The following is a 121,896-nucleotide window of genomic DNA, read 5'->3' as shown; positions in this document are numbered from 1 at the left end:
AGATAGACCACCATGCTGCTGTGGGGGGAGACCGACTGTCTCCCCTTTGGCTAAACAGCCCTGTTGCTGGGGGACAGGACCGACTGTCCCTACCCCCTGTGCTGTGAGTGCAGAGATGCAGGTAGGACACAGATGACATTCCTGTGATGTCTCCAAATGACGGGCGGATGCGGAGTGAAAATATACGGCCACTGCAGCCCCAGCAAATTTGCTACTTTTAGGTGAAAAAGGTAGATGTATAACTACACCAGCCAGGGGCTACCATAGTTTCATAGGTACACGGACTGCCATACATGCGCCTATTTTACGATGAGGCACACTCCTAGTCATATATTAGCCGTATACTACAGCAGTGCAGGGGCGAAAAAGCCATCTTAGGGTACTTTCACACTAGCGGCAAGAAACTCCGGAACGCTGCTCCGGCAGGTGAACAGCCTGTTGGATCCGTGCTGCCCCCGGGACTACCGCTCCGGCCCCATTGACTATAATGAGGGCGGGACTGAGTTCCGGCGGCAGCACGGCAAATGTGCCGAGAGGCGTCCGGAATAAAACTACGACATGTCGTAGTTTTATTCCCATTATAGTCAATGGGGCCGGAGCGGTAGTTCGGGGGCACACGTGCACTAGCGACAGCACGGATCTGACAGGCTATTCACCTGCCGGAGTTCCTTGCCGCTAGTGTGAAACTAGCCTTAGTAAATGTCCCCCAATGTATCTGTTAGACAGGTGCAAACAGGCCTACTGATCTCAATGGGGCTTGGTCTGGCCGTGAAAAAGGGCAAAAACATGCCTTATTTTTTGACCGCCACTATGCACTTGCTGTTGAAAGCAGCCATGTGAATAGCCCCATAGGCTTTTACCGGTTTTGAAAACGCCTGTATGGTGCTCATTACAAAAGCTGAAAAACTGATGTTTTTCACTGTGGTGTGAATGTACCCTCAGGTGCACAGCTGTTTTCACTATCAATTAAAGTCTAGGGTGTGGGCAACCTGCGGCACTTGTGAAACTACAATTCCCAGCATGCTTGATTTATTACGATGAGAGTTCTGAGAAGAGCAGAGCAAGTATGCATGCTGGGAGTTGTAGTTTCACAACAGATGATGTAGTGGCGCAGGTTACCCACTCTAGGACATGGCCTTAAAGAAAGGATATAGGGACCCATGGCAGACACCTGTCCTTCACTGATGAAACACTGGCCGTTTTTTAAAACGGATGCTAAATGGTCAATCATGCACACGACCATATGTATTTTGCGGTCTGCAAAAAATACGTATGACATCCGCGTGCATTCCGTATTCCTGAACGGAAATACGGAAACAGAATGCACACGGTTTTGCGGACCCATTGAAATGAATGGTTCGGCATGCGGTCCACCATGATAAGAGTGGCTGCTTCCAGAGAACATTAGCCTGCATTCCTCTGCACAGCTGTGGCCAGACTGATTGCTAGAGATGAGCGGAAACCTCGGGGGCCCCGGCTGTGATGGACGCGGGGTCTGGGGGGCCCATCCTTATCAGTCAGCAGTCCCCAGAGCCTGGCTTCTCTTTGTTCCCATTGTGTGTCCCCCCTCTCTCGGCATTAGTGGGAGGGGGCCCGGCGTTCACATCAATATGCTGAGCGCTGACAGGAGGCGCATCCACTCGGAGCAGGAGGATGCAGCCAGAGCACTGGTGCAGCAGCCATCAGCGTCCCTGACCGACGGAGCCCGGAGCCGCTCGTCCTGGACCTCCGAGCACTGTGCGGACTGCGCCATGGCGGAGGTGAAGTGCGGCACCGCAGCGGCCACTCCCGCCGCCGCTAACGGGCTGGTGGCGATGAGCGCCGAGCTGGAGGTGAAGAAGCTGCAGGAGCTGGTCAGGAAGCTGGAGAGGCAGAACGAGCAGCTACGGAACCGGGCGAGCGCCGTCAGCAACTGCACCGCCAGCCCGCACCTGCTGCTGCCGCCGCCGCCCGCAATGCATCAGCTGTCTGCCCTGGCACGGCCCGCCGGACTATGCCTGCCCAGCCCGGTGCCCACCCTGCTATGCACCTCTGCTATCGGGGGAAGCCTGTACCCTCCAGGTCACATGGGCTATTACAGTACTAGACCACTGCTGTCATGTCTGAGTGCCACTGAGGGGCCACTGACTGACCACTCCAGTACCGGTGCCACCCTCCTGGATGAGGTGGACATACTGGACCTGGAAGATGGGTATTGTAGCGAAGAGGAAGACACCTGGTAATCACTCTAGTAATTGTGCTTGGTAGGAGGGAACAGGTTGGCTCTGGGTGGAAGGTGCATGGCATGAATGCAGATCAGCTGGCAGCAGGGAAGCTGTATGTTCTAGAACCTCACCACTACAGATGTAGCAGAGCTCAGCCTGCCCTTTGGCCCTGTTACCTGTGGCTTTACATAGGACCTGCAGGGTTATGTCACATTTCCCTCTGTGGTCCTGAGCCGCCCACAGGAATGGCCTTTATTAGCCCAAGAGGATTTCCCCTGTCGCTGCTCAGCCGCTGGCAGCAGGGGTACAATCTGTTCCTGGCAATAGGATTTGGCTTTATCACAGGCTAAATCTTCCCGAGCGGCTTTCCATAGCTGGTAGGAGGCTGCAGCTCTGCATGGCGTCGGATGCAGGTTACGCGTATTTCTTCTGAATGGCAAAGCATCCTCTGGTTTTGTACTATGCTGCCTGGGATTGGTGGGCATGGACGGGGGCGTTTTGTTTTCTATCACACCATCTCCTTGGTCCTATGCAGTGCATCGGAGAGCGGGTATTTATATAGTCTCCTAATATTCTCCTTTGTTTTCAAGGCCCTGCAGGAGATTGTTATTATATCGGTGCCAGTCTGCATTCACAAACCGCGAGCCTATTCACTAACGGTCCTTAGAGACCATCTGCATTCAAGGTGTGTCCGCCCGCAATGAAATGTTACCTGCAGGAGATACCCCAGCAACCCCATGCTATATACCATGATGTGTGCAGTATAAGGGCTCATGCACGTGGGTCCGCATTATATGGGCACTGGCCGTGTGCACTCTGTGCTGCGGATGATAGGACATGTCCTATGTTTTGCGGAGCGGAGGCACAGATCGGAAACGCTACCAAGTGCTTCCATGGGCTTTTGGGTCTGTGCCTCCGCACCGCAAAATATAGGCCCTTATGTGGGTCTCCCTGAGCCCTAAGGGGGTGCACGCACACCTGGCAGACTCCCCCATGTTCTCCTATGGGGCTGAAAATTGTCTACCCTGCATCGTGTTTTGCAGAGTAAGGCCTCATGCACACGACCGTTTTTCGGGTCCGCATCTGAGCCGCAGTTTTTGCGTCTCGGGTGCGGACCCATTCACTTCAATGGGGCCGCAGAAGATGCGGACAGCACTCCGTGTGCTATCCGCATCCTTTGCTCCGTTCTGTGGCCCCGCCCAAAAAAATAGCATGTCCTATTCTTGTCCGTTTTGCGGACAAGAATAGGCATTACTACAATGGGCCGCCCGTTCCGTTCCACAGATTGCGGAAGGCACAAGGACGGCTTCTGTTTTTTGCGGACACAAAAAACTGAACGGTCGTGTGCATGTAGCCTAAATAATGTTCTTTTGTGGATTTTCTGCACAAGAATCTCTCCAGTCAGTGCAATGGGAAACTGATTCTGCCGTGGAAAACGCTACAGACAAATCTGCAACAAAATACGGGCGGATTTGTCTGTAGCGTTTTCCACGGCAGAATCAGTTTCCCATTGCACTGAATGGAGAGATTCTCATACAAGTTATAATCAACAAAATCCACAGGGCCTCATGCACGCGTCCGTGGTTTTGGTTCGCATCTGATCCGCCTTTTTTGTGGACCCATTCATCTCAATGTGTGCAGTCAGCATCCATAAGTCTGTTTCGTGGGTCCGCAAAAAAATAGAACCCGTTTTATTTTTTCAGTTTTGAGTAACAAAAAAAAAATATGGCGGAATGCCTTTGGCCTGTGTTCGTGTTTTGCGGATCTGTGATTTGTCGACCGCAAAACACAGCCGTGTGCATGAGCCCTAATACACACCCAAAAATCCACAAATTTGTGAAAAAATCATCAAATTCCGCCATAAATACACCGTAACTGGTGCGCTGTGCCCCGCTTTAGACAAGCCACATGGCAAACTGTTTGCCTATGATTGAAGACCTGTGGGTCAGGCTCCATTTATCGGATTTTCTTAATTGTAGCAAAACCTCTGCAGTCTACAAAAAGGTGCAATTTTGCCGCATTTTTGAAATACACAAAATAGTGAAAAGAGACAGAAACCTCCACAAAAACAACTGAGGCTACTTTCACACTGGCGTTTTGGTTTCCGTTTGTGAGATCCGTTCAGGGCTGTCACAAGCGGTCCAAACGGATCAGTTTTTACCTAATGCATTCTGAATGGAAAAGGATCCGCTCAGAATGCATCAGTTTGCCTCCGTTACGTCTACATTCCGCTTTGGAGGCGGACACCAAAACGCTGCTTGCAAAGCGGAGCCAAGCGTCCTGACACACAATGTAAGTCAATAGGGACGGATCCGTTTTCTCTGACGCAATAGAAAACGGATCCGTCCTTCATTGATTTTCAATGGTGTTCATGACTGATCCGTCTTGGGTATGTTACAGATAATACAAACGGATCCGTTCTGAACGGATGCAGACGGTTGTATTATCTGAACGGATCCGTCTTTGCAGATCCATGACGGATCCGCACCAAATACGAGTGTGAAAGTAGCCTTACCCTAAAGTCAACTGCTATTATCTTTTTCCAGGTAATGGGATAAAGTTACAAAATAGGACATCTGTATGTGTGCAGTTCATTCACGGAAATTTCATAGAAGTGAACAGTGCATGCTGGGAGTTGTAGTTTAACAGCTAGAGTACCAGAGGTTGCGGACCCCTGGCATAGTGGTACAGTATCAGCCCTTAACATTCTATGGGCTCATATTCGTGATCTGAAGCAGATCGTGTTCGAGAGCCATTAGGGCATGTTCACACTGGCATTTTACCACTGTGGAAACCGTGGCAGAAATCAGAAGCTGCCACTTGGCTTTCTGCTGTCATTTTTCATGGTTTTGCGCTAGCCCCACTCACTGGGGTTCATAGGAACGCTCGTTAGTGATTATCTGACGATGTAAATGTACCGCCAATCACCTGATGAACGAACGAAAAGCTCGTCCATCGGGTAATCCGATCATTTGTGCACACACAAAAATCGCTGTGTAGACACGATCTCCTGCCAGCAAACAAGTCCATATGGGGAAGGGCAAAGGCATTATTGATCGCTCCTCCCTATACATGTAAATGCACCAGTCTCCTCCACCAGCGATCAGCAGATTGTCAGGAAGGAATGCCTCCTCCCCGACAATTTACTGCTCTGGCGTTCCATGTAAAGGGACCTTAAGGCCACACAACAGGGGTGTGCTACAGTGACGGGAGGCCGTAAGCATCACTGATGAGGGCGTATTTGGGAGCCACATATACAGAATAGTGATGAGCAAATCAAGTTAGTAAAAAAATCAGCCTGGCCCCTCTGCTCAAGGGACTCCCCCCTCCTTGATTGACAGGGCCAGACATCTTACCAGCCCTGTCAATCTTGCTCCTGCGCTGTTGCTCCGAGTAGCGGTGCACTTGCAGAGGATCTGCTGCTGTTCCCTGAGCAGGGCAGTCGCTAACTATGCCGCTCATGTTTGGGTACACTAGGAGCAGATCCTCTGCGCTTGCGCCATTACAGGGCAGGTCAGATGTCTGGCCCTGTCAGTCAGCAAGAGGGAGTCTCCTGAACAGTGGGGCCAGCCCCTCGTTGTTCAAGGAGATGGACTTTTGAACGAATTGATTAGCTCATCAATAGTACAGAGCTGTCCTATACCACCTTACATATGGAATCCCATGGAACATGCTATTCATTTATTTTGTCCGGACTCTGAAAGCCCTATATTATTACAGCGCCACACACAGGGTAACTGGGCGAACAGCCTGCTGGATCGGTACTAACATTTGCACACGGGTGCTGCCGGACTTAATAAGAGGCGGCTGGACAAAAACCACAGTGTGCTGCGGTATTTGTTTGGCCGCCTCTCGGCATGTTTGCCATGCTGCGGCCGCATCTCCTGCTAGTCCCTATTATAGTAAATGGGGCTGGGGCGGACTTCCAGCAGCACACGTGTGCAAGCTTGTTCACCTGCTGGAAAAGCTTAGAGAAATCTCATGTAAACTTAGCTTTTTTTCTTGGGTGCAGAGATTGACCCGCCATGTGGATTTTGAAATCTGCAGCATGTCAATAGTTGTTGCGTTTTTTTTTTTTGTGTGCAGATTTCACCCTTTTTAAAGGGGTTCTCCGGGAGTTAAGAATATGAAAATACCTAAATATTACTTTGTTACAAACAATATTCCTAAATACCTCTCATGAAATATAATGGCTTGTTTTGTCTAGGGAGAAATCATTAGAAGAAATAAAATGTGCGCCATTCTATTAGTGCACAAAAAACCTGTACTAATCATACAGAAAGTTACTTCAGAACACTGAGGTAAAGAGCTGCCTCATCCTCCTCTCTGCTCTGCTTGTCAGGGATTATGATCCTGAACACAGTTTAATATGATCTTCAGCTGAATCTCTGTGGGAATGGAGTTCATGAGGAGACATGAAGTACAGAGAGGAGGTGGGTAATGAGCAGCAGCACTTGTATGCAGTTTCCATTACCACAGCCCCACATTACCACAGTCTGTCCTCTCTGTACTTCATGTCTTCTCATGAACTCCATTCCTACAAAGATTCAACTAAAGTTCTTATCTGTATTCAGGATCATAGTCCCTTAAAGAAGAGAGGAGGATGAGGCAGCTCTTTATCTTAGGGCTCGTTCACACGAACGTGTGAAGCCTGTGGCCATGCTGTGGACCGCAAATTGCGGTTCTCAATGCACGGGCACCATCACTTGAATGGGTCCGCGATCCCTCCGTTCCGCAAAAAGATAGAGCATGTTCTATCCGTAGTGTTCCGTTCAGTGCTTCTGTTCCGCATCTCCGGATTTGCGGACCGATTGAAGTGAATGGGTCCGCATCCGTGATGCGGAATGGCCACAGAACGTTGCCCGTGTATTGAGGATCCACCAATGCGGTCCGCAATACGGAAACGGGCAGCACATATTCGTGTGAACGAGCCCTTAGTGTTATGAAGTAACTTGTCCTGCTGTGTGTTTAGGACAGGTTTTTGTGTGGACTAATAGGTACGGAGGCCATTTTATTTCCCCTGATGATTGCTCCCAAGACAAAACAAGCCATTATAACTTATGGAAGGTATTTGGTAATATTTTTTATAATAAACTAATATTTAGGTATTTTCATATTCTTAATTCCTGGAGAACCCCTTTAATGAAAGTGTGATATCTGCAGAAAATCCATATCCAATCCACACCAAAAACTGCTCCAAAAAGGCAGCCAAACCACGATAAATAGTGTGGATTTATGAGCTGTTTTGGGGCAGATTTCATGCTGATTTTCTGCATATAAACCCTTTTTTTAGCCCATGTATTTAGCTTAGAAACACTAAAGATAATACATAAAATGGTAACTATTTTCTGCTTGTGGGAGACATATCCATTCTTGTGAGATACAAAGCCCTGGCCTCATCCTGTCTTGTTGACCTTGTCATATGTAACGTCTTTCTCCAGATCTGAACATAAAGTGACCATTTACAATAAAGTTAGAGTGTAATAATAGCACAATCCTTCGTTTTTCTTATTGATGTAAAGTTGGCTGTTTGTATGAGAGTGTAACCTACTTTTCCTTGTTTTTATCTTCACTACTGAACCCTTTCAGGCTATTGAAGCCTTTCTTCCAAAAAGACTTTTCTCTAAGTGGGTCAAGAATTGAGTAAAAGATTCTTTGTAGACAAAGCCTTAAGATTAGCTCCACATTCAAGACGTGTGACAAACTGCTCATGTGCTAGAGCAAGAAAGCCCCTTATCCTGTTACATAGGAGAGACCTGACTATTATAAAGTGTCCCTCGGGCTAGACGTGGACGTTGCCTTCCCTGTACGGTAGTGATACTGTATCTCAGATGGTTTCTGATTTCAGGTTGCCTTTAGGGGGTAACCAAAATGAGCTTGGGGATTTAGCTGCTCGATGTTGCTTGTGTATGAGATGGTGCTGGGTTATGAAGGCTGCCTAACATACCAGATGATGCCCACCTTGAAACTACTTTTCAAAAAAGGTGAGGGTGGCATACCTCTATCGTTTAATCCTGCAGTCTTAGGCCTCTTGCACACAAACGTTTTTCATTTCAAGGGATCTGCAAAAAAAAACAAAAAACGGAAGGTATTCCGTATGCCTTCTATTTCCATTTATCCGTTCCGTTCAAAGATGGAGCATGTCCTATTATTGTCCGCATAACGGACAAGGATAGTACTGTACTGTTCAGGGGCCAGCTGTTCCGTTCCGCAAAATACAGAATGCACACTGACGTCATCCGGATTTTTTGCGGCTCTGTTTTTTGTGGACCACAAAATACTGAAAAAGTCATACGGTCGTGTGCAAGTGGCCTTATTTTTCTTACTAAACTACTGAATGTAAGTAGAGGTCCAATGGATCTTAGCATGACTGCAGGATCGGACTTCAGAGAATTTGCTTGCTGCCTGGTTACCATGGAGACACATATGTCCGCACAGGAGCTGTAGTTAATCTCTCTCTCTATCTCCATTTTGTTTTTATATGCATTGCCGCAATATAAGCATATTGGGGGTGGACATGGCCTCTAAGAACCGATTGGGGGTGGTTATAAGTAGACCAATAAGGCCTCTTTCACACGACCGTTTTTTTTTTTTTTTGGCGTTCCGTATACGGAACATCCAGAGTGCCGAAGGTTGCTGATCCCTGATTTATAGAAATGAATAGTTAGACCTTGTGCTGAATATTGTGTAGAAGATGAGTAGCTGTGTATATGAATCGCATAGCAAGTCTTGGAGGGTGGGCAGAGAAGGACAACCTTTAAAGAGTGACTCCATTTTTATTCAACTTTTTTTTTTTTATGTCCCAAATGCCCTAAAAATAATTTTTCGAATATGCTTTTAATAGATTTTTACTTTTTGCTAACATTTGTACCTATAATCCTGATTTCAGCCGAGCTTTAAATTCAGTAAGGCCTCATGCACATGACCGTTGTTTTGGTCCAAATCCGAGCCGCAGTATATGCAGCTTGAATGCGGACCCATTCACTTCAATGGGGCCGCAAAAGATGCGGACAGCACTCCGTGTGCTGTCCGCATCCGTTGCTCCGTTCCGTGGTCCGTAAAAAAAAATATAACCTGTCCTATTCTTGTCCGTTTTGCGGGCAAGAATAGGCAGTTATATTATTAATGGCTGTCCGCGCCGTTCCGCAAATTGCGGAACTCACACGGACGCCATTCGTGTTTTGCAGATCGCAAAACACGCAACGGTCGTGTGCATGAGGCCATATTCACACATCGCTGACTGATTCCTTGTACTGTATCAATGGGGCACACATTGCTGTTCCTACCTGTGCCCCCTGAGGTTGGCTAAGTGCTGGCATAGCACATGGGTACCCTGTAACCATGTGCTATGCCAGGATTAGCTGAGCGGACTGGCTCCTGCCTGTGCCTAGTCCTACTTTGCTAAACTAAAAGATCTACATGTCGGCTTTTAGCTTTAGGTGCAAATTTCTTTTGTAAAAAATCAATTTAATAAAATATATTGAAAAAATCATTTTTAGGGCATTTGAGACATGATTTTATTTTTTTTTTTAAGTTGAATTAAAGTTTAGTTGCTCTAAACTACTTTGTCCCTTAAAGAGTATCAAGAGAAATCTGCAAAATTAGTGCAATTAAATGTCATTGATATGTTTCCAAAGGAGCTCCGAGAAATAACAAGTAGGATCTGATTGGTTGCTATGAGCAGTTAAGCCAATTTTTGTTTACACCAGTTTTGATAACTGTCCCCCATAGTTTTTTTTAATGGGTCCATGGTGCACATTTTATGGTCATATGGGGTAATGTATCAAACTGATGTAAAAACTGGCTTAGTTGTCAGTAGCAACCAATCAGATTCCACCTTTCATTTTCCAAAGGAGCTGTCAAAAATGAAAGGTGGACTCTGGTTGCTATGGGCAACTAAGCAGTTTTACTTTACACCAGTTTGATAAATTACCCTAATTGTTTATTTTCTTGTGAATTGGACATACGGATGCGGAAAATGTCTGTTCTGCAAACAGGATAGAACATGTCTTATCTTTGTCCACAAAATGCAGACCTTGGACCCATTGAAGTCAATAGGTCATTGAGATATGTGGATGCAACATGGACCACATCCATATTTTGCACATCTGCAATTTGTGAACCAGTTAAAATTGGGGTCCATTCAGATGTCCGTAGTGCATTGCGGATCCACAATACACCCGGCCGGCACCCCCCCATAGAACTGCCCATTCTTGTCTGCAATTGCGGACAAGAACAGGACAGGAGTATGATGAACGCTGATCGGCACTGCGGTGTAGGTGGTGCACGTGTCCACGGGCTGGTGTCCCAGAGATACAATACTGAAGAAAGGACCCGCACTCACATTCGTTGCTTTATGCTGTTAGGTTTAAGAATAGGACATGTTCTATTTTTTTTTTTTCCCAGAGCTGCGGACCGGAAGATTGGAGGCGCGCTCCGGAAATGTGGATGCGGAGAGCACATAGTGTGCCCTCCGCATCCATCCCTTCTCCATAGAGAATGAATGGGTCCGCACCCGTTCCGCAATTTGCGGAGCAGATGTGGACCCATTACACGGACGTGTGAATGGAGCCTTAGTGTGGAACTTCCTTAAAACATCCCGAGTGCGTTATTGGGGTTTATCTGCAGTGAAACCTAAGCTGTAAGGTTTTACATGTTATGTACAATTGGTTTACACTTTGTCTTTTCCAGGCTTTACGTGTCCCCTACCAAGAAGCAGAAACGGTTTGAGTCTGCCCTCAGCCCACTGGAATGGTGTAGGCAATTTCTAGATCATCCAAGTCCCGAAATAGAAGCAGCAAAGAGATCACTTTGCTTCCGACTTGAGCAAGGTAATCAATATAATATTGATTTGTACTATTTTTAACACTGAGCCTTTCTAGAAACCTCTTTATTAGCTTTTTCACATCTGGTAATGCTCCTGAGTTTCTTCTGCCGTGTACATTATCGTGGATTAAGTGCTGACTGGCATATCTGCAACACAACTGATGGGAAATGAGTGTCTATGGAAGTACTGCAGACCACACAATGTTGTCAGCCCCGGGAGCTTCTTAGCATATCAATGCTGTCATTCAGTCTGTTCATTGGTCTCTAAATACTTATACGTTGTGTATGGTAACCATGGGTGGGCTTTACTGGAAGTGTGCGCCGAGAGACAAGACTGTGGACGAGTCATATCACCTTTAATGGCGATGGATCTAATGACTTTGAACTCGCACACAGATAATCCACCAACCTTTTCTAACTCAAGGCCTATCTTCAGGATAGGCCACCGCTAGCTAATTGGCGGGGATTGGATACCCCATATCCCTGCCGATCTGTGGTTCTGTGTGGCTCTGCTTCTTGAACTACACTGCATCATCAAGCATTGTATTGGACAGCGCTCGTCACCGCAGCGCCGCTCTCATTGAATTCTATGGAAGCAGTGCTGCAGTGACAAGAGCTGTCTGATACAATGTTAACAGTGCTCTGTAGCTCCAGTGCAGTACGCCAGTCCTGTAGGGTGAGTGAATGTGAGGTCACAGGGGTAGTTAACAAACCGAGTGTTGCTCTTGGTACTCACAGTTTTTATTTACCCTGGGCAGGCGTACAGCAGTGATAGAGAGGCTGGCACGTGAATCCTCTGGGGCACTCTCTGTGTATAGGGACCAGGCCAGGTGATAGGTGAGGTGCCCTGGGTGTTGGAAGTTTAATGTGCCGGTGGCAAGATCCCTTATAGTTCGTGACGCCAGTGCCGGTAACAGTGGCACACCAATTTGTTGTAGGAATAATTGAGGTACACAAAGTGGCAATGAACCAGAACTTCTTTTTACTGAACAGTTCAACTATTTACAGGTTTCAGTTAGTTCCACATGTACAATTTTGTTCACAGGCAGGCTTCACATAAGTGGCAGGCAAAGTCTTTGCAAGATACTCAGAGGGAATAACACTTACAGATCAGGCTGTATTTTCCTCAGATCCTGTCTGGCTTTCTCCAAGGCCCGTATGCCCTATAGCTGGCTTTATCCTTGGGTAGGGAAACCTTCCTCTGATGTAAATCCTCTTGCTGTAAATATCCTTCTGCCTTTCAGCTTTCTACTTGGCTGGAATAAAGTGGCTCTGCACTGTACTTTTCAAGGTGCTAGATATCTTCAGGAGACAACTTCTTCTCCTGGGTTAACTTCTGAGCTTTGCTTACTCAGGACCCTCAGGCAGGCTAGACTGAGCTACTTAGCCTACTGGACTGGCCTGAACTCTTCCTTCCCAGGGATCTCAAGTCTCCCGGAGGTTCAGGGAGTCTCCCGCTATTAGATAGCGGCTCCCTGACACCCACATGTGAAACAATATATCCTGGAAAGGTTTACTGATAGCAGAGCAGAGAGATAAGAGAAGTGACAGGACACAGAGTTTAGATTACAGGTTGAATTAACCCTTTAGGGTCAAATTGGCTTCTCAAGGAGATATATATGTTAAAGGCATCCCTTCTTCTGTCTCATTCAGTAGCTATAGAACTATTGAGAGAGATGTATTTTTCAAAAATAAATTTACACATTTAACCCTCCATTTTAATTATATTATTTACCCCAGTGTTAAATTCACCCCCCCTGGATGCTTGTTTTTTTCCTACGGTGGGGTAGATAATTACACACAGGGTTTTAAAGAATAAACTTCCTGACTCAGACCAAGAGCCGACTCAGCAAGTCAGCAAGTGAATGGAAGCATCCGCGCATGCGCATTGCGCAACCTAAGCTTCGGTTCCCTTGCTTCTTGTTAGCTCAGCAAATGAACCGAAGATTCCATTCATGAATCGGTTCATTTGAATGAACTGATTCATGTGAAAGATCCGAACTTCCCATCTCTAGTTTACTCACAGTAAACCTTTCCGGCAACCTGTAGCAGTGTCCCCTTCTTGGCGCGTGCGCACAGTGCAAGAAGAAGCCGATGCCAGCAGTCCGCAACGGAGCATCAGGATGAGCCTGTGCGCACGTGCGGGATCTCAAAGCGGGAGGAGGGGGAGGGAGAGGCGGCACTGAGGAGTAGAAAGCGGCGCTGGGCACGAACGGCGATGCATGCGGCCGGGCACCATGCATCCACAGACCTCCCCTACTTGGGCACCTTAATTCAATGATTGACAGGTTAGTAAAACCTGTTTTTCCGCAGAATAAAGCCACAAATAGCTTTTATAAGGCCACCTTAGAAATCAGAATGCTGCCCTGGACATGAGCATATGTTTAGCTCACAGGACTTATAGGTGGTAATCCCTTTATTCATATACATAAATATGATAATTTGGGGCAGGGTAATGAACCCAGTCCTCCACACCATAGAGCAAAGTGTGCAGACACTGCATATGTCTGGAAAATGTAATAAAAAGTTCGTGAAAGAAAGAAAAAAAGAAAACCTCCCTGAAATGAGTTTTTGCAGGTTGGGATGTCTGCCTTCCTGTCTGGGCCTAACTATATATATTAGGGGGTTCCCTAGCTCCCTCTACAGCTTAGGAGGAGAAACTACACCCCTAGCAGGCCTGGTACAGGAGATAATCATGAAATTATACATTACAATGCAATATAAAATACAATGGCAATTTTCCACAGGAGGTGGGGCAACATGACCCTTAGTAGTGCCCACCCTTACGTAGTGGGACACTACACCAGCGCTACACAGAACAGCTGATTGGTGGAGTCTGGACCCCCGCTGATCAGGTATTGAAGGCCTGTCCTGAGGATAGGCCGTCACTTAAAGTATGGACATTAAATTAGACCACTGAACTGTTCAAAGGGACAGACAGGTCTTACTGTGACCTAAAGGAGGTTTGTGTTGACTGCTTTTACGCATGAGACTTATTCTGCTATTAATGAGCACACTGTGCCAGGCCCAGACTTGGGTTAATTCCACTCTCAAATTGTAGTGCTGTTTTTTTTTAAATGCATTGTACGGCGTCCGGACCCCTGCCCCCACCAGAACGTTCTGTGCGGAGCAGCTCAATGCTGTCAGTCTCCAGCTCCCTCTATCTCTGCCGGCCGCTGCCCGCTTTCTACTGCTCCTGTCCACTGCCCGCTTCCGAGACGCACTGTGTGGTGAGACAGGGGTGAAACTACCACCGTAACGGCCACTATGGGGCCCATACCAGCAGAGCAGCCCAGATTGTGCTGCAGACAGGAGCTGGTGGCTCCTGTTACACATATGATATGGCTGCTTATTTCACATAACTAAAACTGCATGGCCCCATTTCAGCAGACATCCCAACCTGCAAAAACTCATTTCAGGGAGGTGCACTTCTCATTTCATGGAGGTTTTCTTTTTTTCTTTCTTTCACGAACTTTTTATTACATTTTCCAGACATATGCAGTATCTGCACACTTTGCTCTATGGTGTGGAGGACAGGGTTGATTACCCTGCCCCAAATTATCATATTTATGTATATGAATAAAGGGATTACCACCTATAAGCCCTGTGAGCTAAACATATGCTCATGTCCAGGGTAGAATTCTGATTTCTAAGGTGGCCTTATAAAAGCTATTTGTGGCTTTATTCTGCGGAAAAACAGGTTTTACTAACCTGTCAATCATTAAGGTGCCCAAGCAGGGGAGTTCTGTGGATGCATGGTGCCCGGCCGCACGCATCTCCCTTCGTGCCCAGCGCCTCCTTCTACTCCTCAGTGCCGCCTCTCCCTCCCTCCCCCCTCCTCCCGCTTTGAGATCCTGCGCGTGCACACAGGCTCAGCCTGATGCGCCGTTGCGGACTGCTGGCATCGGCTTCTTCTTGCACTGTGCGCACGCGCCAAGAAGGGGACACTGCTACAGGTTGCCGGAAAGGTTTACTGCGAGTAAACTAGAGATGGGAAGTTCGGATCTTTCAAATGAACTGATTCATGAATCGAATCTTCGGTTCATTCGCTGAGCTGACAAGAAGCAAGTGAACCGAAGCTTAGGTTGCGCAATGCGCATGCACGGATGCTTCCATTCACTTGCTGACTCGCTGAGGCGGCTCTTGGTCTGAGTGAGGAAGTTTATTCTTTAAAACCCTGTGTGTAATTATCTACCCCACTGTAGGAAAAAAACAAGCATCCAGGGGGGGGGGTGAATTTAAAGGGTTTCTGTCACCCCATTAAACCGTTTTTTTTTTTTTTTTCTTTACTAATAATCCCTATAGTGCGATCTCATGATACATAAGCAAATTAATCATTTTGGTTCAGTAGAATTTGCTAAAAATCGATTTCTAAAATATGCTAATTACCTTGCTACCAGCAAGTAGGGCGGCTACTTGCTGGTAGCAGCCGCATCCTCCGATGGTAATGACGCCCCCTCGGCATGCTGATTGACAGGGCCAGGGAAGGGAATCGGTCTCTGCTGGCGCTGTTAGAATTTGAAATCTCGCGCCTGCGCCGTACCTGTCTTCAATCGGCGCAGGCGCACTGAGAGGCGGCCGCTCGCTCGACCGCTCCATCCTCAATGCGCCTGCGTCGATGACGTCATCAAGTACACCCGGAAGAGAAGACGCCGGCATCGCTGGAAGGAGGCGGAGAGTCTGGTGACGTCGCTGGATGCTCGAATCAGGTAAGTATGTACATAATAAGCATGCTGCCACAAAAACCACCAACGAAATGGGAATAAATAATTTTATAAAAATGACAGTTATTAACACTATACCACCAACGATTATTAATAATAAATCTCTTCCGGGTGTACTTGATGACTTCATCGACGCAGGCGCATTGAGGATGGAGCGGTCGAGCAGAGCGGCCGCCTCTCAGTGCGCCTGCGCCGATTGAAGACAGGTACGGCGCAGGCGCGAGATTTCAAATTCTAACAGCGCCAGCAGAGAACGATTCCCTTCCCTGGCCCTGTCAATCAGCATGCCGAGGGGGCGTCATTACCATCGGAGGATGCGGCTGCTACCAGCAAGTAGCCGCCCTACTTGCTGGTAGCAAGGTAATTAGCATATTTTAAAAATCGATTTTTAGCAAATTCTACTGAACCAAAATGATTAATTTGCTTATGTATCATGAGATCGCACTATAGGGATTATTAGTAAAGAAAAAAAAAAAAAAAACGGTTTAATGGGGTGACAGAAACCCTTTAACACTGGGGTAAATAATATAATTAAAATGGAGAGTTAAATGTGTAAATGTATTTTAAAAAAATACATCTCTCTCAATAGTTATATAGCTACTGAATGAGACAGAAGAAGGGATGCCTTTAACATATATATCTCCTTGAGAAGCCAATTTGACCCTAAAGGGTTAATTCAACCTGTAATCTAAACTCTGTGTCCTGTCACTTCTCTTATCTCTCTGCTCTGCTACCTTTCCAGGATATATTGTTTCACACGAGGGTGTCAGGGAGCCGCTATCTAATAGTGGGAGACTCCCTGAACCTCCGGGAGACTTGAGATCCCTGTTTCAGTGATAGACTGACTTGCCCACTCAAATGGGTCAGTATGCAAGGTGAGAACGTCAGGACCTGCCTCACTCATTCTCGTCTGGTCGATTACAATAATGGGGTCTGCTTAGGCAGCCTTTCCAGCAGGGGCGTAACTACCATAGCGGCAGACCATGCGACTGCAATGGGGCCCAGGGCAAGAGGGGGCCCAGTCTTAGTTGGGATTATCTCCTCTTCTACTGGGGGAGTAAACTTGGTCAGGACTCTACCCCCTGAAGGAACAACTTTTAGCAATTGAGGCAGTGAAAAATAGCCCTAGGGTCATTGAAAAGGGTTTAGGCAGAAATCCTTCTGTCCTGTGTGGGGGGCCTGGTTTGATCCTTGCTATGGGGCCCTTATTTCTCTATGTACGCCACTGCTTTCCAGTCCTGAATCTCCCAGGGGGCCCATGGCTGCCCAAAGCGGCCTACCAATTTTAAAGGCTGTCAGAGCGTGTGGCCTAGCTGCTGTTAGTGCTGGTAGTCCACACTAAAGCCTCATTCACACATCAGTGTTTCACGGACGTGTGCTGTACATGTTCTCCACGGACAGCACACGTACCCATTCATTTTATTGTGTGTATTCAGACATCAGTGTTTTTTTTTCAATCAAATCGTTTTTATTATTCAAATAAAATTGGCATATCACAAAACAATTTGCGTCTACAATTTTCCTGAAATTTTCTCCCCTCCACATCTCATATACACAGAATTGTATAAAAACATTATCATATGTCCACATATTTGATACATCTTCCACAATTATTGTACATAGTGAATATACCAATAAAAAGACAAAGCAGTAGAGTTATTTGACTATAAAACCCAACATCCCCCACCCCCCCTCTCCCACCTACCAACCCCCCCCCCCAAATCAGAGCATGAATTTTCAAGACCTTTTTAGATGACGACATGAGTGTGAGACAACCATTCATTCCACAACTTTTAAAACTTCTGAGGGCGTCCTCTCCTAACAAACACTCCCTTCTCTAAAGTCAACATATCATGCACCTTTCTCACAAATTCATCCACCGTTGGCGGACTCCCCTGGATCCACCTAAAAGCAATCATCTTCCTAGCCACATACAATAGTCTCCCAACCGCCACTTTGACCGCCTCTCCCCCACCAATCTCCTTCACATATCCCAGCACACATATCTTGGGGTCCTTCTGCACCCTCAATTCCAGGTTACGATTAATCAAAGTCAACACCTCATCCCAAAAACTACTTAGCACTGGACAAGCCCAAAGCATATGAAACAGATCTGCACCTTCCGCCATACATTTTGGACAGTTGTCATCAGTTCTAACCCCAATTTTTCGTAAAAACACTGGAGTTTTGTAGACTCTGTGGATGATAAACAATTGTGACAGCTTGCCCTGTTCACTTACAGACACTCTCGGGACTGCCTCCAATATATCTTCCCACTGTTCCTTAGGGATGTCCCCCAGATCCTTTTCCCATTTTCTCATCCTTGTAAGAGGGAATTCTATCAAGAATTTGTCTAAAAGCAGAGTATACACCTGTGAAATCAGACCTCTCTTTCCTCCAGCTGGGAGAACCAGTTTATGGACCACATCTGTTTTTGCAATAATGCAACCCTTCCTTATCGTGACATCATAGGCGTGTCTCAGTTGCAGGTATTGATAGAACCACACTTTAGGAATGTTGAATTCTTGCTGTTGGCCTTGAAATGATTTAAATACATTAGTCTCAATCAATTGACCTATCCTCATTACTCCATGGGATTCCCAATTTCGGACTCCTGATAGAGAAATGAACTCTGGCATCAAGTTATTGTTCCATATTGGAGAAAGCTCTCCTACCCCACCAACTCCCCTGATCAATTTCACCTTTGCCCACACTTTTTTTTCATAAGCTCTATAAGCGTTACTTTCTCTCTCCCCCCCCCCCATGCATCCCTGCACCCTCCAGAATACCCATAAGATCCCTACTACCCAACCAGTGTTGCAGTATTTTTCCCGTCACGTCTGGTAGCTGAAATTCCATCCAACCCTTAAAATGTTGACACTGAGAGGCTAAGAAATATATCCAGGCGTTAGGGGCAGACATCAGTGTTTTAGCAGGGTCCGTGGGTCAGTGTTTTTAGCACGGATGCATTCTTTATTTTGTCCGTCCATCACGTCCATTATAGTCTATGGGTCCGTGAAAACCACTAATGCAACACGGATGCCATCCGTGTTGCATCCGTGTTTCACGGATCATTAAGAAGAGATGCTTTGGAAAATTATTTTTCAGCTGTTCAGTGTCAGTGAAACACGGATGCAACACGGCGAGCAAAAAACGGACACACAGATCCTTCACGGACAGCTTCACGGATGCATCACTGACCACCTGCTCACGGATTTGAGCACGGACATAGACGTGTGACTGACGCTTAACAGATAAAAACTATGTGGAAGGGACAAAGAGGGAGATTTATTAACTGGTATAAAGGAATGTTGGCTTAGTTGCCCATAGCAACCAATCAGATCCTACCTTTCATTTTCCAAAGGAGCACTGTAAAATGAAAGGTGGAATCTGATTGGTTGGTAAGTCAGTCAGTTTTCCTTTATACCAGTTTTGATAAATCTCCCCCAAAGTTTTACAGTGGTGACTTTACAACCACCAGGCAGCTCCCAAGCCGTCTTTCTCCATCAATGCTGGCTGCCGTTGGCCACCTGCTGCGGACCGGTCCTCCACTAAAGCTGTGCATTTCACAGTTGGCAATTTAACCGTGAGTGTGTATATGTGATCCTCTTTCTTTGTGTATGTATGTATCTAAAATGTGCCTTTGCATATGTAAAATCATGGCTACTTTGTAAAGGCACTCCTATGTGTGTCAGTATGCGTGTAAAAGTATATCTGTGTGCATAGAAGTATACACATGTGTGTAAAAACGAATTTAGGCCACATTCACATTACTGCTAGTTATTTCTGTTGGTCTGCTACGTTATAGGTGCAGAAGAATGAAAATTATGAAATTGCCGAATTCGACAGATAACTGAAACTATTCGAACTGAACTGATCCCACTCTGGCAGAATCTGCAATGGAGGCCCCGAACTAAGCCTAAGGGCTCATGCACACGACTGTATGTATTTTGTGGTCCGCAAAAAATACAGATGACGTCCGTGTGCGGAACTGAACAACTGGCCCCTAATAGAACAGTACTATCCTTGTCCATAATGCGGACAATAATGGGACGTGTTCTATTTTTTTTGCGGAATGTACATACGAACATAAGGAAATGGAATGCACACGGAGTAACTTGCATTTTTTTTGCAGACCCATTGAAATTGATGGTTGCGTATACGGTCCACAAAAAAACGGAAAGAAAATATGTTTGTGTGCATGAGCTCTTAACCGCAGATGTGAACATGTTTCTGGTATATTTACTGGATTTAAGCCAGATTTGCAGTATGTTTTCAGATGTATCCAGGTATACTACATACTGTTTTTGATGGATTTTTTAGTTGTTTGTTTTAAAGGGATTCTGTCACCTCTTTACTCTATAGAGATGCGGCCATGAACAGCTAGATCGCCGCTAGTATGTCCGCAATATACTTGTCCCATATCTCTGTGTGGTTTTATTTAGGGGGAAAAAATGATTTTATATATATAAATATAAATATAAATAAGCATAAATAAGACGCTGGGTGGTACCAGTGGCAGACAACTTGTCCTGCAGCTCAGTTCCAATTTACATGATAGGTCATCAATATCTAGAACCTGGATAACCCTTTGAAGCTTAGTTCTGGTACTGTGTATGTAATACGATTGGTTCTGTTACATATCTATCTATTGAGCCTGGCTTTGATACTATGCCTATTTAGTATGCCTGGTTGTGGTACCATAGCGAAGTATGAAGCAAAGTTCTGGTACCATATCTATTTAGTAAGCATGGTTCTGGTATCATAACTATGTAGTAAACATGGTGCTGGTATTGCATAGCTGTAGACTCATGTAAAAAGTCCCTCTAAATGTTAACCCCCTCTGGGACCCCGACCAATCTTACTGTATTGGACCCTGAAATTTCTGATGGTGGTCCTGGTGCCCAATGCGCTGGGACAGTAGCCAGGCAAGGCAGGAAGAGTTGAGGATTCATTATTTACATACAAGGCCTGCCACCTGCGGCAGGAGATGGTCCGGGCCCAGCACACTACAGTCGGACTCTTGTTTCCAGCGCTGCACTATTCTGGTGTGGTGATTTGACGGAGAAGTCATAGTAGGCGTCATCGCCAGGGACTTGGGAGGACTTTGAGCAGTAAATCCCATGCTTCTTAAGGACCATCTGAGGTCACAGCAGACGCGGGCTTATTTGGTGGAAAGATCCTTTCACAGGCTAAAGGGAGCAGAGGTGGGACGTGCACACCATGTGATGATTAAAGTGGTTGTGCGACTTATGGAAAAATATAGGTAAAAGGCATGGATTGTAATAATACCAAAAACAACCCATCCATTGGACCCGACTACACCACTTCAAGCATCCTCTGTTCCTCCCTCCAATTTTTGCTTACAGGCTACAGTGGTAACACGGCCACGGCCATATCCACACATGATGCTGCAGTCACTGTATGGCCTCTTTCAGACGGGCGTTGCGGGAAAATATGCGGGTACTTTGCGGGAACACGCGCGGTTGCAAAACATTGTAATGCGTTTTGCACTCGCGTGAGAAAAATCGCGCATGTTTGGTACCCAAACCCGAACTTCTTCACAGAAGTTCGGGCTTGGGATTGGTGTTCTGTAGATTGTATTATTTTCCCTTATAACATGGTTATAAGGCAAAATAATAGCATTCTGAATACAGAATGCATAGTAAAATAGCGGTGGAGGGGTTAAAAAATAAATAAAAATTTAACTTAATCCATTTGATCGCGCAGCCCAGCATCTCCTTCTGTCTTCATCTTAGCTGTATGGAGGAACAGGACCTGTCGTGACGTCACTCCGGTCATCACATGATCCATCACATGATCTTTTACCATGGTGATGGATCATGTGATGACCGAAGTGACGTCACCACAGGTCCTGTTCCTCCACACAGCTAAGATGAAGACAGAAGGAGATGCCGGGCTTTGCGATCAAGTGGATTAAAGTGAGTTAATTTTTTATAGTTTTTTTTTTAACCCCTCCAGCGCTATTTTACTATGTATTCTGTATTCAGAATGCTATTTTCCCTCATAACCATGTTATAAGGGAAAATAATCATGATCGGGTCTCCATCCCAATCGTCTCCTAGCAACCGTGCGTGAAAATTGCACCGCATCCAGACTTGCTTGCGGATGCTTGCGATTTTCACGCAACTCCATTCACTTCTATGGGGCCTGCGTTACATGAAAAACGCAGAATATAGAGCATGCTGCGATTTTCATGCAACGCTCATGTGAACAGCCCCATAGAAATGAATGGGTCGGGATTCAGTGCGGGTGCAATGCGTTCAACTCGCGCATCGCATCCGCGCGGAATACTCGCCCGTGTGAAAGGGGCCTTAATGTGCATGTGGTATGAGACCACTGAGGTTAGTGATTGGCTGCAGGGGTCACATGTGTTTACGGGCTTGCCACTGCTGCAGCTAGGTAAACAAAGACCAGAGGGGACTGAGGAACAGGGGGCGCTGGAAATGGCAGTGGTCCAATTAGTGAGGTGTGTGTTGTTTTTTTTTGGTTTTTTCTTCATGCTTTTACAGTTCCGCCAGTACTTTTTCTCCCGTCAAAAATAACTGACCTCTGGCACAAACTGATCATAACTGATGCTAAAAATAACCGGTGCATTATTTTTTTGTGCAAACTGATCATAACTGATGCTCAAATTAAGGGTCCATTCACACGTCCGTATTGCGGGTAAGAATAGAACATGTTCTATTCTTTTCGGGAGCCACGGACCGGAAGATCGGGCTGTCCGCATCCTTAATGGTTAATGTCGGGCACCATTTGTGTCCTATATATCATGTTTTTGTCACAGCTAGAACAGAATAACGCAATTCCCTGAGAAAAAAGTGGACATCCTTAATTGGGCCGAAGCATGACAATAGACTTTTATCAAGAGAAATTTTATATTCGTTTTGTTTCCCAATTCTTATTTGGAGGCAACGAGACCAAATACAGTGTACTCTGGCGATGATTTTTGGCTTTGGGCCCGGGCTCCTGCACAGAGTTGTATTATGGCTCTGTTTTAGGGATCCCTCTGTTGTACCTCCATATTTCCAATTTCAGATTGAGCCATACAAAGTTTTTTTTTTCTTTTTCTGTTGTATAGGGATTGAATCTGACAGATGCCCAGTCGGTCTATCTGTACAAAAGTCTTTGTGCTAAAGAAGGCATACGTAGCTCTGCCATCTGTGCGAGCCCAGATATTACTGTAAAGAAATGGCCTCGGGCAATGTTATTGACGGTGTGCGTTGTAAGGGAGTCATCTCACTAGATGGCGCTAGTGCTGATCACATTTAGCTTTGTAGTAATAGTTCACAATGAAAAATATTGGTATGATGGCAGTATTGGCTCTGTTTTCTGAAACAATATTTACTCTGTAGGCTACCACTGAAATCATGTTTAAAAAAGGAAATTTGATGGCAGGGGGTTGTTCTGTGCGCTACCGATGGATAAGAACATGAATTGATATTCACTTTCCTGTTTCACACAGTAGATAGCTATGTTTATCCAGAAAGTAATGCATTTACATTCTGTTTCCTACAGACAACACAAATCCCTTTCAGTACAGTGTCAAATGATTTAAAGTCTTCATGTGAGGCTGAGAAAGTTCAAAAGGATGGGCAACTATGAAGGAACGGCCTGTGCTTCTCATTCCTGCTGGATCTGCTTCTGGCTTTGCATAAAAAACTGCACGTGTGTTTCCATCCTTAACCCCTTTAGGACACAGCCATATTTCACCTTAAGGACCAGGCCATTTTTTGCAAATCTGACCAGTGTCACTTTAAGTGGTGATAACTTTAAAACACTTTGACTTATCCAGGCCATTCTGAGATTGTTTTTTCGTCACATATTGTACTTCATGACACTGGTAAAATGAAGTAAAAAAAAAAAATCATTTTTATTTATAAAAAACCAAATTTACCAAAAATTTGTAAAAAATTGCAAGTTTCCAAGTTTCAATTTCTCTACTTCTATAATACATAATAATACCTACAAAAATAGTTATTACTTTACATTCCCCATATGTCTACTTCATGTTTGGATCAATTTGGGAATGATATTTTATTTTTGGGAGATGTTACAAGGCTTAGAAGTTTAGAAGCAAATCTTGAAATTTTTCTGAAATTTTTAAAAACCCACTTTTTAGGGACCAGTTCAGGTCTGAAGTCACTTTGTGAGGCTTACATAATAGAAACCACCCCTCAAGGTATTCAAAACTGATTTTACAAACGTCGTTAACCCTTTAGGTGTTCCACAAGAGTTAATGGCAAATGGTGATAAAATTTCAGAATTTCGATTTTTATTTATTTTTTGCCAAATTTGCCATTTTAATCCATTTTTTTTCCAGTAACAAAGCAAGGGTTAACAGCCAAACAAAATGCTATATTTATTGTCCCGATTCTGTAGTTTGCAGAAACACCCCATATGTGTCCGTAAACTACTGTACGGGCACACAGTAGGGCGTAGAGGGAAAGGTGCGCCGTATGGTTTTTGGAAGGCAGATTTTGCTGGACTGGTTTATTTAAACCATGTCCCATTTGAAGCCCCCCTGATGCACCCCTAGAGTAGAAACTCCATAAAAGTGACCCCATCTAAGAAACTACACCCCTCAAGGTATTCAAAACTGATTTTACAAACTTTGTTAACCCTTTCGGTGTTCCACAAGATTTAATGGAAAATAGAGATACAATTTCCAAATGTCAATGTTTTTTGGCAGATTTTCCATTTTAATAATTTTTTTCCAGTTACAAAGCAAGGGTTAACAGCCAAACAAAACTCATTATTTATGGCTCTGATTCTGTAGTTTAGGGTACATATGATTTTTGGTTGATCTATATTACACTTTTTAGTGAGGCAAGGTAACAAGAAATAGCTGTTTTGGCACAGTTTTTATTTTTTGTTATTTTCAACATTCATCTGACAGGTTAGATCATGTAATATTTTTATAGAGCAGGTTGTCACGGATGCGGCGATACCTAATATGTATACAATTTTTTTTTATTTATGTAAGTTTTACACAATGATTTCATTTTTGAAACAAAAAAAAATCATGTTTTAGTGTCTCCATAGTGTGAGAGCCATAGTTTTTTCAGTTTTTGGGCAAATATCTTGGGTAGGGTCTCATTTTTTGCGGGGTGAGGTGACTGTTTGGTACTATTTTGACGTACATACGACTTTTTTAATCACTTTTATTACCTTTTTTTGGGAAGTAAGGTGGGCAAAATTTCAATTTCATCATAGTTTTTTATTTTTATGGCATTCACGGTTCGGGTAAAGTAACATGATCGTTTTATAGATCAGGTCGTTACGGACGCGGTGATATCAAACATGTGTAGGGAATTTTTTTTTTTTCATTTTTAATCAGTGATAGATGTAAAAATCAAAAAACATTTTTTTCCACTTTTTTTTTTACCCAGACCCACTTGGTTCTTGAAGATCCAGTGGGTCTGATGTCTGTATAATACAGTACAGCACACTATATAGTGTACTGTACTGTATTTTCACTTTACAAAGTCTGATTAGACTTCTGACTTTAGCAGAAGTCTAATCAGCACCATGGACAGCCTCTGATCAGTACCATGGACAGCCGGACGCCTGTGAAGGCGTCCGGTTGCCATGGTAACCATCACTTGCTGCCACAGCAGAGCAGTGGGTGATGGGTAGGGAGGGGGGCTGAAAAGGCACAGCAGCCACCGATGGGAGAGGGAGGGAGCTCCCTCCCTCTTAACCTTTTCCTTACAGCGGTCCCTACGGATCGCGGCATGGAAGGGGTTAAACGCATGGCATCTGTGCCAGCACAGATGTCAGGCGTTTCGAGCAGAGTGTCAGCACTCTGCAAACCGCTCGGCTATCCTGAGAGAGGGGGCGGGCGGATGATCGCCCCCCCAAGCACAGCCCTCCCACGGCCGCCCTCCCTGCCGCACTCCCAGCACCCCCCCCCCCCGAAACTTCCGAAACCGCAGCAAACCGCAGGTCTGAATTGACCCTGCGATCGCCGACATGGGGGGGTCACAAAACCCCCCCCCCCGGCGCATTTAGCCAAGGTGCCTGCTCAATGATTTGAGCAGGCACCGGGTTCCGATCATCGGGCGGCGGTGATCGGAACTATACATGACGTACCGGTACATCATGTGTCCTTAAGTACCAGGACAACATACCGTACCGATACGTCATGTGTCCTTAAGAGGTTCTGATATTCATGACCTATTCTAGGTCTTTAATATTAAAAACCTGAAAAAAACCCTTTAAGGCTGGAAGTTTTTGATGCAAAGTCAGAAGCAGATCCAGCAGGAATGAGAAGCTTAGGCCGTTCCTTTATAGATGCCCATCCTTTTGAACCCGCTTCTTGCTCAGCCTTTAAAGGGGTTTTCCAGGCTAATGATATTAATGACCTGTCCTCAGTCACCCCACTGATCATCTGTTTTATGCAGCTGTTGGAACAACCACGGAGAATGGAGCTGGAAGGGCACTTGCTTGAAAGAGAGCTGTGCTGCGGTAACCAGGCACTGCATGTGCTGTACACCAATTATGGCTTTTGTTATGGCCCATGCTGCAATATTTCCAATGAAGCAATAGTTTGCAATGGAGAATAATCACTCCTTGTAATTTCCATAGATTTTATCTCAGTTGAATATAATATTGATTGTGTATTGTTAAAACGAAATCGTGTTAGTGAAAGATTTATTTTAAAGGGAATCTGTCACCAGCGACCTCTTAATCCATCTGTTTGCATAGACACATAGCTGTGGTTCACTTGATTAAAATGCTGTTTTTCTTTTGTAGATCCAAGGCTGTGTTCAGAGTTATGATACGTTTCCTAATATGTAAATTAGACCTTTGGTGCAATGAAGGCTGAAGCTTAACACTAGTGTGAAACTAGCCTTAATCAGGTCAACCACAGCAATGTGTCGATGCAAACAGTTGGACAGGGAGGTGGCTGGTGACAGATTCCCTTCATTTTTTTATTCTTATTTTTTTTTTTTTTAAAGGCAGGGAAGTTTTTATAATAATTAAAAAAAAAATATAAAAAAAATTATACTCCCTATACCGAACCTCCAGTTCTAGCTCGCCTCTCTGATCCTCAACACTGCTGCAGCCATGACATTGTTTTTTTGCTGAAACTGTGACATGCCTGTATACCACACATGAGTGCTGCAACCAATCAGTGGCCTCAGCAGCAAGGCACAAGACCACTGAGGCTATGGATTGACTGCAGAGGTCACATGTGCTGTATACCCACGTCACTGCTGCAGTCATGAAAACAGAGGCCATTCAGATGGATCGGAGCAGCAACGTTGGAATAGAGGTGGTTTGGAACACGCAGTATGGCTTTTGTTCTATTATTCTAATGTCTTCCCTACACAAAAAAATTTATTCAGACAAACCCTGCATGGCAAAAAAACTGTTAGGGGAAGTCTGCTGCTTGCCAGACTCCAGTGCTCTGTCATTATAGGGCTATCCCATACATTTTTAGCTTACATATTTAAAAGACTTTCTTCCCTTTCTGCAGGTGAGCAGCAACTCATCAAGCACCTTCATCTCCCAGGATGTATTGCAATTAGCAGTTTTTAACCCCTTTAGTCCCAGAGATACATTTTGGATGTATCCGTTTTTTCTGCTGTCTAACCAGGTATAGCTATATACTATTTGGAATTTAGAAGTAGAAATGAATGAAAGATTTCTGGACCGCTTCACCTGCTGCCCTATGAGATCACTACGCCAGCACTGAGTGGAGGGAGAAGCAGGTCCAGCAGGAGGTGCTACCAAAGAGCAAAATTTGCATACAAAAACAAAACTTTTTTTATTGCCTTTTATATTTTTAGTAATGGGTCATTTGAAATTCTCTATTCATTAGTAGTACTTTCATTGGATAACTACTTTAGGGAACAGCAACCTCCGACACTCCAACTGTTCAGAAACTACAACTCCCAGAATCCTCCTTTCACTTCTATGGGAGCTACAAGAACAGCAGAGTAAATGTGCAAGCTGGGAGTTGTAGTTTCTCTATGTGATAACAGAGGATGAGCATATTTGCAGCTCCACAGTTATGGCTGCTCCATTCTCTCCATCCACTTCACTCATCTCTTTCATCAGTGCGGGGATGAACAGGAGGCAGAACTGTCAGGATTCTGCATCCTGCTACAGCCTGGACAAGGCTGGAGATGTGAATTGCCCACTGGACCCGGGGTATGTAGAATTAGGTTCCATTCACACGTCCATAGTTTATTGCGGATCCGCAATACACCCGGCCAGCACCCCCTTACAACTGCCTATTCTTGTCCGCAATTGCGGACAAGAATAGGACAGATTATATATTTTTCCGGAGCCGCGGACTGGAAGTTCGGGGCCGCGCTCCGGAAATGCGGATGCGGACTGCACACTGTGTGCTGTCCGCATCCATTCCTGCCGCATAGAGAATGAATGGGTCTGCACCTGTTCCGGATAATTGCTGGACGGGTGCGGACACATTCTGCGGACGTGTGACTGGACCCTTAAAGGGGGCCTGACAGCCGTTTTATTGATGTAATGTAGGGGACAGGAGATGATACATACCTCAGTCCCTGCTTTTAATCAATGGTGGGTTGTAAAAATGAACTTTGAATGCTGTGCTTCAGGTACAGCGGATGACCAGCTCCACAGCCCCTCTCCTCTCCTCTGAGTGACGGCTGTAGCGTTCAGTCAGGAGACTGCACCAGATATCAATCACTGCAGAGGAGAGGGGCTGTGGAACTACTCATACCCTGTGCCTGGAGCCTGAGAGCCTGCCCCCTATGCACTTGTCAGAGCACCACCCCTGGCATTCAAACTAAATTTTTTCAACCCACCATTGATTAACAGCAGGGACGGAGGTATGTATTACATTCTTCTGTTTCCTGTCCCCACCATGTCTGCCAGCAGTTTTGCATTGACTGAACTGCTGGCATATCCTTTTTAACCATTCCACTGTCCAGGATTTCTAAAATGACCCCCTTCAGTGACAGACCACAAGGAATTCATTCGCTATATTAGGCAATCACAAACTCTGACATTAACCCATTCATTGCAATAGAACACCAGGGACTATGCCATAGAACACCAGGTATATTGGTATTAACCCCTCACTGTCCTAAACCAGCTAAATATTCGGGCCCTGTTTGTTACAATTTTTTTATGCTTTTTATCGCCAGCTTTGGTCTGCCTCATATCACAACAGAGTCTTCCATCAGATCTATAGGTTGGGCCTCAGAAGTATTTGGCGCTGTTTAGGCATATAGTAAGTGGTAGAGTGAAGAACCGCACTCAATCAAATGTCTCTGGTGCCAGTCAAGGACTGCGAACAGTCAGTAAAAATAAAATGAAAATTGCGGCACTCAGATACTGGATTATTGCGTACAATTTTTTTTTATTTTTTCATATTTTCAAGCATTAGCAGTGATTCATCCAAACAGCCCAATTTAGATCCTTGGTGCAAACAGTGGATTTAAGACCAGATGTTTCGGTCGTAACAGACCTTCATCAGTGGTCACATATTTTATCTGAAATAATACATGGTGCGAGACATAAGTTTGGCATCCAAAAAACTGAAAATACTTGTTCTTTTACATAAAAAAAAACAAATTTTTACATATATATGTATATAAATGTGATTATCCAGTATATTACATAGTATATAATTGACACATAAGGGAACATGTTGCTGACGTCTCAGAATGACGAAATACATCAAGGCAGCACGATGCAGGTTATGGTTGGATGGATATCTGATCATAATAAAACGCTACAGTAAGGTGAATATAGGTCATGACAAAATTATGTAGCTTCTCAATTATATATTGTATCCATCGTCATATCCTGCATAGTCCAAAGTACAAATGTGGAACGATGAAGTGATACCCCTCATATAATGTGGTCCCCCATATAGTACTGGTGGTAAGTCCGGTCTAGGTACATGGAGGGTCACAGTGCATACTGTTATAACATATTATTAGTATTGACATCATAAATTATAATATGCAATGTGGCACAGAATGTATGGGTTGTAGCAAGTACACACAGCATGGTATATGAGATATTGAATCATGGCAATACAATATTAGGTATACATACTGTTAAACGTACTTTTAGGTATTATGCATGTGTGTGCATGCCTATATCCATACATCCGCGCCACCGCACATATGCAAGACATGATCAATCAAAGTGGTGGATACTGGTTCCTGTAGGGGATGATTCCCTGGGGAGTGACATGGCAAGCTGTATATCGGTATCGGATCGGAAATGGCGGGTGCCGCTGTAAGTACTGTCTTGATCCTCTATAATCTGCAAGGAAAATATTTGCACAGCTCATTATCTGTTCTGGGAGGGTTCGGACATCTGGGCTTGGATGCATGGCATCGCATCTAGCCCGTCCTGTCTTAAGTGTACGGTCTCCCTTGTAGTTCCGGTCACCTGACCGGAAGTGACGCGCACGTTGGAACGCATGTTTGCGTTCCACAGGGATGTCATGTGATCAGGGAGGAGGTACAAGTGTTTCACCGTCGGACACATATCAGAGTATGTGTCTAAATGATGTGAGAGCTTCTATGTATAATCGGGGAAGTGATACAGGATATGAATGTTGATCAAACGTAATGTCACATATTTCTGTTGCCACAAGGGGCTACATTATACAGTTTATGTGTTGTTTTGACAATTATTAAACAGATATGTCAAAATGGCTGTGTACTATAATGCATTTTTTATAATTTATGAAGAGAGGAGAAAGGGGGATGGGGGAGGGGTATGAAGGAAAAAAGAACCTGGAGAGGAAAGGATTAGTCATGCAGGGATAGAGGGAAAATAGGGGAAAAGATAATCTCACCCACATCAGTTGCAATATTATTTTCAGCGTGTCTGTGAAAGTGAAAAGACAAAAGCATATTAGAGCAATATTCACATACACGGGTCATACGTTAATAAAAAAGTTGCATTCACGGTTTAGTCCATTTGGTGCCAGTGTCCCTAGTTTATGGATCCAGAACGCCTCTCGTTGCCTTAGGAGGAGTATCCGGTTGCCTCCTCTCCTTGATGGGTCTATCTGGTCCAGGATTTGGAAACGCAATTGCGAAATTTGATGTTTTTTATCCGTAAAGTGGTGTGGAATTGTCAAGAAAGTATGCCCAAGTCTTATTGTCGACTTGTGCTTACTTATGCGGTCCCGTGCGTGCTGCGTCGTTTCTCCTACATAAGCGAGTCCGCATGGGCATTTTATCAAATAGACCACAAAAGTTGAGTCACAGGTATAGAATCCACGAATCGGAATCCTTTGTCCAGTCCGTGGATGTGTGGCATATTCGCCTTTTATGACGCTGGAGCATTGGGTGCAATGAAGACATGGGTATGTCCCTAATCGTCTGCTTTGTAGGAAGGTTTGTTTGGGTAGCTTCGTGAAGCTGCCTATGTCGGCTTTTATTAGTTTATCCCTGATGTTAGATGACCTTTTTATAGCATGTTAGTGGTGTTTGATTAAATTCTTTTATAGAGGGATAAGCTTTGGTTAAAAGTGACCAGTGTTGTTTGAGGGCCTGTTGGATTTTCGGCATTAGAGGGTGATATGTAGTCACGCATGCAATTCTATTCTCATTATTGATTTTATTACTTTTTTGTCGTGGTTCTCGGATCCCGGTGAAGTCCTGTAGGGTATCTTTAAGGATGGTATCTGGATAACCCCTCCTGCAAAATTTTTCTGTCATGGCTTCAAATTGTGTGTTTTTTAAAACGTCATTACTCACGATGCGGTCTACGCGTGTCAATTGTGATCGGGGTAGGGATTGTTTTGTGGCCCTGGGGTGGCAACTGTTGTAGTGAAGTAGGCTGTTCCGGTCAGTGGGTTTATTGTATAGATCTATGGACAATGCACCTGTGGAATCAATTTTGACCAGTGTGTCCAGGAAACTTATTTCCTCCGTGCTGGTGTGTGAGGTAAAGCCTAACTCTTCATAAGTTTGGTTCAGGTCAGTTACCATCTGGTGTATAGAGGAAATTGGTCCCCTCCATACACAAAAGATGTCGTCTATGAAACGATACCAAATATCGGCATATTGTTGGAATAAGGGGTTCGTATAGACATGATCTTCTTCAAATGCTATCATGAATGCGTTAGCATAAGGCGGGGCCACATTAGACCCCATCGCGGTACCCCGTTTCTGGCCAAAGAATGTGTCTCCAAATAGAAAGAAGTTTTTAGTGAGTATTATCTTCAAGATTTTTAGGCAAAATTCCTGTTGTGTGCTGTCCAGAGTGGACTGGTTGTGTAGCAGCCTTGCTGTAGCTCGGAGCCACTTGGTGTGTGTTATTGATGTATACAGGCTGTTTACATCTAGGGTCACAAGAATGCTTCCCGGTGTGATGGTTATCCCTTTGAGTTTTCTGAGGAAGTCGGTGGTGTCGAGTATAAAAGATTTGGATGTTTTGATAAGTGGCGTGAGTATTTTTTCCATATAAACGGCAAGAGGGGAAAGGATAGAGTCAGTGGATGCTACTATGGGACGACCTGGGGGGTTGATGAGGCTTTTATGAATCTTTGGCAGTATATAGAATACGGGGACAATGGGATCCTGTTTGGTAAGAAAAGTGTCTGTCTTAGGGTCAATGATTCCTGTTTCTGAATATCTGTTGATGGTATTGGTGATTAAGTTTTTTATCTGTATTGTGGGGTCTCTGGGAAGTACTTCATATGTTTATGTCGGATAATTGTCGCCTAACCTCTTTTAGGTAGTCAGTCCTATCCATTACCACTAGCGCCCCTCCCTTGTCCGCCGGTTTGATGATGATATTTTTGTTGTTATGTAATAAATCAAGTGCTAGTATTTCTTCAGAGGATAAGTTGTTCGTATGTTTGTAATGGCCCTGCATGTTTGTTGTAAGTATCTCTTTAATCAGGTTTTGGGACAGGGAGATGTATGTCTCAACGGGGTGTTTATTTTTTGGTGGCATGAAGGAGCTCTTATTCCTTAAAGGGCTTCTGTCACCCCACAAAAGTCATTTTTTTTTTTTTGGATAGTTACATTCCTTATAGCGCGATATAGGAGAATATAATCTTATTACTTACTTTCATGCGGCCATTTCTTTAGAAAACGAAGTTTTATAATATGTAAATCCGGTCTCTACCAGCAAGTAGGGCGTCTACTTGCTGGTAGCCGCAGCAGAAAACCGCCCCCTCGCCGTGTTGATTGACAGGGCCAGCCGTGATCTCCTCCTCCGGCCGGCCCTGTCAGTATTTCAAAAATCACGCGCCTCTGTTCATTCGGCGCAGGCGCTCTGAGATGAGGAGGCTCGTCTCCTCAGAACTCCCTCAGTGCGCCTGCGCCGATGACGTCTTCTCTTTAGGTGATGTCATCGGCGCAGGCGCACTGAGGGAGTTATGAGGAGACGAGCCTCCTCATCTCAGAGCGCCTGCGCCAAATGAACAGAGGCGCGCGATTTTTGAAATACTGACAGGGCCGGCCGGAGGAGGAGATCACGGCTGGCCCTGTCAATCAACACGGCGAGGGGGCGGTTTTCTGCTGCGGCTACCAGCAAGTAGACGCCCTACTTGCTGGTAGAGACCGCATTTACATATTATAAAACTTCGTTTTCTAAAGAAACGGCCGCATGAAAGTAAGTAATAAGATTATATTCTCCTATATCGCGCTATAAGGAATGTAACTATCCAAAAAAAATAATAATGACTTTTGTGGGGTGACAGAAGCCCTTTAAGCCCAGATGCTCTATGGATAGTATTCCTGGCATCGTGGGTATATGTGGTTCCTGTGTTGGGAGTTCCTGAAAATGAGTTTTTAATCTCAATGTCCGGTAGAACCTTTTGTAGCTCCTGTTCTAAAGTGAAAGTGTTGAGTTTAGGTGTTGGGCAAAAGGATAGGCCCTTTTGTAGTACAGTAGTCTCTGCAGGTGAGAGGGTAGTAGAGGAAATATTGATCACTAGGTTGTCTTCCTTACCTGGGAACGTGTCTGTATGCGATCTCCGTAATTTTCTGCCACCCCTCCTTGTCTTCCGCGTCGCCCTTTGCCTCTCCGTTGGTACTGGCCTAAAAAACTAGGTTGATATCCGTAATTTCCTGATCTGTCGCTATCCGAGTTGGATGAGCCGGAGTAGTAGGTGTTGCGATATCCTCTGTAGCTTGATTGTTGTTGGTTGTTGCTTTTCCACCGGTAAACCGTGTCTGCTCTGTAGTTCTCAGCGTCGCGAAGAAATTTTTGGCGTTTTATTATATTCAGTGTTTTTCTTGTAGTCTTATAGTTGAGTCTCAATCTTTTCTTTAGCCTTTGTCAATTCCTCCTCTGGAGTAGTGGAAACGAGTTGAGCTTCGGCGGTTTTTATTGGACAGGTCGCTGATTGAAGTCTGTAGCTCTTCAATTGTTAGGAGAATAAGATCAAATGAGCATTTGTTGAGTATGTTTTCGAAACGTTCACAAAAGCTTACTCTGATATTTCGAAACGTTCACACATACTCTGATATGTGTCCGACGGTGAAACACTTGTACCTCCTCCCTGATCACATGACATCCCTGTGGAACGCAAACATGCGTTCCAACGTGCGCGTCACTTCCGGTCAGGTGACCGGAACTACAAGGGAGACCGTACACTTAAGACAGGACGGGCTAGATGCGATGCCATGCATCCAAGCCCAGATGTCCGAACCCTCCCAGAACAGATAATGAGCTGTGCAAATATTTTCCTTGCAGATTATAGAGGATCAAGACAGTACTTACAGCGGCACCCGCCATTTCCGATCCGATACCGATATACAGCTTGCCATGTCACTCCCCAGGGAATCATCCCCTACAGGAACCAGTATCCACCACTTTGATTGATCATGTCTTGCATATGTGCGGTGGCGCGGATGTATGGATATAGGCATGCACACACATGCATAATACCTAAAAGTACGTTTAACAGTATGTATACCTAATATTGTATTACCATGATTCAATACCTCATATACCATGCTGTGTGTACATGCTACAACCCATACATTCTGTGCCACATTGCATATTATAATTTATGATGTCAATACTAATAATATGTTATAACAGTATGCACTGTGACCCTCCATGTACCTAGACCGGACTTACCACCAGTACTATATGGGGGACCACATTATATGAGGGGTATCACTTCATCGTTCCACATTTGTACTTTGGACTATGCAGGATATGACGATGGATACAATATATAATTGAGAAGCTACATAATTTTGTCATGACCTATATTCACCTTACTGTAGCGTTTTATTATGATCAGATATCCATCCAACCATAACCTGCATCGTGCTGCCTTGATGTATTTCGTCATTCTGAGACGTCAGCAACATGTTCCCTTATGTGTCAATTATATACTATGTAATATACTGGATAATCACATTTATATACATATATATGTAAAAATTTGTTTTTTTTTATGTAAAAGAACAAGTATTTTCAGTTTTTTGGATGCCAAACTTATGTCTCGCACCATGTATTATTTCAGATAAAATATGTGACCACTGATGAAGGTCTGTTACGACCGAAACGTCTGGTCTTAAATCCACTGTTTGCACCAAGGATCTAAATTGGGCTGTTTGGATGAATCACTGCTAATGCTTGAAAATATGAAAAAATAAAAAAGTTTTGTACGCAATAATCCAGTATCTGAGTGCCGCAATTTTCATTTTATGTTTAGGCATATAGTGGCATATGGTATCAGTCTCCCGTTGTGAAAAAAAATAGCTGTTTTTGTTTTTCTTTACCGGATACCTGTATATGAAATACTGCTGTCTACTACAGTGACCTGAAAGATGTACAGACCTTTACCACCCTAACACATGCCAAAATGACACTCTTTTGGTGTCAGTCGGGTTCTACGGATACACCTATGAACTGGGAGTTTTACCTGCACATGCCGCAGATGCATTGTTCAAACATGTGAACAGGGTTATAGTGGGAAAAGGGCCCAGGTCCCTAACTGCTGTGCTCATAGGCTACAAAGATGTAGAGGGATCATTGATCCTGGGTAGTAGTAGTAGTAATGTAATTTCTCACCCTGCTTTTTAATATCAAAAGTCCTTTGTATCCAGGTATACCACCGAGCTAGTATGATGAAGAACCCATTGAACCTCTGCACTGCAGATAAGGCCACATTCAGACGGCCATAGTGTTTTGGGGATCCGCAAAACATGGATACCGGCAGTGTACGTTCCGCAATTTGTGGACGGCACATGGCTGCAACCATAATAGAAGATGCCTAGTCTTGTCCTCGATTGGGGACAACAATAGGACATACTCTATCCTTTCTGCGGAACGGAACCACGGATGCTGACCGCACACAGTGTGCTGTCCGCATTTTTTGCAGCCCCATTGAAATGAATAGGTCCGCACCCAATCCACAACATTGCGAAACAGGTGCAGACCCGTTCATACAGCCGTCTGAATGGACCCGAATACTGAACATTATGTACAAAGATGGAGGTTGGTAATCTGGAGCATGCTTATATGACGAGCAAGCAAAACTTTGCTGCATATAATAGTTCAAATGATTTATTAACCAGTGGCTAAGTGATACTGGTTTCATTTCGTAGAAAGATGTGATGCGTTATTCTCATGTAGCGGGAGGAGGATGGGATGTGTTCAGTCATCGCTTCATTGGTTTGTGTGAGAAATTGCTTGCCTTTCACGATTCACCTGACCAGTTTGGTGCTTCCTTAATCACTGTAATCTTGTTTCTGTCTCACTTGAGATTCTGTGAAGTTTATAACAATTTTCTGGAGTCATGGTTCAGGTCCTCTGTGAATTCTGGACGATGGAATAGTCAATTGCTTTATTTTTCGTCTTTCTCCTCCTAAATGTATGACAGACCATTTGCAAACATAAAGTAACTAACCTCTGCTTTAATCAAAAAATTAAAAATGAATATATATATATATATATATCTATCTATATATATATATATATATATATATATATATATATCGACAAAAGAAATGCACCAAGAAAGACATGTCGGAATTGAATGAAACTTGCTATGTGTGAATGTAATGAAGATATATGTAAGTGATTACAGTATTAGAGCGAATGGTATTGGGGAAAGCTGTACAACTGAAAAAAAGAGACCCTGTTGGCGCCTCTAGCCTGGATACAAGATGAGATCTGGTTGGTCATGGTTGCATATGGTATCCTGGGGCACGTATATCCACGGATGTTACAGCTGGGCCTGTAGATCCTGCACCTTGTCAAAGTCTGTCAACTGGGCAAAATAGGTTCACCTGAGACATAACTTAGTTTTGCAGCAATCCGACATTTCTCTATTTTTCTTTTTTTTTTGTGTGTGTATATATTAGGGTGTCATTTTTCCAAAGATGTGATTTTCATATGACTTTGCTTACGCCCCGAGTCTCAGTGATGTAAAAGATATATATATATATGCCAAATTTCAAGAAGATTGGATAATATTTGGGGGTTGCACACATTGATCACTTTTATTACTACTCTCACTCCTGTACCTAGGAGGTTGGTCTAAAAACGACTTCCGTTTCAGGATCAGAGGGGCTCTGCATCAAGCAAGGTGAATGGCAAAGGCAATATACAGCCAGGTCCATAAATATTGGGACATCGACACAATTGTAACATTTCTGGCTCTATACACCACAATGGATTTGAAATGTGACGAACAAGATGTGCTTTAACTGCAGACCGTCAGCTTTAATTTGAGGGTATTTACATCCAAATCAAGTGAATGGTGGAGGAATTACAACAGTTTGCATATGTGCCTCCCACTTGTTAAGGGACCAAAAGTAATGGGACAATTGGCTTCACAGCTGTTCCATGGCCAGGTGTGTGTTATTCCCTCATTATCCCAATTACAATGAGCAGATAAAAGGTCCAGAGTTAATTTCAAGTGTGCTATTTGCATTTGGAATCTTTTGCTGTCAACTCTCAAGATGAGATCAAAAGAGCTGTCACTATCAGTGAAGCAAGCCATCATTAGGCTAAAAAAACAAAACAAACCCATCAGAGAGATAGCAAATACATTAGGCGTGGCCAAAACAACTGTTTGGAACATCCTTAAAAAGAAGGAACGCACCGGTGAGCTCAGCAACACCAAAAGACCCGGAAGACCACAGAAAACAACTGTGGTGGATGACCGAAGAAAACACCCTTCACAACAGTTGGCCAGATCAAGAACACTCTCCAGGAGGTAGGTGTATGTGTGTCAAAGTCAACAATCAAGAGAAGACTTCACCAGAGTGAATACAGAGAGGGTTCACCACAAGATGTAAACCATTGGTGAGCCTCAAACAGGAAGGCCAGATTAGAGTTTGCCAAACGACATCTAAAAAAACCTTCACAGTTCTGGAACAACATCCTATGGACAGATGAGACCAAGATCAACTTGTACCAGAGTGATGGGAAGAGAAGAGTATGGAGAAAGAAAGGAACTGCTCATGATCCTAAGCATACCACCTCATCAGTGAAGCATGGTGGTGATAGTGTCATGGCGTGGGCATGTATGGCTGCCAATGGAACTGGTTCTCTTGTATTTATTGATGATGTGACTGCTGACAAAAGCAGCAGGATGAATTCTGAAGTGTTTCAGGCAATATTCTCTGCTCATATTCAGCCAAATGCTTCAGAACTCATTGGACGGCGCTTCACAGTGCAGATGGACAATGACCCAAAGCATACTGCAAAAGAAACAAAGGAGTTTTTTAAGGGAAAGAAGTGAAATGTTATGCAATGGCCAAGTCAATGACCTGACCTGAATCCGAATGAGCATGCATTTAACTTGCTGAAGACAAAACTGAAGGGAAAATGCCCCAAGAACAAGCAGAAACTGAAGACCGTTACAGTAGAGACCTGGCAGAGTATCACCAGGGATGAAACCCAGCGTCTGGAGATGTCTATGCGTTCCAGACTTCAGGCTGTAATTGACTGCAAAGGATTTGCAACCAAGTATTAAAAAGTTAGTTTTATTTATGATTATTATTCTGTCCCTTTACTTTTGGTCCCTTAACAAGTGGGAGGCACATATGCAAACTGTTATAATTCCTACACCGTTCACCTGATTTGGATGTAAATACCCTCAAATTTAAGCCGACAGTCTGCAGGTAAAGCACATCTTGTTCGTTTCTTTTCAAATCCATTGTCTCGGGGCGTAAGCAAAGTCTTCAAAGATTTTACATTTTTTTATTTTTTTTCCATTACAAAATGAAACACCCTAGTGTATGTGTGTGTGTGTGTGTGTGTGTATATATATATTTATATCTAACAAATTGTAGCTGGTCATTCTGGTGGTGGGGGAACGCTCCTGTTACGCTTCTGTATGTGGCAAACCCAGAGGTCATTGTTAGGCCTGCAGCTCCCATAGCAGATATTGGCACCCCAGGGTCCTTGGGGTGGGGGTTGTAACAGCAAAAGCTCTCCTCCTATTGATACAACTTAGATGCCATAGTCACTATTGACTGTCACATCTTTCCTGTCTGTTAGAGCAGGAGCACGGCTGTCATGAGAGCACCCACTCCTCCCAGTCCCTTAGTGAGCGCTAATATATTTTTACGGCAGCAACTAAGTGGTGCATTAGATAATAGACAAAACCTGCCTAAAATTTTTTATTTTTTTTGTTTTTGCAATCTTTATAACAGACAATATACTAGTTTATTATTTTGAACAAAGGCAGCGTTGTTAGCAGTTATTGTATCGATTCAGGAATGGTGTCAAGTAGGGCTCTTCTGTATTGGATTTGTGCTGCTAGGAAAATACTGATGTGGCTGTTTTACTGACACAAATCCAACTTTTATTACTGATGCCGAAGTGCTGTTCTTTTGTTTTTGGGGGTTGGAGGCAGTGACTAGTATCAGATTTCAATAATTGGAGATGATATTCTTGGCATCTTTAAGGTCATATGCCTGTCCTTTTATTTTCAGCAGCAGTAACCTCTAAGGGATGGAATTTGAGACCTTTTTAGTATAAGCCACTTAATGATCTGCGTTTTGCTCTTAAGCCATACACTGCGTGCCCATTATGTTAATCTGTATTCCTTATGGTACATACAATTACTGGCTGTAATAATTGTAAACCAGTGCCAGGAAATGAATGTCTGGTGAGGTTAAGTTTGCTCTCATTCTTGAGATTGGGGGATGATGGGGAATAAAACGTAGAAGAAAAAGGGAAAAGACGTCCATCACAGAGATGAAAATATGTTTTACCGCATGTGGCGTTCATAAGCTCCTAACCCCTGAAGATGCCACATATGTGGTGAAACATGTTGGGGGAGCTTTGTTTGTTGTTTTTAAAAAATAAAAATACTTTAGTGTTTGCTATAGCTAGGGGATCGACCTGCAGGCGTTCCCCAGCAGTGTTAGAAGGATATAGGGATGAGAATAGGGCTAATGTATAGCTGGGAAGAGAACCACAAGCAATAGACTAGCTCTAACAGAGCAGGAGAGGATCATCTAATAGAAGCGAAGACTGAAAGGATTTATTGTAACAAAGTAAATGGTACATGAACAATTTAACATATTATTATTGCAACATGAAGGTTGCTGATGAGAAGTAAATCACTTTCAGTTGCTATCTGATAATATTGTAGCGGTGGTGTGGTTTAAATAACACAGCCACCGCTACTATATCCCTATACGGAGCTATCAGTGTTTTTTTTATTTGATACTAACAGTTATTTGGGGTTTTTAATCTCACTGTAGGCTTTATTGTAAATTATAATCACAGGGTACAACCTGTTGTAAAACGTAGCTTTTAATCTAATTTACACATAAAATAACAAACTCCCACAGACACACATAGAAAAAGAACAACACCGAAAAAGATAAAAATACAGCATTGAAGACATGGCAAAATAGCGGCAGGACCGATCTGACAGGGTAAACAGTCTGTTGGATCCGTCCTGCCGCTAGTGTGAACGTAGTCTTAGTTATGTGTTTATTTTTAAATGGAGATAATAATAAAAGTTTCATTTTTATTTATGTAAAAAAGAGAAAATAATGCAGGCCAAAAACAGAATAAATATATAGCCTTATGGCTATTGTTTTGAGTATATTTTGATAAATAATTCTGGGCCAACTAGGATAATTTTTTCTAGAATTCGGTAACCCACCAACGCATTTCGATCTTAGTCATGGTATATCATACCATGACAAAGATCTGTTAGATCGAAACGCGTTAGTTCTGTTCAGGGGCGGATTGGCCATAGACCTTACAGGGAAATTTTCCGGTGAGCCAATGCCCAGGGGGCCGCCTGAGTCCTCCTCACGGCCGGCCAGTGGAAGTTTTTGGAGATGTATTTTGTGCTGCTGGCAGTATTCTGTGATGGGCTGTTGCATTTGACTCTGCTGGGGTGGTTTAATGTGCCGCAATATGGTATTGCTGGCCCCACCTACTTGTGTTGGCCCTGCCTTCCATCAATTTGGTCCCGACTACACAACGGGGATACTTTTAGTATTGTTTCCAGGGCCACTTTAAGTTCCCAGTCCGCCCATTGTTGTGTTGCCACTTTCCATGTGGAGATGTATTTTTACATGAAGCCTAATAAAGATTTAATCTCTGTGATGGACATCTTTTCCCTTTTTCTCCTGGGTTGCTTACGGACTGGGCTGGGTCCTTGCACAAGACTCTATACGGGTAGTGCCGGGTTGATTCCTGATTTACCCAGAATAAAATATTGCCTACAGGTGAAACTTGAAAAATTTGAATATCGTGCAAAAGTCCATTTATTTCAGTAATGCAACTTAAAAGAAATTGCATTATTGCAGCTTTAAATTAGAAGTTTGTGAAAAGGTTCAATATTCTAGGCTCAAAGTGTCTCACTCTAGTCAGCTAATTAATCCATGCCCCCTGAGCAAAGGGTTCCTGAGATTGTGACTTTCGGGTTTCATAAGCTGTAAACCATAATCATCCAAATTATAACAAATAAAGGCTTGCAATATCTTGCTTTGCATGTAAAGAGTCTATTTCATATGTTAGTTTCACCTTTTAGGTTGCATTACTGAAATAAAGTTGGTTTTACACAACCATTTTTCTATAGATGCAAAAGGTGATTTTTCTTCAGCAAAACCACATTGGTTATCAAGTGCTTAGCAAATGTTTACACACGTTGGGGGTCATTTATTCAGACTCCTTATGCCAGTTTTTGGCATAATAAGTTGCATGGGTTGGTTATGTAACTTTTAAAAAGCCTGTGTGTCTAAATTTTGGTGCATGTGGTGTGTTATGCCGCCCTCAACACTGGGGAGTGGCTGGGGCTGGACCGACAAATGCACTAACGCAGGCATCCTCAAACTGCTGCCCTCCAGCTGTTGTAAAACTACAACACCAATAATGCCCTGCTGTAGGCTGTTCAGGCATGCTGGGAGTTGTAGTTTTGCAACAGCTGGAGGGCCGCAGTTTGAGAATGCCTGCACTAACATTTACACCAGAAAATGGGTGCAAATAATGTTTGAAATGGACTCTAGTCAGCGGCTAAATTAGATTTCAATCAAGGCGCATAGACTGGCGGAGGATGCACCTAATCCTCAGGCAGTGCAGGCTACACGTGCAGAAGCGCTACCATAGGAGGACACTCATCGGCCGCATCATCAAGCAGTGTGGACCGCCATACACCCCCCAAAAGGGATCTCCAACAAGAGTGACCTCCATTTAGCCTACGGTGACAAGGATACAGACTTGATAAAGGGGTCTGCGTACCCCGAAACGCGTCGTCTTTGCATACCAAAAAATAAAAAATATTTCGTATCCTCAACTGCGTTGTGTATTGCGCCTTGTGTCCATCCGCTCACCGCACGAACCTAGTGCAGACGAGCTCCCCCCCATATACCACAATACGCACCAAAGTGGCGGCTTGGCTCCCGCCCATGGTCAACTTGGACGATATTCGGCTGCACCAACCCAGATCACCCCTACGATTTTTACCTCCACCGGAATTGTACTACATAAAGTACAACCAAACCAAGGTGAGTAGTAACCACTCACCCTGGCTAGGAGCAGATAACAACATATCTTGTCCACCACCACCTATGAGCACCTTCTCCCCCTTTCTCTTTGGCCATTTAATCACATATTTCTATAAACACTGCATCTACAGTATTATACCTTGTATGCCTCACATCTCTCTATCTATCTATATATATATATATATATATATATATATATTACACACACACACACACACTGCATATATTAAACAGTATTATAGATGCAATATGTACAGGTATATAATATATATTGCAGTGTACTGATATGTGAGGTACAAGGTATAATATATGCAGTGTGTATAGATATATTGTATATACAGCAGTGTACTGATATGTTAGGTACGAGGTATAATAGATGGTGTGTACAGGTATATTGTATATACAGTATTGGATTGATATGTGAGGTACGAGCTGTAATTTATACCTCATATATCAGTACACTGCTGTATATACTATATACCTGAACACACTGCATATATTATACCACGTTCCTCACATATCAGTACACTGCTGTATACACTATACATCTGTACACACTGTATCAATTATGCCTGTTTTGTAATCCCAATCCGGCCCTGATGGCATAAATTATAAAACAGCAGCGAACATAGTTCATGGAACAAAGAGAGAGGCCTGCAATGGGTAGTGGGAGGGGCTATAAAAGGGGAATGGGGGCCCAATTTAGATTCTTGCTATGGGGCCCAGTGATTTCTATGTACGCCTTTGACAGGAGCAGAGAGATAAGAGAAGTGACAGATGACACAGAGTTTAGATTACAGGTTGAATTAACCCTTTAGGATCAAATTGGCTTCTCAGGAAATATATATGTTAAAGGCATCTCATTCAGTAGCTATATAACTAAGGGTGGGTTCACATCTCCTTTATGGATTCCGTTAAGTGGGGATTGTGGGGACTATTTTATTATCAGCCAGTGACTGTGTTACTGTAATACTGTTATCAATTCAGCACATAGTTTTCCCTGTGCGTGCATTCACATTTCACTTCACTTGGTTCGTTGTACTACTGTCAGTGTCAGACTGTTGTCACTGTGGGTAACAATGCACAACAGACAACAATGCACACCACAGTGACAGCTCCTGAGTCCTCCTGTCCGGCGTCAGCCTCAGCTTCCCTTCACTATCACTATAATCAATCCCTCTTCCTGATCCTGACTCACTCATTAGAGAGCTGAAGAGCCGACTGAGTCAGCAGCAGCAAGTGAATCTAATGGATAGCATCTGCGCATGCGCGCCGGCACCTAGAGTCTTCGGTTCACTTGCGAGTCAGCTCAGCAGTCAGTGACTCCGCAAGTGAACCGAAGATCCGATTCATGAATCGGTTCATTTGAATGAGCTGATTCAAATGAACCGATTCATCTGAAAGATCCGAACTTCCTATCACTACTGAGGTCATATCCGGCGGGCCGCGGCATTACAGGAACAGCACCAGCTGCTCTGACGTCCTGCCGCCGGATATACGTCACAGGATATCCGGCGACAGGACGTCAGAGCAGCTGGTGCGGTTCCTGTAATGCCGGCCCGCCGGACATGACCTCAGTGCGCCCGCGGTTATGCCTCCTGCACGCTGCGCTGTGTACAACCTGCTCAGCAGTTTCGACCAGCACACGGCCCACAGCGCTCAGCCACACCAGCCCGGGAGACAGCAGGAGCTTCTGGAGCAGGGCAGGTATCAGAAAAACTCATCCGGTTGGAAGGGAGGGCAATCATAGTGCTGTTATGATTTATGGACACAGCTCTCAGCATGCTTAGCCAGCCTTCTATCTGGCTTTGCATCTTGAGAGTCACAGTCCACAGGCTGTTTCTGAGCCTGTGGACTGTGACTCTCAAGAAGCACAGCCAGATAGAAGGCTGGCTAAGCATGCTGAGAGCTCAGTCTAAATAACATAACACATAAAGAAATTACTGTTTCTAGCTGCTAGTCCACAGCAGCTAGAAACAGTAATTTCTTTAAAGGGATTCTGTCACCAGGTTTGACCCCTGTCAGCTAAAAATATGCTGATGTTCAGGGCGTCTTCACGATTCCTAATGTGGGCTTATAAATGTCATCTGTGGGCTTATTTAGCTAAAAAACAGCTATTACTAACCTGTCAGTCAAACAAATAAGGTGCCCAAGGGGATGTTAATGGGTGCAGGATGCCCGCCGCACCCACCGCCGTTCGTGCCCAGCGCCGCCTTTCCGGACTTCTGCACCGCCTCCTAATCCTCTGTGCCGCCTCTCGCTCTCCCTCCCTCCCCCCTCCTTCTGCTGTAAGATCTCGCGCTTGCGCACAGGGCTCTGCCTGATGCGCCCGTGCAGACTTCTCCATTTGGCTTCTTACAGCGAAGTGCGCATGCATCGGCACTTCACTCAACCCCTGTATGCGCGAGATCTTACAGCAGGAGGAGGGGGGAGGGAGGGAGAGCGAGAGGCGGCACAGAGGATTAGGAGGCGGCGCAGAAGTCCGGAAAGGCGGCGCTGGGCACGAACGGCGGCGGGTGCGGCAGACACCTTGCATTCATTAACATCCCCTTGGGCACCTTATTTGTTTGACAGGTTAGTAAAAGCTGTTTTTTAGCTAAATAAGCCCACAGATGACATTTATAAGCCCACATTAGGAATCGTGAAGACGCCCTGAACATCAGCATATTTTTAGCTGACAGGGGTGAAACCTGGTGACAGAATCCCTTTAATGTGTTATGTTATTTAGACACAGCTCTCAGCATGCTTAGCCAGCCTTCCATCTGACTGGCTAAGCATGCTGAGTGCTGTGTCCATAAATCATAACACAGCTCTATGAAAATTACTGTTTCTAGCTGCTGTTGTCCACAGTCCACAGCAGCTAGAAAACAGTAATCTTCATAGTCATGTTAAATGATCACTATAGTGTCAGGAAAAAAAAGCGGTTTTCCTGACACTATAGTGCCCTGAGGGTGCCCCCTCCCGTGGTCCCCCTCCATGTTGCCAAGATAGACGCCAAATAAAGGGGTAGTTTCAGGAACAAAATACTTAAATGGTATCGATAAAATATATATGTAATTAAGACACTGAGTGCAGTTCCATAAAAAGGCCCAGCAAAATCCTCAGCACCAGGCCCATGATGCTCTTAATCCGGCCCTGGCTTTAGGCCATATTTCCACATAGTGGCCGTGGGTTGGTAATATGCCACGCAGCTGAGAGCCAGGTGGTCAAAACTGCAGCAGTTTTCCACGTTTTATCAGCATTAACAAGTGAAGCATGTGCTTCCTAACTATTAAAGGGGTTCTCTGGGAATTAAGAAAATGAAAATACTTAAATATTACTTTATTGTAAATATATTCCCATATACCTTTCATTATTTATAATGGCTCATTTTGTTTAGGCCTTTGGTCCCTTAACAAGTGGGAGGCACATATGCAAACTGTTGTAATTCCTCCACCATTCACCTGATTTGGATGTAAATACCCTCAAAGTAAAGCTGACGGTCTGCAGTTAAAAGCACATGACATGAAGTAGAGAGGTATGCAGTCTCCATTACCACAGTCTGTCCTGTAAGTAGGGGAGGAGGATGAGGCAGCTCTTTACCTCAGTGCTTGAAAGTAACTTGTCCTCCTGTGCGATTAGGAAAGGTTTTGTGTGTTATTAGGATGGCGGCCATTTTGTTTCTCTTAATCATTACTCCCTAAGGCCTCATGCACACGGCCGTGTTCCGCAGCCGAGAGCGATCCGTGGTAACCCGGCCGGGATTCCTTCTGACAGCAGGAGCGCACGGCATCATTGGTTGCTATGACGCCGTGCGCTTCATGCCGCCGCTGCACTATAGTAATACACTCGTATAGATCATACGAGTGTATTACTATAGTGCAGCGGCGGCATGAAGCGCACGGCGTCATAGCAACCAATGATGCCGTGCGCTCCTGCTGTCAGAAGGAATCCCGGCCGGGTTACCACGGATCGCTCTCGGCTGCGGAACACGGCCGTGTGCATGAGGCCTTAGGGAGTAATGATTAAGAGAAACAAAATGGCCGCCATCCTAATAACACACAAAACCTTTCCTAATCGCACAGGAGGACAAGTTACTTTCAAGCACTGAGGTAAAGAGCTGCCTCATCCTCCTCTCCTACTTACAGGACAGACTGTGGTAATGGAGACTGCATACCTCTACTTCATGTCTCCTCATGAACTCCATTTCTACAGAGATTCAGCTGAAGATTATATTAAACGGTGTTCAGGATCATAATCCCTAACAAATAGAGAGAAGGATGAAACATCTCTTTGGCTCACTGCTCTGAAGTAACTTGTCCTGCTGTCTGATTAAGACAGGTCTTATGTGTACTAATAGGATGGAGGACATTTTATTTCCCCTGATGATTGCTCCTAGACAAAACAAACCATTATCACTAATGAAAGGTATTTAGGAATATATTTTATAATAAAGTAATATTTCAGTATTTTCATTTTCCTAATTCCCGGAGAACCCCTTTAAGCCATCCCAATAGTGATTGATTTTTATTTTTTTATTTTTCCCTATGCGTGCGGCCACTCCGGTCATTTCGGGGGAGGTCCAGGAGGTACGGAGCTTCTGTTCTCATGATGGTTGGGGCCCTAGTGGTAGTACCCCCACCGTCTGATACTTATTCCCTATACTGTGGATAGGGGATAACTTTTACCTACCACAATACCCCTTTAAAAAAACTGAATGAGGAGACACAGCCTTAGGGCTCATGCACATGACCGTATGTATTTTGTGGTCCGCAAAAAAAAGCTGATAACGTCCGTGTGCATTACGTATTTTGTGGAATGGAACAACAGGCCCCTAATAGAATAGTCCTATCCTTGTCCGTAATGCGGACAATAACAGGACATGTTCTATTTTTCTTGCGAAACAGACATACGGAAACAAAATTAATGGTTCCACTTATCGTCCGCAAAAAAAACAAAAAACGGAACGGACACGGAAAGTAAATGCATGAACCCTTACACACTAGGACTATGAATGCAATTGAAATTGCAAATGAAAATACATGTGTTTTAAACTATGTTTAGAAGTGTGTAACGGAGCCAGTCAGAACAACCAGTTTGTTTTTATGTCTGTAAAAAAATGTTTCTATATATAATATATATAATTTATAGATATTTTTATATTTTTTTTGTCCCATTGAATGGGCAAGTCTGATCCACAATAGGACCTGCATTGGGTTCATCGATCGGAACATGGATATGTTAAAAAACTGACATGTGAAAAGCCCTATTGACTTGTATAGATCAGTGTGCTATGCATTTTTATAGTCGTGTCAAAACCACTTAAAATTAAAATGCACAGTTGCAATATATGATAGAATTCCGTATAACAATTGGGTTGTACTTGAGGAAACGACCTGTGACAGAATCTGATTTACAAAGTAATATTTTATGGTCTATTATATGAACACAGCCACAATGTATTACAAGTATGTATGTAAACCTTTTGTACATATATATTTGACTAGCTGAATATTTTATGTCTGTATTTTGTTGAATATGTCCATTGGATCCTTATTGCCACCAATTTACAAAGACTTTTACCATTGTTACAAGGTGATGGGAATTTTTTTATATTTTAGGTATTGTTTTCCAATGAGTACTAATCAGTGATTTTTGTTCTTTTTTTTATATTTAGCTGGTCGTTGGAGGAGTCTCTTTTCTACTCCTGTTTCCTCTTTCCCATATAGTCCAGTTGCGAGACTCACTCCATTTTGCAACGGCTTAAATTCTCCCAGCATCCTTAAAACCCCAACTAAAGCAATACTAACACCAGAAAAGACAGGTAAACCTGCAACTTATTATTTTTTTTTTAATTTTGTATAAAAAATGTTGTGGGTTTTTATTATCATCCAGTAAATTATTTTTTATTTTTTTCAAAATTTGTGATAGTTTTTGTGATACGGTTTTTACATCTCTATTTTTCTTCTCATTGTAATTTTAGTTGTTTTCATATCATAGCTTCACTTAAAGGGAATGTGTTAGCAGAAAATGACCTATTGTTTAAATCATACTTTTATGTTAAGCATTATTTTTTTTTTTTTTTTTTTTGGTGATTTGTTTTAATTTTCCATGTCACTATAAAAATTTTAAAAAAAAATCAAAATCCTGCAGTTTTCTCACTGGCCACTAGGTCTAATAATATATTGGGACTTCCTGTTATGTACAGGTAAATTTCCTATAGCCACCTCTGTACAGGTCTGCTGTGATGTCACCTACTGTGAATGTTGGATCTTTTATCTACTGCTTCCTGACATCTGCACAGGTCACACAGCATGCTTACAAACCCTCCCATAGACGTCAAGGGGGTCCCTGCCTTTCATTGTGGCTGCTCTCAAAGAACAGGAAGTTTTGACATATGTTGGGCCTAGTGGCCAGTGTGAAAATTGCAGGATTTTTTATATTTTTTTATATATTTCTTTTAATATAGATAGTGACATGCAAGTTTAAAAAAATGTTTAACATAAAAACTTGCTGAAGAAAATAGGTAATTTTCTGATCTCGCAGTCCATTTAACATTTTATTCAATGTCTCTCAAAGCTCTCTCCTACAAAACGCAGTTTGTATTACTAGACAGGCACTAAACCAGTATAATCTAAATAATTTTGTAGAACCAAAGATTATTCAATGTACTGTAACTTCAATGTTTATTACAAATAGGTTACACAAAACATAGACATACACATAAACGGTAATTGAATATACTATGTTAAATAGACCCGGAAAAAGTAAGTAAAAACCCACTCCGTGTACATAGATACACCAAACAATGAGAATAAACTGAGATTAGACTGGTATATCATCAAAAATAAATCCTTTATTAAATAAATGACATATAGACGAGAACGTGAGACAACCGATAAAAAATGGCTACATCTGAGGAGGCATATCAGCACAAGTGAAACATAGGGGGGAGGAATGGAGTACAAGAACGGAGGCAGAAAACAAGAGTAAAGTACCTCACTAGTTTCTGCATGTACTTCTGCAACCACAATTACTCAGTATATGGGGGCAAAAAAAACCTTTTGAAGTGCAAGTGCAAATGGTAAAACACCACATCAATAAATGGTTGCAGATTACATCACAACATATGGATGTGTAATAGTTCCAAATAAATATATGGGACCATACAACAGCCAAAAGAGAAAGTTAAGGTGCAAGTGCGTAAAGGAGTCACCACATCAATGGTCCAATATCATAATTGGTGACAACTTAAAACTCCATATACATAAAGATAGGGCTCAGGTGCACGGCAACATCCACCTATGAATAACCCAAGTGGGTATAGCTAAGCACCAGAGCCAATGGTTACATCCCCCAAAATCCATAAAAAGCATAACATATCTACATACCCATGATATGGGGATATACACCTCAGGAGAGCCACGTAACCCCGACGCGCGTTTCGGCGGATGCCTTCCTCTGGGGGTGAGGCTCTCCTTGTAAATGCGCTTCTTTATAAGGACCTTACACACCTGTGTCGCATAGTTAATTAGTCTAAGAACGCCCCATTGTAAGCAGGAGTATGGGAGGAGGGAAGTTGGGGGCGGACGAAGTAATGCAGCCGGCCAATGGCCAGTTAGCCGGCCGCACACCTCGCCCCACCCACATGACGCGTCAGAGCCGCGACGGCCAATCGCGCATAAAATAGTGAAAGCACAATGTACCCGAGTTTAATCAATGTAGCTACATCAAAGTTGAACTACATAGTGGGTTACTTACATGGCAGTTGCCCTCTGATTCCAGGCCTCGTACTTCAATATTTGGCACTCTAATGAGAACAGTGGCTGACCAAGGGCCAAGCGAGCGATAATGACATATATTTGAGAATGCATATTAACCAATTTGGATTTAAAGTATTTAGAAACTTTTTGGTTTCAAGTTTTCAGCCATTGTATGAGCTGGAAAGGATGGTTGCTGAGACCTTCAGTGTAATTAATTATATATTTTTTTTATATTTTATGATTAAGATAAAAAATGAAAAATGTACATCATATAGTACATGACATTCTCTTTCAAACACAGCTAGAACCGGCCCTGTATCTCACATTGATCCAGAGCTCCCCCTATGCATTGCTCCAATTGCTTTTCTCTGATTATTTCAAGCTGGCAGTTCAGGGGACTTGTCCTTTCTGCTGCAGCTCTCTCCCTGTACGTGTCACAGCTTCAGTAGATATGGCTTGTGAAGGATGGAACTGAGCACGTGTGTCCACCGCAGCCAGTTGGACAGAGAAGTAAGGAAAAGAACAAACAGATGGCGCTATATACAGATACATTTTATTGAATAATAATTAATTACATGCAATTAGAAAAGTATTCACATCCAGGTGCTGGTTTGAAAAGTGTTGAATATTTTTTTCTTTTCGTGGCACAACCCTTGTAATGGTTATACCAGTCAGGGCTTTCTTTCTTAGAAACATAAAATAAATGTCTGAGAACGAACACATAAAAGGGTCTGTGGTTTAAAGGGTTTTTTCTGGGCTTTAAAAAACAAAACAAAAAAAAAAAGCAAAACCTGTACTGTCTTCTAATTTGGAGCGAGGGACAGGTAAGAGCACTTACACTTTCCCGTAACTCTAATACCATTGACATTTTATTGCGATCTAGGACTGGCTTTTTTTGTGAGTTTTGATGATGGTTCTCATAATTTGAGATTAGGGGCAGTGTGAAAATACTGTCCGGCGTTCCACTAGATCAGCATATAAGTGTCACATCAGAGGTTCATCCGGGTCCCTTATATCAAATCTTCAAAAAGAATATTAGCAGGAATCGGTATCTTGGTTTCTGTCACTCTCCTTTGAAACTGTTCAGTGTGTCTTAAGTGCACTTAAGGAGCTCCTTTCAAGCTGTAATAACCTTTGTACATTTGTGCCATGCTTATGTTCAGCACATCAAGATGTTGCATACAGAGCCAGAGGGGACTAAGCAGAACCATTCAATAGCTTTTCTTTTAAACCTACTTTGAATCGGGAACAAATCAGCAGGACATCCCTCTTTTTAATGAGCCGTGTTCTATTATAAAAAGCCTTCTATATAGCTAAACATTGCTGACTTGTATAATGCATTTGACGTGTGCACATCCTGCTCCACAGTAAAACAGATTTCTTTACAGAGATATTGGATCTCTTCGAATATTCCTTCTGCTTTCTGGTGTCTTGGGAGATCCTTCTCTTGTCTAATCCTTATTCCTTCTCAGATGAATGTCCGTGTGAACACATTTCTGTGCCATTATTAGGCCTCGGCTACACTGAAGCCTTTGGTATCATGACTGAATAATTGTAACTATTGAACTACAGTTGCAGTCCAAAAGCATGCAATCTCATAGACTGGAACTGTCACTCAATAGTTGAAATCAATCAGTTGTGCTACAAAAAACCTGGCAACAAATTGGGTATAATGTGCAGATTTAGTGACCTAAGCTTGTCGTCTTATGTTTTGTCCAGTTTCCCTGATCTCCCTGATCCTGGATCTCCGCTTTTCATTTCAGTTTGTGCCATGGTATGGCCACATTGATGCAGTTTTTGAAGCCAAAATCATAAAAGGAGAAAATGTATAGAAAAGTAAAGGGACTACTCCATTTTTTTTTTTTTTTTTTTTTTTTTTTTTTTTTTAATCCATTCCTGGTTTTGGCTTCAAACTGCATCAAAAAATGTTAGTTACCAGTTTAAAGACACAGGCTAAAGCATCTGTCGCTGCTCAGAGGTTAGAATGGGACACACATCTGATGGCTCAATCACTCTCTGTAGAATGCTACACATGTATTATTACTGCTTGCTACCTTCATCTCTGCTGCTTGTGACTTTCTTAAGATGGTAACAACATCTGTAAAAGTTGTACTATTTTTCACTCCACCAGTGTGGTACTGTATATGTTGTACCCCCTACTTACTGTAAAAGGGTTTTCTTGTTTTTCAGGTTACAATATGAAGACTTCACCCTTGAGCCCACAGTCTTCAATAGACAGTGAACTCAGCACGTCCGAGCTGGAAGATGATTCCATCTCCATGGGTTACAAACTACAGGACCTGACTGATGTCCAGATCATGGCACGGTTACAAGAAGAAAGTAAGGAATGTGAACCTTTTTCTTGCAGCTGTTTAGTATTTTCTTTAAAATTTTGGGTACATTATGTAAATTGTAAAATTATGTCAAAAGGTGAACATGCTGACTTCATGGTACAGAAAGTACTGTTGGCAGAATTGGCAGTTAGGCTAATATTCAGCAGGCCCTCTGCTCTTGTATATTGTGTGTGTGTGTGTATAATTATATATAATGTGTAGCAAGAGTTGCATAGTACCGTGGTAGCCAGAAAAACTTTGTGCTGTAGAATATAAAAGTATTATTGGAGTGACACTTTTATTGGCTAATCAGCAAAAATCATATTGCAAGCTCTCAGAACACATGGCTCCTTCAGGCAAGATTAGAAAATTTGGCCCATAATTTGAGTCTTGAGTATATTGAGGAGAACTCTCTGCACTGCCACCTCCTGCCCCTCCAAGCAGTCATTGGCAGATGGTGTTTCTGCCGGTAACCGTGGGTAAAGGCGGAGGAACGCTTATCTCATGAATACATTGTACATAACCTATGCGCCTGGTGTTTTAGCTAACAGGAAAGTGGCGCTATACCCATACTATACTGTTCTTACATAGATTAATAGCAAAATCGCTTGAAGGGGTTGACAACATGAGAAAGCAATTAAAGGTGACCTTTTTTTTTTACTGATGTCCTGTCCTCTGGATAGGTCATCGTTATCTGATCGTCGGGGGCCTGGCACCCGGGACCCCCACTGATCAGCTGTTTGAGAAGGCACCGGTGTTCCTGTGTAGCGCCGCTGCCTTCTCGCAGTTTACCAAGCACGATGCCATACATTGTATAGCGTTTGTGCTTGGTATCACACCCAGCCCCATTCACTTTAATAGGGCTGAGCTGTGTCTAGGCTTTGTGACACACGAATGTGTAGTCACATGGACTAGGAAAAGCAGAGAGAAGGGTGTGGCGCTGAATTCTTAAACAGCTGATCGGCGGGGTTCCAGGTGTGTCGGATGCCCACCGATCAAATACTGATGACCTATCCTGAGGAAACGTTGCTGATTCTTTGTATGCTGTGAAGTCCTAATAATGATGGGAGATGCTGCCACCGCAACAAAAAAAATCTTGGAAACTCTTTTAATGTACGAAGTTCTTCAAAAACATGGGCCTTTATCTAATTTTACATTCTTAAATTTCTACTATACTTGATAAATGCTGGATTCTGTTTGGAAATGTCTCCTGTATTAATCAAAACCATGAATGTATAGATAATAGAGACAATTTATACGTATTATCTTAAAGCTGCTTATTTCTTTTGCAGGCCTTAGGCAAGATTTTGCATCTACCTCCACTTGTAGTTCAGTATCAAGACATCGCTCAAGCCTTTCTCCGTATTCTGGAAAGAAAATCTCATGTGCCAGTAGTGATCAGGAATCAGACCGTTATAGCGTTGACGATGATGATGAAGAATTTGATCTGCTACCACCACCTCAACCAAGACTGAGTCGGTGCTCTCCTTTCCAACGAGGCATTCCTCACTCGCAAACTTTCTCTAGTATTCGGGAATGCAGGAGAAGCCCCAGTTCTCAGTTCCTGAATTCTAATGGATATCAGCAATACAGTTTTTCTTCTCAAGTTCAGACTCCAGAGCAACCACAAAATAGAACTAGTGCAGGTAAAGAATATTCTGTCGTAGTGGTTATACATACTGTATAGTATAGTAGATCTGAAGACTGAGCTTATATTGCAGGCATAATTTGAGTAACCAAATTAACCAGGTAAGTGTCCAAGGTAAGAGCTTCCACATATTTCTGGTTCTGAGCTGGCATCTAAGTCCTACCCAGAGACTTAGACAGAACCCATATTGTTGCTGTATTGATCAGGATCCACTTTGGACTGGTGGTACCCTGACTAGTTATCTGATGGGATCACATTTGGAGTATTTGAATTCATAAAACAAATGCCCCAACCCATTTACCACTTGTATATTTGAATGGAGGTGATGCTACATAGATGTAGACAAAGCTCGGAGAATTGGAACATTTAATGGCAATGTATCTGAATCTCTGTCGTTATTTCCTTTGGTATTAAAAAAGTATAAGGCAACACTCCAGAATGAGGAAACCTTATCGGCTTGAGAGTCATATGCATTTATTATGTTCTGAGAGGAGACAGCATAAAAAATAAAAAAACTTTATTAGGCCTCTATATTCCCTAGGCAATAAAGTCCTATTAAGTTAACAAATATTTGACTTGCATTTAACTACTGGTTTCATATCCCCTTGTTAATGCAAATATTCACATTGATCTTTTATGTACTTTAGCATTACTCTGCTCAAATATGAACTCAGTCGCAGATTCCGTTATATGTAGTAGGAAAAAGAGAACTGCATGCAGTGCTACTTTTCGCACAAAAACAATGGTCAGTGGGGTTGTTATTATTCTTTTAAAGCGCCATTAATTCCATAGCGCTGTACATCCAGCTGGGGTTACACAGGAATAAAAAACACAGTAAACCAGAAACTATTAACAGACGGTACAGCGGGGTAGAGGACCCTGCCCGCAAGAGCTTGCAATCTATAAGGGAAGGGGAAAACACAGTAGGTGAGGGTATAGGGTGCTCTTGTGGCTGTGTGGTGGCAGCATGCTCATTGCAGATGGTGGGCTTTCCTGAAAAGGTGGGTTTTCAGGTTACTCTTGAAGGCGAGAGGCATATGAGAAATCTTGTAGTTGATTGTGTAAGGAACAGATGAGAGGAGAACAGAGGGGGAGGTCCTGTGAGAATCGGAGATTACGTGTGGGGATGTATTGAGAAAGCAGGTCAGAGATGTAAGGAGGGGACAGGTTGTGGACGGCCTTATATGTAGTTGTAAGTATTTTAAACTGAATCCACTGGGCAATAGGGAGCCAGTGAAGAGATTGGCAGATGGGGAAGCAGGGGAGAAACGAGGGGAGAGGTGGATTAACCTGGTAGCAGAGTTGAGAATAGATTGGTGTGAAGCGGGAGTCCACACAGGAGGATGTTGCAGTAGTCCAGGCGGGAGATGACGAGAGCATGCACTAGTATTTTAGTTGACTCACAGGTGAGGAAGGCGCAAATATGAGAGATGTTCTTAAGTTGGAAATGGCAGGTGGAGGTGAGGGTATGGATGTGTGGCTTAAAGGACAGGGCAGAATCCAATGTTACCCCCAGGCAGCGGGCCTGCGAGACTGGAGAAAGTGTTGTGCTATTAACTGTGATGGACAGGTCGGGTAGGGGGGCTGAGTGACATGTGGGAAAGACAATTAATTCAATTTTCTCCATGTTGAGTTTTAGGAAGCTGGAGGAGAAGAATGAAATATTGCTGACAGACACACTAGGATTCTAGATAGGGAAGAAACATCTGGGCCGGATAGGTAGATTTGAGTGTTGTAAGCATAGAGGTGGTATTGGAAGCCATGGGACTCTATGAGCTGTCCCAGGCTGAAGCCGGATTGCATCTGATCAAAAAGTGATTGGGATGAAAGGCGAGAGGACAATTTGAGATGGACATGTTGTTCTAGGAGTTTGGATACAAATGGGAGCAGTGAAATGGGATGATAAAGAGGATGGGTCCAGGAAAGGTTTCTTGAGTATGGCTGCGACGGTTGCATGTTTAAAAGAGGAAGGGAAGATGCCAGTGGTTAGAGATGGGTTGAAGAGGTGGGTTAGGGCAGGAATAATTATAGTGAGGTTAGGGATGAGGTGGGATGGGATTGGGTCAAGGGCACAAGTGGTGAGGTGGGACTTGGAGACTGAGTTGGAAAGCTTTTCTTCTGTGATGGTGGTAAACTGGGTTATGTGGGAAGAGCTTTGGGTGGCTGTGTAGGGGTGTAGTGGAGGGTGTTTAAAGCTTTCACGGATTTTATTGATTTTATCTCTGAAATATGAGGCAAAGTCTTCAGCTGAAATGAGGGGTGTGGAAGGGGGCACGGGGGGACGGAGTAGAGAGTTAAAGGTATTAAACAGTTGTGTTTGGGGTTATGGGAGAAAGATGATATGAGAGTAGTGAAGTAGTCCTGTTTAGAAGAGGTGAGTGCAGACTTGAATGTGAGAACAGCTTCTTTGTATGAGAGAAAGTCCTCCTTAGAGTGGGTTTTCTTCCAGCGCCGTTCTGCGACTCTGGAAGCTTGTCTCAGTTTTTTTGTCTGATTTAGTGTTCCAGGGTTGTCGACTGATTTGCCGGGTTCTGGTGTGTGTGGGAGGGGCGACTGAGTCAAGGGCTGAAGTAATTGAGGTGTTGTCAGGCTCCATTGATGCTCATCGAGCAAACTGATCCATCTCAGAGTTGAGCTTCCATTATAAATGTAAACCACAAGGCAGATGTGAACAGAGCCTTACTGATCTGCACACATTTATTGATGAATACTTTTATTGCATTTTATTTCTCTTACAATGTGTTTCTTTTTGCCTCTAGATAAATTGCGTAGAAGCATGCCCAATTTGGCTCGAATGCCCGGCATGGGAACAACAACGACCTCCACTGTGGTTTCTCCAGTTACAGTACGCAATAGCCTAAGTTTTGATTCTAATCTGCATGGAGCTGCAAATGGATTATCCAGATTGCAGTCTAGTAGTAAGTATCTAAACCTGTCTACTTTAATATGTACTGAATGTTAACCTACATTTTAAACTTAATTGTAGTTTAAAATTATTTGTAGGCTAGCCTGCCCAATATGAAAGTCACACCTTGTTGGCTTCTTTGTTTCTGTATGTACAATTCGACTACTCCTGGAAAGTTCCTATTCATAACAACAAATGCCTCAGAGGGAGGTTCAGTGCAGGCCTGTGTATAAGGAGACATAGGCTCTCTTCCAGAATGTATGCTGCATGACCAGCATGGACACTAGGCTGTTTGATTTGCATGAAAACAAAACCTTACTGTACGTTGAGTCTTTGAGCGACTTGCTGGAACTTTACGTACAGTTGGTGTTGGCCGTTACATACAGATATTATCCTGTTGCAGCAGTCTGGATTGGAGCTAACTCTCAACCCAGCTGTTTAAACCCTTACATGCCTTGGTCAACAGCAAATGCAGCATCAGAATCCTTTTTCCACCCCTTAAACTGGGTCAACCCCCCCCCCCAAAAAAAAATGGAGTAATTGTGAGAATTTAAGGCATTCACTGTGCATTAAAGTGATTTTTCAGTTATAACAATTTTTAAGCAAGTGCCCGCAGCCTGCCTGCTTAAACAGAAGATTCATACCCATCTGCGCCACGCCGCTCTGGTCCTCCCTGCAGCCTCCACTTCCACTGTCTCCTTCTTCTGGCCCCCACACTTTTTACATCCGGTCATACATAAGCATGGTCGAATACACCGCGGCCACAAGCAGCACGTCACTGCTGAAGCTAGTAACTTTTCTCCCCAATTTTTGAGCTGAGTGTATCTCCTGACTGTCACTCAAGGCTGAATATCTCAAAAAGTATACAAGAATGGGGACCTCTGAATTAGAGCAATACAGAATGATTGCAGTGGTGGACATCCCAGTGTAATCTGGCACAACTAAGACTGAGTTCACCCTTCAGTTATTTGGTCAATTATTTCCATCAGTTATTGTGAACCAAAACCAGTAGTGAAGCCTACTTCAGAGATCAGGTATAATGTAAAGATTTGCACCTAGTCTGTATTTTTTGACCCGCACCTGGCTTTGGCTTACAATAACTGATTCAAATAACTGAAGTGTGAACTCAGCCTAACTCCATGTTAGCAGTTGCTCCCTTATTTTCATACAAAATAAAGTTTTATTGATATTAATCATGATTGAGTTTTGGTAAGTATCTAAACAATACAGCCTTTAACCAGAATGGAATACATTTTTATATATTGTTTGCATGCATTATTATTGGGATATAAATAATAGTTATTTCCAACTAAAACAAAAGTTTCACTTTTTGAGAAGTAATAAAACATTAAATCAACCTCCATAGATTAAGGAATAGATGAATCGTTAATATTTAATATTGCCATACCATTGAGCTCGCACATTTGTCTGTGGCCAAAAACCCTAATCAATAATTTGATTACTTTGATCCAAGCAAAAGATGTTGGCATATTTCTGACCTGCTTGTGAATGAAGTACAGCTTGTTGATCTGATGAATTGGTCATCAAAGTCTCACCCCTGGCTTAGGGCAACTGAATAGTTGCCAGCCTCTGGAGATCTTCTTGGCTTGAAGTGTATCCCTTGATTTGTTCACCTATTTGTACGCCTAAAATTAGCTTGCAGATAATATGTGCAGCTTTAAAGCGCATACAGATGTTAAAAAGATGTTTGATTTCACAGATGTTATAAAGTCGTTATAACTTTAGAAAAGTGTCTAAATACTTTTAGATTATACTTGATTATTTAGAATTTTTTGGGGGGGAATTGGCATATGTTATTGAAAATTAAGGCAAACGTAAAGGGGTTATCTGAGTTATGGGAAAAAAAATTAAAACCTCATAAAACTCATCAGGACACACATACATTAGTTAAGCTTGATTTCTTAAGAGGAAAAACCCATACTTACACCTTTTCATGGTTTTGTTATTGCTGTGTTTACATGCTGAGGGGGCGTGTAACAACAATGACTAAGATCTCCCTCATGAATATTTGTGGGTGTGAACAATCTGACCTTACCCTCACCCTGCTCTGCACATCCTAACTTTGCATAAAAAAAACTGTCACATGATCATCGCCTAGCTCACACAGGCAGATCTTCCTGTCACATTGCAGATACAAAGGGTAAGTTCTGCTAGTTATACAGTTGCAAGAAAAAGTATGTGAACCCTTTGGAATGATATGGATTTCTGCACAAATTGGTCATAAAATGTGATCTGATCTTCATCTAAGTCACAACAATAGACAATCACAGTCTGCTTAAACTAATAACACACAAATAATTAAATGTTACCACGTTTGTATTGAACACACCATCTAAACATTCACAGTGCAGGTGGAAAAAGTATGTGAACCCCTAGACTAATGACATCTCCAAGAGCTAATTGGAGTGAGGTGTCAGCCAACTGGAGTCCAATCAATGAGATGAGTTTGGAGGTGTTGGTTACAGCTGCCCTGCCCTATAAAAACACACACCAGTTCTGGGTTTGCTTTTCACAAGAAGCATTGCCTGATGTGAATGATGCCTCGCTCAAAAGAGCTCTCAGACCTACGATTAAGAATTGATTATTTGCATAAAGCTGGAAAGGGTTATAAAAGTATCTCCAAAAGCCTTGCTGTTCATCAGTCCATGGTAAGACAAATTGTCTATAAATGGAGAAAGTTCAGCACTGCTGCTACTCTCCCTAGGAGTGGCCATCCTGTAAAGAGGACTGCAAGAGCACAGTGCAGACTGCTCAATGAGGTGAAGAAGAATCCTAGAGTTTCATCTAAAGACTTACAAAAGTCTCTGGCATATGCTAACATCACTGTTAGCAAATCTACGACACGTAAAACACTAAACAAGAATGGATTTCATGGGAGGATAACCACAGAGGAAGACACTGCTGTCCAAAAAAAAAACCATTGCTGCACGTTTACAGTTTGCACAAGAGCACCTGGATGTTCCACAGCAGTACTGGCAAAATATTCTGTGGACAGATGAAACCAAAGTTGAGTTGTTTTTGAAGAAACACACAACACTATATGTGGAGAAAAAGAGGCACAGCACACTAACATCAAAACCTCATCCCAACTGTGAAGTATGGTGGTGGGGGCATCGTGGTTTGAGGCTGCTTTGCTGCATCAGGGCCTGGACTGATTACTATCATCGAAGGAAAAATGAATTCCCATGTTTATCAAGACATTTTGCAGGAGAACTTAAGGCCATCTGTCCACCAGCTGAAGCTCAACAGAAGATGGGTGTTGCAACAGGACAACGACCCAAAGCCTAGAAGTAAATCAACAACAGAATGGCTTAAACAGAAGAAAATACGCCTTCTGGAGTGGCCCAGTCAGAGTCCTGACCTCAACCCGATTGAGATGCTGTGGCATGACCTCAAGAAAGCGATTCACACCAGATATCCCAAGAATATTGCTGAACTGAAACAGTTCTGTAAAGAAGAATGGTCAAGAATTACTCCTGACCGTTGTGCACGTCTGATCTGCAACTACAGGAAAAGTTTGGTTGAAGTTATTGCTGCCAAAGGAGGTTCAACCAGTTATTAAATCCAAGGGTTCATATACTTTTTCCACCTGCACTGTGAATGTTTACATGGTGTGTTCAATAAAAACATGGTAACATTTAATTATTTCTGTTATTAGTTTAAGCAGACTGTGATTGTGTATTGACATTTTATGACCAATTTGTGCAGAAATCCATATCATTCCAAAGGGTTCACATACTTTTTCTTGCAACTGTATATATAACTTCGATACAGATGTATCTTAGAAACAGTTAAAGCTTATATACTGATATAGCTTAGATATAGCTATATTTAGGCTATTGCTATATCTATATGATGGACAATTATTAACTTTTTGTGTCCGGGGGGTGGTATTAGGAGTGTAATGTGTACTTGTTGAGGGGGCCAGGGCTCTAATAACTATCCCCAGATGCGGGAGGGGAACAGGTAAACTGGCCCATAGAAGTGAGGGAAGGAGCCAGACACATACTCTGCTGCCGAATCTATTTATCACCACGGCTCTGGTAAGAATCGCGCATGCGCGATCGCTTACAATCGCTGAGGCTGTGAGAGGAGAGCGAGAGAGGGGTGGGCACCAAAGGCTCTGACGTCTCGTTTACAGAGCCGGGCCACTCCCTCAAGCAGGGAGAAGCTTGTAAACAAGACGTCAGCTCCTGAGCAGGGTTGATGTCGGCAGTGGCGAAACGGCGCCAAATCAATAATGTAAGTGATTTAGAAAAGAGTTTAATATAGTAATATAATTCCTCTTACCATACATTTATATAACTCGGATAACCCCTTTTAAGGATTAGTAGATAGGATGTGCAAGGGATAATACAGGTGGGGCGTTTGTCTATGTGTGGTTTGAGGTTCAGTGGCGAGCAAGAGAAAAGAAAGCAATTAGAATGTCAGCGGAGTAAAATGTAGCCAGCCCAAGTGCACAGGGCTAAATAGCTACAGTGGTTCAAACGACTCGGTGCCGCTGTGAAAAATAATAACAGCAGCAATAGATCAAAACTAGCTAGGAATCGCCTATAATCCCGCTCAAACACTGAGATTTTTAAATAGTGTCACAGTCTATTAGAAACAGTAAACTAGTAAGGGCAATTTTAACGGAGTGTTAATAAATGTTGTCTTTTAATTAGCAGCACGTGACAAAAGGATGAAATATGGTCTAAAGACCAATTGTTTAAGTGAGACTATGAAAGTATATGTCCTACATATGCTGAGAGGTCCTATTATTTTTCTATAATTGAAAAACTCATTAGTACAAGTGCCACTCATCTCTATTGGTGTCGTGTGTGTGTGTATGTGTGTGTGTATATATATATATATATATGTATATGTGTGTATATATATATATATATATATATATATATATATATATTATATCTCGCCTAAAGAATTATTAGGAACACAATACTAATACAGTGTTGGACCCCCTTTTGCCTTCAGAACTGCCTTAATTCTATGTGGCATTGATTCAACAAGGTGCTGATAGCATTCTTTAGAAATGTTGGCCCATATTGATAGGATAGCATCTTGCAGTTGATGGAGATTTGAGGGATGCACATCCAGGGCACGAAGCTCCCGTTCCACCACATCCCAAAGATGCTCTATTGGGTTGAGATCTGGTGACTGTGGGGGCCATTTTAGTACAGTGAACTCATTGTCATGTTCAAGAAACCAATTTGAAATGATTCGAGCTTTGTGACATGGTGCATTATCCTGCTGGAAGTAGCCATCAGAGGATGGATACATGTTCTCATTCTGCCAGATTCGGACTCTACCATTTGAATGTCTCAACAGAAATCGAGACTCATCAGACCAGGCAACATTTTTCCAGTCTTCAACAGTCCAATTTTGGTGAGCTCGTGCAAATTGTAGCCTCTTTTTCCTATTTGTAGTGGAGATGAGTGGTACCCGGTGGGGTCTTCTGCTGTTGTAGCCCATCCGCCTCAAGGTTGTGCATGTTGTGGCTTCACAAATGCTTTGCTGCATACCTCGGTTGTAACGAGTGGTTATTTCAGTCAACGTTGCTCTTCTATCAGCTTGAATCAGTCGGCCCATTCTCCTCTGACCTCTAGCATCCACAAGGAATTTTTGCCCACAGGACTGCCGCATACTGGATGTTTTTCCCTTTTCACACCATTCTTTGTAAACCCTAGAAATGGTTGTGCGTGAAAATCCTAGTAACTGAGCAGATTGTGAAATACTCAGACCGGCCCGTCTGGCACCAACAACCATGCCACGCTCAAAATTGCTTAAATCACCTTTCTTTCCCATTCTGACATTCAGTTTGGCGTTCAGGAGATTGTCTTGACCAGGAGCACACCCCTAAATGCATTGAAGCAACTGCCATGTGATTGGTTGAATAGATAATTGCATTAATGAGAAATAGAACAGGTGTTCCTAATAATTCTTTAGGTGAGTGTATATATAGTCTATTATTGCAGCTCACTCCTATTCACTTGAATCAGCATGTGCTGCAGTACCAGACACATTGCATGCAAAAAGTGGTGCTCTCTATGGACCTCAGAGGTTGAGGGGTGAGAGGTTCTGTGGTACAGAGTTACGAGCATCTACATAGCGACTTAGCTGATTCCATAGGTTTTCAATGGGATTCAGGTCTGGAGAAAGTGCAGGCCAGTCCATTGGAAGTACCCCAGTCTCCAGCAGCCTTTCCCTAATGATGCGGCCTTGATGAGCTGGCGCATTTTCATTCATGAAGATGAAATTAGGACTGTGTCGTTCATGTAAAGGCATACAGTAGTATGGACTTGTCACTGTACCATTCACAAAGTGTAGGGCAGATCTGTATTGACTAGACAAACCCACCCACACTGTAACCACCAAAGGATCATCTGGTGACAACAGTTAGCACTCTTCTTGACGTCCTGGCTGACATTATTGGCAGCCATAATTTCTGCTCCGTGTGAATCAGATTTCATCAGTGAGAAGCACGGAGTCCTACTGGTCCCTCGTCCATCGTAGATGCTCCCTGGCCCATGCAAGACGATGACACTTGTGCCTGGTGGTGTGGTCAGGTACTCTTGCAGGTCGTCTAACATGCAGACCACGCTGATGTAAATGGTTTTGAATGGTCTGACGTGACACTTGGGTGCCTCTCACCTCCCTTAAATGTGCCTGGAGTTGTGTGGCATTCATCATCTGGTTCTGCAAGGCATTGTTCACAATGAAGCAGTCATCAGTGTGGGATGTGGCCAAAGGACATCCACTTCTATGCCTTTCTCTGACTCTTCCAGTCTTTCTGTTGCAACCTGCTGATGACTCTCTATGATTATCTGACTTCCGCCTGAGAACATCCTGCTTGAAGCCTCACAATGGCAAGGTACTGTTGATCAATTGTTAGGTGTCATCTTGGTCTCATGATGTCAAAATGTGAACAGCTTCATTAGGAGGACTGTTCAAATACCAATTCTAATTGAACTAGGAAATTTATTGGGCGATTCATGGATCAAACACCTGCTGTGAATTTTGCTGTTAAGGTCCTTGTTGGAGAACAGCAAGTTGTGCAAAAAGTACTGAAATGTTGGACATGTGCATTCAAAAGTTCAGGAAAGGTCACATTAACTTCACCTGTAAAGGTTAGAGTGCGTTATAGATTCATCCTGAAATTTCACGCGCAAGCTAAATATCCCTAACTTTTTGTGAGTGGTATATGGTGCCATTATCCCTAATTTGAATTATTGCTGTTTATGCTATGCAGTTTCCTTTCATTAGATGGTGGGGTTCATCTCATTCTGCTTTAGGAATTCTAGTTACGTCGCTGAGTGTAAATGATTGGGAGCAGCGCTGCAGTAACCAGCTCTGGCCGCTACACAGAGTATGGAGCTGTGTAGTTCCGGTGCCTTTTTCTGCTGATCTCAGTTGTACCCCTGCCAATCTGATGTTGATGAGCTATCCTAAGGGATAGGAGATCAATACTTAATTCCCAGAGAACTCCTTTGACCCCTTTCCTGACCATTGCTGTACATGCACAGTGCTGGTTGAGTTTTTAAAAATGGCGCCCATTCGCAGGTGCCATAACCGCAGGTGCCTGATGTTTTAAACAGCAGACACCCAGGGCTAATGTCTGCAATCAGTGATCATGCCGATTGCAGACATTTTATTTCTTTTTAGATGCTGTGGTCAAATGTGACGGCCTTGGAAATGGAAAAATAATGTTATGGCTCCGGGAAGGAAGAGAGTTTAAAAAAAAATGGAAAATTACCCAGGGACGAAAGGTTTTATACAGTAAATGCGAACAGTTTGTTTCATTAACAATTTTTAGTCAATCTGCATGCTCACTCGATTAATAAAGTATGCTGTGAGTTTGATTTGTTTTTTATATCTTACACCTTCCTTTTTCAGTACCATCACCTGGTCAACTTCAGCAGAGGGTACACAGTGTGGGGAACTTCCCAGTGTCTGTGAGGCCGCCTCTGAAAGCTACAGCCTATGTCAGCCCAACCATACAAGGCCATGGTGGCATTCCTCAGTCAACAAGTCTACAGTCTATATCAAGTTCTGGGATTCCTATGCCTAACAAGACTGCAAGTTCATTGCCTATAGCCAGAAGTGGTCTACCAAGACCAGCTTTGTCAAGCGTTGGTGCAAGTAGTATACCAAGGAGTAAAATTGTTACTCCACGCAGGTAATTGGAGTTTTAAAGTGTAACTGTCATGTTTTCATTGAAAAAATACATTTTTAGCATTTGTTACTGCTGCTGCAGCATTATGCAAAAAGCAATCTTTCGTTTCCTTAGATACCACTGTTTTCCTTGAGGTTTTTCCCTTAGTTACGGCTCTTTTAACCCCTACAATATGAGGATCTTCTCAAGATGGCTCCTCTGCCAGTTCTCTGGGGCCAAAACTGCCTTCCCTTACTTCCAATACATACTTGCTGTAGCCAGCAGTTTCCGGACAGCCAATCAGATTGGATTATTGAGAGACACGCCTCCTCACTCTGAAGCAGGCATGCAATGACCCTCTGTCTTCTGTTTAAACTAAAGGGAAGACAGACAAGCCCTAGCAATGATCTTTTAAGAGACCAGTGGAAAGGGAAAGGGGACATTAATGAAAGCTGTTGTTATAAGGTAATGACATATCTTTTGGCAATCATTGACAGACTAACTCAGGTATACATGCCTAGTTCTAATACACTAGCAAATATAAAAAGTATGGCAGTTACACTTTAATGACATTTGACCATGTTACTTGTATTTTACTTTATTCAAGTTTTTCACTTAATTTTCTTAAAGGAAACCTGTCACCAGGATTTTGTGCATAGAGCTGGGGACATGGGCTGCTAGATGGCCGCTAGCACATCTGCAATACCCAGTCCCCATAGCTCTCTGCGCTTTTATTGTGTTAAAAAACCGTTTTGATCAATATACAAATGAACCTGATATGTGTCCTGTATCCGGAGATGAGTCCAGCGGAAAGGAGCCCAGCACCGCCCCGCGTCCTCCGAATCTCCTCCTTGCTGGCTGACGTCACAGAGCTGGAGCGCTGAAATCTCGCAATGCGTAAGCTAGCGCATGATGCCGACACTGCGCATGCGGTAGCTCGCGCATCGCGAGATTTCGGCGCTCCAGCTCTGTGACGTCAGCCAGCAAGGAGGAGATTCGGAGGACACGGGGCGGTGCTGGGCTCCTTTCCGCTGGACTCCTCTCTGGATACAGGACTCATATCAGGTTCATTTGCATATTGATCAAAATAAAAGCACACAGAGCTATGGGGACTGGGTATTGCAGATGTGCTAGCGGCCATCTAGCAGCCCATGTCCCCAGCTCTATGCACAAAATCCTGGTGACAGGTTCCCTTTAACATTAAAAATAGCCGCACATGCAAAATGGATTTAATTCTGACTAAGGCAGAGAAGAACTGGTTCTTATCATAAGTGACGAAACCATAGAAGATGCTATGTAAAGACATATTAAGGGGAGTTCACATCACCGCTATTTGTCTATTCTTCGAATCTGTCAGAAGAACAGAAAAGTAAAGAAAAAAACGGATTCTGTCCATCAGTTATGCACATATAGCATCCGTTTGAGCAATTTCTGTCTGAGATGGAAATGGCTCAAACTGATGCCAAATGTGCAAAACTGATGGAACAGATTAACAGAAAAATAACGATGATGTGAACTCTCCCTTACATGGATTTTTTAGGCTTGTATACAGAACAAGTGGGCATGTCTAGCACTTCCACTTACCAATGTACAACAGTTTTTGTAGGAAAATAATGTCCATGTACTATCCACTGTCTTGTTTGCTTACTTTGGATGGGATATAGCATTTGTTTCCTATCATTTGTACTATGGACAGCAGCAGTAAGACTAGGGTCACACCACGACTTAAAAAAAAAAAACAACAGTACCTTTTTAACAGGTTTCAAATTTCCTATTAATTAAAATTTTCCATTAAAACAGGATGTAAAGATGCATCTGGCTCCACTTTTTCTGCCCTACGGAAGAACAGGATACAGTTGGTGCTTAAAGGGTTTCTCTCACTTCAGTAAGTTGCATTTATCATGTAGAGAAAGTTAATACAAGCCACTTACTAATGTATTGTTATTATCCATATTGCCTCCTTTGCTGGTTGGATTAATTTTTCCATCACATTATACGCTACTCGTTTCCATGGTTACAGACCACCCTGCAAACCATAAGTTGTGGTTGTGCTGGCACAATATAGGAAAAAGCACTAGCCTATGTGGGCTCCCGTGGTCCCGGCCACCAGAGAGGCTGACACTTTTTCCTATAGTGTGCAAGCACGACCGCCACTGATGGATTGCAGGGTGGTCTGTAATTTTGGAAACGAGCAGTGTATAATGTAATGGAAAAATTTATCCAGCCAGCAAAGGAGGCAATATGGACAATCACAATTCATTAGTAAGTGTCTTGTAGTAACTTTATCTACATGATAAATGCTACTTACTGAAGTGAGACAACCCCTTTAAGGAGTAATTTTTTTTGATCTGCGAATTTCGAAACCCTTAACTTATTTTTATGTCAACATAACGGTATAAATACTTGTTTTATGCAGGATAAGGCTGAATGCACACGGCCGTGTTCCGCGGCCGAGAGCGTTCCGTGGTAACCCGGCCGGGATTCCTGCTGACCGCAGGAGCGCACGACGTCATTGGTTGCTATGACGCCGTGCACTTCATGCCGCCGCTGCTGTACAGTAATACACTCGTATAGATCATACGAGTGTATTACTATAGTGCAGCGGCGGCATGAAGCGCACGGCGTCATAGCAACCAATGACGTCGTGCGCTCCTGCGGTCAGCAGGAATCCCGGCCGGGTTACCACCGACCGCTCTCTGCTCCACTGACCACAAGGGATACATATCAGACAACTGAAATTATATTTCATCATCCCTTACCGTGATTCATGCTGCGGAAGGCACAGTTTGTACCGTTTAAAGGCCTCTTATTGGGTTAATTATAAAAATAACCATTAAAAGCCTATTATGTCTTTCTGCATCACAAACTCACCAATAGATAGTTTCTCATTTTACAGATTAGAGCAAATCAATGCTAAATAAACTGTATTTATTACGAATTTAACAAAAACGAATCGTTCAAAGATTTTTGATTTGGTTTTGAAGGAATTGCGTATCACTGTGAATATTGACAGGAAAAACCATGAGGGAGAAAGACTGAGAATCACATGACACTGGGAGGAGGAAGTGGTAAGGGAGGGCTTGCCCTTATTGGTAGTGAGCCTGACAGACACCCTGATCAGCCAATCAGGGACAGAATTGAGGAAGGTTCTTTGCTGAGAACATCATAGGACACCATTCTGTATTCAGCATCTGATCTGGAAGGATGCATTTTGACAGTGTCTGGCAAAAAGCTATAACAGACACAACCAACTAATGTAGTGTGATAGAGAGAGAACAGGGAGATATAATTGGGTATCTTTTAGGGCATTTGATCAGGGGAACCTTTGAGGGAGCGAGGGACTGGTCACAATTGTGTGTTTAAGTGTTTAATACAGTTGCTGGCTGACAGCTAGTTCTGCATTATAAAAACCCTGCATAAGAAACTTTTTTTTTTTCCTGTATATGAACAGACAGCTTTAAAAAAAAAAAAAAACATACAAAAAACACCTTATTTTATAGGTTTTATTGTCATCAGCACCCCAATAGCATTCTACTGCAAACGCTGAGCAATTATGCATTTTTTTCTTCTAAGATGCATTACAGTGCATATACATGTAGTTATGCATATACAGTTGATATAAAAAGTCTACACGCCCCTGTTAAAATGGCAGATTTCTGTGATGCAAAAAAATTTGACAAAGATAAATTATTTCAGAACTTTTTCCACCTTTAGGCCTCATGCACACGACCGTTGTTTTATTCTGTGTCCATTGTTCCGTGTTTCGTGATTTTCTGCGGACCCATTGACTTTCAATGGGTCCGTTGAAAACTCTGCTAATGCACTGTTTGTCATCTGCGTCCGTGATCCGTGGTTCCAGTCCGTCAAAAAAATATAACCTGTCCTATTTTTTTCACGGAAAACGGTTCGCGGACCCATTCAAGTCAATGGGACCACTAAAAAACACGGAGGCACACAAGATTGTCGTCCGCGTCCGTTTTTTTTCCTATCATTTGCATGGCAAACCTGTCTTAGATTTTTTTTTTTACTTTCCTTCATGTCTGGTGGTCCTCCAAAAATAAAGGAAGACACACGGAAACGGATCACGGAACAACGGAACCCCATTTTGCGGAAACGGAACACAACGGTCGTGTGCATGAGGCCTTAATGTGACCTATAAACTGTACAACTCAATTGAAAAACAAACTGAAATCTTTTAGGTAGAGGAAAGAAAAAATATAAAAATAAAATAATATGGTTGTATAAGTGTGCACACTCTTAAGGACTTATGACGTACCGGTACGGCATGTTTCCCGAGTCCTTAAGGACCCATGACGTACTGGTACGTCATGTGTATTTCCGATCACCGGCGGCGGTGATCGGAACCCGGTGCCTGCTCAAATTGTTGAGAAGGCACCTTGGCTAAATGCGCGGTTTGCGGCTTTACCTGCGGTTTGCGGCGCCGTGTGGTGGTGCCATCGGGTCCCCAGGAGGCTGTAGGGGGGACCCGATGGCATGGAAGGCAGCGCGATGCCGACTCCTATTTAACATGATTTTGAATGTGATTGCTTAATTCTGAACACGGCTACATCACCAGGTTTAAGAGGGTGTGCACACTTATGCAACCACATTATTTTAGTTTTTTTTTTAGCTTTCCTCTCTCCACCTAAAAGATTTCAGTTTGTTTTTCAATTGTGGTACAGTTTTTTTTACAGCACAGAAATCTGACATTTTAACAGGGGTGTGTAGACTTTTTATATCCACTGTACATGTAGTTAAACAACGTTGCATTTACTGCAAGATAACTGGTAGTTACAACAAAAGCAATACTGCAATAATGACATTATTATACCCGTGGTGTATTAAATACATTGCATATGGCTGCCATTTTATACCCATAATACTGAACGCATAGTTTAAAGGCATTTCACTTTAGAAATGGTTTTATTCTGCTGTATGATAGTCAGACTTCTGCTCAGCTTGTCATTGTTGTTTTCTAAATGACCGTGGCCTTTCCCAGGCACATACCCTGTTACCATATGCAGTGGCGGATTACAATAGGGACGTTCGGGTCGGCAGCCCCGGGCCCAGCACCGCTGGGGGGCCCAACGCCGACCTGAACGCCCACATACTGCGGTGGGGCACGGGAGCGCATAGCTCCCTTTCCCGTCGCCGATCACCGGCCATAGGCTTCAGGCCGCACATAGGCCTGAGGCCTATGCGGTAGTGAAATCCCGGCGCAGGCGTGCGTGATGACGTCATCGCACGCCTGTGCCTGGACGCAGCACTGCCTCATCCCGCCTTCCTCTGCGATCCTGGCCCTGGACATAGCCTAGGTGAGTATTTAGCTTTTCATTTTTTTTATTTATTTTTATTTTTTATTTCATGTGCCTACTTTGGGGGACATGTGGGGGGTGGGGGACAAACAGTAGAACATATTAAGAGACATCGAGTACATGGGGAGGGGGAGAATGTGGGGGCTGTGGGGCCAAATTATTATGAGAGGGAATACTATGTGGGGACAAATTACTGTGTGGGGCCAAATTATTATGGGAGGGACTACTATGTGTGGGCAAATTATTATATGGGGCAGTGTGGGGGCAAATTATTATGGGAGGGACTACTATGTGGGGGCAAATTACTATATGGGGCAGTGTGGGGGCAAATTACTATATGGGGCACTGTGGGGGCAAATTACTATGTGGGGCAGTGTGGGGGAAATTGCTATGTGGGGACAGTGTGGGGGAAATTGCTATGTGGGGACAGTGTGGGGTAATTGCTATGTGGGGACAGTGTGGGGTAATTGCTATGTGGGGACAGTGTGGGGTAAATGCTATGTGGGGACAGTGTGGGGTAATTGCTGTGTGGGGGAAATTACTATGTAGGGGAAATTACTGTGTGGGGGAAAACTACTACATGGGGCAGTTTGGGGGAAATTACTTTGTGGGGGCAAATTACTATGGGGGGATTACTATATGGGGCAGTGTGGTGGAAATTACTATATGGGGGTGTTGCTCTTGGGGAGGCACTGTAGGGGCAATTCTATTATTTTTGGGGACACTATACAGGGATTATTGCCTGGAGCACAATAGAGGGTGGTATTATTACTGGGGGCACTCTAGGGGACACTATAGGAACATTTGGGGTAATTTATCAAACTGGTGTAAAGCAGAACTGGCTTAATTGCCCATAGCAGCCAATCAGATCTCACCTTTCATATTTGACAGCTCTTTTGGAAATCCAGTTCTACTTTACACCAGTTTGATGAATGACTCTAATTATGTCTATTAGGGTCACAATTTTTTCAGCAGTATAGTACCTTGGACATTGGGGAGCAAAACGGGCACAGTATTGGGGGTGGCAGCAGGATGACACTGTGGGGACACCAGGATGAGGAGGTTGATGGAAAAATTTAGAAATCTAACGTGTCTGTGTTACAAACTGTAGAGACGAGATGCGGCTGAAAGAATTTGCCATGGTGGTCTGGGTCAAATGGAGGAGAAGAGGAAAGAGAAGGTCTACATGACAGGAGATGTCACTGGATGTAAGAGGTATGTGGTGCTGTATTCTCCTCCATGTCTTTTTTATTATAATTATATGTATTTTAAATTTGGCGACCAAATTTTTCAGTTTAGGACCCAATTTGGGGTATTTTTTTTTTGTCTGAAGATGTCATATGGCCTAGGAAGAGACTGTGGCGCTCATGAAGCACCGCAGCCTCTTCATACAAAAAAAACAAACTAAACTAAAATAGAGGGAGGGGCCCAAGTTGGGTAGACAGCCCCGGGCCTATCATGCATTTAATCCGCCCCTGACCATATGCCATGGACCTCTTGGAGAGGCAGATTGGAACAGTGGCTGGAACTGAACCAGTTTGCTCTCTCTACTGTCTTGTCCATGGTGGCATCATGACATCCAAACGAACAAAGTTGTCCTCACCCAGTGTACAAAAGATCACTTTTGTCAAAATGAACGAGGCATGGATCAGTGAGGATTATCACACACCTCCGGCTAAGGCTGATGAATAGACCCGCCCTTGCTGACGGTGCCCCATCATGCCACTGTCTGTCTGCCAGCCTGCCATCATGTTCCTTACGATATGGCTGGTGCTGCTGCTGCCACTGTAGGCCTGCCTACCATCCTGCTTCATATTGTAAGGCGGCGGCTGCTGCTGCTGCCACCACCACAGCTGCTGCTTACCCTTGCTAATCCTCATATTACCACTACCATTACGGCTATACATCCATCACTAGTGCCCCTAAACAGCCGCACACACATCTATTATGTTGTCTGTTCCATGCAGTGCTGCCACTGGTGTCACTATTATTGCGGCCACGTGCCACTATTACACTACTCTTTCCACATCCACACTCATGCTGCTCCTAATTAAAAGGGACATTTTCTCCAGGCTCATTCAGAACATGTCACTTTCTTCACAACACTTGAGCATGTATAAATACAGGCAGGCGTTTTGCCCAGTTAAAGGGGTTCTGCACTTTGTTTTAACTGATTATCTATCCTCTGGATAGATCAACAGCTACTGATCGGCGGGGGTCCGACACCCGGGACCCCCGCCGATCAGCTGTTTAAGAAGGCAGCGGCGCGGCCTTCTCACTGTTTACCGCCCTCCCACTGACGTCACGACTAGTATCAACTAGCGTGGGCAGGTCTAAACTCCATTCAAGTGAACAGAGCTTAGCCCCGCCCACGCTAGTTGATACTAGTCGTGACGTCAGTGGGCCGGCGGTAAACAGTGATAAGGCCGCGGCGCTGTCCCACATAGAAGACTTATCAATAAACTGCAGTCATTGAGCATGGACTCCCATATTGTTGAGTGGATTAGGCAGTGGCTGAGTGACAGACAACAGGGGGTTGTAGTCAATGGAGAACATTCAAAACAAGGTCATGTTACCAGTGGGGTTCCACAGGGATCTGTACTGGGACCGATTTTGTTTAATATCTTCATAAGTGATATTGCAAAAGGCCTCGCTGGTAAGGTTTGTCTTTTTGCTGATGACACAAAGATATGTAACAGGGTTGATGTTCCTGGAGGGAAACGCCAAATGGAAAAGGATTTAGGAAAACTAGAAGAATGGTCAGAACTCTGGAAACTGAAATTTAATGTGGATAAGTGCAAGATAATGCACCTGGGGCGTAAAAACCCAAGGGCAGAATATAGAATATTTGACACAGTCCTGACCTCAGTATCTGAGGAAAGGGATTTAGGAGTAATTATTTCAGAAGACTTAAAGGTGGGAAGACAATGTAATAGAGCAGCACGAAATGCCAGCAGAATGCTTGGATGTATAGGGAGAGGTATAAGCAGTAGAAAGAGTGAAGTGCTTATGCCGCTGTACAGAACACTGGTGAGACCTCACTTGGAGTATTGTGCGCAGTACTGGAGGCCATATCTCCAGAAGGATATAGATACTCTAGAGAGAGTTCAGAGAAGAGCTACTAAACTAGTACATGGATTGCAGGATAAAACTTACCAGGAAAGGTTAAAGGACCTTAATATGTATAGCTTGGAAGAAAGAAGAGACAGAGGGGATATGATAGAAACTTTTAAATACATAAAGGGAATCAACTCGGTAAAGGAAGAGAGCATATTTAAAAGAAGAAAAACTACCACAAGAGGACACAGTTTTAAATTAGAGGGGCAAAGGTTTAAAAGTAATATAAGGAAGTATTACTTTACTGAGAGAGTAGTGGATGCATGGAATAGCCTTCCTGCAGAAGTGGTAGCTGCAAATACAGTGAAGGGGTTTAAGCATGCATGGGATAGGCATAAGGCTATCCTTCATATAAGATAGGGCCGGGGGCTATCCATAGTATTCAGTATATTGGGCAGACTAGATGGGCCAAATGGTTCTTATCTGCCGACACATTCTATGTTTCTATGCTGGAGCGCCGCTGCCTTCTCAAACAGCTGATCGGCGGGGGTCCCGGGTGTCGGACCCCCGCCGATCAGAAGCTGATGATCTATCCAGAGGATAGATCATCAGTTAAAACAAAGTGCAGAACCCCTTTAAGGCATAATTTTTGGATGTTTGTGCAGAACAAGCCACTGCTTCTCATGCCATTAATGTGTGTCTTTATAAACAGGGGCAGGGATCTACAGTGCCTTATTCACACAGTCAGTGATTTCCATCAGTAATTTTGAGCCAAAACTAGGTGCGGCTCTAAACAAAGAATAGGTGTTGATCTTTCTCTTACACCTTATCACTGGTCTCCAATTCTGGTTTTGGAAATCACAGATCAAAACACTGATGTGTGAATAAGGCATCATTTTTGGACGCTTGGTCCCAGCAAGCTACATTTTTTTTTTTTTTTTTACACTAGAACGCTATCTGCCCATGATAAAGGACAATTTTTGGAAGTTTTCTAATATGAAAAATCATAACATATGCAACAGCGCGTGTTTTTAACAGTGTCAACCCTTGCGTTTACCCATAGCTATATATGTCAGTGTGACTGTGACATTATTTGCTGTTGCCATCATTATGTTCAAGAGCTTAAAAGGGGGAAGGTGGTGAGAGAGAGCAAAAATTTGAATTTTTTTTTACATTTTTTTTAAGAATAATTAAAAGTTATAAAACAAAGTCCTAGGAGACCTCAGTGTGTCATATACAAAATCGGGCAAATTTGAGCAACTTTTGATTCATGTAGAATTGATTCGGACATGAATCATTTTTTTTAGAAAAATTCAACAAATTGGGCACAAAACTAATTTCAAGACGTTCACTCATCTCTATTACAGATCTTTAAAGTGTAACTGTCTTTTCAAGTGTAGATGAGGAATAACACTATTTCTGGCATTTATATTTGTATCTGACATTTTTACCAGTTTTTTTACTGTTCAATCAGTCTATTCACAGTTCTTTTCTGAGCTGGTGGGCAGAGACTAGCTGGTTTCATTTCTGTCCATACACAGGACATGGATAAACAGAAAAGACACTCTATATGGCACACTCTTAAAAGTAGCACAATTATGGAGAACATTACACAGCAGTGCTGAGCAGTTCAGGTGTGAATCCAGCAGTTATATTAAGACCGTAAATGACTGTCTCTTTTTTTTTTTGTCAGTGTCTTTGCCTTTCAGCAGCCCCTCCCTTCTCCATAGACTTAGTCAGGTCCATAAATATTGGGACATGGACACAATTCTAACATTTTTGGCTCTATACACCACCACAATGGATTTGAAATGAAACGAACAAGATGTGCTTTACCTGCAGACTGTTAGCTTTTATTTGAGGGTATTTACATCCAAATCAGGTGAACGGTGTAGGAATTACAACAGTTTGCATATGTGCCTCCCACTTGCTAAGGGACCAAAAGTAATGGGACAATTGGCTTCTCAGCTGTTCCATGGCCAGGTGTGTGTTATTCCCTCATTATCCTAATTACAATGAGCAGATAAAAGGTCCAGAGGTCATTTCCAGTCTGCTATTTGCATTTGGAATCTGTTGCTGTCAACTCTCAAGATGAGATCCAAAGAGCTGTCTCTATCAGTGAAGCAAGCCATCATTAGGCTGAAAAAACACACCAAACCCATCAGAGAGATAGCAAAAACATTAGGCCTGGCCAAAACAACAGTTTGGAACATTCTTAAAAAGAAGGAACGCACTGGTGAGCTCAGCAACACCAAAAGACCCGGAAGACCACGGAAAACAACTGTGGTGAATGACCGAAAAATTATTTTCCTGGTGAAGAAAACACCCTTCACAACAGTTGGCCAGATCAAGAACACTCTCCAGGAGGTAGGTGTATGTGTGTCAAAGTCAACAATCAAGAGAAGACTTCACCAGAGTGAATACAGAGGGTTCACCACAAGATGTAAACGATTGGTGAGCCTCAAAAACAGGAAGGCCAGATTAGAGTTTGCCAAATGACATCTAAAAAAGCCTTCACAGCTCTGGAACAACATCCTATGGACAGATGAGACCAAGATCAACTTGTACCAGAGTGATGGGAAGAGAAGAGTATGGAGAAGGAAAGGAACTGCTCATGATTCTAAGCATACCACCTCATCAGTGAAGCATGGTGGTGGTAGTGTCATGGCGGGGCATGTATGGCTGCCAATGGAACTGGTTCTCTTGTATTTATTGATGTTGTGACTGCTGACAAAAGGTGCAGGATGAATTCGGAAGTGTTTCGGGCAATATTATCTGCTCATATTCAGCCAAATGCTTCAGAACTCATTGGACGGCGCTTCACAGTGCAGATGGACAATGACCCAAAGCATACTGCAGAAGCAACCAAAGAGTTTTTTAAGGGAAAGAAGTGGAATGTTCTGCAATGGCCAAGTCAATCACCTGACCTGAATCCGATTGAGCATGCATTTCACTTGCTGAAGACAAAACTGAAGGTAAAATGTCCCAAGAACAAGCAGGAACTGAAGACAGTTGCAGTAGAGGCCTGGCAGAGCATCACCAGGGATGAAACCCAGCGTCTGGTGATGTCTATGCGTTCCAGACTTCAGGCTGTAATTGACTACAAAGGATTTGCAACCAAGTATTAAAAAGTGAAAGTTTGAGTTATGATTATTATTCTGTTCCATTACTTTTGGTCCCATAACAAGTGGGAGGCACATATGCAAACTCTTGTAATTCCTACACCGTTCACCTGATTTGGATGTAAATACCCTTGTGCTGCCTTTGCAATGTATATTACATGCTTGGCACTCAGCAGTGTCTGTTTCTTTAAGACCCTCCATTTTCTTGAAGCCTAGCGGCGGGTCTTCTCTGTACCACTAGGGCTTGCTGGGACATATCCTGTTCAGTCCAGCTCTAGTTACTGTGGTGACCAGATCCACTGGACATCTTAAAGCTATTACAGATTGCAAACCTGATGAACACCAAAGCCTTTTTACCTCACATATCATCTCATATTATATGAACACTATTGTACGCATTCCTGTTCATTATATCTCAGTAAAGATTGCATCAGTTCAGTAAACCAGCGCATCTTTCATTGGGATTCGGTTTATACTTGATGTTAAGCTGTGTACCTAAAGCAACACGCAGTCGAGACATTACAGTAAAAAGGCTTTAAAACGTTGTCAGAAGCAGTTAAACAGCTTTGAATCGTCCTCCGCAGTAAAAGGACTAATAACTCCTTTCAGCCACGTGGAGTGAAACTAAAGTGAAAGTAATTTCTCTCACTCACTACAACACTGATACTGCCTGTGTCCAGTCATCATCATTATCCACGCTGCCAGCTAAATCAAGATGCAGAACACAGAGAACAACACTCTGACAGTTAACCCTCAAGGCTCCTATAAGGAGGATGACACACACAACTTGCCAAGAATCAAGTCTAGATGCACAACACTGTCTAGAGCATCCAGTCAAACAAATCTGACTTCAGCTAGCGCCGGTTCAGCAAGATCTAAGAGTACTAGTTCTAGACGTTCAAGCATCACCAGTCGGTCATCGGCTAGCGACAAAGCGACTAAGGCAAGAGCAAAAGCAGAGGCAGCCTGCGCCATGGCTTCTTATGCGGAGCAGGAAGCTGAATTGATGAGAGAGCAAGCAAAAAGTGAATCTGAAGCACTTAAAAAGAAAGCAGAAGTGGAAGCATCTTTACACTTACTCAAACAGCAGAAAAACGCGGCAGCAGCCTTAGCCGAGGCAGAAGTTTTCACAAGGGCTGCTGAAGCTCAGTTTGATGGCATAGAAAACCAGATGTCATCCCGCAGCGCAATCCAACGCACCCGTGAGTACGTACAGTCACAAGCAACCATGTACATCGACCAGCAGTCCAATGATGCACCTAGGTCTTCATTGACTCCACCAGCAATAAGCAACTTTGATACTACGCAACATTGCAAGACTAAATCAGAATCTCAGTGTAGGAAGTCAAGTGGTCGCATGCTCAGAGACCAATCTGCCAACCCTCCAAGAGTGCAAACGGATGCTTGCGTACTCCCTCCTCAAGCAAATACAAGTCTGGATTATAGCAGAAAGACTTACAACAGACGAGAACAACCACCTAAACAAAGTGGATTCAGTCAAGCGCCTCATCAGCCTTACCAGCCGCAGTCATACCCTGAGTTTACATCTGAGAAGTATTCGCCAGACGCAACAAGTGCTATAGAAGTGGCAAAATTCCTGATGCACCGTGAGATAGTGGGCGCTGGTCTCACGAAATTCGATGACCGTCCAGAAAACTACTGGGCCTGGAGGTCATCTTTCCTGAGCGGTACCCAAGACTTAAATCTGACAGAGAAAGGAATGCTTGACCAGCTTGTCAGATGGCTAGGACCAAAGTCCACTGAGCAAGCCCAAAGGATCAGATCAGTACATGTTCATGACGCAGCAGCAGGACTTGCAATGGTGTGGCGGAGACTAGAACAATGCTATGGATTACCTGAAGTGATCGAGGATGCTCTTCTGAAAAGGATAGAAAACTATCCAAGAATAACAAATAAGGATTATCAAAAGCTGAGAGGTTTGGGAGACCTACTCTTAGAAATAGAAGCCGCTAAGTCTAGTGGATATCTGCCAGGTCTCTCATATCTGGATACAGCACGTGGAGTTGAGCCCATAATTGAGAAACTTCCTTACAACTTGCAAGAAAGGTGGGTAGCTCAAGCTTCAAGATACAAGAAAGATCATCGAGTTGCATTTCCACCGTTCGCCTTCTTCGCTGAATTCATAGAAGACCAAGCTGAAATACGCAATGACCCAAGCTTTGCTTTCCTGAACAAGAGAACGGCAAGCTTCCCAAAGGTAGAGCAGAAACCTCCAGGGCTTTACAAAGAACGCAGAGCAACAGTTTCTGTAAGGAAGACAGAAGTTCCGCCTGAATCTGCAGCCAATCAGGAAGACAACACAAGGAAGAAAGTTGAGGAGCCAGATAAAATATGTCCTATCCACAACAAGCCTCATCCACTAAGAAAATGTCGCAGTTTCAGAAGTAAGACATTAGAAGAGCGCAAAGCTTATCTTAAAGACAATCGCATTTGTTTCAGATGCTGCGCTTCAATTCAGCATCTTGCAAAAGACTGTACAAAAACAATACAATGCGCAGAGTGTAACAGTGACAAACACTTGTCAACACTACACCCGGGACCACCACCATGGAACCAAGAAGTTCAGGCAACTCAAGAAGATCATGGTGGGGAGCAAGGCGAGAGTACAACGCCAGCAGTAACCTCAAAGTGCACTGAGATCTGTACAGAGCAGGGCCGCTCAAGATCATGCTCCAAGATATGCTTAGTCAAGGTGTATCCAGCAGGTTTCAGAGAAAAAGCAATCAAGATGTACACAGTCATGGATGAACAGAGTAACAGATCTCTGGCAAAAACAGAATTCTTTGACCTCTTCGATGACCAAGGAAGTCCAACTCCATACACCTTGAAGACTTGTTCTGGAGTTGTAGAGACAATAGGGAGAAGAGCAAATAACTACATCATCGAGTCATTAGATGGAAAGACAAAGGTGACTCTACCTACCCTCATAGAATGTGATGAGATACCAGACGACAGGTCAGAGATTCCCACACCTGAAGTTGCTCGTCATCACCCTCATCTGGTGCGAATAGCAGACCAAATACCAGCACTAGATCCAGATGCTGCAATCACCCTTCTACTTGGGAGAGATATTCTCAGAGTGCACAAAGTCAGAGAACAGTACAATGGGCCACACAATGCACCATTTGCACAGCGCCTTGATCTCGGATGGGTCATCGTTGGAGAAGTATGTCTAGACGGACTGCACAAACCAGCAAAGGTAAATGTCTACAGAACACATCTGTTGCAGAAGGGTCGTACATCTTGTCTTTGCCCATGTACCAACAGTCTACACATTAAAGAGAGATTAGATAACCCAACACATCATCGGAGTATCCAGAGGTGCATGGAAGACTTAGCCTCAACTGGAAATACAGATGAACTGGGTTGTAAGGTGTTTGAAAGAACACGAGACGACGACAAGCCAGCACCCTCGGTAGAAGATACCCTCTTCCTCGAGATCATGGACAGAGAAGTCTACAGAGACAAGTCAGGCAGCTGGGTAGCCCCTCTACCCTTCCGGTCACCACGCCATCGCCTTCCTGACAACAGGGTACAAGCAGAGAAACTCTTCAGTTTGTTGCAGCGCACTCTACAAAGAAAGCCAAATATGAAGAAACACTTCCAAGCCTTCATGCAAAAGATTTTTGACAACGAGCAGGCAGAAAGGGCACCACCACTACAAGAAAACCAAGAACACTGGTACTTACCAATATTTGGGGTGTATCATCCTCAGAAACCAGGTCAGATACGTGTAGTATTTGACTCTAGTGCGAAACACGAAGGCATCTCACTAAATGACGTCCTTCTCAGCGGACCTGACCTGAACAACACACTCCTTGGAGTACTCATCAGGTTCAGAAAAGAACTTGTAGCAGTAACAGCAGATGTACAACAGATGTTCTACTGTTTCTTCGTTCGAGAAGATCACAGAGACTACTTAAGGTTCCTGTGGTATGCAGACAATGACTTTAACAAAGACATCACAGAGTATAGGATGAAGGTACATGTGTTTGGAAACAGCCCTTCCCCAGCTGTAGCTATCTACAACCTGAAATGAGCAGCACAGCAAGGTGAAAGACATGGTCAAGAAGCCAAACAGTTCGTCATGAAGAACTTCTACGTGGATGATGGACTTGCTTCTTTCTCCAGCAACGAAGAAGCTATTAACATCCTGAAAAGTACAAAAGAAATGTTGGCAGAATCCAACATAAGATTGAACAAGGTAGCTTCCAACAGCTACAGAGTCATGGAAGCATTTCCAATGGAAGACCGTGCTAAAGACCTCAAAGACTTAGATCTAGGAACAGAATCACCACCCTTGCAAAGAAGTCTTGGGCTTAGTTGGGACCTAAAGACTGACAGTTTCACCTTCAGGGTCTCCAGAGAAGAGAAACCATTCACAAAAAGAGGTGTCCTATCTACAGTCAACAGTCTTTATGACCCCCTGGGATTCGTAGCACCCATCATCATGCAAGGCAAAGCTCTTTTGAGACAGATCACTACTGAGCAGGAACAAATTGACTGGGACGTACTTCTTCCTGAAGAGAAGCAAATGCAGTGAAAGTTGTGGAAAGACTCATTGTTAGAGCTTGAACAACTCAACATTCCAAGACCGTACGTATTTGTTTCCTTGTCTGCTACAAAGAGGAGAGAATTATGCGTATTCTCTGACGCTTCCACTATGGCTATCGCAGCTGTAACTTACCTTAGGGTAATAGACACTGAGGGACGAAGCCATGTTGGGTTCATCATGGGAAAATCTAAACTAGCTCCCAGACCTGCTCACACTGTCCCACGTCTAGAACTTTGTGCTGCTGTCTTAGCGGTAGAGATGGCAGACATGATTACGACTGAACTGGACATTGAGATCCATGCAGTGAACTTTTATACGGACAGCAAGATTGTGTTAGGATATATTCACAACGCTTCAAATAGATTTTACACATACGTGACCAACAGAGTGACACGTATCAAAGTCTACAAGTCCAGATCAGTGGCATCACATCAGCACGGACAAGAACCCAGCGGATCATGGGACAAGATTGGTGTCAGCCGCTGTACTCAAGCAAACTAATTGGTTCGTAGGTCCATCGTTTCTTGGTAAGCCAGAAACCAAAGAGACTACTCAGGTAGAGACCTTTCAGCTCATAGAACCAGATCAAGACAAAGAGGTAAGACCTCAAGTTGCAGTTTGCAAGACTTTAGTTACCAGAGACAGTCTAGGCACCCATAGATTTGAAAGGTTTTCCAGTTGGAAGTCGCTGACCCGTGCAATCGGAAAACTTATTTGTCTAGCCAGATACTCCTGCAGAGCTACTAATACTGATCAGCGTAGCAACGACCATCTTGGACAAGCCAAGGTCGCGATCATCAAATGCGTCCAGCAGGAAGTCTTTAAAGAAGAAATTCAAAGCCTTCTGAAAAAGGAAGAGATTTCTCGACACAGTTCGCCCAAGAAGTTGAACCCTATCCTCGACGAAGACGGAGTACTAAGAATTGGAGGTCGTTTGTCGGCAGCGGATATGACTATCCAAAAGAGACATCCCTTCATCATACCTAAGAATCATCACATCGCTCTTCTTCTGGTAAGATACTATCTTCAAGATCAAGGATGCACTTGGACTTTTAATCCTCCACACGCATTGCATATGGGAGGAGCCTGGGAGAGGATGATTGGAGTAGCTCGTCGTATTCTGGATGCCATGCTCCTGAAGGTTGGGTCTACTCGCCTCACTCATGAAGCTTTGACTACACTAATGGCTGAAGTCATGGCCATTATGAACGCCAGACCTTTGGTTCCAGTGTCTACAGATCCGGAGATGCCATCAGTCTTGACACCCGCAATGCTGCTGACCCAGAAGATGGAACCAGTGACAGCTCCCACAGGAGACTTTGACCTCAAGGACTTGTATACCAAGCAATGGAGACAAGTTCAAAGCCTTGCGGACATTTTCTGGAAGAGGTGGAGACAGGAATACCTGGTGACACTCCAGCCACGCAAGAAATGGCAAGATGACAAACCCAACTTACAAGTTGGAGACATTGTCTTATTAAAAGACACTCAGGCCCATAGGAACGAATGGCCTATTGGACTCATTGTGGGGACTGATCCTAGTAGTGATGCTAGAGTTAGAAAGGTTGAAGTTAGAATTGTTAGACATGGCATTCCCAAGGTGTATGCTAGGCCAATTTCTGAAGTAGTTTTACTTCTGTCCAAAGGTTAGTGGCATAACAAAAGGTACGCCAGGTGGGGAGTGTGCTGCCTTTGCAATGTATATTACATGCTTGGCACTCAGCAGTGTCTGTTTCTTTAAGACCCTCCATTTTCTTGAAGCCTAGAGGCGGGTCTTCTCTGTACCACTAGGGCTTGCTGGGACATATCCTGTTCAGTCCAGCTCTAGTTACTGTGGTGACCAGATCCACAGGACATCTTAAAGCTATTACAGATTGCAAACCTGATGAACACCAAAGCCTTTTTACCTCACATATCATCTCATAATATATGAACACTATTGTACGCATTCCTGTTCATTATATCTCAGTAAAGATTGCATCAGTTCAGTAAACCAGCGCATCTTTCATTGGGATTCGGTTTATACTTGATGTTAAGCTGTGTACCTAAAGCAACACGCAGTCGAGACATTACAACCCTCAAATTAAAGCTCACAGTCTGCAGTTAAAGCACATCTTGTTTGTTTCATTTCAAATCCATTGTGGTGATGTATATAGCTAAAAATGTTAGCATTGTGTTGATGTCCCAATATTTATGGACCTGACTGTATATGTAATCTGATCCTTTAGTGAGCAAGCAGCCAATTTGTGCAATGAATTGAGAGTTAGTGAAGAGGAGGGGAGATGAGTCTGATAAGAGAACGAAGCATCTTTTTCTCAGGAGATATACTGCAAAAAATTTTAATATTCTTACTGGGTCCTCAACTTCCTTGTCCCTGGCTTCACACAGGCATCTCCTGCAGTTTCCTTTGTAATGAGCTGCCACCAGTAAACGGAGACCAGCAAGGGCCCAGTTAGCATTGCAGTGAGGGGAGTAATGCTACTTTTTATTATTTTTTTAAACAATTTTGCCCCCTTTCTAAAGAAAAAAACAATATCCTGATCCCATTGGACAACCTCTTTTAAGAGAGAGCTTCAAAGAGATAGACGTGCCTATGGCTCAAAGCGCACAATAGAGTAGTACGTTCAATTTAAGTGGCAATAAAATAATGTGCACTTGGAGGCTCACCTTATGTGGTTGTGCTCGTATAGGCACAACTCTAATGTAGGCTTGTTGTATAGAGGACTGTCCTTTAGGTGTATGCCGCCGCAGGATAAGAAACTTCCAGGAGGGGTGTCCAGTCCCTTCAGAAAGATGGTTCCAGTAAAGAAGTAAACGTGCTTCGGCGCTTCAACCCCAATTCAGACTGTCTTTCGTATCAAGATAGTTTCTTTATTCATAAAAAATTGTGTATGCATATAAGACAATGCGTTTTGGGGATTTTAGACCCCCTTCATCAGGTTGATAAAGGGGGTCTAAAATCCCCGAAACGCATTGTTTTATATGCATACACAATTTTTTTTATGAATAAAGAAACTATCTTGATACAAAAGACCATCTGAATAGGGGTTGAAATGCCGAAGCAGGTTTACTCTTTTAAGAGAGACCGTTATGAGTGAAAACTTGCCACTAGTGACCATAAATGGAGTTTAAGTTCCCTCAGGGATCATAGCTGAGGTTCCCACATCATCTATTATCATCTCTGAAGGAACTTGGGCTACTTTCACACTCGCTGTAAGCTTTTCCGGCAGGCTGTTCCGGCATTGGAACAGCCTGCCAGATCCGTACTACCGTTTGCACACGTGTGCAGCCGAAAGTCAGCCCGACCCCATTCACTATAATGGGGACCGGCCGCAGCATGGCAAACATGCCAAGAGGCGGCTGGACAAAACCACTGCAGCCTGGCAGAAAAGCTCACCGCGAGTGTGAAAGTAAGCCTTAAATTTACTGCTCAAGGGTGGATGCCAGCAACCGAGTACTCTCGCAAGAACAGTCTATAGGCTTCTTGATTTTCAGGTGTAATTTATTATCTGTTTCCCCCTGAGCTTATTGGGCTGAAGCTAGGTGTAAGGTCTCTGTAGCTTACCTGACAAAAAGAGTGTTATGATGTCAGTGTATGATGAAAGCACTTTTCAAATATCACAGTAGCTTACATGAATAACACCAGCTGTACTATCACCACAGCTTAACAAATGTAATGTCCTATCATGTTACCTGTCTGAAGCCCGGCATTTTCTGTCACTTGTGGTGTCATAGAAGCTGACGGTAAAATAAGAGCAACAAGGGGCACTCCCTAGTGTGATACTATCATAGATGTGAGATGGACCACTGCAATGATGAACTCATTACTGGATGGTGTTGTGCAAAACCAGGCAAAACACCAGTATAAAGTGTGAAGGTAGAAGAAACGCAGGCTGTGGCTTTCACCCATCGGAGGTGTCCATAGAAGGCCGGAAACAAGATCAGAGTGGAGATGCTCAAAGAGGGAAGAACAGGGGGTGCTGCATTGTCGACTTCTATTAAAAGGTGTTTATTAAAATTAATAAAACAAATAGAAAGGGGACAGGCTATGCGTCTCTGATATTAATAAACTCTTTTTAATAGAAGTCTCTGATGTAGTGCACTGTTCTTCCCTTTTCCTATTTGAGTATCTTCTCTCTGACAGAAGCCCACAGGGAACACAACTGTAATGTCCAAGCATCTTGTCTGACTGAAATCCACTTGTGGTGTCACAGCCATATACATTATGAAAACTCACTTGTGAGGTCACAGCCACTTTCCTGATGGATGTAAATTTGTCACATGAGTTTACTTCACTTGTGATGTCTCAAAATTTGAAAGTAGTTTACATGACTGAAAACCCTGTTTACTGTTACAGCACCTTACTCAACCTGGCTGAAACACAATTGTGATATCATATCATCTAAGGCTACTTTTACATCTTTGGCGGTTTGTTCTGGCAGAAGAACAGACTACTGGAGTTATCGTATTGGGCATAGCCGGACACCACCAGATCCCCATTGACTATAATGGAGAACCTGTGGGTTTCCGGCGTAAATGCCAGCTTTCTGCTGGACAAATACTCCTACATCCGGCATTCATGCCGGAAAGCCCACTGGATCCAATTGTTGCCATGAGGGATCCAGCAGTGTCCAGCTATGCTGAATACGATAACTAGGAAGTCTGTCCTTCTGCCGGAACAAACTACTAGATTTACCTGCCAGAGATGTGAACATGGTCTTAGGCTAGTTTCACACTTGCGGCAGGACGGATCCGACATGCTGTTCACTATGTCGGATCCGTCCTGCGGCTATTTCGCCGTGCCCCCGGGCCGCCGCTCCGTCCCCATTGACTATAATGAGGACGGGGGCGGAGCTCCGGCGCAGCACGGCGGTGCACGGCGAAAGCCGCCGGACTAAAATTACTGCATGTCAGGTTTTTTAGTCCGGCGGCTTTCTCCGTGCACCGCCGTGCTGCGCCGGAACTCCGCCCCCGTCCCCATTATAGTCAATGGGGACGGAGCGGCGGACCGGGGGCACGGCGAAATAGCCGCAGGACGGATCCGACATGGTGAACAGCATGTCGGATCCGTCCTGCCGCAAGTGTGAAACTAGCCTTAGCTTCTATATCACAATTGTTTCAGCCATGTTGATTTACCTGCGTAGGTGTGAATGTAGCTTTTCCAGACATAAACCGTTGTGAAGTTATAGAGGCTTAATAGACTTAAACCCACTGGTGATGTCGCAGCAGGTTACTTGACTGAAACCAACTGATAATATCACAGCAACTTGCCTGCTAAAAGATATTTGTGATGTCATAGCTGCCTACCAGAGTGAAACATTAGATTACCCAGTGTTGGGGTACTTTCCCACTAGCGTTTTTCTTTTCCGGCACTGAGTTCAGTCAAAAGGGCTCAATGCCGGAAAAGAACTGATCAGGTATATCCCCATGCATTGTGAATGGAGAGTAATCCGTTCAGGAGGTCTTCAGTTCAGTCATTTTAACTGATCAGGCAAAAGATAAAACTGCAGCATGCTACGGTTTTATCTCCGGCCCAAAAAACTGAAGACTTGCCTGAAAGGCATTCAAAATACCGGAATGCTAGATCCATCCTTCCAGTCTGCGAATGCCAGACCGAAAAAAGGGGAATAAAATAAATGCCGGATCCGTTTTGCCTGATGACACCGGAAAGACGGATCCAACATTTCAATGCATTTTTCTAACTGATCAGGCATTTTTAAGACTGATCAGGATCCTGATCAGTCTTACAAATGCCATCAATTGGCATTTTTCCGGCGACGGAACTGCTTGCCGGATCACTCTGCCGCAAGTGTGAAAGTAGCCTTAGACACCACCTACATAGAAATTCAGAAAACCCTTCACCACTGTACAAATTGACCTGAAACTTGTATAGAAAGAAGCCTAGCTCCTTACATATGATCTAGTAGACATTAGGAACCACTATATATTTAAGGTAGGAATTGCTCCCCTTACCTGCAGACCCGTGCACAAGAGGATGCACATGTACCTTAGTGTGTCCGCCCCAGTTACTGCTCATTTTCATGCTGTTAGTTGTATTGAAACTTTGGCAATATTAAGAAGCTTTAGTCAAAAATGTATTACATTAAAAATATTCCAAGGGTGCAGACGGGGTGGCAGTGACTAAATTCCACTCTTTAATCAAGCCTCCAAGATTAGGTCTTTCTCACCATTCAAGACGGTGCTCTGCCTCCAAGCTTTTTTAAATATACAACAAAAGAAAAACAAATAGGTGGCACCCACCAAAAAGTGGTTTTCTTTATTCCAAAATGTCATAAAACATCACCGATGCAGGCATGAGGAAGCTCTGAGGCGCGAAGCGGCCATCGCCACGAGTCACTTGCCTTTGCTATGTTTGTACGCCCCATGCCTGCATCGGTGATGTTTTATGATGTTTTGGAATAAAGAAAACCACTTTTTGGTGAGTGCCGCCTATTTGTTTTCCTTTTGTTGTATATTTAAAAATGTATTACAGTTCATAAAAAAAGCAAACAAATCTTTAGGTGCCTGGTAGAATCTCTCGCCTCTCCTGACGTGTCTGACATGTTTTTTAGTGCATTTGTTTCTCCCATGAAATAATTGTGGAGCCTCTTGTTATCATTCAGAAAGCAATATGTTCATTCTTGGTGCAGATTATGCATTGAATTTTCTCAGAATTTAAATGGGACACCAACAATCCACGTCATAATCTGCACTAAAAACCACTTAAAATGGAAAGGTGCAATAAAAAACACATAATAGTGGAATTCTAATGTTCTGCGCTCCTAAATATTCATCATAGTAATGTGGCTATGTAAACATACCCTTTAGGGCTCATTCAGACGGCCGTATGCTGTCCTCAAAAATACTGAATGCTATCCGTTTTTTTGCGGATCCGCAAAAAAAATGAAACATGTCCTATACTTGTCCGTGAAAATCAGGACATGGCCCCATTGAAGTCTATGGGTTCGCAAAAATACTGAATGCTATCCGTTTTTTTGCAGATCCGTTTTTTTGCGGATCCGCAAAAAAACGGATAGCATTCAGTATTTTTGCGGACAGCATACGGCCGTCTGAATGAGCCCTTAGGGTGAATTCACAAAGGACAGATTTGTTGCAAAAGTTTCTATTTCCCATTCCACTAGGTGGAGCTTGCACAAAACCATGTGTTTGCTGCAGAAAAAATGCCATTTAGAAGGAACTGATTTTCAGTCACAGAAATTCTGCAATAAATCTATTTGACTACAGTCTTAGGGGTCGTGCACATGAACGTACTGGCTCCGTGCCTGTGCTGCGGACTGCAAATAGCGGTCTGCTATGCACGGGCATCGGTGGTGTGCACTCTGTATTGCGGTGCAGACCCACTGATTTCAATGGGTCTGCGATTTGTAAATTATGGCCAAAGATGGAACATGTTCTGTCTTTTTGCGGTGTGGAGGCACGGGCCCGAAAGCCTTCCGATCTGTGCCTCCGCTCTGCAAAAGATATGTGAAGTCCTATCTTCGGTCGTATCATGCGGATTGCTGACCAATTCAAGCCAATAGGTCCACATCAGCAGCACGGAGTACACACTGCCAGTGCCCATATATTGCGGACATGCCGTTTACGGTCTGCCATACAGGCATGAGCCCTTGAGTATCAAGACAAGAATTATCGTGTAAGTACACCAACTGGAATAAAAACATTGATTTTGCTGAGGTTGTCTGAAGAAACACCCAAAACCACAAGAGCCACAGCAAAAATATTTTCTCAGAAATAGGAACCTGTCCAAAATGTTCTTGAATCCTGGCTCTTTTGATATGCTTGTCTTGATCCTATGAAAGCATTACCACTAGCTGAAGGTGGTTAGCCACAAAGGAATCTTCCAAGACTACAGTATGGTAGTAACAAGAATGTTTGTTTGAGTCTTGACATTGTACTATTTTGAAAGGTTTTAATTTCTCAAATGCTATTTTAAAGGTAATCGGTCACCAGTTTTATGCTGCTTGGTTCTAACAGCTCAAGGAAATGCCAAGGAGTCCTGATATTCATGAGCTTCTGACTTTCTTCACCCCCCACCACTGATTGACAGTTTTTTTTTCCACCTGAATTGGCAGCAGGGTGCAGAGAAAGCCAGGAGCCCATGAATTTTCAGGACTCATCGGCATGTGCTGGAGCCGTTTAATAAAAGATTTTAACAAAACCGCTCACGTAATTACAGAAAGTGACTTAGCATTTTGCTAAGGGGATCTGTCACTACTTTGTCGCCCTTAGTTAGGACACCATGAACTGCTGACAGATTCCCTTTAAATATTAATATAACACAAAATGAATGTGCAAAAGATATGCCCAGCACTGTGATAGCGCCATAAAACAGGAACTTTATTACAGCAGAGGTAAAATACAAGTAAGGGCTCCGTGCATGTGCTGCGGACCGCATACGGCGGTTCCGCAATACTCTGGTCACCAGCCGTGTGACACTTGAATGCGTCCGCAAATCTGGAGATGCGGTGCGGAAGCACGGATCGGTACCCCACGGAAGCACTACGGAGTGCTTCCGTGGTGTGTTTCTGGCCACGCCTCCGCACTGCAAAAAAGTAGTGCATGCACTACTTTTTTTGTGGTGCGGATCGCGGACCCCATTCAAGTGAATAGGTCTGTGATCCGCATGCGGCTGCCCCAAGGTCGGTGCCCATGCATTGCGGACAGCAATTTGCAGTCAGCAGCACAGGCACGGAGCCCTTAGTTCGTGGGCATGAGCCCTAACTCTGACATGTTTCAGGCTACAATAACCCTATCACAGTGCAAGACTTATCATTTGTGCTTTGTTTTGAAGCTCCAACTCGGTCCAAGCCATGCCAGTCTCCAGGTGAATTTTATTTTCATCGGATTCTACTATAGCTGCTGAGAAGTGCTGTTGTCAGCTCCCCGGACAGATCTGTTTTACTAGTTACCATTTCTCCTCCTGCAAATATATAAATCAAGTTCTAAGAGTTATTTTTCTAATTGGGTCTGAGAGTATAAGTATAAGCATTTGCTAAAATGGATGTCAGAATAGTTCACAGGTCTTCTGTAAACAAAACTGGCATATTGTCTGAGAACATACGATTACCACCATTGCTTGGGATCTGACATCAGTTTTCAGACATTTCTCAGTGACCCATCCAGACTCTGAAGATTACAAAATACGTCACAATTCTTTCATAATATATGCTCAAAAAAATGTCATAGATGCTGTGCTACACACAGTGTTTTAGACACTTTCATGTGGTGCTGTGTGCCAAACCGTGTTCCAAAATGTTGTAATGTTTTGGTATAAACTAAGTCAGCAAATAAGTGGTTTAAACTTGGTCTAGACAGTCTAAAGGTGTATTAGATTTATCAGCCAGCATCGGCCACTGTGATAAATTTGGCATATTAGTCTAGCGGGGTAGATTTATCAAACTGGTGTAAAGGGAAATCGGCTTAGTTGCCCACAGCAGCCAACCAAATTCCACCTTTCATTTTTCAGAGCTACTTTAAAAAATGAAAGGTAGAATCTGATTAGTCGCTGTGGCAACTAGGCCAATTTCCCTTTACACCAGTTTGATAATTCTTGCCCAGTGTGTTATAGGAAGTGATACAAAATAGCAATATTAATGGCAGGTATGTGAGTTTTATATTAGGAACCTTTTTATAAAGATTTATACCAATTCATATACCACTGCTTCTTATCTTCCATTCTTATTTTTCAGTTTTATTCAGCCTCCGAAGACACTTTCATCACTGAGTACTCTACGAGACGGAAACTGGAGAGACGGCTGCTACTAAGCTGTTACGACTACGGATTTTATGAGTAATGTGTATCCCAGCTGGCTGGGAAGAAGACACATACCTACGACACTGTTCTTGACATTTTAATATTTGTAACATATGTGTTTTGTGGGCGTGCTATCAAAGACTACATAGCTCCTTTAACATATGCTGTGGACTCATATACTTTTCACAACAATAACGGTATTTATTAACATGTATAATGCATCAGCAAATAATGATTTACCACTTTTTTTTTTTTTTTTACTTTTTGTATCTTTCAACTTATCAATGCACTTAACCTGTTTTTGTACACCGAAGTAAGCACTGCAATACTGGTTACCACAGCCTGCGGGGATAACTCATCGAATGATTACTCACCTCTCAAGACGCTGCTTCACTTTTGTGCCATAAAGTATTGTTAAATACATTTTTACCACATTGTATAGTATGGGATTTATCAGTAACATGCATAACATGTTTTTGTTGCAAAGCACAAGGGTCAAGAAGAGTTGTCACTGTAATGTTCTACAAACCACCATTACTGCTGTATGTCTTGTTCCTTTTTTTATGTTTCATGTTAATTTATTATTATTTAATCATTTCTGATTAATATCGGAATTACTCTGCAGCACTACTGCAACGGGGAGTGGGCTTTTCGTATATACACAACAGTTTTACTTACCGTCAAAATACTGAAATCAAATGTCTCAATGGACATAAGACATAAAAAATTTTGATAGACGTTTTACAAAATTAAATTGCACTAATGCTTTAATAAGTCAGTATGATTTCATAGCTGACAAATGTATACTGCAGTTTTGGAATGTTTCAGTAATAAAGAATATTTTTGAGCATTTGTCTTTTTTGTATGTTCACATTGAGGCTTAGTTAAATAATACAGTTTAGCTTATATTAAAAGCTACAGAAATATTTGTATCTCCTTTTAAACAATGTAATCTTCATAGCACTATATTATGTCTGATTTAAATTTTTTAAAATCAATCATGACATAACCCCTCTAACCCTTAGGCCCCTTTCACACAGGCGAGATTTCCGCGCGGGTGCAATGCGTGAGGTGAACGCATTGCACCCGCATTGAATCTGGACCTATTCATTTCTATGGGGCTGTGCACATGAGCGGTGATTTTCACGCATCACTTGTGCGTTGCGTGAAAATCGCAGCATGCTCCTCTTTGTGTGTTTTTCACGTAACGCAGGCCCCATAGAAATGAATGGGGTTGCGTGAAAATCGCAAGCATCCGCAAGCAAGTGCGGATGCGGTGCGATTTTCACGCACGGTTGCTAGGTGACGATCGGGATGGGGACCCGATCATTATTATTTTCTGTTATAACATTGTTATAAGGGAAAATAATAGCATTCTGAATACAGAATGCTAAGTAAAATAGGGATGGAGGGGTTAAAAAAATAAAATAAAAATAATTTAACTCGCCTTAATCCACTTGTTCGCGCAGCCGGCATCTCTTCTGTCTTCATCTGTGAGCAATAGGACCTTTAATGACGTCACTATGCTCATCACATGATCCATCACCATGGTGATGGATCATGTGAATGACCATGTGATGAGCGTAGTGATGTCACTACAGGTCCTTTTCCTCACAGATGAAGACAGAAGAGATGCTGGCTGCGCGAACAAGTGGATTAAGGTGAGTTAAAAAAAAATCTTTTTTTTTTTAACCTCTCCAGCCCTATTGTACTATGCATTCTGTATTCAGAATGCTATTATTTCCCCTTATAACCATGTTAATACAATCTACACAACCTTGAACCCAAACCAGTTCGGGTCTGGGTACCACAGTTAGTTTTTTATCACGCGCGTGCAAAACACATTGCACCCGCGCGATAAAAACTGAACAACGGAACGCACTCGCAGTCAAAACTGACTGCAATTGGGTACCTACTCTCGCGGGTTTGCTGCAACTTGGGCATCTTGCACACGACCATATGGCTTTTTCAGTATTTTGTGGTCCGTTTTTCAGGGATCCGTTGTTCAGTTTTTTTGTTTCCATTCCGTAGTTCCGCAAAAAATCTCTGTATGGTTTCCGTATGTGATCCGTTTGCGGATCGCAAACAGAAACATTAGATTTTTAATCATTAATGTCATTTACTGTAATGTATTTTAACGGTATACACATGGGCAAAGAGGGTATGGATCCGCAAAAATTGGATGACATATGGATGTTTTCCGTATGCATTCCGTATTTTTTGCGGACCCATTGACTTGAATGGAGCCACCGATCGTTATTTGCGGGCAATAGGACAAGTTCTATCTTTCAGCGGAACGGAAATATGGAAACTGAATGCATACGGAGTACATTTTTTTTTTTTTTTGCCAAACCATTGAATTGAATGGTTCCGCATACGGACCGCAAATGGAATCCGCAAAAACGGAACGGAACCAGGAAAAAAAATGTTTGTGTGCAAGAGGCATTAAACTAATGCCGCCGTACATGTACAGAGGAAGTTGTCCTTTTAAATATCAGAGCTGTAGTTCCTGTGGAGGCCACTCCTCTTTCCCCAGAATTAAAATAGAAAAAAAAATAAACCTCATAGGCATCGCTGTGTCCCAAAATGCCCGAATTATTAAAATATACATATATTTATCCTGTATGATGAATGCCGTAATTGGGGGAAAAAAAAATAATCAAAATGGCTGATTCACTTCCCAAATAAATTGAACACATTCAAATGATATCAATGAAAACTACTAAATTTGGCCATTTTCCCAATTTCAGTATTTAAACACAATCAAAACTATACAAATATGTTATCATTGTAATCGTACTGACTCAACACCGTAAAATCTAAACCTGGAAAACTGGCGAATTGCTTATTTATTTTTTCTCCCCAGTTCCACCCCATCTGAATTTTTTTTCTTCAGCTTTCCACTACATCTCATGCAATACTAAATGGTGCTATTCGAAAGTACAACTTGTCCTGCAAAAAAAACAAGCCTCATATGGCTATGTGAACGGAAAAATAAAAAAGTTCTAACTCCGGAAAGCTGGGAGTGAAAAACAAAAACACAAAAATAAGTCCTCCAGGACTCAAGGGGTTAAAGATATATTCCCATCTCCACATTTCAGTTTCCCCCCCGCCCCCCTCCCCACGTTAGTGAAATAAAGATTAAATTAAACCCCTACATTTTTTCATGGCGGGGGAATTTAGGGGGTGGTGGTACTAAGCGCTACCTGCAGCTCTCGTGGACATCACTGCATTACTTGCATGAATAGGCGTGCTCCCAATGCTTCCCCAATAATGTAAACTATTTGCAACATCGGAAATACAACAATACTATTGAGAAAAATGCTAAATATTAATATTGATGGAGTAGATTTGTTTACCTATACAGGTCAAGAGGTATTCCTACTGATCTCTGCTCCTCCTTATCAGGGCCGTCACAATGAGCTTACTCCATAGCCTGCATTATTATCTCTTCTTTTGCATATAAAGATAACAGTACCTTTAGAAATGCAGATTGTGACCCATGTTCTCTCTATGGCTGCTCATATACTTTAAATAGCTATTCATTTCACCTGATCCTTGTCATTAGTGTGTCGGATGAAACCGCCGTTCTCAGTCGGGTTCAACTCACAAAAGTATAATAATAACTACTCCAACATCATGTATCAGAAAAAAGTTTGGCTGTGGTTATCAGGACTGCTTGTCCTACATTTTCCTTCACACAAGCAGGGTGAGGTACAGCAGCGCTGGGTAATTAAGACTCTATGCTTGTGCCAGTTCACATAATGCAGACAAGAGCCTAGAAGCAGTATACAGTGTTGCCTGTCTGTATTACATAAGGATACACAAGTAGATCTAGAACTCCTATTATGCCACTGATATATATGATCATGAGGTATAGAGATGAGCGAAGTTTACAAAAATTTGTTTTGACTGCTTTGCTGAATTTCGCAAAGAAATTATCTTTGGGACTAATAAATTTGTAAGTAGCGGGTGCAATGACTCGGAACGGTAATTGTGCTGCCCCCCCCCCCCCCCATCATTGAATTCCTCAGATGCCGCATTCTGATCACGGCATCAAAGATTTAAAAAATTATTGCTTTCAGGGGTTAATCAGTTAAAAATCTCACTCGCTGTACAATGACTTCATATGTCACCCTGCGTGGGATCTTCAATCAAGATGGCTGAGGCGGCCTCTTCACGAACAAATGGATTTTTTTTCACTGTCATTTCAGTAAAAATTGATTCGTTAACACAAAGCACGAGGAAATTTGGCTTCACGGTAAATCAAATTTTCCCTGAAATCCGGATCGAATTCCACATGGGATACTTTGATTTGCTCAACACTAATAAGGTATCAAAGCTAGCTACAGTCTGCTCGGATGATCTCTCCTCCTTAGGCCTCTTGCACATGAACGTTGTCCATCTGTTCTGTGCATTGGGGACCGCAAATTGCGGTCCCCAATGCACGGGCAACATCCATGCGGCGGCTGGGATGGATTGAGACCCATTCAACTTGAATGGGTCCGTGATCCGTCTGCACCGCAAAAAAAATAGAACAAGCTCTATTTTTTTGCTGTACGGAGGCATGGACAGAAACACCATGGAAGCACTCCGTAGTGCTCCCCTGGGGTTCCAATCCGTGCTTCCGTTCCGCATCTCAGTGATTTCGGACTTATTCAACTGAATGGGTCCGCATCCGTGATGCGGAGTGTACACGGGCCGGTGCTTGTGTATTGCGGACCCGCCGTATGCGGGCTGCAAGATGGGCACACAACGTTCGTGTGCAAGAGGCCTTACTGGATTGCCAGTGGGTGGCAGTGGTCACTGCAGGAGGAGCGTCTCTGCTTTCTGCAGCAGGTAAGTGTCCTTTGAACTCCAAAGCACTGTTTATGTGCTGCTGCAGCAAAGAGCTCAGGAGAAAAGCTCCTCCTGCTGTGAGCACTCTGCAATTCTGTCTGAACAACTAAATAAAATATAGAAAAATACATGGTGCTCCATAGTGCAAGCCATTGAAATAAAGAGTCAAGCATTAGATAAGACTCGCCAGAGTTGGACCGCTGCTGCTCCCTACTAGGAATTCACCCCCCCAAGGAGCATCACAGACAGATGCAGAAAATGAGAGCGCTGTCCAAGGACAAAACAAATTTAATAAAATGGAGCTGGAGCCCCATAGAATGGTGTTCAAAGAGAATATATATACATTTATACATACTGTGTATCTATATAGATATATACAGTCAGGTCCATATATATTTGGACAGAGACAACATTTTTCTAATTTTTGTTCTGTGCATTACCACGATGGATTTTTAACAAAACGATTCAGATGCAGTTTAAGCTGCGTTTCCTCCTTTTTAATGCTCTGCCAGGCCTTTACTGCAGCGGTTTTCAGTTGCTGTTTGTTTGTGGGCCTTTCTGTGTGAAGTTTAGTCTTTTACAAGTGAAATGCTCTATTGGGTTCAGATCAGGTGACTGACTTGGCCATTCAAGAATATTCCACTTCTTTGCTTTAATTAACTCCTGGGTTGCTTAGACTTTATGTTTTGGGTCATTGTCCATCTGTATTATGAAATGCCGGCCAATCAGTTTGGCCGCATTTGGCTGGAATTAAGCACACAGTATGTCTCTGAAAACACCAGAATTTATCCGGCTACTTCTGTCCTGTGTCACATCATCAATAAACACTAGGAACACAGTGCCACCGGTAGCCATGATACATGCCCAAGCCATCACACTGCCTCCGCGGTGTTTTACAGATGATGTGGTATGCTTTGGAACATGAGCTGTACCATGCCTTCGCCATACTTTTTTCTTTCCATCATTCTGGTAGAGGTTGATCTTGGTTTCATCTGTCCAAAGAGTGTTCTTCCAGAAGTGTGCTGGTTTTTTAAGATTTTTTTTAGCAAAGTCCAATCCAGCCTTCTTATTCTTGAGGCTTATGAGTGGCTTGCACCGTGCAGTGAACTCTCTGTATTTACTTTCATGCAGTCTTCTCTTTATGGTAGATTTGGATATTGATACGCCTATATCCTGGAGAGTTTTGTTCACTTGGTTGGCTGTTGTGAAGGGGTTTCTCTTCACCATGGTACTTATTCTGGAATCATCCACCACTGTTGTCTTCCGTGGGCGGTCCAGATCTTTTTGGATTGTTGAGGTTACCAGTGCTTTTTTTTTCTTTCTCAGGATGGACCAAACTGTAGATTTTGCCACTCCTAATAGTGTAGCAATTTCTCGAATAGGTTTTTTCTGTTTTCCTAGATAATGGCTGGCTTATTTCACCTGCATGGAGAGCTCCTTTGACCACATGTTTACTTCTCAGCAAAATCTTCAAAATTTAAGCACCACACCTCAAATCAACTCCAGGCCTTTTATGTGCTTAATTGAGAATAAAATAATGAAGATATTGCCCACACCTGCTCATGACACAGCCTTTGAGTCAATTGTCCAATTTCTTTTGGTCCTTTTAAAAACAGGGTGCTACATGTAAAGGAGCTGAAACTCCTAAACCCTTCATCCAATTGAAATGTGGATACCCTGAAATGAAAGCTAAAAAAACTGGACTTTTTGTTCATGTCCATTATATGACTATAACTTGAATATGATTTAGTAAACAGGTAATAAAAACAAAATTTCAGTGTCCAAATATATATACACTGCTCAAAAAAATAAAGGGAACACAAAAATAACACATCCTAGATCTGAGTTAATTAAATATTCTTCTGAAATACTTTGTTCTTTACATAGTTGAATGTGCTGACAACAAAATCACACAAAAATAAAAAAATGGAAATCAAAATTTTTAACCCATGGAGGTCTGGATTTGGAGTCACACTCAAAATTAAAGTGGAAAAAACACACTACAGGTTGATCCAACTTTGATGTAATGTCCTTAAAACAAGTCAAAATGAGGCTCAGTAGTGTGTGTGGCCTCCACGTGCCTGTATGACCTCCCTACAACGCCTGTGCATGCTCCTGATGAGGTGGCGGACGGTCTCCTGAGGGATCTCCTCCCAGACCTGGACTAAAGCATCTGCCAACTCCTGGACAGTCTGTGGTGCAACGTGACGTTGGTGGATAGAGCGAGACATGATGTCCCAGATGTGCTCAATTGGATTCAGGTCTGGGGAATGGGCAGGCCAGTCCATAGCATCAATGCCTTCATCTTGCAGGAACTGCTGACACACTCCAGCCACATGAGGTCTAGCATTGTTTTGCATTATTAGGAACCCAGGGCCAACCGCACCAGCATATGGTCTCACAAGGGGTCTGAGGATCTCATCTCGGTACCTAATGGCAGTCGGGCTACCTCTGGCGAGCACATGGAGGGCTGTGCGGCCCTCCAAAGAAATGCCACCCCACACCATTACTGACCCAATGCCAAAACGGTCATGCTGGCATTGCTGGAGGATGTTGCAGGCAGCAGAACGTTCTCCACGGCGTCTCCAGACTCTGTCACGTCTGTCACATGGGCTCAGTGTGAACCTGCTTTCATCTGTGAAGAGCACAGGGCGCCAGTGGCGAATTTGCCAATCTTGGTGTTCTCTGGCAAATGCCAAACGTCCTGCACGGTGTTGGGCTGTAAGCACAACCCCCACCTGTGGACGTCGGGCCCTCATATCACCCTCATGGAGTCTGTTTCTGACCGTTTGAGCAGACACATGCACATTTGTGGCCTGCTGGAGGTCATTTTGCAGGGCTCTGGCAGTGCTCCTCCTGTTCCTCCTTGCACAAAGGCAGAGGTAGCGGTCCTGCTGCTGGGTTGTTGCCCTCCTATGGCCTCCTCCATGTCTCCTGATGTACTGGCCTGTCTCCTGGTAGCGCCTCCATGCTCTGGACACTACGCTGACAGACACAGCAAACCTTCTTGCCACAGCTCGCATTGATGTGCCATCCTGGATAAGCTGCACTACCTGAGCCACTTGTGTGGGTTGTAGACTCCGTCTAATGCTACCACTAGAGTGAAAGCACCGCCAGCATTCAAAAGTGACCAAAACATCAGCCAGGAAGCATAGGAACTGAGAAGTGGTCTGTGGTCACCACCTGCAGAACCACTCCTTTATTGGGGGTGTCTTGCTAATTGCCTATCATTTCCACCTGTTGTCTATCCCATTTGCACAACAGCATGTGAAATTGATTGTCACTCAGTGTTGCTTCCTAAGTGGACAGTTTGATTTCACAGAAGTGTGATTGACTTGGAGTTACATTGTGTTGTTTAAGTGTTCCCTTTATTTTTTTGAGCAGTGTATATAAGGACCTAACTGTAGGTCTATATCTATATAGGGCAGTTGGGAAACATATATGAGACTGTACCATTTAAATATACAAGTAACATAAATAATTGGAAATTTAGGAGCCAAGAAGAGAAAGGTGGGGTGCTGTTAAAGGCTCCTGGTGAAACCTGATAGGGAGCTGAATTAAAGTGTGAATAGTAGTATAATGGGTAAGATATAGTAGGATGAACTAAGGCCTGGTTCATATCACTTTTAGGTTTCCATTCTCCTGATCCGTTAGAAGAACAGAGAGAAAAAGAAGCCGTTATTTTTGACGGGACAAAAATTCCTCCTCACAGGAATCTTTATACTGTCTAAAATAATGGCAAAAACAGATGCAAAATGAGCATAAGGCCTCATGCACACGACCGTATGTATTTTGCGGTCTGCAAAAAACAGATCCGTAAAAAATACGGATGACATCCGCGTGCATTCCGTATTTTGCGGAACAGAACAGCTGGCCCCTAATAGAACAGTACTATCCTTGTCCGTAATGCAGAAAATAATAGGATATGTGCTATTTTTTTGCGGAACAGAAATGCGGACATACGGAAACAGATTGTACACGGAGTAACTTACTTTTTTTTTGCAGACCCGTAGAAATAAATGGATCCGTATACGGTCTGCAAAAAAAGGAACGGACACTGAAAGTAAATACGTTCGTGTACATGAGGCCTAAAGGACGGATCAGAACAGAAAACGAAATGATGATGTGAACCCGGCCTTACATACAATAGACTAGAGAGATTTTTACATGAACTAGAAATTAAAAAAAGGAAAAAAAAAAACTAACAAATCTTACTATTGTAATGCCATGATTTTTAACATGACTGAATATGAGTGACTGCAGTTATCAATAACAACCAGAAGAGGGCAGTATATAAAAGGGATGGATTTAAAAACAGATTTGTAGACATAAATAGAGTCAAGTGCCAAAAACTAGGTTGTAAATTACTATTCTTTAAACCTGTCTATTTAAATGGCACCATCTCATATATGGGTTTCCCAACTACCCTGCTATCTAGATATTGTTGGATTGTTGATATACGTCTCTGTGTGTATATATTATGTTCTCTTTGAACACTTGTGAGGGAGACTATTGCTCCATTGAATTTAATTTCCACATTTTGTATGTAACTTATTTAAACCTTCAGTTTTTGCAGGAAGACAGACCACCTCTAAAACACGTTATACATATTTTTACATGTATTTTAATAAATTAGTTTTATCCCTGGACAGCGCCCTTGTATCCTGCTTCTGCCCATGATGATTCAATTTCTGACTAAAGCTACTTTCACACTCGCGTTTGGTGCGGATCCGTCATGGATCTGCACAGACGGATCCGTTCAGATAATTCAACCGTCTGCATCCGTTCAGAACGGATCCGTTTGTATTATCTGTAACATAGCCAAAATCAGTTTTCTATTGTGCCAGATTGTGTCATAAAAAACGGATCCGTCCCCATTGACTTACATTGTGGATCCGTTTGGCTCAGTTTCGTCAGACGGACACCAAAACTCTGCAGATAGCGTTCTGTTGTCCGCCTCCAAAGCGGAATGGAGACAGAACGGAGGCAAACTGATGTATTCTGAGCGGATCCTTCTCCATTCAGAATGCATTAGGGCAAAACTGATCCAATTTGGACCCTGAACGGATCTCACAAAAGATGGTTGGGAATGTCCTTTTAAATGGCTTTTCTCACTTCAGCTATTGGCATTTATCATGTACATAGAGTTAATACAAGGCACTGTCTAATGTGTTGTGATTGTCCATATTGTCACCTTTTCTGGCTTGATTCATTTTTCCAGGTGCTATTTACGTCACCTGTCACGGGCATGGCCACACTTTCAAGTTTCCTGATGCTGTTTATTTTATTTCCCATAGACTTTCATGCTAACATCTGGAGCTGGTGTTTTTACTGCACAACACAGCCAAACGAGCAGGCATAAAATACCTCTAAGGCCTCATGCACACAGCCTTTGTCGGTCTGTGCCCGTGCTGCGGACTGCAGGATGCGGACTCATCTCAACTGAATGGGTGCGCATGCGGTGCACAAACGGCCGGTGCCCATATATAGCAGACCAGAAGTTTGCGGGCTGCAATATGGGCACCGGCCAGCAACGACTGTTTGTATGAGGCCAAAGGCTGCAGAAGTACCCAAAAACATCATCAAAACCTATGTGTGAAAGCACTGTAAATTTTCTTGACCCACCCTGCAGATGTGAACCTAACCTTAACTGATTACATGACTTCTACAGGTATACACTACTCACAAAAAGTTCAGAATTTTTGGCTTTTGGCTAAATTTATTGAAAACGTAAAAAGTTCACGCTACAGTGTTAAAGGGATTCTGTCACCTGGATTTTAGTGACAGAGTTTTTAACATCATCACATCAGTCTGCTCGTTTTGTATTAAAATATACTGGTATTACTGCCCTAAGTGTTGTCCTTTGTCTAGAAAATCGCTTTTATTAATATGGTAATTACCTGACTAAGGAGCCCAAGGGGCTGTCCCTCCGGCCGTTGGAGCCCAGACGCGCCCCCTTCTCCTGGAGCCCAGTACCGCCCCACTGCTAATTTATTCACTCCTCATTGCCGGTTGGCGCATGTGCAGTGCGTCCTGTGAGGCCGATTCCAGGTGCTGACATGTGTATCCACGGCGCATGAACACCATTGTGTGCCAGTGTTCTGCCAGATTCCTATACCTGCCAGAATGCTATACCCGGAAGTGACGCAGCCTCACCGGAATCAGCTGGAGGAAGGTGTGTGTGGATCTGCGCAAGCGCAGATCCACTGGATTCGTATAAATAATTGCACCGCCGCGGGAGAAGCACCTACTTAATTTGCATGCGTGAAACCATACACCGCACGTGCGCACTCAGGGTGACCCCAATATCCTGCAATCACCTCTGCTACCTACCCCTGAGTGCGCACACGCGGTGTACCGTTTCGGGCATGCAAATGAAGTAGGTTCTTCTCCCGCAGCGGTGCAATCATTTTTACGAATCCAGTGGATATGCGCTTGTGCAGATCCACACACACCCTCCAGCTGATTCAGGTGCAGCCGCGTCACTTCCAGGTATAGCATTCTGCCAAGGTATAGTAATCTGGCAGAATACCAGGATGGATCCGTTTGGCTCAGTTTCATCAGACGGATCCTTTTCCATTCAGAATGCATTAGGGCAAAACTGATCCGTTCTGAACCGCTTGTGAGAGCCCTGAACGGATTTTGAGAGCCCTGGACGAATCTCACAAACGGAAAGCCAAAACACAAGTGTGAAAGTAGCCTAACATTGCGTCCCTGCACCCGCCCCCTCATAAATATTCATGCCTCCTGCACATCGTCCACTCCTCCATCGATCCGCCCCCTCATACATATTCATCCTCCTGCCTCATATTCCTCCCCCATATGTATGCCCATAAACTCCTCCTTGCTCTATCTCTGGCATGCGCTCAGTGTTTGCAGAGCAGAGAGGCAACGGAGGCAGACAGTGAACTAACATATTGGGGGCGGCTACATCTTTCCACAATGGTACATCATTTTTACTGGATTACTTTTATGTTTACATACAATAACCAATTCTTAGTAATATATCCGAGCAATTATAACGTTTTTTTACTATGTCCCCAATTTTGCCAAGCTACACAGTAATAGAAAATACTGTAATATAATTATATGAATAGTTGATTCCATGGAAATAATGTTATGTATAAAAAAAAATATATAAGGGGCACGCTCCCACATGTATCCCTAAACATACCTGACAGCATCACAATATGAGGGGCACGCTCCCACATGTATCCCTAAACATACCTGACAGCATCACACTGTAAGGGGCACGCTCTCACATATATCCATAAACATACCTGACAGCATCACAATATGAGGGGCACGCTCCCACATGTATCCCTAAACATACCTGACAGCATCACACTGTAAGGGGCATGCTCCCACATGTATCCCTAAACATACCTGAAAGCATCACAATATGAGGGGAATGCTCCTACATATATCCATAAGCATACCTGAAATCATTACACTATAAGGGGCACGCTCCCACATGTATCCATAAACATACCGGACAGCGTCACACTATAAGGGGCACGCTCCCACATATATCTATAAACATACCTGACAGCATCACAATATGAGGGGCATGCTCCCACATGTATCCCTAAACATACCTGACAGCATCACACTGTAAGGGGCACGCTCCCACATATATCCATAAACATACCGGACAACGTCACACTATAAGGGGCACGCTCCCACATGTATCCCTAAACATACCTGAAAGCATCACAATATGAGGGGCACGCTCCCACATAAATCCATAAATATACCTGAAATCATCACACTATAAGGGGCACACTCCCACATATATTCATAAACATACCTGAAATCATCAAACTACCGTATTTTTCGCCCTATAAGACGCACCGGCCCATAAGACGCACCTAAGTTTTTAAGGAGGAAAATAAGAAAAAAAAAGGTGTGCTTTTGGTGGTTTTTGAACTAATGGTGGTCTGTGGATGACACTATTATGGGGAGATCTGTGGATGACGCACTGTTGTGGGGGTCTGTGGATGGCGCACTGTTATGGGGGACCTGTGGGTGACACTGTTATGTGGGATCTGTGGGTGATACTGTTATGGTGGATCTGTGGGTGACACTGTTATGGGGGATCTGTGGATGGCACTGTTATAGGGGATCTGTCGGTGACACTGTTATGGGGATCTCTGGATGGCTCTTATTGGGGTCTCTGGATGGCACTGTTATGGGGATCTGTGGATGACACTGTTATGGGGGGTTCTGTGGATGACACATATATAGCATCTTATGCTATGTGTCATCCACAGATCCCCTCCATAACAGTGTCCCTGTAGAGTGAATGACCCCCAATACAGGGGGTGGGGGTCGCATCTGCTTTTATGACAGTGGGGCTCGTGCAGTGACTGTATTCTACTACATGGGCACCGCTCACTGTATATAATCGTATCTGTAATTGTTAATTGTTATGTATATGCAGCGTCCCACTACATGTGTGTGGGCACTGCTTAAAAGCACCCTAAAAATTTTATTATGCTATGTTATGTGACTTTGTACTAATTTATCTGCAAAATCCCTGTTACCAGGCAGATTAGGTGTAATTTATACATCCCACCACTAGATGGGGAGAAAATTTAGGTTCTATATATATACCTAGGTCAGGCCTAGTGAGAGAGATGAGATTAGATTAGGAGAGGATTCAGATTAAAGGAGAGATGAGAATGCAGAGTGAAGATTTCACACCACAGATTAGTGAGTGGAGCCAACTTCGCTATGTGGTAGTACCAAGGTGTGAGTCGTAGAAGAGCGTTTTCCTTCTGTGGCCGGACTATACACTTGCATCCCTGACCAGTAGGAGAGAGTTTGCCTCCCTGGAATAGAAACAAGCATCAGAAAGATTCATTGGTGATAATAGCCATTATTTAGGGCCACAGACACCTTTGTGCATGGTGGAGGAATTATAGCTTCTGGCAGCCACACCATAATTCTGGGAAACAGATTATCTACCTGTCCCAATATTCAGCTTGGAGGGAAAGGACAAGGTATAGGACTGAGCACATCAACAGGAATAAGGTACTCCATGACCACAGCCTGAATCAAGGCCTAAGCAAGCCTAGAAACAGTGGCTTGGCAGATTAACTCTAATACCAACAAGAGACTGTATTCTGTACTGCTACAGCCAAAGTCAACATCAGTAAAAGTTGTGGGTTGCATCTTACCACTGTCTACCTCATTATTACTACCATTGGTTGTACCACCATTAACGGCACTGGCGTCACGACAAATAACATCAAGGAACTCAGCCGCAACAAGCACCCTAAGCACCCTTAACATCAAGGGCACCTCAACCACCATCTTGGCTGATGCTTCCCTACCACAGAGCGTGCCCCGGAGGATTTCGTGCTGTCCACCTCAACACTGTGCTGCCAGCCCAGGGAGGCTTTCTGCTAACCGTGAGTAAACTGATGAACTGTGTGTTATTATTTGACCCCTCATCGGTCCACCGTGCACCTCACGTGTTGCCCCTGCGCTACTGGCTGGCTGCATATTTAATCGGGTAATCCGCGCCTGTATACTTACAAGCGCTCGGTAGCAGAGAGGAGGGAGGAGGCAGGCCGGGAGGATGGGCGCTGGCAGCGTGAGTCACTACGTCATGCGCCCACGCCGCCTGCTTCATTCATAAAGTGGGCAGCGCAGGCGCGTGACGTAGTGACTCACGCTGCCAGCGCCCGTCCTCCCGGCCTGCCTCCTCCCTCCTCTCTGCTACTGAGTGCTTGTAAGTATACAGGCGCTGATTACCCGATTATATACATAACTATTAACAATTACAGATACGATTATATACAGTGAGCGGCGCCCGTGTAGTATCATTGAAAATTCGGCAAAATGCAGCATTCACCCCATAAGAAGCAACGCTATTTTCCCCCCACTTTTGGGGGGGGTGGGGAGTGCGTCTTATAGGGCGAAAAATACGGTATAAGGGGCACGCTCCCACATGTATCCATAAACATACCGAACAGTGTCACACTATAAGGGTAACGCTCCCACTCGTATTCCTAAACATAACTGACAGCTTCACACTATAAGGGGCACGCTCCCATCTATATATCTATAAACATATTTCAAGGTAGCCCTAATATACTGACCTGGGAATCCGTTGAAACCCATGTATAACCACAGGAAAGTGAAATGCACACACTGCAACTCCAAAAGTACAGGGCTAAAAATATTTATTTTCAACTAGACAAAAGCAGACTAATCTCATAAATAGGACTATCCTTTTATTTCAAATAAACAAAACAAAAAAAAAAAAAAAAGACTGATTACACTAATATGATTACCTTTTCTTTCAACTGAACCATTCTTTCATTATCTTTTTTTTATTACACAATCAACATGCCATTGTCTAAATGCAATATATGTAATCTTGTGAAACGTGCTGTGGTGAAAGTAATTCCTCCTTTCTAAAGCCTTCTGCCCCATTATCAAGTATTTCACATGGGAGGAGTTTTCTATGCTAACAAGCATAGTGATCTGCCTCCATTCATTATAATGCGCAATGCCCGGTGACATCACCGGACTGGAGGGGCGGGGCTTAGCACAAATTTGGTCGGCCAAGTTACCGCCCCTCCATCCTCTCTGCATAATTACCTAGGCTGCCAGTGACGTCAGCGGGCTCCCTGAGCAGCAGAAGAGGAGGCTTTGCTCGCCTTCCAGGGACCCGGTACGTCACTGAAGACAAGAAAATACTCACTTTCGGCCAAGAATTTACAGGAGGAAAACGGGGCTTGAGAAATATGTTCTAAAGGTACTACATGCATGTCTGTAATGTGTATGTTAGTAGATTACTATTAGACCAATGTCCCCAATCCCGGACAACTCCTTTAAGAACAATCTTCAGCGTAAAGAAGAACAAGGAGTCCTGGAAGTCATGATATGACTCCCTGATCTCAACATCATCAAGTCTATCTGGGATTATACAGTATGAAGAGACAGATAGTTTTGAACAAGCCTACATCCACAGAAGATCTGTGGTCTGCAAGTAAAGCTGTATTGAATACAAATGACTATCTGTCTGTTTGTCTATCTATCTATCTATAAATCTTGACAATGTTTATTTATAGGGCATACAAAAGGACCATGAGAAATGCAGTATACTTGCTATATGTTTTTATCAAATGAAGTCATCCATTTTTACTGGTCTAGAAACAAATCTCTAATGCAAATATCTGTGGCACACCAGGATTTCTTTTCAAGTGATGCTTTTATACATAAAGTGTAGATTTACATCATTTTGTGTCTTAATTCCATCCGGTTTATATGTCAATGTGACTGATCTTGAGAATAGTCCCAACATTTCGGTCAGATAACAACCTTTATCAAGGGATCTAAAAGGAATATAAAAGATTTTTAACCCGTAGAGGACCCGCTCCGTACATGTACAGCGCAGATGTCCGTGACTTAAGGACCAGCGCCGTACATGTACGGCGCTGTGATTGGGCGGGTGCAGGATATGCGCCGCCCGATCCGCGGCAGGGGTCCGGCAGTCACTGATAGCTGGACCCCTGCTGCATGCGCTGGCATCGGTGAAATCACCGATGCTGGCGCATTAACCCTTGATGTGCCGCGGTCAGCGCTGACCACGGCACGTGCCATGTCCGTTCGGGGATCGGAGCTTCCATCAGATCCCCGTGCTGCTGTGACGGGGACCCGATGGCAGGGAAGACAGCCCGATGCCTTCCTTAGGCATCGTGGCTGCCTTCCGGGAGAGCCTGTGAGATCCAGCCCCTTGGATCTCACAGGCAAGCAGGCTGTAAGTGTATTACACTCAGTAATACACTTACAGCCAATGCATCACAATACAGAATTATTGTGATGCATTGTAAAGGGGATCAAACCCCCAAAAGTTGAAGTTCCAGAGTGGGACAAAAAAATAAAAGGTAAAAAAAAGTTTAAAAAATTAAGTTTAAAAAAAAAAATGAAAAGTTCCAAGTAAAAAAAAAAAGCGTCCTTTTCCCAAAATAAAGTTAATGTAAAAAAAAAATATATAGGGAAAAAAAGAAAAGTAGACAAATTACCGTATTTTTCGCCCTATAAGATGCACCAGCCCATAAGACGCACCTAGGTTTTTGAGGAGGAAAATAAGAAAAAAAAATGTTTTAACCAAAAGGTGTGCTTTTGGTGGGTTTGAACTAATGGCGGTCTGTGCATGACACTATTATGGGGGATCTGTGGATGATGCACTGTTATGGGGTGGGGGATTTGTGGATGGCACTGTTATGTGGGGGATCTGTGGATGGCACTGTTATGGGGAGCTGTGGATGGCACTGTTATGGGGGGAGCTGTGGATGGCATTATGATGGGGGGGTCTGTGGATGGCATTATGATGGTGGGGGGATCTGTGGATGGCATTATGATGGTGGGGGGATCTGTGGATGGCATTATGATGGTGGGGGGGATCTGTGGATGGCATTATGATGGTGGGGGGGATCTGTGGATGGCATTATGACCCCCCCATTATAATGCCATCCACAGACCCCCCCATCATAATGCCATCCACAGATCCCCCCCACCATCATAATGCCATCCACAGATCCCCCCCACCATGGCACTGTTATGTGGGGGGATCTGTGGATGGCACTGTTATGGGGGGAGCTGTGGATGGCATTATGATGGGGGGGTCTGTGGATGGCATTATGATGGTGGGGGGATCTGTGGATGGCATTATGATGGTGGGGGATCTGTGGATGGCATTATGATGGTGGGGGGGACAGTGTGGATGGCACTGTTATGTGGGGGATCTGTGGATGGCACTGTTATGGGGGGAGCTGTGGATGGCATTATGATGGGGGGGTCTGTGGATGGCATTATGATGGTGGGGGGATCTGTGGATGGCATTATGATGGTGGGGGGATCTGTGGATAATGCCATCCACAGACCCCCCATCATATTGCCATCCACAGATCCCCCCCACCATCATAATGCCATCCACAGATCCCCCCACCATCATAATGCCATCCAAAGATCACCCATCATAATGCCATCCACAGACCCCCCTCATCATTATCCCATCCATAGATCCCTAAGGAGGGTCTGTAGTAGGCGGGGAGAGCGGAAGGCAGTGCAGGCACTGTACTCTGGCCCGCCGCTCAGTATGTACAGTATTCTACCTAGTGTTAATCATAATATCTAAACTGCACTCCCCCTGCTCCCCATCTGTACCGTACTTACCGGTTCACATGTCACACTCCGTCTCCTGTAGTAAGCGCTAGCAGGCAGGCCGGGCTGCAGGCGGCCGTAACTCACTGAGGTCACGTGCCTGCTCCGCCTGCTTCATTCATAAAGTAGGCGGAGCAGGCACATGACCTCAGTGAGTTACGGCCGCCTGCAGCCCGGCCTGCCTGCTAGCGCTTACTACAGGAGACGGAGTGTGACATGTGAACCGGTAAGTACGGTACAGATGGGGAGCAGGGGGAGTGCAGTTTAGATATTATGATTAACACTAGGTAGAATACTGTACATACTGAGCGGCGGGCCAGAGTACAGTGCCTGCACTGCCTTCCGCTCTCCCCGCCTACTACAGACCCTCCTCCCTCCTCACTAATACATCGCAGTCTGCGATGCTGCAGCATCGCAGACTGCGATGTAAATTGCCAGCATTCGCCCCATAAGACGCAGGGGCACTTTCCCCCCACTTTTGGGGGGAAAAAGTGCGTCTTATGGGGCGAAAAATACGGTAGGTATCACCACGTCCGTATCAACCGGCTCTATAAAAATATCACATGACCTAACCCCTCAAATGAACACCGTCAAAAACATAAAAAAAACTGTGCTAAAAATGCAAACCCAAGCGATCAAAAAGGCATATGCCCTCAAAATAGTACCAATCTAACAGTCACCTCATCCCGCAAAAAATTATACCATAAATCAATCGCTCAAAAAAATTTAAAAACTATGGCTCTCAGACTATGGAGACACTAAAACATTATTTTTTTTTTGTTTCAAAAATGCTGTTATTGTGTAAAATTTAAGTATATAAAAAAAAAGTATACATATTAGGTATCTCCGCATCCGTAACAACCTGCTCTATAAAAATACCACATGACCTAACCCCTCAGGTGAACACCGTAAAAATAAATAAATAAAAACTGTGTCATTTTTTGTCACCTTACATCACAAAAAGTGTAATAGCAAGCGATCAATAATGATATCTTTGTGTAAAACTAACATAAATAAAAAATAGACATATTAGATATCGCCACATCCGTAAGAACCTTCTCTATAAAAATATCACATGACCTAACCACTCAGATGAACACCGTAAAAAAAAATATAAAAACGGTGTCAAAAAAGCTATTTTTTGTCACCGTACATCACAAAAAGTGTAACAGCAATGATCAAAAAGTCATATGCACCCCAAAATAGTGCCAATCAAACCGTCATCTCATCCCGCAAAAATGATACTCTACCTAAGATAATTACCCAAAAACAGAAAAAACTATGGCTCTCAGACTATGAGACACTATGAGACACTAAAACAAATATATATATTTTTTTAAATGATATCATTGTGTAAATCTTACATAAATAAAAAAAAAAGTAGACATATTAGGTATCGCCACGTCCGAAACAACCTGCTGTATAAAAATATCACATAACCTAACCCCACAGGTGAACACCGTAAAAAAAAAAAACGAAAAGTGTAATAGCAAGAGATCAAAAATTCATATACACCCTAAAATAGTACCAATAAACCATCATCTCATCCCAAAAAAAATGAGCCCATACACAAGACAGTCGCCCAAAAACTAAAAAAAAACTACAGCTTTCAGAATGTGGAGACACTAAAAATGTATATTTTTTCAAAAAATGCTTTATTATGTAAAACTGAAACAAACAACCAAAAAAGTAGTCATATTTGGTATTGTCGCGTCCGTAACAACCTGTTCTATAAAAATACCACATCATCTAACCTGTCAGATGAACATTGTAAATAACAAAAAATAAAAACACTGCCAAAACAGCTTTTTTTTTTTACTTTGCCTCACAAAAAGTGTAATATAGAGCAACCAAAAATCATATGTACCCTAAAATAGTACCAACAAAACTGCCACCTTATCCCGTAGTTTCCAAAATGGGGTCACTTTTTTGGAGTTTCTACTCTAGGGGTGCATCAGGGGGGCTTCAAATGGGACATGGGGTCAAAAAAAAGTCCAGCAAAATCGCCTTCCAAAAAACATATGGCATTCCTTTCCTTCTGCGCAATGCCGTGTGCTCGTATAGCAGTTTACAATCACATATGGGGTGTTTCTGTAAACTACAGAATCAGGCCAATAAATATTGAGTTTTGTTTGGCTGTTAACCCTGTATTTAGAACTGGAAAAATGGATTAACCACTTCAGCCCCCATAGCTTAAACACCCTTAATGACCAGGCCACTTTTTACACTTCTGCACTACACCACTTTCACCGTTTATTGCTCGGTCATGCAATTTACCACCCAAATGAATTTTACCTCCTTTTCTTCTCACTAATAGAGATTTCATTTGGTGGTATTTCATTGCTGCTGACATTTTTACTTTTTTTGCTATTAATCGAAATTTTACGATTTTTTTGCAAAAAAATGAAATTTTTCACTTTCAGTTGTAATTTTTTTTTAAAAAAACGACATCCATATATAAATTTTTCTCAAAATTTATTGTTCTACATGTCTTTGATAAAAAAAAAATGTTTGGGTAAAAAAAAAAATGGTTTGGGTAACAGTTATAGCGTTTACAAACTATGGTACAAAAATGTGAATTTCCGCTTTTTGAAGCAGCTCTGACTTTCTGAGCACCTGTCATGTTTCCTGAGGTTCTACAATGCCCAGACAGTAGAAAACCCCCACAAATGACCCCATTTCGGAAAGTAGACACCCTAAGGTATTCGCTGATGTGCATAGTGAGTTCATAGAACTTTTTATTTTTTGTCACAAGTTAGCGGAAAATTATGATTTTTTTTCCTTACAAAGTCTCATATTCCACTAACTTGTGACAAAAAATGTGGGGTAGTTATACTGCCCTGGCATTTTAGGGGCCCGAATGCTTGAGAAGTAGTTTGAAATCAAAATCTGTAAAAAATGGCCGGTGAAATCCGAAAGGTGCTCTTTGGAATGTGGGCCCCTTTGCCCACCTAGGCTGCAAAAAAGTGTCACACATGTGGTATCTCCGTACTCAGGAGAAGTTGGGCAATATGTTTTGGGGTGTCTTTTTACATATACTCATGCTGGGTGAGAGAAATATCTCGGCAAATGACAACTTTTCCCATTTTTTATACAAAGTTGGCATTTGACCAAGATATTTATCTCACCCAGCATGGGTATATGTAAAATGACACCCCAAAACACATTGCCCAGACTTCTTCTCATGCTTTAGGGCCCCTAAAATGCCAGGACAGTATAAATACCCCACATGTGACCCCATTTTGGAAAGAAGACACCCCAAGGTATTCAATGAGGGGCATGGCGAGTTCATAGAAAAAAAATTTTTGGGCACAAGTTAGCGGAAATTGATTTTTTATTTTTTTTCCTCACAAAGTCTCCCTTTCCACTAACTTGGGACAAACATTTCAATCTTTCATGGACTCAATATGCCCCTCACGGAATACCTTGGGGTTTCTTCTTTCCGAAATGGGGTCACATGTGGGGTATTTATACTGCCCTGGCATTTTAGGGGCCCTAAAGCGTGAGAAGAAGTCTGGAATCTAAATGTCTAAAAAAATTTCCGCATTTGGATTCCGTGAGGGGTATGGTGAGTTCATGTGAGATTTTATTTTTTGACACAAGTTAGTGGAATATGAGACTTTGTAAGAAAAAAAAAAATAAATTTCTGCTAACTTGGGCCCAAAAAATGTCTGAATGGAGCCTTACAGGGGGGTGATCAATGACAGGGGGGTGATCAGGGAGTCTATATGGGGTGATCACCCCCCTGTCATTGATCACCCCCCTGTAAGGCTCCATTCAGACGTCCGTATGTGTTTTACGGATCCGATCCATGTATCCGTGGATCCGTAAAAAACATACGGACGTCTGAATGGAGCCTTACAGGGGGGTGATCAATGACAGGGGGGTGATCAGGGAGTCTATATGGGGTGATCACCCACCTGTAAGGCTCCATTAAGACGTCTGTATGTGTTTTGTGATCCGATCCATGTATCCGTGGATCCGTAAAAAACATACGGTCGTCTGAATGGAGCCTTACAGGGGGGTGATCAATGACAGGGGGGTGATCACCCCATATAGACTCCCTGATCACCCCCCTGTCATTGATCACCCCCCTGTAAGGCTCCATTCAGACGTCCGTATGTTTTTTACAGATCCACGGATACATGGATCGAATCCGCAAAACACATACGGACATCTGAATGGAGCCTTAGGGGGGGGTGATCAATGACAGGGGGGTGATCACCCCATATAGACTCCCTGATCACCCCCCTGTCATTGATCACCCCCCTGTCATTGATCACCCCCCTGTAAGGCTCCATTCAGACGTCCGTATGTTTTTTACAGATCCACGGATACATGGATCGGATCCGCAAAACACATACGGACATCTGAATAGAGCCTTACAGGGGGGTGATCAATGACAGGGGGTGATCACCCCATATAGATTCCCTGATCACCCCTCTGTCATTGATCACCCCCCTGTAAGGCTCCATTCAGATGTCCGTATGTGTTTTGCGGATCCGATCCATGTATCCGTGGATCCGTAAAAAACATATGGACGTCTGAATGGAGCCTTACAGGGGGGTGATCAATGACAGGGGGGTGATCAGGGAGTCTATATGGGGTGATCACCCCCCTGTAAGGCTCCATTCAGACGTCTGTATGTGTTTTGCGGATCCGATCCATGTATCCGTGGATCCGTAAAAAACGTATATGCGTGACTCTGCACTGAGCTGCCGCCTCCGGAACGCGATCCTGCGTTAGGCGGTCCGGAGGCGGTTAAAATGGAAAATCTGCCAATATAGTGAAATTTTGAAATTTAATCTCTATTTGCCATTAATTCTTGTGGAACACCTAAAGGGTTACCAAAGTTTGTAAAATCAGTTTTGTATACCTTGAAGGGTGTAGTTTCTAAAATGTGGTCACTTTTTTTGGTGTTTCCACTCTAGGGGTGCATCAGGGGGTCTTCAAATGTGACATAGCAGCTTAAAGAGGACCTTTCATCGGTCCAAACATTGCAAGATAATTATCAGGCTACATAGAGAGGCGCCCAGGGATCTCACTGCACTTACTATTATCCCTGGGCACCGCTGCGTTCGCCCGCTGTGTCCTTCGGTATCTTCCCTGAATTGGTTCGATTAAGCGGAGTCTGCCCTGTTTCACCCTGGGCGTTCCTTCTCCCAGGCTGTAGCGCTGTCCAGTCGCAGCGCAGAGCTCACAGCCTGGGAGAAAACACCCAGGGTGAAACAGGGCAGACTCCGCCTAGTCGAGCCAATACAGTGAAGATACCAGAGGACACAGCGGACGAACGGAGCAGCGCCCAGGGATAATAGTAAGTGCAGTGAGATCCGTGGGCGCCGCTCCATGTAGCCTGATAATTATCTTGCAATGTTTGGACCGATGAAAGGTCCTCTTTAAAATTATTCCAGTGAAATCTGCTTTCAAAAAACATATGACATTCCTTTCCTTCTGCGCAATACCATGTGCCCGTACAGCAATTTACGACCCCATATGGGGGTGTTCCTGTAAACTACAGAATCAGGGCCATAAATATTGAGTTTTGTTTGGCTGTTAATCCTTGCTTTGTTAGTGGAAAAAAATGGACTAAAATGGAAAATCTGCCAAAAAAGTGAAATTCTGAAATGTAACCTCTATTTTCCATCAATTTATGTGGAACACCTAAAGGGTTAACAAAGTTTGTAAAATCAGTTTTGAATACCTTAAGGGGTGTAGTTTCTAAAATGGGGTCATTTTTGGGTGGTTTCTGTGATGAATACCACGCCTTGTGCCCGCTTGACTTTACCTACGTCGAACTCAAGAGACGTGATATGGTCACGGGTTACCAAAGCGTGACTTTACGCTCTCCAGAGGAGCAGGTAAGGTCAGTTTGGTACAGTTCACACAGACACCTCCTGTCCACGCGGGCACAGAGCGGCAACAAGCTGAGAGAGCCTTTTCACTGCCGCATTGAAAACAGCCCGGGTAACTGCCACCAGCTTCTCGTTGGATATAAGCCCGGTCCGCTAACAGGATTATATAGGGTGAGAAACCAACCTCACTGTAGCTTATAACTTGACCAAAACATGGATGTGGGGATTCGTGATCGAGATGCAAGATAGCACAAAATTAAATTATATATTTAATCGCCGTAAGGGCACACTAGATATAACACAATATACACAGAGAATATATACAGTGGTCCAAGGTTACAGATACAGGTGATATAGGTACAACAGGGTTAAGCAGAACAATAAGTCAGTTTACCAGATATATTAGTCCTTTGGGTAGTGATGAGTTCTCAGCTGTATTCCCGTTGGAGGCAGTGATGTCAGCCGATTGCAGGTCCCTCTAAACACATTGCACAATGTGACCCCCTTTCAGAGAAAAGACACACCCGCTTGCTGGCACAAGCCTTTTAACCTGTAGCCGATCCCTCCCCTCCCGGCCTTTGGGAGACGTCCACCCCTTTTTGCTGGGCTGGCAGCAAATGACCCACAAAACTCTTTAGGGTTCATAGCTCCAGGCCAGAAGGTCACAGGGAGATGGTTCTGGGACCAACGGATCCGCCTGGGTTCCAGCTACAAGTAGAGTCCAAACATGGTACTGCTATTGAGTTTCTGTGGGGAGATATGAATATCTTACTTCCCTGGCATCCCACCCTCAAACAAAGACCATGGACATGTTCATCGTGGCCAGTGGGACACAAATATGTATCCCGTTTGCGCCTGCGATGGCCGGGCGATTCATAATTGCCTATGAAATATAGGTGCCAACATGTCTGGGAGGTATACCTCCTGGTGGGGGTTTTCCTGCAGGATCTGGGCTGTCTGACTGGAGGTGTGAAATGTAACCAAATGTGGTCTGCTAGGAGTTTTCTGCTATCTGGCTGCGGCTTTGAAGCAGGGCCCCCCTGTGGAGCTTGATTTCCCCTGCCATCTTTCAGCAAATGGTGGGTGTAAGGACATGGCTGATAGTAAATATTAATCCATCTTCCTCACAGTTTCTATTATGTAAACCTCACAAAGTGACTTCAGACCTGAACTGGTCCTCAAAAAGTAGGTTTTTGAAATTTTTCTAAAAAATTTCAAGATTTGCTTCTAAACTTTTAAGCCTTCTAACGTCCCCAAAAAATAAAATGGCATTCACAAAATGATCAAAACATGAAGTAGACATATGGGGAATGTAGAGTAATAACTATTTTTGGAGGTATTACTATCTATTATAAAAGTAGAGAAATTGAAATTCGGAAATTTGCTAATTTTTCAAAATTTTTGGTAAATTTGCAATTTTTTTTTATAAATAAAAATACATTTTTTTGACTCAATTTTACCACTGTCATGAAGTACAATATGTGACGAGAAAACAATCTCAGAATGGCCTGGATAAGTAAAAGCGTTTTAAAATTATCACCTCATAAAGTGACACATGTCAGATTTGCAAAAAAAGGACTGGTCCTTAAGGTGAAAAATGACAGGGTCCTGAAGGGGTTAATCTATAGGGAATTTGGCTTACAAAAATTGATGTTACAGGTACAACCTACAACGTATAAATTGATTGTCCCAAATACATTATTTATCTTTTTTTATAGCTTTTTTAACACCTACTTTCTCAACATGTTTTCATGGTGCTTTATATCATATAATTGCAACTTCTAGCAATCTCAATATCATGTTCATATTGCCTCTTATCTACAGGGTGGGCCATCTACAGGGTGGGCCATCTTGAAAAGTTTCCCCCCTCACATATACTAATGTGCCACAAACAGGAAGTTAATATCACCAACCATTCCCATTTTATTAAGGTGTATCCATATAAATGGCCCACCCTGTATATTAAAAGTATCTCAGATATGCTCCTATAGATGGTAGTGACCCATACTATATTATTGTTTACCCTATTCTAATTGAGATTTAGATCGCTAGAATTTCTATACAACTAGGGCGGAACACCTGCCCTTCTCAGCTTCAAAATAGATTATGAGCATGCGCGCGCCTCTCGGCCGTGCAACGTCAGCTCCCGGTACGCTGCTTCCCGTAAGGCAGTACATTCTAACCCTTATGAATAGGCCATGGCGTCCGCATCTGGATTGAATCCATGCAACTAAGGCCACAGGTAACTGACTCTCTCCATACTAAGGGGTTATTTCTGACACTGGATGATTACTTTACATGATTCTCTGGTCCTAAGGTACTCTCAATACATTGAATGATATTTACCGCTCCTCTAGTTCTCCAAGGGTCCAATTACTCAGTATGTTCAGACATCAATATCATGACCCTCCATTATATCTACCCCTCCCCACTCTGACCTTGTAACATTGGGGCATTATATTGTCCTTGAGACCATATTTGATTATGCTGTACTTGAGCATCACATGTATAGACAGTCTGTGTATATATATGTATCTTATTCACCTATGATTGGTTATGTATTATATAATCAATTTATATGTTATATGTTGTACCTGTAACATCAATTTTTGTAAACCAAGTTCCCTATAAAAATCTTTTATATTCCTTTTAGATCCCTTGATAAAGGTTGTTATCCGACCGAAACTTTGGGACTATTCTCAAGGCCAGTCACATTGATATATAAACCAGATGGAATTAAAACAGAAAATGATGTAAATCTACATGTATGTATTAAAGCATCACTTGAAAAGAAATCCTGATGTGCCACAGATTTTTGCATTGGATTACACTGACATTTTTGTCTTCTATGAGTACCCAAAATTGATGGGTGTGCAGGTCTCATCCTCCTTCAGTAGAAATAAATCTCTGACTTGGGGTTTAGCTTGCACCAGTTTTTCAGAAGGAGTGTTGGCACACATTATCACAACTGACAGACATGTTATCATAATAAAGTTATTGCTAATTCATCCTGGTTTTCCCTAACCTATCTAATTGTTCCAAAAATGGCATAAACTTAGACAGTCTGGACCTGCACCAGATTAATCACAGTGGCTCAGGCTGGATGATAAATTTGGTGCTGGACTAGACACTTTCTCTGACTCTGTAACAACTATTATTTTGCTTACTTTGTGAAATTTATTGCAGAATTCTAGCTCAATTCTGGTGCAATCCAGTACATTTTGGGTGACGGGTCTTGCCTTATTTTACTAAAAAAGCCATATCCCCTTTTCAAAAAGCCATGCACTCTTTTCAAACTAGGTGCAGCTAATTTTTCTAAACCTAGATGCTCTAAAATGTGCCACATTTTAGCGCAATTTTCGCCCACGTCTAGGTTCAATCACAATGGTAAATGTGGGCCAATGTGTTTTGTGTTTACAGATCGTGCTCTACTGTAGGGTTTGTTTCCACCAGGTTCATTTCAATGATCTAATTCTTGTCCTTGCACTCTTTCTCCTACTTGAACTAATTGTTATTTTATTTATGTATTTATTTTCTGTTTATTTCGAATGATTACTCCGGGTTCAAGGAGCCTGTGGCTTAGCCCTAAGCTTCCTGAGTTTGGACTACTCATTAGACTGAGAAAGCCCAAGGCTATGTCTTGGACTTGCAGCAAAAGCAATAATTTCAGAAAGAAAGCGCCACAGCACACATTGATAAGAGCAAGAAAAAGAAACCGATAGGGGAATAAAAAAAATAAAAAAATTGAAAAAAAAAACTGGTCTGCAATAGGAATTGCCTTGTTTTATTCCTAAGACAGTATTCTGAGTAGTGAAAGTATGTTTTTAATCTTCTTCAATGGTTTGAAGCTTACAGTGTGTCTGAAAGCCCCAAATATCAACTTACAGATTTTCAAAAAAAAGTCAAGGCACCCAGGAGACACTTCTATACTGATGGCAGATGTGATGTTTAAACCATCACTTTCTGAAAGCAAATGAGATAAAAAGAGACAAACTTTCAAAGTTGATTCACTATGTGGTGCATGAAGAGCAGAGCTGTGATATCTAGTCTTTCTAAAGCGTTCATGTTGTGATACAGTACCATACATCTCTAGGAACCTTCTTTTGTACCCAGTTTAGAAGAGAACATTTAAAAAGATTTAATCATGTGTGCTATCTTTATTCTCTCTTTTTTTTTTTTTTTTTAATCCTACTGCGATGATCATTTAGACTTAGAGATGTTACTGCATCTCATCACAACAACCCCTTTTCCTACTGACGCTAGCCCAGAGATCCCTGCAGGTTTGGCTTCAGAAGCCCCATGGTCATATGGCTGCTGCGGAGGAAATAAAGTGTTATGTATAGACCATTTAAATGTATTATGTCCGTGAAAACTGCTCTTTGATAGCACCTCTCAGCCATAGCCCATAGAAGGGTGGGGTCTGTCTAAAATATGATTGAATATCTGTTAGGGGCCCTCCACTATAGCCCAATAAGGGTTGAGGTCTGTCTATAACATTAGGAATAAATTAGGAATATTGAAAAGAGCAGTTAAGATGAGACAACCTCTTTAAGGGACCATGCCGCATGTTCCCCAGGAGCGCTGCTGTGCATGGAAAATTTAGAAATGCTAAACCAGCATTTCATCCCTTCATTATCAGACACGGTGGAGGTCCTAGACGTTGTACTCTTTTTTAAGATACTATAGTGTTTTACATCTCTTATGTGTAAATTGTGACCAGATGCGTTTCTTCAGTATTTATATATTGCTTTTGAAAGTAGATAGCTAATAAAAGTGAGCTATTGAAAGATACCAAATTATTATCATGTGCCAGTGGTGGGCCCCTAAGCCCCTTTTACATTGGCCAATAACAAGGCAATTATCTAGAGTGAACCATTCATTCTTCATAATTGCCTATTGTTAAAAGGAACCGTTCACATTAAATTGCACTGTATTCTGTCAGCAGCATGTTATAGAGCAGGAGGAGCTGAGCAGATTGATATATAGTTTTGTGGGAGAAGATTCAGCATAACTCCGTCAATGAGGCAGCCCTCTTAGTAAGGCCAATCATAGATGTAAGGTTGTCAATCACTGAGAAGACCATCTCCTTGACTTCAAAGTTCTTTAGGAATGCAACTGAATAAATAACAATCATTTGCAATTAAACTATATGTAAATCTGCTCTGCTCCTCCTGCTCTATAACATGCTGCCTGCAGATTACACTGCATTTTCATCGTGACAGGTTCACTTTAAGCACAGAGTTGCATGTACTGTACATGCTGCAATTATCTCCTCTGTATGCGATGTCCCCATACAGATTAATAGTTTGCTGGAAGCAATGACCCTGTTTACACGTATACTCAGAACTTCTGGCAAACAAGGATTTTTGGTGCTTCAATAAAGATTCAGTCACCTGATGAACGAGCATTTGCTCATTCATTGGGTGATCCGCAACACGTTTACACAGGTCAATTATCACGACCAAGGGTTCCTATGGAAAAATGTTTCTATTGATATGCCAGTACCAGTACGGTACAGCAGAGGGCAGTATCAGGCTGTCTAATGTATTTTACAGCTGCTCTCTGTGTCTGTACTGTTATGTGTAGTTATAGGCTGTGCAGCCACTTATAAAGCACAGCTGATTCTTCCATATAATTTCATGGGCTTGTTTTATTTAGTGACATTTTATAAGTGTTTTTTTATAGATACATTAACTGTGTTTCATTTGTACAGTTGCAAGAAAAAGTATGTGAACCCTTTGGAATGATATGGATTTCTGCACAAATTGGTCATAAAATGTGATCTGATCTTCATCTAAGTCACAAAAATAGACAATCACAGTCTGCTTAAACTAATAACACACAAATAATTAAATGTTACCATGTTTTTATTGAACACACCATGTAAACATTCACAGTGCAGTTGGAAAAAGTATGTGAACCCTTGGATTTAATAACTGGCTGAACCTCCTTTGGCAGCAATAACTTCAACCAAACGTTTCCTGTAGTTGCAGATCAGACGTGCACAACGGTCAGGAGTAATTCTTGACCATTCCTCTTTACAGAACTGTTTCAGTTCAGCAATATTCTTGGGATGTCTGGTGTGAATCGCTTTCTTGGGGTCATGCCACAGCATCTCAATCGGGTTGAGGTCAGGACTCTGACTGGGCCACTCCAGATGGCGTATTTTCTTCTGTTTAAGCCATTCTGTTGTTGATTTACTTCTATGCTTTGGGTCATTCTGTTGCAACACCCATCTTCTGTTGAGCTTCAGCTGGTGGACAGATGGGTTTAAGTTCTCCTGCAAAATGTCTTGATAAACTTGGGAATTCATTTTTCCTTCGATGATAGCAAGCCCCAAACCATGATGCCCCCACCACCATACTTCACAGTTGGGATGAGGTTTTGATGTTGGTGTGCCGTGCCTCTTTTTCTCCACACATAGTGTTGCGTGTTTCTTCCAAACAACTCAACTTTGGTTTCATCTGTCCACAGAATATTTTGCCAGTACTGCTGTGGAACATCCAGGTGCTCTTGTGCAAACTGTAAACGTGCAGCAATGTTTTTTTTGGACAGCAGTGGCTTTCTCTGTGGTATCCTCCCATGAAATCCATTCTTGTTTAGTGTTTTACGTATCGTAGATTCCCTAACAGGGATGTTATCATATGCCAGAGACTTTTGTAAGTCTTTAGC

At 43.2% G+C, this 121,896-nt stretch overlaps 1 protein-coding gene across 3 annotated transcripts; it reads left to right on the top strand.

The window, feature by feature from the left end:
- The first annotated feature begins 1,751 nt into the window (after positions 1-1,751).
- On the top strand, positions 1,752-91,362 carry SLAIN1 (SLAIN motif family member 1). Of its 3 annotated transcripts, XM_040425327.1 has the most exons (8): positions 1,752-2,218; positions 10,896-11,035; positions 48,362-48,508; positions 52,638-52,787; positions 54,073-54,426; positions 57,188-57,346; positions 65,248-65,530; positions 91,287-91,362. In XM_040425327.1, exons 1-8 carry the CDS (start codon positions 1,752-1,754, stop codon positions 91,360-91,362), a joined length of 1,776 nt encoding a protein of 591 aa, XP_040281261.1. The 3 variants fall into 3 exon arrangements, with proteins under 3 accessions (XP_040281261.1, XP_040281263.1, XP_040281264.1); XM_040425329.1 differs by lacking the exon at positions 48,362-48,508; XM_040425330.1 differs by lacking the exons at positions 1,752-2,218; positions 10,896-11,035; positions 48,362-48,508; positions 54,073-54,426 and having other exon boundaries at positions 52,727-52,787.
- The last annotated feature ends 30,534 nt before the right edge of the window (positions 91,363-121,896 follow it).

The sequence above is a fragment of the Bufo bufo genome, chromosome 3 (genome assembly GCF_905171765.1).
Source record: "Bufo bufo chromosome 3, aBufBuf1.1, whole genome shotgun sequence".
In the NCBI taxonomy this organism is placed as follows: domain Eukaryota; kingdom Metazoa; phylum Chordata; class Amphibia; order Anura; family Bufonidae; genus Bufo; species Bufo bufo.
Note: the sequence above shows the minus strand (reverse complement) of the source record. Positions and strands in the feature narration are given on the sequence as shown.

What these genes read in the sequence shown, in the direction of transcription:
- SLAIN1 (XM_040425327.1), top strand. Translation starts at nt 1,752, where the DNA reads ATGGCGGAGGTGAAGTGCGGCACCGCAGCGGCCACTCCCGCCGCCGCT. An exon ending in AGCGAAGAGGAAGACACCTG is followed by an intron (nt 2,219 to 10,895) that starts GTAATCACTCTA and finishes TGTCTTTTCCAG; the next exon opens with GCTTTACGTGTCCCCTACCA. An exon ending in ACTAACACCAGAAAAGACAG is followed by an intron (nt 48,509 to 52,637) that starts GTAAACCTGCAA and finishes CTTGTTTTTCAG; the next exon opens with GTTACAATATGAAGACTTCA.